A 144,179-nucleotide genomic window follows, 5' to 3' on the forward strand; every position below is an offset into this window, starting at 1 on the left:
AAAAAGGAAAAAAAAACTGTCATTGTTGGTGGCAGCTTGATGATCAAAGTCTGTGTGCCACTTGGCTAGGGTCAAAGCTTCAAACTATCAGTCTTACAGTATGTTTTGTTCCTAAGAATATTCAAATTCAAAACATTTCACATAAAATCTGAACTTCAAGCTACTCCTAGAAAAATGAAAACTGTGTATTCTGTGTTCCTGCAGGTCAAGGACACCTTGGGCTGAGGGAAAGCTAGCCGCCTCATTTAGACAGGGTTTGCGTGGTCACAAGTGCCTCGCTCACCATCCTTACAACAGTCTTCCCAACGCATAGGGAGAGAGTATCAACAGTCATTGGGCTTTACCTCTATGGGATAGCAAGCATAGACATTGCTGTTGTCGCTGTCACTACAGAAGAGAGAGATCAAAAAAACACACCAAAAAAAATGCAAAAACTAAGAATATGTGCCTTTGTAAATATATATATATATATTCATTCATATTCTTTATATGCAAACATAGCATGTCTTTTTTCATGCCTGCCTTTCTCCTTTCATTCAGTATGGGTTCACAGGCAGTGGAATTTGTATTTGTAACCCCTCACATAGACCCTAATGATTTAATGACTGATTCCATGAGTTACTGCTCTAGGTACGGTTTAACAAGTAGGCAGTCATGCTTTTCAGCAAGGAAAATGCCAACAATAGCGAATTTCACTCCACCACCCTACAGATCCATGAAGGTCAGCGGTGGCTCTGATTCAAGTCTCTGCCCGAGCAGACAGAGCTATCATCGTCTTCAACGTTGTCGGTCACGGCGATAAACAGGACAAAGGCTCTCGAGAGATGCCTGTTTTAAGCCAACGTCAAGCTCAGGCCTGCAATCCTAATACTGAGATTCTGAGGCGGAGGGATTTCCACAAGAATGAGGTCATCCTGTGCCACAGAGTGAGATCCTATCAAGAGTGAGATATGTGAGAGAAATGGGATGGAGGGGATGAAGAATGAAGGGAGAGGAGGAGGTTGCAGCTGCATGAGTTGGAGGTGTGACAAAGAGGAGAGGGGGGGTTATTGAGACTGGGAGTGAGGTTGCAATTTGGTCAATAAATGCTCCGATCTGAAAATGGCATATCGCTTTATTCATAACTAACTGGATAAAATCACACAACCCAAATCCAACTTTCAGGAAACACAAGGCCACCTTGTGCCATGGCAAAGAGCTGGAATTACACAGTAAGTGGTAGCGATCTGTGCCCAATGAAGCCTACAGCACACTGTCCTGAGAATGTTCATCTTGCCCTCAGAGCATGGAGAAATCAGCCATGTCCCTCACATGGATATCACTGACTAGGAGAGAATCCACTCAAAGCCTCAGTTTACAGAGCCATACATACTTTTTTGCTAGAAACCAGAACTAAGAATTCTTCAAAACCATGAACCACCAGCCCCTTGGTGTCGCAGCCATCCAGCCTGCATCAAGAGGAATCAAGGCCCCTCTGCTTTAAGCCAACATGTTCTATGTCAGCAATGAAGACAGCAACTGATAAAGAAAGCAAGACTTCTAAGACAACGGGGTGAGACTCTTACAAAAGGGGTGTGATTTGCTCGGGGAGGAAGCAAAAGGAGAAGTACTGCGTGTGCTCACTGTGCAAAAACTATGTATAATTCAACATTTTGTGCAGCAACTTGCGCATTATTACTTTAAACTTCTAACAACTTTAATAATATCCTTGAACCTTGTTCTTCTCTGACAGGCACATCACAAAAGGCACCTTCCAAAGTGATGCTTAGAAAACGACACTTAATGCTTAGTGTTATTTCTGACAAGTGTCTGTATACGGCTTGTAATGTATAAAAAGTACTCATTTGCCTTTTCAGTATCACAACAAGAAGAATCATAATCAATGAAGACCAGTACTTCTTTGCCGCCTCTAACAAGGCTGGACCATGAAAGCATCTGTGTGTGAGCACCCCTGCATCTATCCTCAGACATTAGAAAACCCTCCAGTGCATTCGGCAAGAACACCTGGCTCTTCTCTTTTGTTTCCTAGCATTGAAAATAGTCATAATTATTTCCATCTGTACCAACGCTTCTACCAGGGTCTCCTCCAGGTCAAAGAACATTTTGCTTGGAACTCAAGTTATCACAGAGAATAATAAATGCTTTTTTTTTTAAGCACAGAGAAAGAAAGATAACATTACGAGCCAGGCCTTTCATAAGGTGATGGCTGCTAGAAGCACACACTGAGGCTGCAGCCATGAGATCATAGTGAGATAACAACAGTTTTGGTTAACAAAACTGGTGATCAATTTATATATTATATATTTTATTATATATATATATATATATATATATATATATATATATATATGAAGAACTGTGCAGCAAAAGCCTTTTTTGTGTATTTCCTTCCAGCCACTGGTTAAAATCAGTGTTCTTTTCATATATTTCCAGCCAGTTAAGCTGAAGGGTTCATGGTAAACAAACAGCAAGACATTTAGTTGCCTTTGTCATTAAGTCCAGTTGGACCATTAGGTCAGAGTAGGGATCACGTAGATCAGACACACAAACCTTCCAAAGTTTGCTTGTGGGTTCCCATTGCTGACACAGAAGCAAAGTGAAAATGCTTGTATGAACATTTTTAAATTGGGAGCGAAAATGTGAACTCTAATACAACCTAAGAAACAAGAGGGCTGCATGGTACTGGCATAGAAACAGAATGGTGGATCAATGGAACTGAATAGAAGACCCCGAAATAAACACACACACCTATGGACACTTGATTTTTTACAAAGATGCCAAAACCATACAATGGAAAAAAGATAGCATCTTCAACAAATGGTGCTGATATAACTGGATGTCTACATGTAGAAAAATGCAAATAGATCCATACTTATCACCCTGCACAAAACTAAGTCCAAGTGGATCAAAGACCTTAACAAAAAACCAGACACATTAAATTGGTTAGAAGAAAAAGTGGGGAAGAGCCTTGAACACATTGGCACAGGAGACAACTTCCTGAACAGAACACCAACAGCACAGGCTCTAAGAGCAACAATCAGTAAATGGGACCTCATGAAACTGAAAAGCTTCTGTAAAGCAAAGGACACTGTCATCAAAGCAAAATGACTCCCTACAGATTGGGAAAAAATCTTCACCAACCCTCTCTCTGACAGAGGGCTAATATCCAGTATATATAAAGAACTCAAGAAGTTAAACAGCAACAAATCAAGTAATCCAATTAAAAAATGGGGTACAGAGATAAACAGAGAGCTCTCAATAAAGGAATATCTAATGTCAGAGAAACACTTAAAGAAATGTTCAACGTCCTTAGTCATCAGGAAATGCAAATCAAAACGACCCTGAGATTTCACCTTACATCCATCAGAATGGCTAAGATGAATAACTCAAGTGACAACACATACTGGAGAGGATATGGAGAAAGAGGAACCTTCCTCCACTGCTGGTGGGAATGTAAACTTATACAACCACTTTGGAAATCAATCTGGCACTTTCTCAAACAATTAGGAATAGCGCTTCCTCAAGATCCAGCTATACCACTGCTTGGCATATATCCAAAAGATGCTCAAGTATACAACAAGGACATTTGCTCAACCATGTTTGTAGCAGCTTTATTTGTAGTAGCCAGAAGATGGAAACAGCCCAGACACCCCTCAGTTGAGGAATGGATACAGAAACTGTGGTGCATCTACACAATGAAATATTACTCAGTGATAAAAAAAAAAAAAAAAAAAAAAAAAAAAAAAGGAAATCGTGAAATTTGCAGGTAAATGGTGAGAACTGGAAAAGCTCATCCTGAATGAGGTATCTTAGAAGCAGAAAGACACACAGGGTATATACTCACTCATAAGTGGATACTAGACATATAATATAGGATAAACATACTAAAATCTGTACACCTAAGGAAGCTAATCAGGAAGGAGAACTCTGGCAAAAGAGGATGGACATCAGAGGAGGGAGAAAACAGGGAACAGGACAGGAGCCTACCACAGAGGGCCTCTGAAAGGCTCTAGTATCAAGGCAGATGCTGAGACTCATAGCCAAACTTTGGGCAGAGTGCAGGGCATCTTATGAAAGAAGTGGGAGATAATAAGACCTAGAGAGGACAGGAGCTCTGCAAGGACAGCAACAGATCCAAAATGTCTGGGCAAAGTGGTCTTTTCTGAAACTGATATTTCAGCCAAGGACCACTCATGGAGATGGCCTGGAACCCCTGCATGGAGGTAGCCTATAGCAGTTCAGTGTCCAAGTGGCCTTCATAGTAATGGAGACAGGGACTGTCTCTGGCAGGAACTGATTGGCCTGCTCTTTGATCACCTCCCCCTGAGGGGGGAGCAGCGTTACCAGGCCACAGAAGAAGACAATGCAGCCAGTCCTGATGAGACCTGATAGACTAGGATCAGAGGGAAGAGGAGGAGGATCTCCCTTTTCAGTGGACTGGGAGAGAGACACGGGGTGGGGAAGAGGAAGAGGGAGGGTGAGATTGGGAGGGGAGGTGGGAGGGAGGTACAGGGGGGATACAAAGTGAATAAACTGTAATTAATAAAAAAAATAACTTGCAAGAGTGTAAAAAAAGAAAATAAATGGTAGAAAACAATGCAAAAAAAAAGAAAGAAACAAGAGGGGTAGAAAACAAAGGGCTATTCTAGGTTCATGAAGAAAAAAAAAGTCTGTTTCTAGTATCTCAAAAATCACATGCAGTACTCCCATCCCCACACCAGTGAAAATCCCAGGACACACTGAGATTCCAAAGGGTGATGCTTCACTCAGATGGCCTCATTCTGCCATGATAGCCACATCAGGCTTCAGAAAAGCCTCAGTCTGTGAAATCCCAAACCAGCCTCTCAATCCCAGAAGATGCCACGGGGTGAGACAAACAGCCGTTTGTTAGCCCAGTGGTTTGGAAACATCTTGGCATATAGGGCCCCAAGAGGAGGTCTAGCAGGGAGAGGGGAGGGAAGAAAGGGAGACTGTGAGGCATTGCAGTGTCCCCTGGCACAAAAAGTTGATGCCCAATTAGATTTAGAAAAAGTGACAAAGAATTGATGCCCAATTAGGTTTAGAAAAAGCTCCTCTCTGTAAACCTCAATTACCTGTGATGCCTTATGACATTCAGCATTTACAAAGTATAATTACACAATAGTGTCTGACATTTAACGTCTATGGATAATTTAAAAGACTTCTACTTCAAAAAGGCTGCTCATGAGCAACAGTAATCACTTCAATTAGCTTGGCACCATTACAATGTAACAAGACCATTTGACTGCCTAATAGAACCAGCCAAGCTCTTCAAGTGTGTTAATTTAGCAGTCATTGCTAATTTCTGGGCTTTGCTACATTTGCATAGGAAAACACAGCCCTTTAAGCAAGAGAGGAAGTTTCATTCCTGGACTGGCTTTCCTATTCTTAGAAGGGCTTTTTATATTTTCACACAAAAAGGTGCAGAAACATATTTCAAACATGGGCATCTCTGAATAATGTTAGGTAAAAGAACATCAAATTTAAGTAAGGTGTGGGTCCTACTTTTCCATTGTGCGTTTGTTCACATGTAGACGTATAAATATGATACATAAACATACAGAACACATGTATTAGTCAACATGTAGCATGTGTGATTATGTTCCCAATATCCCATATTATAAAACACATGTAACATACAACCTACAGTGTGACTTGTTTTATATACAGTGAGCTAGGAAAGCTGTGCTTGGTAAAGAGTCAAGGCTTTGGATGTCGTTAGAGTCTCCTTTACTGTTTTATGATGACTGTATATTGGTTGCCAAAGTTGTCTTTCATAAATGAATTTGGCTTTTAAAAGAAAACTCATATTCTGACATGGATATAACTTTCCACTCAGCAAAAAGAATCTCTGTTGTACAGAGGGGAAACTACAGTTTACAAAGTGGGGTGTGTGGGTGTGTGTGGGTGTGTGTGTGCGCGCGCACACTCCCAGAGGTGACATGGGTCCTTTAGCATAAATCTCAATAAAAATGTATTGCACGTATCTGTAGTTCGGCATTGACAAGTCCTAGATGTTTCTAAATAGAAACGTTTCCAAACAACTGTTGAAGTACTATGGACTGTTGATCCAGGACTCTTAGAGCAGAATGAGATGATCTTTTCCTAGCTATCTCCCTACCCTAGCTTCTTTGATGTAAATGTGCTGCTCATCACTTAGCTATTACTTAGGAGCATATAATATACTTCCATCATGCAATTTCTTCTGTTGTGAAAAGTCCCCCCAATATGCCACTTTTTACTTACGGCATAAAATTTAAAATTATAAAGTATACAATCCCGAAGTTGTGGTGATTTTCACAGTGTTGTGTCATAATGACCATGGTCCGATTCCAGAGCGAGTGCCTGCCCCGGGAAAGAAGTGCCGTACCAGGCAGTAGGCAGTCTCACTGCTCCCTCCCCAGGCTTGACAACCACGCATCTGCTTTCTCTCCGGAGATGGTCACAATGTATTGTCTTCTTTACCCAGCTTCTAGCTCATAGCATGCTTTCAAGGTTTACCTGTGGTATATCACATATAGGCAATTCTTTATTTATGGCTGAAGAATATTTCATAGTATGATTACAGCGCATTTTTATGCCAATTCAGCTGTTGATGGACATATCAGCTGTAGCCGTTTTCTCGCATAAGCAACTCAGTAATTAAACTGTATGTACATTTTTGTGTGGCTATGTTTTAGTTTTTCCTCAGTATCACCTTGCAGTGGAATTGCTAGGTAATTTGGTAACTTCACTTTTACGAATCTGAGAAACGACCACATTTCCCACCCAAATGAACTATTTCACATCCTCAGCAGCAAGGTAGGAGGGCTTCAGGCTCATCTCCACCTCATGCACACTTGCACTGCCCATCACATGCAATACATAGCATCTTGGTGGTAGAAAGTACTACCGTAGCATAATTTTACTTGAATTTCATATTGCTGACTGTAGTGACCATTTCTCCATATGCTTATTTGATTATTTGTATATACACGTATTAGAAGAAATGTTTGTTTTAGTTATTTTGTGCATCTTTAATTGGGTGATTTTTCTTATGTATTAAAGGAATTGGTCATTCTTGATATTAAATCATTATAAGATACATGATGGGTAACTATTTATCCCACTTTGTAGTTTGCCTTTTCACTTAACATTTTTATGTAATGCAGGAACTTAATCTGATGAAGTCAAATATAATTTTAATTGGTTGTGTCTTAGTTTGGTTTTATTGCTTTGAAGAAACACATGGCAACTCTTAAAAGAAAACATTTAATTAGGCTGCCTTACAGTTTTAGAGGTTTAGTCCATTATCATCATGGTAGGAAGCATGGCAGCATGAAAGCAGATATGGTGCTGGGGAAAGAATCCACATCTTGATCCACACAGGCAGCAGAAAGAGACTGGATTCCACACTGGGTGGAGCTTGAGCATAGGAGACCTCAAAGCCTGCTCCTTTAGTGACACACTTCCTCCAACAAGGTCACACCTCTTAATAGTGTCGCTCCCTATGAGCCAAGCACTCAAACCTAAGAGTGTATGGTGGCCATTCCTCTTCAAACCACCACAGGTTGCTTCTAGTTCGTGTGATATGTCTAAGAAATTACTGGGGCTGGAGAGATGGCTCAGCACTTAAAAGTACTTACCGTTCCTGGAAAAGGACAAACCCAGCTTCTACTCCAGGACCAACATGGTAGCTTACAATGGTCCTTAAGTCCCGTTCCAGTGGATCTGATGCCATGCTCTGACTTCCCTGGCTTATCAAGAAAACATGCTACATGCACAAGCGTGGACACACACACACACACACACACACACATACAAACACACAGAGAGAGAGGGGGGGAAAAGCATTTATACACAAAAAAATAATTTTAAAAACTTTTGTAAAAAAGAAATTTCGACTAATCCAAGGTCAATGTGATTTACAGATAGGTAGGGTTTCTATAGTTTTAATTCTTACATTTAAGACATTGATTTGTATTGAATTAATTTTTACATATGGTGGAAGTTTACGTCCAGGTGTATTCTTCAATATTTGGACAAACACCGTGTCCGCATCAAACACTGACAAGATTTTTATTTATTATTTGTTTGTTTTGCCCACGGGTTTGTACTTATATCCTTGTACAAAAACAGTTGTCTAGAAGCATGGGAGCTGAAGAGATGGCGCAGACATTTCAAGCATTTTGAGCACCTGCTGCTCTTTCAGAGGACACAAGTTCAATTTCTAGCACCTATGCCATGCTCTAACTTCAACTTCAAGGGATCCGATATCCTCTCCTGTCCTCCATAGGAACGCGTATGGATGTGCACATACTCACACACAGGCACATGCATAAACAACTTTCTACCATAAAACAAACAAAAATGAATTTCAAAAAACTCGAAACAAGACTTTCTTACTAGATGCTTCATTTTATTAATTGACATGCTGTCTCTTTTCCGGCAGCGTTCTTGATTGATACAGCGTTGTATTCATTTTTATTAGCATGCAAGGAATTGGATTTCAATACTTTTCCCAGAGGACATTACATTAAAATTTGAAACTGACAAGTATGATTCCTACAATCGTTTTCAAGATTGTCCTGGCTTTTTAGGCACCTTGGATTTCCAAGTGAATCAAAATCAGCTTGTCAGTCACTGGGAGGGAAAAAGCAGCTGCGGTTTTGATTCATTCTGCTCATTCTGCAGACCTACTCAGGAACAGTTACATCAACACGTTCAGAATCTCATCTGTGAGCACTGTCTTTGCATTCATTTAGATTTCACAAAGTGTCTTCAGCCCGACTCCACAGCTTTCAGGATACCAGTATTGCACTTCCATTGACCAATGTATTTCTAATTGGGTTTTTTTTTTCCTTTGATACTATTTGTAAATTGATTTATTTGGAATTTTGGTGGTTTATTGCTAATGGAAAAAAATACTACTGGTATCATATATTGGTTTTATATCCTGAAAACCTGATGACCTTTTTAGTTTTTATGGTTTTTTATTTAATGATTTCTTGGAGTTTATTACAAATAAGAGCATATGATCTGCAAATTTAAGTCCAGCTCTTCTTTCCCAGTATTCATGCTTTGTACTTGTTTCTTTCACTTTTATCTGGCTAGCATCTCTAGTAAAGTGTGGGTAGGAATAGCAAAATAAAATAAAAATCATATCTTCTTTTCTTAGTCATCTCAGAAGAGAACAATTATTATCTTCATTTACAATAATCTAGTTTAGATTAAAACCAATATTTTGAATACTATAAAAAGCTTCAATTCTTCCCAGCTCTTGTCTACTCCCATCTAGCATATTTTCACACAAATTGCACCTTTATCTCCAGTGTGCCTATTAACACAGATATATATTTTTATAGCTCTATGGAGTTTTACTCCATTACTCAGTTATTGTTCTATGAACTTTTTTTTAAATCATATAGGAGAAAGTTACAAAAACTATATACCATCCTTTCAATTTGTCTGTGCAAGTGCTTTAACTAATGCTGTTTTTCTCATTTGGATTCAAGATCTTGTCTAGTTCATTTAATGTCAGCCTGACACACACACACATATGAACATAGACAAAAGTAATGTGTGTGTTTGTGTGTGTGTGTGTGTGTGTGTGTGTGTGTGTGTGTAGTATTCTTGATGGGGGCACTATGGCACATGGATGTCAGAGGACAACTTTGTGGAATCTGTTCTCTCCTCCTACATTTCTGTGGGTTCAAGACGTTGAACTCAGATTAACAAATTTGTGTGACACTCATTTTAGTTGCCGAGTCATCTCACCAGCCTGACTCTTTAATGATTCTTCCATAAGAGGTTCAACCAGATACAAATGTTTTCCATTTCTGTGTAAGAGAATATTTTAAGTTCTCTTTAATTTTAAAGTGATAGTTTTAGTGGACATGAAATTCTTGTTTGAAAGTCTCTATTAGAACCCTTAAAATGTCTTCCTGCTGCTTTAGTCTCCGGGGCTCCTAATCCCAAATCAGTGACAAGTAGAATAACTGAAGAGATGGCTCGTGGAAGAGCAGTCAAGTACTCTTCCAAAGGTCCTGAGTTCAAGTCCCAGCAATCACACAGCCACTTACAACCATCTGTAATGGAATCTGATGTCCTCTTCTGGTATGTATAAAGATAGATACATAGATTCTTTTTTAGTTGATTACAGTACATGACGCTGATTCAGTGCATGGTCAGTACATGACCAGCTGCTTCTCCTTTGCTGATCTCAAGCCTTTCTCCTTGTCTGGCTATCAGCAGGCTGCTTATGCCATTTCTTGATGGAGACCTTTTTCAGTTGGTCCCACGTGAATGTCACCAAGCTTATTGAATTTTTAGATTAATGTTTTTCATCAAATTTGGGAAATCTCAAGTCATTAATTCTTTAAATATTTTTTCTGATCTTTTCTCTCTTCTCATTCTGGGTCTATTATTATGGGTATTTTGGTAAAGTTAATGGTATCCAAAAGGTCTCTCTGGCTTTACTCATTTTTCCTTCATTCGTTTTTATGGTTTTTACTAAGTAGTCTCAGATAACATATCTGCAAGTTTCTGATTATTTCTTCTGCCTTCTCAAGTCAACTCTAAAATCTTAGTAGTTACTTGTGAACCCTCTAATTTCTTTCTCTCTCTCTCTGTATCTCTATCTCTTTCTGAGTGTGAGTGTGTGTGTGTGTTTATGTGTGTGTGTGTTGTGTGTGTGTGTGTGTGTGTGTAAAGCTTTACATTGGGGTATCCAAAGAACCATGAAAATAGCACTTTTTTTCTCTTTGTCACATTTCTGTTCTACTGAATGTGAAGAATGAGGTGTTGCAGCTGGTTGCTCCCATCACATTGAAGCTGCCATGCCTTCCCAGCCATAATGGGCTCTGTCTTCAAAATGTGATTCAAAATAGATCTCCCTTAAGTTTGTATATTAGGTAACCAATTTAAAAAAGAAACGAACAAACAATGAGTGGATAAAATTGATACCAAGAATAGGGTTGTTGCCCTAATAAAATTAAACATGTGGTTCATAAGCTTTTACAATCAGTTTATAGGAAAGGGGATAACGATTTTAGAGCATCACACAACAAAAACTCTTGAATGCTGTAGGCAGAGTTTTGTGGGATTTTTTTGTTTGTTTGTTTCTTGATTTACTTTTTTTTCCTGACACAGAGTTGGGAATCTAGTTATGACTTCATTTTAATTCTATAATGTGAAAATTTTCAGTGTCTGAGTCAGTGTTTTCCCTGGTATTCGTTTTTTGCTGTTTTTGAAAAGTTCCTATTTGATGGCTTCTGTGAACTAATTCTATTCTGTTTATTCTTTGTTACGTTTTAGGTGCTGGCCTTTCTGTTCATTGAACTTATTTATAAGCTAACTGCTGGACAGAGAGTTTCTAAACACCGGGAGATAAAACTCGTCCTGACTTCAAGCGACAGGCTTTACTTTGGTACATACCTACCATGCTCAACTGAATAAATAACAACCCATTTAATGCCTACACAGAACCTCAAGATCAGACAAGAGTGAAAGCATGGAGCCCTCTCAGGTCATTACTGCCCATGTGCAGAGATGTGAGCACATACACAGCCTGTACTTCCAGTGACTTGATGAGTCTCAAGATGAGATTTGTGAAGTGCCTATGGGCACGCCATTCCCTCCCCTCTCCTTAAGCATTTGGCGTAATTGTTTCACCACCCCAGACAAGCTCAGTGTTAAGCAAGAGAGGTGTTCCAGAGAGTCACAGACATGTCAAATGATAACAGTTCTCTAGCAGTGAGGCTTTGAAGGAACTCTGGCCACATGTGTTTACCCATGGGATAGTCGGGTCACAGTTTTTCGTTCTGATTGTGGGTTACTGCTGGTGAGAGTATCACGAAGCTTGAAGAGAGGGAAATGAGAGTAAGGCAGGTTTACATGCCAGAAAAAAACCACTGTTCTACTGAGATTCATCCAATTGTCTCAACTCTGGGTTGCTGCATGCTCTTGATTAAATTTCTACTGTTGGTTAATAATGTCAACCCTCATCCCCCTGCCCACACACACACACACACACACACACTGGTTTGATGGAAGATAACATTTTTTGGAGGTATTTCATCTGCCATATTCACTGAAACTACTCATAAAGTTTTTCTTCAGCAAAAATGTAAATTCCTCAACATGATTCAAGTCTCTTCTTACTGTGTACCAGCCAGGTTTGCGCTGATATCCTCATCTTTCTTTAATTCCATCAACTCTCCACTCCAACCTAGTTGGTTCCTTCTTGTAGCCTCAATACATGACGGTCACTCCCACAGGTGGCCCTTTGTAAACTGTTCCTCCCACTTGGAGTTCCTTTTCCCTCTTCTCGATCAAAATCCCTTGTGTCCAGTCCTGCTTAAATCTTCCCTCAATTTCTCCAATCACCCCTCCCGTAAAGGACTCTTCTCACAGTCTCACATTCAGGGTGTCAGGAGCTTTTACTGTAATTCTACATTGTATCACACTCTCCTTCTTTTGCAAATCATGTCTTGTTGGTAAACAAGTTACCTGAGGGCGAATACATATTTAGGTTGTGATTGTGTTACCGATTGTTTAATTGAATCAAATGATTCAAAACTGAAGCCCACCCCTTTGGCCCTGCCTCATGGCTGCCATTCCATGCTTACCCTTCTACTTATGCTCTGCTAACTTTTTCATCTGGGAATCAATTAAATTTATTACATTTCCCCTCTGTAAACAATGGAGGGGTGACTTCAAAGTTGCAGAATTGACATGGTTTGGCTATTTTCTAAAAGGAGCTTTAGAAAATCACAGACGTAGACAGGACCCTGAAAATTACCCAAGTAAGAGTGAACCTCTCTCATTTGTCCACATGGGCAAATGTGAGAAATGGGCAACACTGTCCCCCATTTCTAGTTGATTTTTACCAACCTGGTACATTCTTTCTTTTAGATACTTGGTACCATTTTCTTACTCCAGAAATTTACTAATGGCATAGCAACCTCTTTTCCACCTCAACCATTCTAACCAATAGGTATTCACATGAGTGCGCCTACTCAAAGAAATTATATAAGAAACCAATAATCACCATCAATGCTTCAGTAACAGCAGCAAGAAGAAATGATTACCCCCATGATTCCGTAACAATCTAATCTCAGTAAGAATGGGATGTGGGAAAGAGGACAATTGTAAATTCCAACAGAATGGCTCTCATTCTACAATAGCCAACAACAGATTACCTCATGTAGCAATTGTCACAGAGAAGTGCATTATACAAATAATTAGCTGATTATTGGTTGCCAAGGCATCAGAAAATAGCCTCTCATGCTGACCAAAAGAAATGTTATATACATATTCATGTACCAACATCTTATGAAATAAGAGAGTTCTATAATAAACATGTTCAAGCTGCTCTTCCCAAGACAGTGCAAGAACAATTCTCTCAAGTTTCTTCTTGTCGTATTTTTGAAACATCAAGTAGTTCAGATGAAATAAGGACATTGGTGATCTTCATCTTTCAAGTTTGTACTTTGCTAACATGAGCGATGGTTCAGATAAGTCTTATTCTTAGCCTGAATTATCAAATACCTCATGAGAGTATGATTTCCTCTGTGAAAGCAGGACCCTTCCACAGATACGAAGGCATTAACATCTTGCAACCTGACTTGGATTCTCCCTATTCTGCCATTCTCCCTGACTCCAATGACATATCTGTCAGCTTCCCCCCTGCTGCCACAGGATCTCTTCCCTCTGCCCCAAAGTTTCCCCTGACAAATCCCTGCACAGCATGCTTGTCCCCCACTAAGTCTCTGTCCAGTGCTTCTCCATCTGTAAGAAAACACTGACTGACTGACTGCCTGTTTAAAATACCCACCACACCGCCACCAGCATTCGTGGCCTGGTTCCCTGATTGACTTGTTTCCTTAGCAGTCACCATTGCCTGAGCACAGTGCATCTTAAATAGGATACATTTGTTTTTATGTTCCCGTAACTATGATATAAGCTATCCAGAATTGGGTACTTGGTAGTGTTTGTCCACTGCTTTATTCAGATGGTGTACAGTACCTTCCAGAAGTGTTCAAAACAAACAGAAATGAATGAACCAACCACAGATATGAGGGCTTGTGAACAAAATTTAGGCAGGTTTATACTTGGTGTACTCAGAATAACGGATTCAAATGCTTTCAGAGGCTGGTCAGGAGAAAGAAAAGTGAGAATGAAGCAAGAGGGGATAGAGAGTCTAGTGATGGCCAGGAACCTTCCAAGTGGCTACTATGACAGGTCAACGTTGTTCTCTTATTTTATGCATCATCTCTTACACATAAGTCACAAAGCTATACACCGAGTCAGAACAGGAAGGCGGAGTCTACAAAGCTGTAGGACATGATGTGAACCCTCACACTAACAGCCAGGGCTTTTCTTAAGGTTACCCCCAAAATAAGAGCAATTGGATTCAGGTGCATTTCAGTCAGAGCTTGGAAACACTGTGAGTGTTAGAAGGGTACTCCATCTGTCAGATTAGAATTTTAGATAGATAGATAGATAGATAGATAGATAGATAGATAGACAGACAGACAGATAGATACGCCTCCAACTAGCTTAGCTCTGAGGGAAAATAAGTGTGTAGTCAGGACTGAAAAATTACCATTGGTCAGAGTAAAACAAAGACACTTTGATGCAAAAATATAAGGCAGTATTCTGTTGTGTGTTTCCTGTAAGAAATATGAAAAGGTGTATACGAGCAAGAAGAAAATGAGACCTAAGTAGGTGGCGGAGGGACTGAGACCAAACAGCCAGCAGAGACATCAGTGACGATATCAGAAACAACAGTACCTACAGGAAAAAATATATATATATATATATTTTATATATTATAAAAATATATATTTTTATATATTATAAAATATATATATTATAAAATATATATTTTATATATTATAAAATATATTTTTATATATTATAAAATATATTTTTTATATATTATATATATATATAGAGAGAGAGAGAGTATTAGCTGATCTAGAGTTTCTCTTTTAATGAAGTAAAACTAAAGTAGGTATAAATAATATCAAATAATGCAGGCAAAATGTCGGAATTAAAGCATCCTAAAGCCCCAGGGGTTTCAAGGGAAGAAGAAAAATCCTGATTTATTTTAGAACATTGTTAAGTCAAATATTTCTGAGAATCTTTTCATCAAAACAATAGAAATCTCACTATAACTGAAACCTCAACCTAAGCTTGATTAATAGAAAGAAGAAAGAATTTTTTTTTTAAATTTAAAGGCATTGTCAATACAGGACACAAAATAAAAGGACCAGGTAAATACAAATTGTTCAGCACCTCCAATAAAAAGTGAACAGAATGAACTTAGCAGCTCAGAGCAAAAGGTGCGGAAATTAGTTGCTTGTTACTAATCCTGCCATATTAAATTAAAGTGGTACCTTGGGGCACAGGGAGCTCGTAAGTAAACAGGAGAGGGCACAGGGGGCCTTCTGAAGTGATTTAAAAGAAAGGAAAAACTTTCTGTGCTTTTCTGAGTGGTGACTGAGAAATGAGAGAGAAAAAGAGAACTAAATTCAGAGAGCTTCGAGACTGCAATTTGTATGCTTCTAACATAAAAATCTTCAGGAAGACTCCATATCTCTGCTTATTGCAAAAACACCACACATAAGTGTGCACAGATCAATGCACCAAATATTATGCATGTGCAAACATATACATGTTTTATATGCTTATCAAGTCTAAAAGGGATTAAAGCAATATAAATAGGCCTTGTGTGGTCTGTTCCCTGAAAACATGAAAATCACGTACTTGAAAGCACCTTAAACTGCTAAATAAAATATTAAGCATACTCTTTAGATTAATTAAATATGTATTAATTTCAGCATAGCTGACTTTTCTACACATTTTAAAGACTACATTGGTTTTGATCTGCTCTGTAGAAAATTTTCACCCCTACACTCCCAACAGCAGCCAGTGGGAAGAGATGCCCACAAAACCTCCACTTGACAGTGATGCAAAGGGATAAGCGGGATTAAGAGAAAGTCGGGGAAGACACTCCCTTTTAGGAAGAAGGACAGAGACAGGCTAGAGGAAGAGCCGTGGAATCCGAGTTGTGAGGGGGACTGGAACACAGACAGTCCCAGTGGATGGGTGGAGTGACAGAATGTCCTGACGAGGGCTTCATGAGAGCGTAATTACAGGCGAAAATGACAGGAGGAAACTGGGACCTGGAACCCACAATGCTATTCCCAAAACAGGGTACCATGCAAAAGCAAAGGACACACCTGTTAAAACAGCCAGGAAGACAGAGCAGAAGGGGGCAGCTGTTGGGTCAAATCCCTGCTTTGGACTTCAAACCAAGATGAGAGAGCAGTGGCGGCAGCAAGCAGAGCCATCACACAAGCCTATTCCTCACCTGAAAAGCAACAGCATAGTTCAGGTGCCCGGTTTTATACGTGTATCCATACGAACATGGTTGAGCACATGTGAGGACAGGAAAAATACTCCTGAGGGCAGAGACAAAGCGAGACTCTACATTTATCCAGCAAGATGCACAAATCTCCGCCTCCAGGGTAACACTGCTTTCCTATCAGATGGCAATTTCAGGGTTAGACCTTTACTGTGTCTACAGAGTCATACAGTCAGGAGGCTGGGACAGTGGGAGAGACCTCACACTATATTCAAGGTCACAATAATAAAAACCTGAGAAGCTAAAATGTACTTGTGCAGGTTGGTTTGATACTACCAAGGCAAAAATCAGAGGTGAAAGCACTTACTTTGGCCCGTGTTTTCAATCCGTGATTTTGTGGGTCCATAGCTGTGGACTTGTGGTGGGCTAAACATCTAGGCAGAGAAGGCACAGTAGAATAAGAATGCTTCATTCATGGCAGCCAAAAAGAAAAAAGAACAGAAAGGGGCTGATGCCTAGCTATGCAGCCCAAAGACATAGCCTCCTCCCCCTCCACTCCTGCCACAACAACTTTAATTGGGCCCCACTCTCTAGAGTTCTTCTGCCTCCCAAAAACACCATTTCCATTTTGAATCCATCAGTAGATTGTTTAGTCTGATTAGGTCAGAGTCCTTCCAGTCTAATCCTCTCTGTAAGGATGCAGAGATGCACTGAGGCATGATTTACTCACTTTCTAGGCATCTCTTAATCCAATCAGGTTGACAAATTTAAACATGGCCTGACGAAAGACCCTCTGGGTCAAAGCGTCAGTCAATCCACCTTCCAAAACTCCCCCTGTGTTCTTACGGGCATGAGCTCACAGTGAAGCCCACAAAAAATGCAAGGGTATAAATGTACTGTGAACAAGAGTTGGTGGGGGGAAAAAAAAACAGCAAAAGAAGCAACTCCTAACAGATTTCTAATGCTGACATTGTCAAATATTGGATATATTCAAAGAAAACTTTTAAAAAGAATTAAAGACATGATGTAAGGTTACGGTGGATGAAAGAATGATGGAAGGGTAATTAACATTGAGGATGTTGGAAAAGGACATATGGAAACTTATTTTATAAGCTTCAAACTGATTTGTTAATATCAAACAGTTTCATTGGAGTTCACCTACACAGAGAATAATAATACTCCTCCCAGAAGTCACAGTTTACTAAATAAAAAGCCAGGACAGGTCATGGGGTACCTCCCCTGGAGTTGTTGTTCAATGGTGTCAGAGACTATAAAGACTATTTCCAGTGCTCTTGGTTGCCCACCAGAACTTGATGATAAGATCCTATTGCTAAAGACATCACACATTTTGGTCATATGACATGTAGAAACCAAGTTAATGCTGACCAGATAGCTACTCCCAGCTGCCTAGCTTGAGAGTGCTAGAATAGAGAGTCAGCAACAGTCTCACCCAGCTTTGAACCATGTGAACTACAGTATCACTGGAGTGGCAAGGTATGCCATTGAAGGTAATGATGGCATGAATGTTATAGGGTAAAAAAGTGATGTCTGATTGGATTTAAGACCCACTCCAGGAAGGTCTTCTAAATCTTCTAATGACAGGAAATAGAATATAGTATTATGGAGAGATAAAGGGGGAGATAGAATCAGAAAATTAAATAGAAATGGTGATAGGAGAGAAGAAGGAGGGAATATGGGATGGGAAAATTAAGACTAAAGGCCTGAAAGCTGGGAGGAGTAAGTAGACATGGGTACATATACACAGTGGCGCTCTATTGGAGAAAACCAATTTTCCTTTGGCCAGCAGGTAAAAATGTCAAATAGCTTCTTGGCTGTGTATATGTACCATACTCTAGGGCCAGCTCTGTGCCCAGTAGTAGTTAGTCAACATAAAATGAATACCAGGGTTTGTGTGTGTGTGCTTTTGGTTTCATTTTGATTTCTTTCTTTCTGTTTGTTTTATTTTTTCATGTGTGTGTAGGTGAAGGGACCTTGGAGGAGTTGGGGAAGGGAAAAACTTGATTAAAATATATTATGTGAAAATTTTAAAAAAAGAGAGAGAGAGAAAGATGGGGGTAGAACATAAACTTATATTCACATAGAGTATCAACCTTACCCAAACCAGGAAACATCCCCTCAGCTGGCTAGCTTTCATAATGCCAGAAGGTACTGTGCAGGATACTGGTGGAGAATAGATAGTCATGGTCTCACCCAGCACTGGGCCCTGCAAGACACAATACCAACCTGCCAGACAATGCAAACCTGGTAGACAAGATGAGCCCACTGGCACCAAGAGTGGCATGGCTCTTTTGGGGTAACTAACCACATTCTGATTAGACTGGAGGCCTGCCTTACAGGAGGGATTTTTCAGACCTGATATTGTGATCCTGTGGCTGAGATATGCCATTGGCCCTAGGATATAACCTACTACTGTTATTTCCCTATTCTAAATATGTGTGTTTGTACCCTTGGACCTGGAATGCTCTCAAACTTGATCACAGAAGCTTCTTTTAGCCGTGGACAGCGCCACTACTGAGACTCATTACCAGTCAAAGTGCTGAGAGTAAAAGACTCTGGAGTGCTCGCCCTTAATGGGACATCTTTATCAACCCATTCTCCACCAAAGCTCAGAGAATACCCTAGAAGAGAAAACAAGTGGACTTAAGAGCTGGAGTAAGGGAGCAGTGCTGTGAAATGCTGTCCTCTAGACATGGCTTGGCTGTCGTTACACTCATGAACTCATGGCAGTTGTAGATGCCTGCACAAGACCTGAACAAGATTAATCCACTCAGCATCCCAACATAGCTGGGGAAGGTTCTTACCAGGCCGTACCTTTTATGGAGGATCTATAGGCAGTGAACCATTTCTGAGGAGGAAGAACCATCCTTATTTCGAGGTAGGTTTACAGTGCTCCCATGGTTAAACCCTCTACTGTGCACATAAACAGCATCACTAATTAGACTTTGTTAGTTATCAAAAAAAGAAGAAGACATAAAGTTAGAAGTAAGACATGTTGGGGGAGTTGGGCAGGGATGGAAAAATACATACATATATATAAATATATATGTATAGACTCTGCAAATAGAAAATAATAATATTATAATTATAAAATTTTATAATTTTACAATTTCATAAAATTATAATATTATAATTAAAATGTCCTTATAGATGACCACATTCCCTGTTAAAATTAAAATTCTTAGTATCACTTTCTGTTCAAAGCATAGAAACACTGAACTTTATTATCTCCTCTTCCAGAAAAACCACTAAGATGGGGCTTACAGGGGAGCCGGCAGACTGGCAGCTGCCTCAAAGTGATGCAATGAAGAAGAAATATCAAGACAAGAAAATAGGGATAGAGAGATTGTTCAGTGGCCATAGGCACAGATTGCCCTTGCAGAGGACCTGAGTTCAGTTCACAGCACACATGCGCTCACAACCTCTTATAACTCCAGCCCCAGAGAACTGACATCCTTTTTTGACCTCTTCAGACACCTGCACCAGTGTGCACATACCCACACACAGATGCCGCATTAAAAATAAAATAAATATTTTAAAAAGAAAAAATAGATTTCACTTCAAAGACAGAAGTAGAGTTTCATAAACCCACAAAATGAAGGTTAGAGACAATCAAAAAAATATGGTGAAAATGAAGAAAGGCAAGCCAAACAGCTCCTGCTCCAAAGGTGGTGGAGCTATAGAACAAAGAAAGACCTCACTTCAAAGGTAAACCGGGCAGCTCTGCTCAAATGACTGGCAACCTAGCCCCCACAACAAGCTCTTGGTTCCCACAAACCTCAGTCTAGTCATAGGTCTTGCAGAGATAATGACTCCTTCAGTAGAAGTGGGCCAACAGCTCCCCCAGCCCCGGGGACAGTGTCACAGGCACTGTCCTGTGACCATCATTTAAAGCTGCACTGTCCCAAAGGTCAAACATTCACAAAGCCAGGGAGCCAGTATTCACCACTCCAGAGCTTCAGCATGAGAGACAGCCGAGGAGAGCAGAGTGACTGGATATGGACAAGCCACAGGTACAGGTAGTGGGGGGGTGTGGCCCAGACAGTAAAGTGTATAGGGAAAGGCAGCCCCACTTTCAGTGGCTGAGAACAGCCTCCTAAAAGCAGGATAACTCTGGTAGTCTGGGTGAGCCAATGGGTGTATCTGCCGTGAGACTCACTGTAGAGGCCAGAGATTATGAAGCTTCAGGAAACCAGCGAACACCCCAGCCTAATTGTTCACCAGGAAGACAGTGCTTTCAAGGTACCAAGATAGGTCTGTCTGTATAGAGCTCAGTATCCCGCCATTCTCAATGCACTTGGGAGATGCTCTCCTGCTAAAGCACTAGCCACTCCTGAGGGTACAAGTCTGAGTTTTGTCTCTTAATGAACCTGGAGTTCACTGAGTTGGACTGGCTAGCCAGCCAGCTCCAACTGTCTGCCTCTGTCCTCCAGAAGCAAATGCATCTGGCTGAGGCCACACCAAGGCCCCGATGCCAGCAGCAGAAGACTTCAAACCAGAATAAAGGGTTTTGTTGAGGTCGGTAGAAACCACCAGATGGCTTACGGTCTCCCTTCCCCACATTTCTGGACCACAGAACACCCTCAGGGGAAAACCACACCAGATCCTGGAACCAGCAGGGCAGAAAGCAAAGGAATGAGGTGTGGCACTAAGGTTGTGACAGGCCCCCTCCTGCAGTGGTCCCCCCTCAGAGCAGGAATCCTCAGTAAAGAATCCTATCCTATAGACATCAGAAGAAGGAGAAAACAGGGAACAGTACAGGAGCCTGCCACAGAGGGCCTCTGAAAGGCTCTACCCTGCAGAGTATCAAAGCAGATGCTGAGACTTATGGCCAACCTTTGGGCAGAGTGCAGGAAATTTCATGAAAGAAGTAGGAAATAATAAGACCTGGAGAGAACAGGAGCTCCACAAGGAGAGCAACAGAACCAAAAAATCTGGGCACATGGGGGCTTTCCTGAGACTGATACTCCAACCAAGGACTATGCATGGAGATAAACTAGAACCCCTGCACAGATGTAGCCCATGGCAGTTCAGTGTCCAAGTGGGTTCCATAGTAATAGGGACTGTCTCTGACATGAACTCAGTGGCCTGCTCTTTGATCACCTCCCCCTGAGGGGGAGCAACCTTACCAGGCCCACAGAGGAAGACAATGCAGCTACTCTTGATGAGACCTGATAGACTAGGATCAGAAGGAAGGAGAGGAAGACCTCCCCTGTCAGTGGACTTGGGGTGGGGCATGTGTGGAAAAGGGGGAGGGAGGGTGGAATTGGGATGGAAGGAGGGTGGGGGTCACGGGGGGATACAAAGTGAATAAAGTGTAATTAATAAAAATTAAAATTAAAAAAAATGAAAAAAAAAAAAAAAAGAATCCTATCCTATATCCCGCACAGTGACACCAAATAGCTCAAGGGAAGAGTTACAGCAGATCTTACTGTCAGGGGGTTAAAAGTTCCTAAATAGTGAGGTGGGCACCAAGCAAGGTGGCTAAAGTTTCACTCTATTAGGTCATGGCTGACTCCTTCCCAAGGCTGTCACTGAAACAATGCACATCGAGGGCTCCCATGATGTCCCACACAACAGCACACACACAGACACACAGACATACACACACACACACACACACACACACACACAGCCTAACAAGGAGGGAACTGGGAACTATACTGTTCAACTGAGAAGTTCAGTCCCCAAGTTAACTGGCCTAAACCCCATTGGAATGGTACAAAATCCCCATCTAGCGCGACAGCTTTGAACTAGAACTGCAAAGTGCACACCTCCCCTCTTCTCGTGCCCCCATTCCCACCCTCACTCCTGCTGCCAATAGCACAGTTTGCTGCACTAAATATCACTGGGAGAAAAAGAATTCAAAATTCATCCCACCAGGAAAGAAATACTGACTGGTGTGATTTAAAAAAAAAAAAAAAAAAAAAAAAAAACTAATGAATTGTTATTACACTTTGACTTTTTGTTGTTATTGTTGGTTTTTATTATTTTTAAATTTTTAATGTTTTTTTTTCTTTTTTTAATCTTCACTTTTGTAGAACCACCTTGCAACACTATTGCTTTGGCTCATATATTGCTCAGTTATATTGTATGATTGCTGTGTAAACAGCTCTGCCCGTCTACCAGAGTGTACCTTTACCCTTCTCTGTACACACTTAATGCATTTTCCTCTCCTTCAAACCTCTGTTCCTTTTTCTCTTCCCCAAACTTTCCTCATCTTACTTTTCAACTATAAACTTTCAAAACTTTAATAATCTCTGAATTCTATGGTTCCTAACAGCTTCCCAAATTGCACCAGATATTTTTCACACCATTTTTTTTTCTCAATTAGTCTAATACTAATTTGTAGCCTTACCCAGCCTACACTCCCTGTATTGCTAATCTTGGTGACAAGTAACCTAGAATTCACAATACTGTGCTGACATGTTGGTCCTTTACTTGTTACTGAAGTTTAATAGCTCACTGTTTGTAACTGGCTGTTATTACATTGGTATAGGAAGCCATGTAGTAACTGTGGTTAGTTCTGCACCTAATATTTTCACTCCCTGAACACAGACACTGACGTATTAACATCTGAACTACTCACCTCAACTCTCCCATGCCTTAGACCCACTTGAATTTTGATATATTTCAAATGGCAATACAGCTGATAAAAAAGAACAGCCAACCAACAAAACAAGCACGGGTATGTAAATGTCAATTCAGTACTGTGAACCATGAAACATGAAGTAAGTACAAACACTCCAACCAAGATACAAACCCTCCATGGTAAAGGCTCCTAGTGAGCATGAGTTAGATGAAACCCCACCAAGACACAGAACTCAAAAAAAAAAAAAATATTACAAGCATGTTTAAAGAAATAAGATGCAAATAAAACTTCTAACTGGATCAAAAAATAAAATAAACAACAGTTCAATGAAATAAGATAGTCAATACATATAAAGCAAATTCAATATAGATAAACAGTGGAAAAAAGTCAAAATTTAGAAACTTTAGACATGAAAAATTCATAAGTCCAATAAAAAGTAGCTCAATAGAAAGCTTCACCAATAAAATGCATTAAGTAAAAGAGAAAATATCTAGCATCAAAGACAAGATAACTGAATTCAAATATTCAGACATCAATAAAGACAATCAGAAAAAATGAAGAAAACATGTGAGTTTTTTTGGAACAGTATTCAAACACAAGACATATGAGTCACAGTGTGAGAAGGAGAAGAACATTAGTATAAAGGCAGAAATAATTATTCAGTGGGAGCTGGCTTAGCAGATAAAGGCATTCACCATGCAAGCCTGATGACCAGAGTTCAATCCACAGAACCCCATTAACAGTAAAAGGAGGTGGCTGGAGAGATGGCTCAGAGGTTAAGAGCCATCCAGAGGTCATGAGTTCAATTCCCAGCAACCACGTGGTGGCTGACAACCATCTATAATGAGATCTGGAGCCTTCTTCAGGCATGCAGGTGTACATGCAGACACAACATTGTATACATAGCAAATAAATAAATCTTTTAAAAATAAAGTAGAAGGAGAGACTAGATTCCACAAGGGTGTCCTTTGACTTCATTGATTTCCACACGCCATAGCATGTGAATGTTCCCACTACCACAATACAAACACACACAAAGTAAATAAGTATAATTTTTTACCAAGAAATTTCCATTATAAATAATAAGATATTAAAATACATGACCACTAAACCTACACTATAGAAGAGAATTGAAGGAATCCTCAGACTGAAGAGAAAACTGAACATATTCAGGAGACTTCAGAAACTAATAAACCATACCAGAAGACTAATTAAGAAATAGAGAGGTAACAAACACTACAAAAATGACAGGAATTAATGACACTTTTCATTTGTAACTTTGAATATTAATGGACTAAATTCACCAATCAAAAGAAAGAGACTAGCAGATTGAACTGCAAAACAAGATCCATCTGTTTATTTACCTCTAAGAAACTACTTTATTATCAAAATAGAAAACAATCTTAGGGGAAAGAATGGAAAAATATTCCAAGCAAATGGAACAGCAAGAAAATGTGGATCACCATTCCAGTATCCAACAAAATATACTTCAAACTAAAATTAGCCAGAAGACATAAAGAGGTTCTCTTCAAGGTCACAATTCATTCGAAGGAAATGACAGTTCCAAACGCACATTCACCCAACACAGGTGCACCTTATCTCATAAAACAAGCACTACTGGATACAAATAGAGGGTAACATCAACACAACAGTAGCAGGTGCTTTCAAAACTCCACTCTCACAGGTAGGTCACCATTCCATAAAGCAAGCAGAGAGACATCAGCGGTAAAGGACAACGCAGATCAAATAAACCTAACAGACATCTGTGTGACATTCTGTGCAAACACAACCGAACACACATTCCTCTTTGCAGGCCATGGAACTTTCTCTAAAGTAGATGATGCAGTAAGATACAAAGCAAGTCTTCCATGCAGGAAAATTGAAATTTGTTTCCTGGTTTTTTTTGTTTTTGTTTTTGTTTTTTGCCATTTCACACATGAATATTTGGTTCTTCCCACCCTCATCCAATCCCTGCTGAAACCATTATCCCACCAATTCCCCCTCCAACCTTCCTGTCATCCTTTTTTATGTGGCCCACTGACTTTGGTTACAGTTGCTTACATGAGCATGGGTGAGAGGTTATTTACTGAAATATGAACAACTTATCAGTGGCTTCACCACTGAAAAAAATACTTTCCTCCACCACCACCACCACCACCCCCCCGCAGCAACCAGAAATAATTTTGGGTTTTCTATGTGACCACAATAATCTAAAGCCAAGGATCAAAAGCAAGAGAAACTACAGAAAACACACAAACTTGTGAAGATTACAAAACAAGAAAATAATATGTCAGAAAAAAAATTAATTTTAATTCCTAAAATTGAGTCAAACTGGAAACATGAAACAGAAAGATGGCTTATCAGGTAAAGGTGCCGCTTAACCTGAACTCAATCCCCAGGGCCCACATGGTGGAAGGAGGAAACTCCTGCAAATTGTTCTCTGACCTCCATACATGGGCCATGACATGTATAGGTATGTATGCATCCACACATGAACACATACAGCCAACTGGATTGAAAAACAATATTCTTCTTTTTTTTTTTTTTTTTTGGCCTCCAAGAAACATATTTTAGCATCAAACTCAAGTGAAACCTTAGAGTGAAAGGATGAGAAAAGATGTTGCAAGTAATTGGAACAAGAAAGCAAGCATGGGTCAGAATCCTAGAATCAGACAAAATATACTTCAAATAAAATTAGTCAAACACTGGTTCACCTAATTTCATAAATCAGATATTACTATATGTAAAGACACACGTATATCAAAATACAAATAAGTAATTTAATTGAACTTTCTAAAACAGAAAATGAAGGTTCAGCAGCACACCAAAAACTATGGGATACAATAAAAAACAGTCTTAAGAGAGAAGTGTATGACTGTAAGTGCTTACTTTAAAAAAAAAATCAGAGAAGGCTCAACAGGTAAGAATACTTATTGATCTCATAGATGACAGAGGTTCACACAGAATACTTATAACCATCTGTAACTCCAGCTGCAAGGAATCCAGTTACCTTTTCTGACCTCTGCTGGCACCAGGAATACATGTGATACACATGCATATATGTAGGCAAAATGCTGATACACACAAAACCCACATACAACACTAAAATAAATAAGCCAGAGCACTCTCAGATTGAAATTATAATGAAGAACCTTAGGATATTGGGGAAAAAGATGAGGGCAGAAATTCATGAAATGGGTATTTGTGCTTTCTTTTAAGCCTATCAATGAAACAAGAGTTGCCTCTTCGAAAAGATAAAAAATTTGCAAATCCTTAGGCAAACTAGCAAAGAGAAAGAACAAAATTAGAGATGAAATTACAATGGACAACAATGATATTCAAAAATTATTGGGTTATACTGAAAGCTTATATTCTAACAAATTAAATTTTCTTTTTTAAATGGAGTCATTTCTTTATTTGTATGACCTAAAAAATGAAACGGCATAAGCAAACATATCTGTAACAAGCAATGAGGTTGAAACAGTATTAACAAAACTCCCAACTAAACAAATGTTAGGCCCACATTGGTTGAACACTATCAAATGTTTTTATTATTAGTTTCTACTATCAAGCTCACATTAGTAAGACCTTATATATTTTAGTACATTCCAATACTCCTATACAAGTAGTGGCATTAATTTTAACATTCCTAGAGAAATACATGGCTGTTAATTTCTGGACAATGTCAACTCTACACAAAAAAAACTCTGCCAAGATTCAGAACATTGAGAATTTTTTGCCAAAGGTGAAATTAAAGTTTCCAAAAATTCAAATTTTACACCAATAAAAGTAAAAGGATGAAAGTGATTTTCAAAGTACCCCATAAGATAGAAAGGGGGATGGTTCAACTACCAAGATTTGGGGATGGTTCAACATACACAAGTCAATAAATTCAGCATGCTACGTAAGCAGGTTCAAGGACAGAAATCACAGTTATTATCTCAATGGTGCAGAAAAAGCTTGTGACAAAAATCCAACATTCCTTCATGCTAAAATTTCTGAAGAAACTAAAAGGAACATGAATATATTTCAACATAGTAAAGGCTAAAGTACAAAACTAACATTATACTTAATAGAGGAAACTGAAGTCATTTCCACTGAAATTAGAACATTCTCCACTCTCATTCAACAGAGTCCTTGGAGTCTTGCTAGAGCAATAGAAAACAAGAGAGAAATAAAAAAGTAGGAAATGAAGAAATTACTATCCTTATTTGTAGATTATATAATTCCATACATTAGATACCCTATAGACTCTATGAAAAAAAAGCTATTAGGTTTAATGAACATTTTCACAAAGTAATATATTTAAATATTAGACTAAAAAATGAATAGACTTACAATATTCCAATAATGAAAAGGCTAAGCAAAAGCATAAAAATGATATATTCACGTTTACCTCAAAAAAGAAAAGAAAATACCTGATTTTCTTGGCCAAGAGGTGAAAGACGTTTATGATGAAAACACTAAACCACTGAAAAAACATACTAAAAGACAAGAGGAACTTCCATGCTCATGGATTGGAAGAGTTAATATTGTGGAAACAGCTCTGCTACCAAAGCAATATACAGATTCAATGCAATCTCCATCAAAATTCCAATTTCGCTTCTCACAGAAATGTAAAAACAACCCTAAAATATGTGTGCAAGGGCAAAAGACTAAAACAATCCTGAGCAAAGGAACCACGCTGAAGGTTTTGCCAGGCAAGATTCTAAGTTACACTGCAGACAAGTACAGCATGGCAGTTTGTACAAAAACAGACATATGGGCTGGTGGGACAGAACAGGGGACCCAAAAATAAACCCTCACAGCTACAGAAACTGGACTGTTGACAAAGACGCCAAAAATATACATTGGAGCAAGGATAGCCTCTTCAACGAGCAGTGCTAGCAAAACCGAGTATCCACAAATAGAAGAATAGAACTAGATTCCCCTCACAATAACTAGATGCAAATCAATTCCAGATAGGTCAAAAACCTTAACATAATACCTGAAACACAAAAACTGATTAAAAAAAAGAAAGAAAAAGTAGGGAAAACCCTCTATGATATGGCCAGAGGCAAGCACTCTGTGAACAGTTGCTCAGGAAATAATACCAGCAACCAGCAAGTAGGATTTCATGAAACTAAAAGCTTCTACACAGCTAAAAAAAAAAAAAAAAAAAAAAAGAAAGAAAGAAAGAAAAAAAAATTAATGGAGTTAAGAGGCCGTCTACAAAATAAAGAAAATAGTGGTAGTTTGAATGAAAACGGCCCCACAGACTCATAGGGAATGACGATACTGGAGGTGTGGCCTTGTTGTAGTAGCTGTGGCCTTGTTGGAGAAAGTGTAGGGGACGTAGAGAGGACTTTAGGGTTTCAGAAGTTCAAGACAAGCCCAGTGTCACTCTCTCTTCCTGCTCCCTGTAGGTCCAGAAGTAGAACTCTCAGCTGCCTCTTCAGCACCATGCTCCCTGCACAATGCCATGCTTCCCGCCCTGATGATAGCAGCCTAAACCTCTCAACTGTAAGCCAGCTCCAATTAAATTCCTATGTCATTATTGGTGTGGTCGCTGTGTCTCTTCACAGCAATAGAAATGCCAACTAAAACACTACGTATTTGGCAGAGAATCAATAGCAACTAAGTATAAAGAACAACAAAATTAAACAACTCAAAGAACAAATGGATTAGCTAACAGACAGCTCTCAAAAATGAAACACAATGACCAAAAGACATGAAAATGTTCACCATCACTAGCCATCAGGGAAATACAAATGTACTACCCTGAGATTCCACATCACCCCAGTGAGAACGGCAGTCATTAAGACAGACATTAAGAAAACAACAAATTCTGACATAGGTGTGAACAAAAGGGAACTCATACACTGCTGGTGAGAACGTAAACTAGTGCACCCACCAGGGCAGTAAGTGTGGAGAATTCTCAAAATGCCAATATACATATGTGTGTGTGTATATATATGTATGTATATGCATATGTACATATACATGCTTATGACCCAGCTATACTGCTCCTGTGCATTTACCAAAAGGACTCAAAGTCCACATGTCTCAGGGATAGCTGCTCATCAGTTTATATTATGACACTTTTCATAATAGCTAAGTTATAGAAGCAACCTGAGTGTTCAACAGCCAAAGAATGGATTAAAAAGATGTGATTTATAGGTGCATTCGGACGCAATGAAGAATGATACCGGCATTCCTTCAAAAAGGAATAAGAAATGGAGATAATTTTATTAAGAAAATTCATTCTCAGGGATAGAAATATATTACATGTTTGTTTTCTCTGACTTGTGGGTCCTAGACTTTATAGATACATAAAATCATACATGCACAGATGACATAAAAGTAGGAACAAAACTGTCCAGGAGTAAAATAATAATAATAATAATAATGGAACTAAAGAACTAATGGACTGAGGAGAGTGAATATGGATGATGATAGCATGATACTAGTGAAAACTAAAATCAGAGGAGACTTAGCACAAAGTTCATTACATACTTGAAGAAAATGACCCTACACAATCCTGTATGACAAACTTGTAAATAGATATAAAAAAGATGCAGAAAAGATGAGAACTCAGATGAGCACATCAAAAGTTTACTATCAAAAAGGATAAAAGAAAGCACCTGAACTAGCTAAGGAGATGAATACATGACCTGGAAAGGAAATCAATAAACAAGAGGAGAAAGTTACTAAAACGGATGAGGAAATCAGCGATACAGATGTCAGCAACAGAGAAGAGAGATTTGGCGAGACAACTTAAAGTTAAAATATATGTGTGTATAAATGTTGGGAATGAATGACAAGCTCAATGAATCCAATACAGCCACAAAGGAAAGCATCACCAATGGCAACAACCAAGCAGAAGACAGAAGGATGAAGGCCAAAGCCAAGAAAATAGTATGCCCAAACATCCTTAAAGAAAAAAAAAGACAATGAAGACAATCTCCAAGAACTCTAAGGTATTTATAAAATCTGAAGCATACAAAAATCCATAGTAGATGGAGTTGAGATTTAAAACGAAAACTAAACATACCATTTATTTAATAAAAATATAGCAGAAAATTTCAAAAATCTATAGAAACATGATACTCAAATCAAGATGTGTTTAGAACACCAAAAGATATGACCAGAGGATAACTTCTTTATGACACAAGATAGCAGAGATGTCAAAAATACAAAGCAATGGAAGTAAAGCTAGAAAATAAAAGCATCAACTAACCTACAAAGTCAAGTACATATAACATTCAGTTTCTGGTAAGCGCTCCTAAATCCAGGAAACCATGGAATGAAATATTTCAGTTCCTGGAGTAAATAACCGCCAATCAAGATTGTTATACCCAGCAGACTTATCCTTACAACTTGGTGGAAGAATAGTGACATTTCAAGACAAAGACAGCCATGACCCTCCATTACCACTAACCCACCACTACAGCAGGTACTTAAAGAAATACTATACACAGAAGAGGAAGAGAGATGGCTACACTGATGAGAGTATAAGAAAAAAGGAGTTTCACAAGAAGAATAGTTGAACAACAAGCAGGAAGGAATCCATCATGGCTGACACAGCAAACCAACAAAACTTTTACACTTATAAGAGAGAAAGAAAAGAATAAATAATAACCCAATCAACCAGAAAAGTAATCAACAAAATTATAGCAATTACTATGCATGACTCAATAATAACCTTAGATATAAATGGCCTCAATTTATCAGAAAAAGGCACAATTAGTAAAGAAAATCCAACCATCTGTTATCTCCAAAAACCAAAACTTATTGCTACCTTATCCTGACAAGAAACAAAGATCTAAGCAAATTTATTAAAAGACAAAAGTAGTATATTTTTCAAAGCAAGCAATTACTACACATGACTCAATAATAACCTTAGATATAAATGGCCTCAAGTTATCAGAAAAAGGCACAATTAGTAAAGAAAATCCGACCATCTGTTATCTCCAAAAACCAAAACTTATTGCTACCTTACCCTGACGAGAATCAAAGATCTAAGCAAATTTATTAAAAGACAAAGCTAGTATAGTTTTCAAAATAAGCTAGTATAGATATTCTAGTATTTAATAAAGCCATTGTCACACAAAAATTAGAAGAGATAAAGGCCACAACATATTTATAAGAGCAATAAGTTATCAAGATATAACAACTGTAATATATGTGTGTGTATATATGTGTGTGTGTGTGTGTATATGTGTATATGTGTATATATGTGTATACACACACACACATATATATAGTATTGGGGCTAGAAGTTCTATAAAACAAATACCAGTAGACATAAAATGTCAGCTGGGCCTTGTTATAACAACACTGGGTGACTCCAATATTGTACTTTCATTTTTAGTTATATCACCTAAACTAAAAATCAATGAACAAACTACAGAGTTTAACTACATCCCAGATGAAATGCATGCACACACACACATGTGCTCCCACACAATATCCAACAGACTGCTTCTCAGCAAACTATAGAACCTTATCTAAACTATATCACATTCTCAACCTATTTCTTACTGCATCTTATTGATAAAATTATTCATTATATGTGATCTTCAACTTCTTTACCTAAATAATTATAGTATCTACTTCATGAGTAGGATATGTAGAAAAATAAGACATGGTAGTGTTCTCACTGCCATGACCAACATGGAAAAAAAAATCATTTAACACCACCAAGCCCAACATCCACCCTTGCTGACAAAGAAGAGATGGCAGTTCTGTGTGTCTGGAGGGCACCTCAAAGCCCCCTGCAGGAAACTGCAGGCCTCCAGATGTCCACAGGGCTCCTGGGAGAGGCCAGGTTACCCTTAGAACAATAGCCCTGTTCAGTCCCCTGCCGAAGACTGCCAGGGCTCCACACTGAACCTTTCGCCCCAGTCACTGTAAGCCAAGCCTAAATTCAATTACTGTGAAATTAACTACGCATTAAACAAAAAACTCCCAACCTGGTAGTTGTCACTGCTAATTGACTGGTTACCACTCACTGCTGCTGGCTTTCAGCAGCCAGCATGCTGACAAGGAGAGCTGTCAAGACTTCCCTGCGGGGTGGGCCGGAGCCGCTGAGATTTGATTTGAACTGACAAGGCACAGCAGGCTAATATCAGAGCCCGATTTAGGTGAGCCACATGACCCTGGAGGGGAACTCACAGGATGAGCAAGGTAGCAGAAACAAGCACTGGAGGAAACACAGGAAAGGGGCAAGTTAAGGCAAGAGGAGTAGGTCAAGAAGGAGGGTAATGGCCCTGAAAAGATGATGTTTGGACATTGATGGCTGGGTTGTGAGCAGGCTGCTGTTGAGCATTATGATGGAAACAGCATGATAAATTTATGATTCTTCTGACAAGAGCTCAGTGAATATTGGTTAGATAGATGAATGGATTTCATAAAATAGGAGGGAGCATCTTCCCATATGTTCATCTCATTATTTAAGAAGCCTCTGAAATTTGATCTTCTCTCTATCCTCTGTCAAGAAATCAACTTGCTGAAAACCTTATGATGAAGATATTTTTACCAAACTCTGCACATTAAAAAAAAAAAAAACCTCAGGTCATTTTCTCTACCCCCGGCCCCAACCCATACAAGGACCACACTGACTGCCTATTTGAAAAGATGTGTAAGGGTCTGCCTCTGCTTGCCAAGAACAGCAGAGCACTGGCCATATCTGCCAGTTTGCTAAGTACTGGCGCTTATGAGGAGAACACAAGCAAACAAAAGAGGTCCAGTTCACATAGAGCACCAGAAGGAAAAGGCAACTCCATTTGTCACCGAGGCCTATCCTTCCCAGACAATCAACTTGAACTATGACCAGCGCTTTCTTCCAATTTTAACTTCCTGAAGGCAGAACTCAGGAAGATTCAACGGAAAGTAAGGAGGGGTGGTTCATTGGGTTTGTTAAGTAGATGAGTTAGCGAGTCTGTATATAACAGCAGTGGAACAGGGAAACTACAAGGAGAAATCTGTGTTGAGGAGGAAACCCTGAAGGAATGAGAGCCACAAAATTCTTCTGGGCATCACGCAGTAGTGATGAAAAGAATTGTTATGGGGGGGGAGGCCAGAAGATGCCCCCTTAGACTCATGTTTCGAATGTTCAGTCCCCATCTCACAGCACTATTTTGAGGGCTGTGGAGCCTTTGGGAAGTAGAGTCTGGCCTGGGTGCTAGAAGTTGGTCAGTGGTGAGAGGAGGAGCTTCTGAAGTTTATCTCTCTGCTTCCTGCCTGCCACCATTTGAAGCAGACATCATGGATTCACCTACTCCCACTGGCATGCCTTCCCAGCTGTGGTGGACTGCAACCCTCTGAAACTCTGATCAAAAAACAAACAACAACAACAAAAGCCTTAATGTTGCTTCTACCAGCTCTTCTGTCACAGCAACAGACAAGAGAAGTTGACTAAGACAAGGCTTCTGAAAGTTTCCCGGGCCCTTGACACAGAGAACAAAAGTCAGACTTCTACTTCTGAATCTTGTCTCCAACCCCATGCCATATTTAAAAGCGCAAACAATATGCTGCCCTGTGCTGTTCCACAGATCCTTCCTAAGGCTGTTGGTCCTTCACGCCCTCCTCTTTAGGAAGGAGACAGGTTGGGTATGAACCCTGTGGCCAGGTGGCGATAGTACTAAGGACTGTGAATTGCTTCACCTTGTTATTTCCCTTTTACTGTTTTCCTCCCCTCGCCAGCCAAAGGTCAAACGTTTACTAATTGCTAATGATTAAAAGTATTGTGCTAACTGATGCTAACTGCAGTGACATTTCCGTAATTAGTTTAAGAGTCTAAAGTGATGTTCAGGGTAGCCAAAGAGGCTATAGAGCATAGCAGGGCTTTAGCTGAAGGCTGAAATAAACCCGGTTTTCTAAAATTAGCTGAAGCAGCAGCCAGGAAACATCCATGATAATAAGGGCTCCATGTGTGTACTTCTGCTGACATTGGAAGCGAGGGTCTGAGGCCTTCCACACTCAGAGATGCCCTGCTGCCTAGCTCTCCAGAGCTTCACAAATCCAGGCCAGTCTCCAAAAGAGGTCCTCAGTGTCAGCATCCTCTAGCAGATGAGAGGATACGGATGGCTTCTCAATTTCCCAGACCCAAGTTGACAACTCACAAAAGCTAAACACCCAAGCCCTCTGGAAACCGGCAATAAAAATGTTCTCAAGCTTTTCAAAGTGTAGCTTAGTGTGATGACGCAAATCTGTCGTCCCCATGCATGGGAGAAGGAAGCAAGAGTAGTCTGAGTTCAAGCTCAGTCTAGCGAGTTCAAGGCCAACCGGTGCTACATAAAAAGAACTAGATACAAAACAATTAAATGAAATAAATGCTGAATAAATATTAGATTCTTCCCAGGAAATGGACCTGGGTCTTTATACACTGGTTTGGTCTTTGGTTTGGTTTGGTTTGGTTTGGTTTGGTTTGGTTTGGTTTGGTTCAATATGTTTGCATGTTTTGTTGCTATTGTTTGTGGTGATGATTTTATTTTCAGCTTTTGCCTCTTCATACATCAAAAAAAAATTGTTATGTATGAGTTGAGCTCTAAAGCCAATGGCCAATATTACTTCACAACATTTAGGCCCACTTTTCTCCCTCTATGGCCCTGAACTCCTCCCCCTTTCTTACGGCTGCTCATTTTTTTCTCTGGTGTTTACAGCACTGGACTATCATTATTGTTATACTGAATTAGGCTTTACCTAAAGCTGCCTCCCTATGGATTTGAGGTTTGGACTAAAGGTTCCCCCATCCATCATACACTGTAACCTAACCTAATTGCACAACGCTAATCTAAACAGGATGTGACTCACTATTGTAACCAATAGCCAAGTGTCAGCCAATCAGAGCAGCCAAGCTTCATTCAGCTACTCACAATTGACCACATAAGCCAGGATGGGATAAGGCAAACCCCAGGTAACCAACCGCTGGAGCTGTTCCTGTACCTCGCCTCCACTTCAGACACCTCTTTTTCTCTGGTTGTAAGTATAATCCACACCATGTTGTGCAACAGAACACTCTGAACCATCTTTGGTCAACTTAAGTATCACAAAAGAAATCAAAATTAAATTAAGAAAAAAAAATGGACCAGCAAGATGCCTCAGCAGGTAAGTGTTTACTGCCAGTCCTTCTAACCTGAATTGGATGCTTGGAACTCACATAAAGGAAGGAAGAAAACCAACTTCATCAAGTTGTACACACACACACACACACACACACACGCAAATATAATTTACTTTTTTAATGAATAAAATTAAATCATAAAAAGATCCACCAAACTACATTTGCTGTTAATTTCCTCTACTAATCTGAGCAGACAAGGGAGTACAAATTCAAACACATCAGGGCTCCAGTGGGCCAGGGAAATGTGTGAAATCAATAAGTCTAAGATAACAGTAAGAGGTCAGACCTACAGCCACCTTGAACAGGCCAAAGCTAAAGTCATTTGCACATGATTTTAAAAGAAATCTCCAACAAATTAGCCTGCTGCTAAATTGAGCCAGCTGGTTTCCATCCAGAGTCTACACCAGTTAATTGCCAAGCTTTGGATTTGTGGATTCTAATTAGTACAGTATATTTAACTCAACTGCACTATACAAACTTCTATGGTAAATTCATTCATCAGAACATTCTAGAAACAAACACAAGAACACAGATATTGTGATGCACCAGTTACCTCTCAAGACTGAAAAACATTCTCCCAGCTGCTGGGGAGACCCACCCCCCGGCCCTGATCATCTCAGGGACTGCATGCATTTAACAAGCAAGTGACTTGGGTATAAACGGCTGTTTTCACTGTTAGCAACTTAGAATTTTGAAAAGCTATTCCAACTCAGAGTCCCTTGTAGATGTCCGCCATGATTACCCAAAGCCCTACCTCTCCCTCTGCCTCCCTCTAATGTCCTCTACAGTTTCACCCCAGTTTTATTTCCTCAGTTGGTACATGGCCTGGTAAATCTTCACTATTAAGCTCCATCTCAAAGTCTGCTCGCTTGACCTAGCTAGAATAACCTCAGTCCAGATGTTTTCTTCTTTCACCCCAAGGGATTGTCCTAGAAACCCTACGGTTTTGTTTTGTTTTGTTTTTCTTTTTCTCATCCCACTTTGAAAACAAGTCTGAACTTGCAGTACCCGGAAGATCCTAGCATGAGACAAAAACACCTAAAATGGCGGCTGATCGTTTGCTAATGCTTGGTTTCACAAAGAGAGTAGGCTTTTTGAAATTAACTTGTTTCTATCCACTTTAAATAATAACAGACAGCGGGGAAAAACTAGTAGAGGAGTCTAAGCTGTTTGTATCCCAGCTGGGCGGAGTGAAAGGTAGGGGGCTGTTGTGAGTCAGCTTCTTCACCGTGAGAAACGAAATGCACAGCAATGGATAAAACAGGTGTGCCAAGGATTCATTTAATTTAATCATCTTAAGTTGTTAAAACAATTTTTTTAAACCTTCCTCGTGTCTGATGAAATATTCCAGAGCATGCCCAGACGGCTCTTTTGAGTGGAGACGTCAGCTGTCTCCTAAGTTAGTCAAGGCGGGTGTTTGAGGGGCAGAGACCAAGTCTGCCCTCTGCTTTGGTTTGATCAGTTCGAGTCTGTCGTCACTGAACAATCCCTGATCAAACAGTGAGTTTCTTCCCGCAAATAGTAAGCCTTGGTTCAAGAGAACTGACTGAGGAGCCGCAGCTCCCACAGCGGAGAAAAGCTGCAGCCAAACCCAGCAATTTTCTTGGCAGCTGAGTAATAATTCAGTGGGTTCCTGTCGGCAGAGAGAGACCCCCACAGTGCCTCTAGAGCCCAAATGCAGCCGCCCTGTGACGGTGAAGGACTTGGTACAGGACAAAACCAAAGAAAGCCTTTCCCTGTCTAAAAGGGGCTCTTCTCTTTCTCGAGCCCTGCCTCCTGATTGCAGCTACTTCCTGCTATGTGATTATCAGAAGCAAATGGGAAATAAGCTTGGGTTTAGGAAGCAACAGATACCCACTGTGCCCTGGGAGACAGTGGAGTGATTTGAGGTGTTAATGCATTATCTACTCCTCGAGAGAAAGGTTAAAGCCTGGGCTCGAATCACACGTGAAAATGAAGTAGTGGCCTGGTTCCTGCCCCTTGTGGACATGTCTCTGCAGTGTGGAAGCCTGGCCCAGCTGGCGATTTCAGTTCATCAAAGCCACAACAAGAGAACACAGAGGGCTAGAAAGTGACACACTCCCTCACTTTTTCTGAAAATGGCCAGTAAGCTATGTATGAGTAAAAACTCCTTGAGTGGAAGGGGATGACAGGCTTTCCAGTTTCGTATTTCAAAATGGCCTGCCTCTCAGCATGATGACCCTTAGCCTGGAATGCCCTCCACTCCTTCCGCCCTGGGAGAGTTTTAATTCATCTTCTGCAGTACCTCAACTCAACTAGCAGTACCTATGTGTCTTCTGTGTGCTAAGCCATGGGGCCCTTCTAAAAGCATGTCCTGTACATGGGCATAAAGAAGACTGGCATACTTGCCAGGTGATGGTCCCAGCACTCAGGAGACAAGAGCCGGACGGATCTCTGAGTTCCAGGCCAGCTTGGTCTACAGAGTGAGTTCCAGGACAGCCAGGGTTACACAGAGAAACCCTGTCTTGAAAAGAAAAAAAAATAAAATAAAATAAAATAAAAGGAGGAAAGGAAAAGAAAAGCAGGCATGTGAAAAATGTACTCTTTCAGAGCAAATAAATTCTAAAGAAATCACTGAGCAGGCAGGAGTAGAATGCCATGAGAGCAAGGTAGGAAAGATTCCTGAATGAGTCCAGGGACTCTAGGAGGCTTTGGGAAGAAAGGGGTCCCCAAGACAATGCTCTAAGAGCTATGATCTCGATAGTAAATGCCCACTTGGGAGGCTCCATTCACACCAGCATGTATCAGTACCCTGTGCAAATCTGCATTAGAACGCTTGCCGGAACCCTGTGTTGCCTAGTGCTGGTGGTGGTTCTCCTTTTCTGCACGGAACTCGTCTGCTTACACGTGAGGCTCCGTACCTGTTCACAAACAATCATTTCTCCTTTCATGATTCTATTTTCTACACTCCCCGAAATGTTATCTTTTAAAAGTAACAGAACAAAGTGCCATGTCTTGTTTTGTTTTGTTTTTCTTGATCACATGATGGGGATCGCAGGAGGAGATGAAACTTCTAAAGGCATGATCCCGACTTACCTACTGTCCTTTGATGTGAATTATGAACTTGAAATAAAATTTCATAGTCTTAAGTCACTGGGATTGGGGAAGGGTGTTTCTTTTTTTTTCTGTTTTGTTCTTTTTTTAAATTTTTATTTTATTTTTATTAATTACAGTTTATTCACTTTGTATCCCAGCTGTAGCCCCCTCCCTCATCCCCTCCCAATCCCACCTTCCCTCCCTCTTCTTCTCCTATGCCCTTCCCCCAGTCCAATGGTAGGGGAGCTCCTCCTCTAGGAAGGGTGTTTCTTACTGCCCCAGTGATATTGTCTAGCTAACTGTTACAATGCATTAGGATCCCCACGAGATTGTGAGAACCTTTAAAATGAGAGTTGCTCATATAGATTGCATCTCTAGACCTACTACATAATACATAGTGAGTAAAATGTTTGCTGGATTAATATATAAGTGTGACTAGCTATTTTTTTTTCAAAGTAGCTTAGTGGTAATTAAAAAAAAAAAAAAACTGTACGTAGCCCTGGCTGTCCTGGACTCACTTTGTAGACCGGGCTAGCCTCGAACTCACAGAGATCCACCTGCCTCTGCCTCTCTGAGTGCTGGAATACAGGCATAAGCCACTACACCCAGCTTGATGTTACAGTTTTTAAAAGGTAAAAGTTGCCGATAAAATGGAGCTCTACTGATAGTTAAGATGGAAAAATGATCACTGAAGAATCAATGGAAGCAGCATCCTTGAGTACAAGGTCAATCACGTGCATGAGATACAATAATGTACAATGTTTGTGAAAATGGCCCAGTTATTTGCTTTGAATGCTGGCTTGCACTGACTACAAATACACGGGGGAAAAGAAAAAAAGTATAATGACAAGTAGGATCACATCCGCTGTTTTTGTAATTACATCTCTAACTGACGCAGGGGGGTTGGAAATGAGTGTCACATTCACAAACCAAGGAGAAAGATCAGTAATTAGGAAAAGACTCAATTCCTCAAAGGCTTTAAATTTGGAATCAACTCAATTACTTCCCCCTTGAAAAGCTATATCCATTATTCGAAAGCACTTCTCAAGCTTCTTGGTCATCCTATTTTTACTTTATCTTCAATTACTTTTCTCGTTGTATTTTGCATAGAATATATTTCCAATTTCCTGCTTAATTCTATCTGCACCCCTGGGTATCTGAAGCTAGTCACCTCAGAATGGAACATATGTAAGTAAGAATGCAATGAGCTCTCCTACATATTTCAGGGACAAATATTTGTTCCTCATTACTCCTTGCAGTATCCATTTACTTGGAACCAGATCTTTTGCTGAGAGGATAAAGGAGAATCTGTCATAAATTTAAAAACAGTCCCTTTCCAGTATATCTCTGTGAAAAGAAGGCTTTAATGATGTTAGCTTTTTTAGTACAGCTTCAATTTACATTTCATTGAGGAAGATGAATCACTGTGAATTCCAATTAAAAGGTTATTACTCAAGCCAGTGTTAGGAAAGGCTAATTGCTATAATAAATAGACCTGCACTGTGGGGTTCAAAACAATAGGAAGGTATCCCTTGCTCAGTGTGCAGGCACAGTCAGAATGCAGCCACCTCTTCTCCAAAGGGTCATTCCCAGGTTCACTTCACTATCCCATTGGCTTTCAGACACTGAGCCAGTGACAAGAAATCTTGAACATTACCTCATACAGCCTTGTAATGGCATAGTGGATAGCCTGATGATCGTATCTAAACAAAAGAGGCTATTTAGGAAAATAGAAACTGGTTTGGAGTGTAACTGGCAATCCTTATCCTGGGTTGATGTACCAGTGGAATTTGAAAGACCAACAAGAAATGAAGATATGGCTAAACTGACTTTGATAACTTGCGTGATTAGTGTATTCTAGTGATGCCATCAGTCATGCCCAGTGAAGTCAAGTTCCAGCTGATTTGGTCATTGGCCCTTTTCACTCCCTAGATCACTACTTGATAACATAATGTAATATGATTTGTTCTTAAAGAATGGTCTGTACACTAGGATGTCCCTGAAACCCTATCAGGCAGACTGAAAGGATCAAAACAAAACCAATGTTCCAAGGTCCTTACAGAAGAGGTGGCAGAAAAACTGTAAGAGCAGAAAACAGGGAGTTTGACATGAGACTGTGCTCCCTGAAATATCAGAAGCTACACACAAAGAATGTCGCTTACGTGGCTGCCTAAACATGAGTTAAACAAGGATGGCACCAGGAGGGGTGTAGGGTAGACAGAGGAAAGCTCACAAGGCCTAAACCCCACACAAAGAACAAAGGAATGCAAGAGTGAAACAAGATAGTCTTTCCAACTGGTTACTCAGTATCAATGGTTAGACCTGAAAACAGAAACACAAAAAAATGTTACATGACAGAACAGGTTGTATTTGCATATTTAAGAATAAACACACAGACACACACACATACAATGTAACAACAATTAATGAAGAAAGAGGACATGGATTTGAAAGAGCAAGGAGACAGTTGTGGGAGGGTTTAAAGGGAGGAAATGATTTCATTATATTACACTCTAAAAACTATTTTAAAAAACATTTTTATTAAAAATCCTAAGACGCTGGTTGCCTTATTCATTGTCATTTGCATTAGTGATGCAGAATCGAAGGTGATGAAACCTGTGGGAATTTTTAGCACAAATTACTTCATGTGCTCACAGTCGTGTTTTGTTTTTTGTTTTGTTTTGTTTTGTTTTGGAGTGGTGGAGCGGGATATAAGTAAAAATGGATTTGCCTCAAAATTCTTGTTGAAAGCAGTAAAAATTAGTCATTAAATATAATCCCTTGAAGATACATCTTCCTAATGTTTTACATGTAGAAATGAAAACTCTGCATGAAATTCTTTTGCTCCAGGTCCAACAGCAACACTTGTCTCTCAGAAAGTCACACAAGCAGCTCTTTGCATTGGGATCTGCACCACTCCCTTCTGTCACGAAACGCTCAAGGAATGGCTGGTGTTCACACTGCGGTTACTCAGACCTAGGGACTGAGATATTCAATCAAAAAGTGAAGTGCGCCTGTTGCTCCCCAGAAATAAATGACAGTGTTTATTACCAACTCAAAGTTTTTAGATTTCTAGTAGAAATTCGAATTTTGAAAAATTTAAAGACTCTACCACTTGCTTTAAAACTTCCAAATACTTTAAAGATTTCTGAAAAAAAAAAAAAATCAGTGATACTAGCCAGACTTGATGACACAAGCCTATAATCCTAGCACTTGGGAGACTGAGGTAAGGCTTCCTCAACTTTAGGTTCAGCAGGGCCTACATAAAAATACCTGTTCCCCAAAGGGGGGGAGGGGGACCTAAGTGATATTAATGACTATTTAGGAGAGGGCTGAATGCCAGTATTTAGAAAACCCCCATAACTCAATAAAACAGTATTTTCCAAAGATTCTAAGATCAGATATGACAAGCCCGGCAATGTAACTGTGTTTAGTCTTTTGTCAATGTGACACAAGCTACAACCATCTACGAAAAGAAGACCTCAATTTAAAAAAAAAAAAAAAGTCCCTATCAGACCAGCGTATAGGCAGGCCTATAAGGCATTGTCTTCATTGATAACTGATGTGGAAGGGCCCAGCCCAGGGTGGGTGAGGCCCTCCCTTTGCAGGTGATCCTGAGGTGTGCTGGAAAGCAAATCAAGCAAGGCAGAACAAGTCAGTACGCAGTGGTGTTTCTCCGTGGTCCATGCATCATTTTCTATCTCCAGGTTGAGAGAAAGAGAGAGAGAGAGAGAGAGAGAGAGAGAGAGAGAGAGAGAGAGAGAGAAGGGCCTTATGAACACAGATAAGCACTGGAAAATCCAGGAAAGTTAAACACACAGTTTACCTCTTCAATGGAATGAAGTGCACAGCTGTTCTTCCTGGAATGCCAGGAATGCTGGAGTTTTACAACCAGGCTCTGTCCTTATCTCCCACAATTTATGTTTTAACTTATCCCAGACCGGTTTCCCTAAATCCTGAGAACTGCTTTTAGACCATAAGCCCATTCTTATGAGTGATGTCACTTGTGATTTACAGCAGCCTAAGTGACTCCCGAGTTATCTTAGGGCCAGGCCAACCCTAACACCACAGGCATTGTTTAACTCAGCCAAACTCCCTCGACCCTAAATCTTGGCGCTGTTTCTGAGTCAACAGTACCCATTCTTGTGAAGGAAGCCAGGTGTACTTTGTACAGAATGTCTTAAATTGTTGTGCACTCACATCTGAGTTATTGTTATCTAAATATTTGTTTCCAAAATTGTGCTGTGCTTAAATATAGCTAAAGTAAAATGATCCAGGCCACACTCTAGAATTCTGGGTCCAGCACCAGTGACAATAAAGTCGGACAATTAAAGTCATTCTTGTCTCTTTGTGGATTGTTTTCCCCTGCCTGCCTTGAAGCCTGCAGGCACTCTCCACACAGGTCCCTGTCTTGAATTCCTGCCCTGACTTTACACAAGGAAGTGTAAACCAAACAAACCCTTTCACAGGTGCCTTGGCTATGTGGTGATGTCCCACCTTTAAAGGAAAAAAAAGGTGAAAAGAGCACTACAACAAAGTTGATGTAATAAGTAGGAAAACTCATTCATATGATTCCGAGTACCACAGGGCAGCTAGCTTTAAAGAAACTATCTTTTTTTTTTTATTTTCAAGTTCTAATTTAGCATCCTAATATAATACCCACAATAATCAGAAAAGTGCTATTAAAATATTTCTCCTTTCCAGAGACATGTGTAATAGATGATGATGGTGGTGATGATGAGTGCGTGTGTGTGTGTGTGTGTGTGTGTGTGTGTGTGTGTGCGCGCGTTTATATAATAGAATTTCATTCAGCTCATAGCTCTTGGTCTTGGGAAATTCAGCAGCCTGACACCAACATTCAGCAAGACATTTTCAAAAGAAAAAAAAAAAAGCAAAATAATGCCTTTCTTAATTTATGTTTATTTTATAAAATACAATTAGAGCTCACAAAATTATTTAAATGTTAACATGTGATGAATACACTATTTTTCAATAAAGTAAACATTCTTCTTGACTTTTCAGCTTTATTTTCTAATATGGAAAATAGAAAAACACAAGTTCTTTGAAACCCTATTTCAATCTTTTCATTTTATTGATAAAGGCATCAAGGCTTATTAATTCAGCAAGTCTTACTTGTGAGCACAATTACTGACCTCAAAATGATACAAATACAAATGATACAAATGATTCAACCTAGAACCTGGAAAGAGAGAGAGAGTCAGCAGCATTAAGGAGAAAGTTCTTAAAAATATGAGAAAACTCAATATATGGAAGAAAAATTAATCAAGGAAATTGAAACTTTTTAAGAAAAAAGCAAACAGTAGTGTTGGAAATAGAAAAACTCAATGAATAAAATAGAAGCCAGTGGAAAATATCACTAATAGACGGAACCAAGCAGAAGAGGCCCAAAGCTCTCAAACTCCATCCCCAAGTGATACTTCCTCCAGTGTGACCACGGCTCTTAACTAGGAACCACATGTTCAAATGCTTGAGACTATGGGGAACGTTTCTCATTCAAACCCCCACAACCGTAAATGAAGAAAAATAGAATTGAATGAATGAACTGTGACCCAAAGCACTTGTATACAATCCAGAAATCAAACCTAAGAATCCATGGGAGAAAAGAAGGAGCTAAAATAAACACTAGGGGCATAGACTACCTATTAAGGTGAGTCATAGCAGAGATTTCTCCAAATACAGAGAAAGAAATAGACATTAAACTACTAGAGGTGATTAGATATGACCAAAAGAGAAGCTCTCCAGTATAGTATAGTCAAGATGTAGACTACAAATTAAACCTAGTCAAGACAAATTAAAGTCACTATTTGTTAACAAAGAGAACAATTTGTCAGAAATAACAAAAATAGTATGTGGGCCAAATAGTTTGGCTCAGAATTTTATGAAAAAAAAAAAAAAAAAACAGTAATGGACATAAAAAGTCAGATAGAAACTGATTTCACTACCACGCTTATCTACATTGTCCATCCAAATTAAAAACCATCAGCAACAACAAAAAATCCCAGAGTTAAGCTTTACTATACAAATATTTACAGAATATGCCATCCACAAGAAACATATCTTCTCAGTAGCTAATGGAACTTCCTCTAAAATAGATCACATTCTAAGCCATAAATCAAATCTTAATAACAACAAGGATTCAAAATCATTTATCTGGTCAGATCAATAATAATGAAACTAGAAATCAATAGCAATAATTACAAAATATGCACGAAGACTGAAGGATACACTATGGAATTGCCTGATAGTGGGTCACTAAAAAAAAAAAAAAAAAAAAAAAAAAAAAAAAAAAAAAAAAAGCAATGAGAAAATCAAAAGTTTTCATACTATCAAATAAAAATGAAAACAGAAGCATTTGGGACAAAGCCAAAGCAGCTCTAAGAGGAAAGTTATATCTGTGAGTGTTTACACTGAAAAAATCAGAAAGATCATAAATAAATAGCCTAATGATACACCTCAAGATCCTGAAAAAAAAAAAAAAAAAAAAGAAAAAAGAAAAGAAAAATCCAACCCCCAAATCCCAAAGTAGTTAGGCAGGAAGAAATGCCAAAGATCAGGGCAAATTTTAATGAAATAAAGACTGAAAATAAAAAAAACCTAGAAACAAGGAATAAAAAATAAAATTAAAAAATTTATAGTCAAACTAGTCAAAAGAGTACAGACCCAAATTAATAAAATTAGATATGAAAAAGGGAAAGCTATTACAAATTCCAATGAAATACAGATAATTTCTAGAAAGTATTTTGAAAATATATTTTCTAAACAACTGCAAAACCTAGAAAAAAAACTAATTTCTAGGCAAATATACTACAAAATTAAATTGAAAAGACAAACATATTTTAAAAGATCAAGAATGACACTGTAGCAAAAAGCCTCCAAAGAATCTCAGAACAAAATGGGCTCACTGGTACATGGTACCAAACCTTTAAAGAAATCACCAGTTTTTCTCTAACTCTTCCACAAGCTACAAAGGAAAACAGCATTACTCAACTCATTGCACGAAGTTGACATTAGCCTCAAACTAAAACGAGAGAAGTACAAATAAAGCGAGCTATAGACCAGTTTCCCTAATTAACACAGAACCAAATGTTCTCCATAAAATTCTTGGAAATCCAACTCAAGAGAATATTAAGAAGAACCTATCTAGAAGCCTGAACTGATGGTTCATGTCTTTAGTCCTAGCATTTCAGAAGCAAAAGCAGTCTAAGTTCCAGGCTAAGCCAGCCTGGCCTAAGTTGCAGCCAGTCAAGACTTCATAGTGAGACTTGTTTCAGGAGGAGAAAAAAGACAAGGAATAGAAGGAAATAATAATAATAATAATAATAATAATAAAGAAGTCAGAAATAACAACAAAAACAATAATAATGGCAAATTTCGTTTCATTCCATCAGTACAAGACTGGTTAGACATATAAATCATTAAGTATAATTTTATATATAAATACATTTAAGACAGAAAACAAATAATTAACCTCAATGCAGAAAAGTCAATATATGAAAATCAATATTTGTTCATGCTAAAAATCTTTGAAGAAACTATGAATAGAAGTAGCAAGCTCAACATAACAAAGACAGTATACAGCAAACCTATACCTAACATTATAACAAATGAAGATAGCCTGATAACATTTCATCTAAAATCTGGAATGAGACAAGAACTACCATGCAACCCAGTTATACCAACTGTAGTGCTTACACACTTAAGTACAAAAAAAAAAAAAAAAAAACAGAAGGGAGGGCTAGACAGATGGCTCCGTGGTTTAAATCACGGTGTAGTGGTTCCCAACTTTCCATAACAACTCCAGTTTCAGGAGACCTGACGCTCTCTTCAGGGATCTTTGCACACAAGACGCATACATTCACGAAGTCAAAACACTCATACATACAAAATAAATAAATATTTTAAAAGGTACTTAAACATCCGTGTTTAATACTTCATCAATCATAATAGCCAAGAAATGGAACCAACCTAAATGCCCACCAACAACAGGTGAATGGATAAAGAAAATATAGCACGTATACAAAGTGGAATTTAGTGTAGCTGTGACACTTGAAAATACATAGATACAAATTAAAATCACTATGTTAAGCACAATGACTCAACTTACAAAAGCAAATGCCATATTTTCAGTCATGAAGAACCTAAATTTAAAGGTAGGTTTGTGTGTGTGTGTGTGTGTGTGTGTGTGTGTACACTTTTATTTGTAGGTGATGAACATAGATATAGGATCCTGATAAGTAAGAAAAACATCATAGAGGAGATTGGAAGTTTATGGAATGCTTGTAGAATTAGATAGCAAACAGGGATAACCGGGAGGAAAGGAGTTGTCTACAGGGGCTGAGGCACGAGCGGGAGCCAGTAAAAAGTGATTCTAAAAAGCCAGACATGGTGGTGCGTGCCTGTAATCCCAGCACTTGGGGAGGCAGAGGCAGGTGGACCTCTGTGAGTTCAAAGCCAGCCTGGTCTATAAAGCAAGTCCAGGACAGCCAAGGCTACACAGAGAAACCCTGTCTCAAAAAAAAAAAAAATAAAATAAAATAAAATTTAAAAAAAAAAGCTTGAAAATGAAGCATAGTGGCAAATGTGTGCAGGTGCCATGATGAAACCCATCAATGTTTACTCTAACCTAAAAAGATTTTAAAACAGCAACAAAAGGAAAAAATACAGACAGCACCTCCCTCTGTGTGTGGCAGTTGGCTAGAGAATGGACTATAAGATAAACATGGCTCTCTCATGATGGTGGTAGATGATATGAGCATAGTAGACTGGGATATTTGGAGACAGCCGGGGTAGCTGGATGACAGCTATCACAAGAGGCAAGTGACAGAAAATCTCTACTTTTAATAGCAAAATAAAGTGGAACACTATGGGGAACACAATGTGTGAAAAAGACCCAGATCTATCCCAGGGGACTAATCTATGGAGAGTGAGAGGAATTGCAGGTGCAATCTGCAGAGAGCCTTAGAAAATCTGCGTTGTATTCCGAGACAAAAAGAGTTTTTTAAGAGCACCAAAAGAAAAACAGGAAATAAAATCGGCAAATAGAACTTGTACTTTCAGAGTCGAGAGAGACACCAGGAAATCATCTCCACTGGAATACTAGCAAGAAGTCTCTGTCTGTGTGTCTCTCTGTGTCTCTGTCTATCTATGTCTTTCTCTCTCCCTCTCTCTCACACATACACACACACATACAATAGTGAGAAGGGTAAGAGTCTTGTCTGAGCTTGTCTAGAGCAGATTATAGACACAGATTCTGGACATGTCATCTGCTATTGAGAATGGATATTTGTGTGATATTTTAATCAAGAATATAGCTTGATTAAAATATCACACAAATATCCAAAAAAAAGAAGAAGAAGAAGAAGATAGCTTCATTCTGCCAGTGTTCAAAAAAGCTGAGTCAAGTTGGTTTAAAGAAAACAGGGTAATTTTTCAAAGGAAATTTAAGGAGGAGGTAACTAACATTTGGGTTAGTGCTGAGAATGTAGCCATAATTGTTAAAGGTATTATCAGCACCTCTAAAGTGAAAAGTCCTGTGATGTACAGGGACAATAGGAAAGATAGCACGAAAAGCCCAAACTGTTGGAAGGTCCCTTTAGGGAAGAGGTAACTTAATTTAAAGAAAGAAAGTCTAAGCTGGGACGGTTCCCTGTTCCTCAAAAGCAATTACATAGGAAGTATTTCCTTTGGGTCAACACACAGAAGTAATGAAGCTGTGGTCCGGGGAGCCAGGCTCCATTCCATGCTGGCGGCAGAGCTTGGCAATGCCATGCAGGTGGGCCTGGCTGTGAAAGCATGAAGTATGCAAGACTGAAAGGGTGTCAGTAATAGAAGGTGAGGCCTGACAATGTGAGGAGTCAGATTCCCTGTAAGGAAACCTGAAGAGACTGTCTAGGAGAGACCTGGGATGCATTGGAGACCTCAGGATATTGGAGTACCAGGACCGTGGCACATCCACCAAGAAGGTATGGAGGGAAGCTACAGGTGTGGAGTAAAGCCAGCCTAAGAGACAATCTATGTGTGCTGAGGATGAGGAACTTAGAGACTAGAAATACGGAATGGCAGGGATGAGAATATAATCAAGGCATCATCGTATATTTTTAAAAAGTTTCTACATGAAACCCATCACCATGTACAATGAAGAGCTGTAAAAAAAAAAAAAAAAAGACATTTTTTAAAAAGATAAACATGGTTCTTCCACTCTCATCTGAGACTCTGAACGAACAAATAGATTAAAATACAATGACAGTGATGATGGACAAATGTGACTGGCCAGAAAGCCACGTTAGATGAAGCCAACCAGGCTGACGGGCAAATCCAGTCAACAAAGGAGGCGTTCTGGAATAAAGCCTTTAGACAAGGCCAGGAGAAGTGAGCACCCACCAGGCCATAAGACAGGGCTCAAACCTTAAGGCTGATGTCTCAGCAACTACCCGATTCTCAGCCTCTTTAGTGTACAATCACTGTTTGGCTACCCAGACCACACCCTGTAATTCATCCTAATAAAGCTCCATTGTAAAAAAAATTAAGTCTGTGTATGTTTGTGTCTCTGTGTGCATGTGTGTGCACATGTATGTGTGTGTATGTTGTATTCCCTTAGAGAGCTCTGACCAATGTTATACATGTGTTACTCATACCTCACCTTACACTCCTTTCTCCTCCAACCCTCCTTTAGATGTCGTAGATGCAAGAAAACAGTTGCATTGGTTTGATAATGGACTAGTAAGATGAGATTATCATTACTTTGGCTCCTATATAGAAAATGCATGGGAATAGGCCTCTCTAGAGACAAAGACCATGGCCTTTCAGCAGCCTAAAAAACAGCCAACAGCGCAGCAGGAGAAATGGAGAAACTACAATTGACTTGAAAAGCAGAAGACATAGCATTCTCAACAGACTCTCACTTTTCTTCCAGTTGGGTCCACACTCAAGCCTTTTCAAAGCCTTACACTATATTGATCCTGGTTCCAGAGACGTGAATCTACTGAAACTTACTAAGTGCTTCCCTCTAGTCTTGTATTTCCCTGGACCGTGTGGGTCTCTGTAGATCACGCTCCTAAGCAGGGAACACAGAGCAGCATGAGAGCTCTGTGCCATGTGTGAACCTTATCCCATCTGTCCTAATCACTGTGGTAAGCACTGCCTGTAAATGCCCTTCTGATTTCTAAATTTTCTAAAACAGTTTTCAAATATCTGACCTCAATCTTGACAGTATTCTTTTTTTTTTTTCAATGCAGTTTATTCAGGAACATTGAACAATCCTCGGACCCCGGGGAAAGCCAGCCCACAGCTTAAATAGCCTCTGGGTAGCCAACCCAGGCGTGCCACGGGGGCAATGCAGATAGGTCCACATACATGGAAGCAAGCCAGATCCTCGGCCTCAGCCAAATGTGGAGTTGTTCGTGACAGAGAGCACTCACCATCGGGAAGGTGGAAGGCGGAAACCAGCTCCATCTTTAAGGCATAGCATTTCGCAGCTCTCTACAGTTCCCCCTTTTTGTTTTAGACGCATCAGGCAAGAGTAGAGGTCTGATCTCTGATATTAGAAATAAATTGGGACTTTGTACAGATGTTCATTTAGGTGTCATCCACCCAAAGAGCATCAGACCCGTCCGATACCTTTTTCTCAGAGGCGGGACCTGGGGCATCAACCCGCATGCAATCAGACATGCTCTTCTCTGGGTCCAAAGCGGCTGACCCTGAGTGCAGTGCTTAGCCTCGAATCCTGAGCGTATCATTTTAGCTTTTTATGGTATCCAACCATGCTTGGGGAGAATGTCCTGCTTCAATGGCTGTAAAGGCCTGAATGATCATGGCTGCATCACACTGTTGTGAGACTCTAATCTTGCATATATACCACAGACAAACCAAGGAGACCAACACCAGAAGGCCTGCTAACACTCCCATGCCCACCCATTCCTTCAGATGATTCATGGCTGCAGCAATCCATGTTGATAATCCTGTGGCTAGTCCTGCGTCCACTCTGGTAGAATTTACTTTGACAATGGCCACTCTCAGCTGCTGCATCGTAGTATCGAATTCTCCAGTCCAATTACCTAAAATATAGCTCGACAATTGTTTAGACAGATTTGCAGCACAGGAAAAATTCTCATGTTGTATGCTAGTGACACAAAGTCCAGCATACTTTCATTGACAGCCAGGTTGAGCGATTTGCCATAGGGTATCAATTTGCTCCTGCACGAGGTCAATCCTCTGATTGAACACCATCAAGCTTCCTTTTAGTTGAGCATTAATTCCTTTATGTACAACTAAGGCATGAGCTACATTGGCTAAATGATTATTCAGGGTCTGAGCAGTCTGCCCAGTATGACTCATGGCTAATGCCCTGGTGGTACCTCCCCTATTAGTGGACTTGGGGAGTGGCATGCAAGCAGAGGGAGGAGGGAGGGTGGGATTGGGAGGAGAGGACGGAGGGATGCAGAATGAATAAAGTGTAATTGATGAAAAATTTAAGAAAAAAAGGAAAAAAATAATTTAAGAACCTTAAATGACTTTCAAAATTGGAGGAAAACATGGAGTTAGTCAATTGGCATGGAGCACGTCTTGCCCCTGGGGGCAATGGTCTCCTGAACCTACTCAGACCTCGGACACCACCACTGCTAGTTCTAGAACTGACGCAGGATGTTCCAAGGAGGGGTTAAGGCTTCTCATAATATTTCCTATAAGCCCACACCTGTTTGTCTATATCCCCCATTTTTATTCATTATTAGCCAGATAGAGCCAAGTAATGTGGTAATGATACTTGCTTTTTTGCCCAATGCTGGAATGCTAGTAAATTTAGGTATGCCCTGGTTACTCGCATGCCTCACTGGGTGCCTGTGCCCATTGATGCCCCTCACGCTATGACTCTCTTCAGACAGAAAAGGGATCTTGGAACTACAGCCACCATTGTTACTACCATCTCATTGACAGTATTCTTAAAAGTGCATAATGACACACTCATACGTTTTACTGCAAATATTAATCATTTTTTTTCATTCTCCTGTTAAGTTCCATTCTTCATCTCCTCACCCTTTTCCCTTGTACCACACCTTATCAGCAAAGATCCTTTGTGCGAACTTCAGCCATCCGCTTAGCATCACTGAAGCACTGCAGATAAAATAACAAATAGTACTGGGCTCCTAACCTCAGTCACATGTAGTGAAAAAGACAAAAATGCAAGGAGCCATACTCAAATATTGCCTTATAAATGCACTAGGAGGATATAGAAACATGTTTTCAAAGCCCTGAGTCTTCTCTTGGGGTAAGTGGGGAATGCTTCATTTAAGAGGAGACTTTTCTTCTAAATGTTAAAAGATACACAGGTTTTCACATGCGAAGAACATAGCAAAGGCATGGCCATTACAGAACAGCACAAATGATTCGTTAAATCTTACTTGGCAAATTGCCAGACCTTTTCGGTAATCCAGCACAGCATTTGTGTTATTTTCCTCAGCTGCTTCATAGTCATATCGTGAACTTCTTTTAGGTTGTCTCTCTTTGTATCAGAAACCAGGGGTTTCTTTAAGAACACAGCACAAAAAAAAAAAAAAAATACCCTTTAATGCTTTAATGAGACCAACAGCTCCTCAGCCACTGTCTCCAGGGAAACCCACAAATATGCATCTAACCAATAATCATTCTCATTAGCTATGGAGAGAAAAACAAGAACCAAGATCAGGGAAGGGTCAAGAGCAGTTTTCTGTCTCTGCTACGGAGAGACAGGTTTTCTTTAAGCTAAAAATGGTCCCTGCTGAAATAGCTGTTCCCAGATTACAGCTGGCAGGACCTGTAACACCATGCATCTGACAGAAATTGCCAAGCCTTTTCCATAGGTCCCTGGAACCCCATGCTGCCTGTCAACTCTGCCATGGAGTAGAACAGCTGGGTGGCTACAGACACTGCCTGAGAGCACCCTCTCCAGAGGCACTATATTATTGCTGCTTGCCCTTCGGCTGGCATAGAATTAACTTGTTCTGACTGTGTGACAGTTCTGACGACTACACAGTTTTCAGCAAGGAGCCAGGTCACATGCTGCTACATGCTTGGGCTGTCACTAACGGTGCCACTAGAACCAGACAAAACCTTGTCAGGGGAGATCAACTCCTCTGGAGACAGAGGCGAGTGACTCAACTCATGGCCTGCTTGTGAGGAGTTTGTTCAGTTCAAGGACAGAACCAGATGACAAGAGGACTTTATGCTGCAGGGAGGTAAAATAGGTGCCAGCAAACAAAAGAAGGCAAAGAGGCAGAAAGAGAAAACATCCATACATATTTGGGAAGCGTTGAAGGCAACAGCCTAATGGGAGGTGGCGAAGAAGATAATGGCCTCATTTTTGAGAATCGGTGATATGAACTTTCATATTCACAAAACCACTACCAGGAAACTAAAGCAGTCAGCCTCGGTTTCACAGGTGCAGAATATTCTCCGTGTTTGATACTAGCTATATTATAGAGGCCACAAAAATGTAATGCCTGCTAGCAACCTTACAACATAGTCTTTAGGTATGACTCACACTCACAGAAATGTGGAATGGGCAAACCCAGCCATCTTTTTGCAGACCTGTAGTGCCAGTGGGTTTGGACAGTGTATGGAACTTTAGAAAGAATAAGAACTCAATGGGATGTGGTACCACCCGGAGCAATAGCGTGATCTTATTCTATAGCACCTTTAAGAGACCTTAATCCTATGGGGGGCAATGGTGGCCCTTCTAAATGAGCAGTAACCAACACTTGTCTAATTGGACCCAAAGACTACTCAATAAAAAGGAATTTGTGCCTCATAGTGTAAACCCAGCCAAGTACCCCTGGCTACTGAAGGATAGAGGAGAACCTATTACTGCCACTTGCCCAAACCAGTCTATTCTCAAACTACATATAAACATCTATCCTTATACCCACAGAGAAGTGCAGCTTTCACCCCTGAAGCTTCCTTTTGCAGTATATGGAGAGCGTTACAGAAAACCACAGCTGACCACAATGCAGGGACGAACTGACCGCAGGGTACCCAGCCCTGATATCTATAGCATCACCCCTCCACCTCAGGCTTGGGGGACAGTCCAGAAAGGTGGAAGGATTATAACAGCCAGAGAACCAGCACATCTGCTGTGAGAATGTGTCTTCCACATATGACAGGGACGCTGCACCCACAAAGTTTCAACATTATGGTTGCCTAAATAAGACCTCAACAATGATACCAAAAGATGACTTGTGATGGGGTCAGGACGGCTTACAAGGCCCCACCCCTAGATGAAGAGCTATAAACAATTCAGAACCACTGAGAGAAGGAGGGTCATCCTTTCCCAGAGAAGAGCCCCATAATTCGTTATTCAATACCAAGATGGTCAGACCTTAAAAAAAATAAAATAAAATAAAAACACATACACATACAAACAAAACAAGGTTGGACTCAGCAGGTTGAATTTATGTATTTGTTCATTATAAATAGGTAACAATAATTTCAAAATAACATCCTATGGATTTGAGAGGGAGCTAGAATGACGTAAATATGGTTCACATACATTGAAGTAAAAAGTAAATTTAAGATAAGAAAAGAGATGCCCTCGAGGTTTAGGGACCATTTTGGAAGAGGAGGATATCGTAAAGGCCGCAGTCTGGAGAATGGTAGGGCGAAACGATGTCATCCCGACAAGACTGGACAGCTGTGGCCGCCTGAGCAAGATCAAGCCCGCCAACATGCCAGCAAGGAGAGCTTTCAAGAGCCCCGCCCCCTACCTGAGAAGCAATTGGCAGCAAGCGATGGCTTGGGTTTCCTCTAAGGCCACAGCCCCCGGTAGGTTGACCTTGTTCCAGTGCGGACCCTGACGCCCTTGAGCAGGTGGGTAGCGCAGACCAAGCTAAGCAGCCTGGTTTTAAGGACATGGACTTGTGGGAGTGAATCCGAAAGGAGTTAGGAGGAGGAACAGGAGGCGAAGATGATCAAAGGACACTGTACGCGTATATAAATTTTTAAAAATATAAAAACAGTATTTTCATAAGTGAAATCTACAAAGAAGTGGCCTCAGTCATCGCTCTTGGGCTCCTGCAGGAACTCAGGGTACATACAGCCCGTTGTTTTCCCCCTTTCAGCCGCGCCTGACGATAGGCCTTGCAGACTGAAAGCTAATTCGCATCCTTTTCACTCTGCACCCATGGAAGGCTGTTTCACCTTATCCTCTCTCTGGGAACACTCACCCCCCAACATCCTAACAACGTAGATTAACGCTCTGTTTCTTTTTCTGTCCTTCCGTGCTCCATCCAATCAAAAGCTTAGCCAGGAACAGACAAGAGCTGCACGAGCATCCATCCCTAGGTTGCCCTTCTACAGAGCTGGTCTTGAGGTAGGTCATGTTGGGGATGTAAATTTGGCCAATTTACCGATTCATCCTCAGTTTCCCTTTTTAACAAAAACTTCAAGAATCAGTGTAAGAAGGATAGAAATCACATGTCAGTGTCTAGAATGATTGACAAATACTCACTTTTGTCTGCTTTGATCCTCTAACACTCTGGTTCTCGCTCAGCCTTCCTAACCCTGAACCCCCTTTATACAGTTCCCCACGTTGTGACCCCCAACCATAAAATTATTTTCATTGCTACTTCATGATTGTAATTTTGCTGCTGTTGTGAGTCGTACTGCAAATATGTTTGGAGATAGAGGTTTGCCAAAGGGGTCATGACCCACAGGTTAAGGACCACTGCTTCTAACAGAACACATACATAATCAGACGCGTTACTGAATGCAAAGTCTCTAAGCCATGAGTTAGCACAGTTGACTTCGCTTGTGGGACTCATAAATCCCCACTTGCCACACTCACGGGGCAACAAATCAGTATTTGTAGACTAACACCCCCCGCCAGCTTATTTGCAGGTGCGCAGGGCGACAAAACGTTAAGTCCCAATGAGCATATGTCTGTGCTGAGCAAGATTTTCCCATTTCAGCTGGCTGCAGTACGAGCCCCTTTCCGAGTTTATTTGGTTGTTTTGTACCTCCATGCTTTGTGCTGCTGGCTTTGCTGTTCCAAATGGATTCAAGCGCTGTTGTTCCTAAGTAAATGCTTTCTTAAGTCTAAGCCTACCCAAGTGCGGCAGACTAAGAGTCCAAATCCTCGATGCCCGAGTGAAGACGAAGACCTAGAGCACCGCCCATCTGTCCCTGCTGTCCTAAAACAAGATTTTAACAAAGCCAAATCCCCTTTATTTTAAAAATGTATTGCAAACAACCCTTCACAGCCTTTTTGTGGTATTTTTTACATTTTGGACCATTCCCTCTATCTCTGCCATAAGTAAAACTTTTTCACAGTTTACATCATGATACAATATAAGTTTATATCAAGCCTCAACCAAACCCCTTTCTAAGGTTTTGCATAGAATTACCCATTATAATTATGGAAGCCTCTACACATTTTTTAATTGTTATGCTGCAGTTTTGATAAGTGATAGCCCTGATTTTAGTATTTAACTTCTTTCCGTTTTACCAATAGCATAAGACATTTTTATTCAGCTCTAAGAATATTAAAGTTAAAAAACTAACACAAAAAATGTTTTAAGTAAAGAAATAATGAAATAATGAGTACTAAAGAATGAGTATTAAAGAAATAATGAATACTGTATCCCAAATTTGGATTCTTGAAATATGTTTTATTTCGTGTTGGTCACAAAGTTAAAAGAAAGTTTAAAAAGAAAAAAGAGGCTGGGAGTTGGGGAGAAAGAAAATGGAGAAAAGAAGGGAAGGGAAAGGGAGAAAAATGTAAGAAAAAAATGGGAGAGGAAGGATGTATAATTACAAGGATAAATTGAGGGTCTTACTTCTGTTCTGACATTTGCTTCATGTAAATGATGGAAATACCATGCCAATTCATTTAAATACATGTCAAGTCTCTCCATGAATTATAATAAATGTCAGCATCATTCCAATATTTAAAAACAAAAGCTATCTATAAGTCAGACATGACCCTTTCCCTATTGCATGCTTCCTCGTGTAAAATAGCCATTGTCTGGCCTTTAAGGCCTTGCATACTCCAGCACACACAGCCAAATCAATTTTTCTCCTGACAAAACCTCATCACTAGCCAGCCCTACTACCAGGAAACAAACACAAAAAGTTTGCGTGTCTGACGATGGAGTGGTTATGGCAGTACAAACTTTCCACAGCTAAGATTTATAACATCCCACTAAATTATGTTTTATATAAAAGCTATTTGGAAGCATGAGAGAATAACTGAGTGACAAAAAAGAACTAAAGTTGGGGCGCTTACATTTGTAGCTTTGGTCTTAAGAAAACTCCCCAGCCTAGGAGATGTTGTAAAGCCTGGTTTCCCGGAGCACTGAGCCAGCCAAGCAGAGGGAATAGTTTAGCGGCCTGGGACTCCTCTTGGCTGAGACTATGCACACCCTCTTCTAATAATACAGCATCCATGTCAGCTCCTTTACATGAATATGCTACATGTACCCACAGTTTTTGAAAGCAAAAAATTATTTTCACCTACCCACATCAGATCTCCCATCTGCATCAGGCTGCATGTACGCTAAATTCTAAGTAATGAAATGGGTTTCTTCTCCCCTTGAAAACTATCACACTTGGAAAGAGTTTATTCAATAATATTTGCATTATGTCCAAGGACAAGACCAGAAAGGCCAGTCTGACCTGAGCTAGTTTGGGGGTGCCTTCAGAGTAAGGCAAACTGTATCCTCAAAGAAAACATTTAGGGAAAAATCCCTATACCTATACCTTATGCCAATGCCAATGCCAATTAGGCATGTGCAATTCAAGACAGGTTCACAGTGGGAATCAGCATGTGCTGTAGAAAATGACATAATCTAATTAATCACATAAAATAGAGGTCCACCCAAACTGCTCCTTCTTCATAGTCAAACCCACTTCCTTGAAACCGGGTAAAAGAAGCCCCAAACATTGACCCAAGGCCTTTGAGTATCTTTACCAAGCATCCTGCTACTTTCTAGCAGTATATTCTGACTGTTCTATCACTCTGTTTATGTTCACTGGCTACTATGTAATCTGTGCAGGCTGTGATTTTATTCATTAATGGGTGGCCAAGAACCGGGATCCCTCACTACCCAGATGCTGGCCACTGGAGACAGAACTGCTACCTTTTTGTTCTTGTTGTTTTGAGAAAGTCTGATAGTCCAAACTAACATGGAACTCAAAACCTTCCTGCCTCTGCTACTGCATGCACCATGGCATTCAGCATTAAACTGAGCTTTTAATAGCCCAAGTGCATGCAAGGTCCTCAGAGTGGCCAGACGTTAAGAAAGGTGATGTAAAAGACTGGGAATATGGCTCAGTGGACAGCATGTGCTTAGTTTGAGCAAGGCCCTCTGTTCCATCCATACCACCGAGAGAAAGAAAAGACAAGAAATCTAAAGAAGGAGAAGCTGTAAAAAGAGGCCCCAAATCTATGTTAAAACTCTTCTCACATCTTTAATTGCCTTATATATTGTGTTTGCAAAAGAAGATTTCAAAGAATCCAGCCAAAGGCACCCAAAACCAACCAACCAACCAACCAACCAACAAATGAACAATAGCATCAACAAAGCTGAATAGAAACATCTAGTGTGCTCCCACGACAGGGGACAATGATGTGCAAGTTTGGGGGCTTTGCTAAAAACCCTTGGGTTTTCACTGACACTCTAGAAGTAAACATTTCAGAACTAAAGTGTGTCTCTGAGTTAAGAAACTCACTCTGGAAATGCTGAGTGCAAAATCAATAGACCCACCTTAATAAAAACTAGGCTATCCTTAGTTCAAGCAAATGAGCCAATAACAGAACTGCCTCAGAAAATAAACCTAGTGCTCTTCACTGGAAGATAAAGAGAGCTTTTAATATTCATCCAAGGATGTCTAGCACATAACAAAAAAAATAATAAATATTTAAAGAAAGAGGAAAATGTGACATTAGCTACATAAGAAAACCCCCTGAGATGACTTCAAGATTTGAATTAGAAAACATGACTCAGGACAGGCCATTTTAAAGGACTTAAAGGAAATACGTGTCACAATGACTACACAGATAAGGAATACCAGCAGGTAAATAGAAAATGGGAAAAGAACAGAAGGGAACTTAGAAGCATAAGGTCTGTGAAGAGAAAAGATAAACAGATACAGTGACTCTTACAACAGCGAAGGTTTTACTCAGACAAAAAAAAAACTGTGGAGGAGGGATCTCTAGTTCAAGAAACTAGAAAACTCAATGTGCACTTACAGACTGGAATATTAATAAGGAAAGGGTGGAGAAGAGGGGAATTGGAAAGTTCCCCTTTGGCCTGTGGTTGGCATTACTAAGAGTAACCAGATAGCGTTTAGAGAGTGCCAGCTAGAAGGGTGTAGGAAGGCAGAAACAAGCCACTTTAGAGCTGGGAGCCAAATTATTTTATTTCGGGGAATTGTATTGCTCAACCTAAATGAACAGGGGGAAAAAAACCCATATAATTCAAGGCAGGGTTCAATATGAAGAACAGAAAGAAGAAAGGCAAAAATAATTAGTGTTCCTCAGTGGCTTGAAAGACAGTTGTAATTGCCTGTGCATGTATTTAAAGTCCCAAAAAGAAAAATGAAAAAAATATATATTTTTAAAACTCCCAAATATGGTAAAATTAATGATGAAAATTACTTTCTTCTTCAAGAGTTTGTTGAATCCCCAGAAGAACACATATACAGAAAACTGTATCTAGAAATGTTACAAACTGTTTTAAACCAAAAGTTTAAAAAAGAAAAATTAAAGCAGACGTAGTAAAACATGCCTGAAATCCAAGAATCTGGAAGAGCAAGAAAGATCTGACATTCAAGATCTCAAGATCATCCTTACCTACAATAGTGTTCAAGGTCAGCCTGAGCTCATGAGGCATATGAGAGAGAAAGAACACTTAATAGTATTCAGACGAAAAGAAAACACATAACAAACAGTGCAAATGACCCAAAAGCCTGAACTGTGTGACATTAAGTTCATTCATCCTCTGTATAGTGGGACACTGAGCTTCTAAACCTTTTTCTTTCCCACTTCCTCTTTGGCTTGGAAGTGTTTCTTTGTCTAAGAAGTGTCCCTTCCTCAGCAGTTAGCCATGTCTCAGTCCACTTGCTTCTTCTGGTACGTAAGAACTCAGAACCCCTCTGCCTTTCCAGAGATGCCCACCAGATCAATGTCCACTAACATCAGACATCACACACCTATCCTCATAGCAAGAAATAAGTGAAAGCAGCAGCTCTCTCTGGATGTGAGAACTGAGATCCCAGAACAAGCTGCCGCCAGAGTCACCAGGGAGAGGAGGGCGTATGAAGAAGAGACTCATAGCACAAGCTGTTAACTTGGATACTCTACACCACCATAGTGGACAAACCACAGGCTGCTCAAGGCTGGCACACTTGAGAATTAACTCACGAGAGTTTTATCCCAAGAAGGCTTGCAGGGTCTCACTGTGGAACTCTGAAGGAAATCCCTGTGCCTCTGCCAGGGGAGAGGAAAAATCACCATTCTGAAATGACATGGAGAGCTCTAGTTTTTCATAACCAGGCTTGCCTTGGGGAGAATCTGCTCTGTCAGAATCCGACTGACCGAGGTATTATCAAGTCCTAACTGGTCTGAAGAAAGGGCAATAAACCTGTTAATCTTCAGTGTGCAAGTCAAAGGATGTCTAAGCCTGCCTTACGAAGAAATTAAAACTCAATTCCCATCCTACACCTGCTGCTTACTGGTCAGTCGTCCAGGTGTGGTTGATTGTTTCCAAGTTCTTGGCCTTGTATTCAAGGAAGTATACTGAGTCTCACACAGATTGGCAAAAGCACCAAGGAAACACTACTTAGGGCAGAACAACGTGACAGCACAGAACACACTGGAAGAGCAGCGGGCCTCAAGAATGAAGACACTGATGGGCCCATGGGCCCTGATTATTGTTCTGGGCTTTCTCTTATGGTATACAAGAGGAGTCAGCTCCCACGGAGAAGGGGGGGGTTGTCTCTGTTTTGATGGATACATTAGGTCAATATAATCATTGACATATTGCAACTGTCCACTCCCATAATACATATTATTTTAGTCATACATGCACCCAATTATGTGTATGCATAAGCTGGAAACTGAGGATATCTGAGGATACAATGTTGCTTTATTGAACATGCACTCCAGAACAGTACGGGTTGGCCTTTTTATTCCCACCAGTCTCATACCTTACTACGAAGTCTATATAGGGGTTGGAAAATGGCTCAGTACTTAAGAGTGAATGCTGTTCTTACAGAGCTGAGTTTGGTTCCCAGAACTCATGCTGTGTGACTCACAACCACCTGTAACTCCAGCTCCAGAGAATCTGACGCCCTCTTCTGGCTTTCACAGGCACTTGCACTCATGTACGTGTCTACACACACACATGTACACACATGCACAAATTTTAATACAATAAAAATTGTTAAGTCTGTGTGGACATTTAAAAACAACAGGAGAGATATAGAGAAGCCTACTTGGATAATTTTTAGACCCAGACATTACAACAGCAAACAAAAACCCTCCTGAAGGCCCAGCTCTCACTACCCAGAACATGAGGTCCAGTTTTCAACAAAAAGTCACAAAGCTTTACTAAAAGACAGAACCAGTCTTGTATCTGGAAAGGCCAAGACAGTATCAGAACCAGTTCCAGAGATGGCAGAGATCTAATAATTGTCTGAATAGGGATTTACAATAACTATTGAGATTATTATTATTATTATAGTAATATTATTACTCTTCTAAAGCTCTAAAGGAAAAAGTAAACATGCAAAAACAGATAGGTAATTCAGACAAATGCAAAGCCTCATTGGAAGAATCAGAATGAAATGCCAGCAATCACAGTGAGTTAGTGAAATGGCTAAATGGTTAAGTGGTTAAGAGCACATAACATTCTTGCATAGGATCTGAATTGTTTTTCCAGCACCCCCCCCCCCGGGCAGCTCACAACAGCCTGTAACTCCAGTCCTATGGAATCCTTCTGGCACCTACACTCACATACACATACCCACACAGAGACACACGTACACACACATAATTAAAAATACGTCTTTAACAAAAAATTTGTAAAGAGATATAAAACCTAATAAGCAAATAAATAAGCAATTACTATGTTATCCAGAAAATACAGATTAAGATAAAAGTAAATGTCCTAAACTAAAATCGCTGTTTAAGCAGAACGATGCCACCAGATATCAGCCAAAATATCAGCAAGCAGAGCTCTCACGCTTGCTGCTAAGAATTTTAAATTGTGCAACCAAGCTTTGGCAGTTGCTCATTAAGTTAAATATATGTTCTATCTATAAGCTAGCAATTCCATATCTAGGTAATTACCTAAAATTAGAGAAAACACGTTTCCTAAAATGCTTGATACATGCGCAAAATTATTAATAATTTATAAAAGCTACAGACTAGAAGAATCCAAGAGCGAATCAATGAAAAGGTAAGCAAAGAATACACAAACAACACTATTCAACAGGAGGGGAGTGAGCTACTAAAATAGACAACATAGAAACACCACAGCAAAGCAACCCAGATTCAAAAGAATACAGTGGTATCCCTTCACGTTAGGTTTCAGGAAACAATGCTGTGCAGTGCCATTTACATTAATGTCTAGAATAAGGGAAAATCTCATCATGGGAACAAATCAAGACTGAGAGCTCTGAGAGTCAGAAAGAACTGGAATTAGATAAGACGGCGCATCATGAGAAGTGATGATTTTCTTTATCGTGGGAGGATGACACAAGGACTCATGTTTACCAAACCCTCTAACCGTGTTCTGAAGACATGGGCATTTGACTGCATATTTCTATTTTACTGTGCATAAATTTTACCACAATCAAAAAATACACTCTTAGTGGGTGATGGTGGCACACACGCTTAATCCCAGCACTCAGGAGACAGAGGCAGGTGGATCTTTGAGTTCGAGGCCAGCCTGGTCTACAGAGTGAAATTTCAGGACAGCCAGAAATATGCAGAGAAAAAAAAAACAAAACAACAACAAAAACCCCACGTCCTCATTCAGAGATTATCACAAATATTCTCTGTCTTCCAGAAATGCTCAAGTCTATCTCCAAACTCTTTCACACAGCATTCTCTATCTTCCAGTTTTCAGGGCACTATTTCATCCCTGAATGCTGAGTGTATTAGCGTTCTTTCTCCAAAGAGAAGGCAGATTCGTGAAACAGTATCTTCTCCTCTCTTCTGAACCCCCATGCAGGAAAGACAGTGCTAATAGCATTGAGAGAAGTATGAGTTAACTTGCTCAAATATGGGTCACCGCAGACAAGGCATTGTGCTGGGAGCTGTGCAAAACTCAGGTGAGCAAGACCCCACCTCCAGCCACGGGACAGGCAAACCCACAAGTCATCCCAATCAGGGTAAATTGTGAGGAAATCAAAATCTCTTGTGAGAATTGAGTGTAAAGTAATGCAGATTGCTATTCAATCCTGATAAAATTCCTATACTGTAGGCTGGAGAGATAATCAGCAGTTAAAAATGCCCTCTGCTGAGCACCATAGTGCTGGTAACTCCAGTTCTAAGGACTCTTAGGCCTTCTTCTGACCCCTACAGGTACCGCGTGTACAGAGTACACAGCTATACAGACAAGCAAACAATCACACACATAAATTAAAAATCTTCTCTTAATATTTCTGTTATATCAATCCTCGTGCTTTTCCATATTCCTAATTATAGATTAGATTCTTAGAAGTCATGCAGCAAAGCAGTTAATACCTAATTAGTGGATTCAAACCCGGAGACGCCTGAATGTAAAACTGACCTCATCACCACCACCCCATACCAGCAGGGAGAAAGGAGAATCAAACAGTTTCAGGCAGAAATTACACAAGGCAGAAAGCGCAGGAAAGAGTGCAGAGGCAGCATGAGACAACAGGTCAACAGACTGACTAGAGACGGAGGACCTTGAAGACCAAGCCAAGACGCCTGGCATCCTTGCCCCACACCGGAAGCCTACACTGTCTTCACCGAGTTTCGTGAGTATTAGTCTGTGATACAACCATGTGAGTGCTAAGCATTCTAAAACTGCTTACTGACTCTAATTAGAATAATAACTCTAATTATAGTGACACCCGAGTGTGGTCTCTACTGTCCTTCACATTGACTTGCTACTTGCACACAACTATGGCCTTGTGGGAGAACTCTCTTCTGACGGGTTCATTTTGATTGGTCACTAAGTTTTGTGGTCAAAAAACAAAAATCAGCCCTATCATTTATATGCCCTCAAGATAAGCTTGGATAAATTAAGGTGTTGCAGAATACTGTCCACTGGGCATGATACGGTGCTGCTATTTTGGAGTCAAAGCAGCTGTGATTACACATAGGTGGCTGTCATGACCTTGCCTCACATGGAAAGAGGTAGGCTCTTGAGGATCCTCTCCACATGACACATGAACTGTTAACCAGAGATAGAGGAAGGAGAAGACTCTTCTTAGATACGACAATTGCCTATATGTCATCTATGCTTCTACATGCTCAGGAAACCTCGCTGATGCAACCAGTAGACTTGAGCGAAATCATTTCTTCTTCTGTCACTGCCTCTCTATTTAAATAGACTCCCCATGAAATGTTATACAACAGAAAGTCATTTAAAAAATAAGATTTCTTTACAATTGAGTGGATATCCTCAAGCTCATAGTCTCTCTCTCTCTCTCTCTCTCTCTCTCATCTATATGGCATATGCCACATAGCTGTACTTCAAAACCAGGACCCTTTTCAATACTTATGAGAACTGGATTAGGCCAGGTATGGTGAGTACACACCTTAAATCCCAGCACTCGGGATACAGAAGAAGGTGGATCTCTGTAAGTTTGAGGTCTACCTTATCTACATAGTGAGTTCCAAATCTACATAGAGACTCTGTCTCAAAAAAAAAAAAAAAAAACAAAAAAAAAAAAAAACAAAAAAAACAGAGAGACTATATTATATTTTTTAATGCATTTTTAAAAATAAGTCCAGCATGGTGGCACATCACTCACTTTCACTCCATCTCCCTCCCTCTTTTCCTTCTTCCATCCCATCTTCCCCTTTTCCTCTCCCTACTGAATTCAGCCAAGGCTTAAGAAAGCTTTGGCAAAAGCACTCTCTAACACAAATAACACTGCAACAGACAAACATCTCCTTCCAAGCTGAACACTGATTTTAACACAGAGACAGAGACAGAGACAGACAGACAGACAGACAGGGAAAAAGAGGGCGAAGGAGGTTACTCTCAAGTTCACTTATCCAAACTATGATAATAATTGACAACTGGTGCTCACTAAAAGTTTAATTATCTGCACATAATTCACAATGTGAAGTTGAAGGGTGTGCTTTAGTGAATGCTTAGCCCAATCTAATCCCCTTCTCTATTTAGATACCAATTTGCAAAAATAATTATACTTTTTTCAAATTCCAAGCTTCAGGTACTATTGTTGACTGAAGCCCTTGAAATGTGCACTGATTACAGGGCCAATGCAATGTACATTAGCAGAGAGCTCAAGTATTATACAATAACCTTAAATCAGAGAGAGTTACAAGAGGCTAATAACGAAGATGAAGTAATGCTGAAAGTACTAGCCTTTTATTCTGAACTCAAGAAATGCATTTGAAAATATATTTTAAGAATAGGTCATAGAGGATGTAAATGCAAAGTAGAAGAAAGGGGGAAAACTCCAGCAGGCTGGGGAAGGAGAGGGTGAGTGGGAGAGAGGCCGAACCTTAAAAGGATATGCATAATTTAGAGACTGGAGATTGAAGAGAGTCCAGGACAAAAGTCCCATCCATTTAGATACAGTGGCAATGGCTTCAACAATGAGAGGCAGAGCCTGCCTGCAATCTGTGAGAAGCAGCATTTGAATTTGAGAGCACATTTATATGAAAATCTTCAAAATCGCATCTTACACATGCTCTAAAAGGCCAACACAACCTTTTCTGCCAATGTTTAATTTCCAACAGCCCAGAGCGACTTGCAGAAAGCTTGTGACTTAGTATTTTAAAATAAAAATAAAAGGATGAGAAATAAACAGCTCGTAAAATTATTAGAAATAATATGGAGTTTAAAATGACACATGAGGAAATATCAGTCTTACAAGCTCAGGGAAAGGCTGAGAGGCGGGCTGTAAGTTGGGCATGTTGTCCCTGGCTTCCAAAACAAAGAGGGAGAATATAGTAGGTTAGAGTAATGTTTCTCAAACTCCAGGCCTTGAGCCCTATTCATACTTTCAAAGTTTATTGGGGTCTCTAAGAACTTTTGAGAGAAAGAGTTATATTTACCAATATTTATCTCATTAGCAGTTAAGACTGCGATGCTGAAGTGTTTCGCGATTTACCTTAACACAATAATAAACCCATTACATGTTAACATTAAAAACATTTTATAGAAATAACTATGCCTCCCCCAAAAAATTAAAAGGTTGCCATTGCTTTCTGCTTTCATGAATTTTGCTATAATCTTGACTCTCTTTTCTGCCTCTACAAATACATCATGATGTGACATCTTGCAGCCTCCAGAAAACTCCACCACATATTCGTGAGAGGATGAAAATACAAAAGACAAGCAGTGACCAGGTATTGCGAGGTATCGCAGCCTCCAGAACTTCAAAATGAGTCTGCACCCATGCATCCCTGGAAGACACCTTAAAAATCACAAAGGTGCAAGAACACAACTCCCTGTGTCTCAAAAACAAGACACGGATGGCCTGTCGAGGAAAGAGAAAGACACTGCTCACTCCTCACTCCCCACTGGAGTGTTCTGAGGGTCCATCCTCAACCCTGCCTCTATGCTGGACCAATGTGCACACATGCGATCAGCTGCTGAGAAGCGAAGAACCTACCTCCCCCCTCCCATAATTTACGGCTCTGGACAAGATGTGAGTTAATGAAATCAACACTTCCTGTAATTGATGTCAAGTGCATTTTGTAATTATGTTTTTGTGGTCTGTGACTTTTATGAGCTTACTCCATAAAATAATTAACAACTCCATAAAAAATAATACTTTTACACTGTTATTTTCACGGAAAGGCCTCTGTTAGATCCATGTTGGGGGAGTGGGGAGTGGGGAATGGTATCATTAAACTTGGTGATTTTTTTTTCAGTACTTACAAAAAATACATTATTTATTCTATCCCCAAATAGTCCTAGAGTGCTTTTAAATTATAAACCCCTCATAGACAAAAGTGCTTAGTGGTTGGTTAAGAGGCTGATATGGAGCCAGGTACTTACAGTTTCTAATCCCAACTCTGCCCTGTACCACTGTTGTAATCTTGGTCACTTTATTTTAGCTCCTCGGGCCTCAATGGCCTCACGTGCTAAAGAGGTGAATACAAGCAACCACCTCACTAGGACACTGAGGGACTCGGAGTTAAGATACACACACTAACCACTGTCAGCATTTCTGGCATCTTATAAGTACTGGAAAAACATTAGGCACTGCTGACTATGGTGTCACAGAACCTCACTCAGCAGCCTTTCCCTTCTAGAGTCACTGTTATGAGCCCCAGAAGAAGGTGGGAAGTGAGAGCGGAACAAAAGTCAAGACAAGGAACAGCCGCAGAAAATTCATAGACCTAATTAGGGATCCAAGATGGGGACCAGGTCGGCAGAGGTTAGAACAGGAATCAAGCGACCATGAGATGCTCATGCCTGAGGCTTCTGATCCTTCCAAGGGGCAGGTAATGAAAACCAGATGACAGAATGCTTCTTTGTGTGCCTCTTCCTTGGGAGGCCCTGTGATGAGTAATGAACTTCTTTGGTTAACTGTTCATTCCCAGGATAAGAGTTCTAAGTTCTCTATTAACCAAACAGTTTGTGTCCCACTCGTCCTGCCGATGACTCTCTAAGACAGGATTGCTTACATCTTTCTCCCATTTTTTGCAGATCAGTTGAGAAATTTGGGTCTGAGCTAACTCTCACTGAGGTCCCCTGAGACAAAGCCAGCTTGGAGAACAAGGAGTTTAATCAGTAGATTATTAGGTATTTGCTACCTCCCTTCCTCTTCCTTTCCACCCTTCTGTGTTGAGCTTGGCTGCCCAACTTTCTTTGGCTGATGGAATATGAACAGATGGGGAACCGCAGGGCTTAACAGCACTACATGGAAAGCTCTATTGATGCACTATTGGAAGAGATGTTCTCAGTGGTTGCTACTTCAACTCTGCCTAGAAATGAATACATAAGAAGCAATTAGAACCCAACTTGCAGCCTGAAGCCAGTGCCAGCAGACTGGTGACTGAGGAGAGTTCCTTGGTCTTCAGGGGCCAGATGCAATCAGCTCAACCTACAAGCAAGAGACACATCACATCTGTGATAATTTTTGTTTCATTACTGTGGCAGTAGGTGACTATTTGGCTAGACAAAGAATCTAGAAAAAGGCTTTGCCATCTCCTAAAGAGAGGTATATCAAAAGGAAAACCTTGATGAGAAACGTGAACCTGAGGCAACACCTTACAACCACAAAAAAGCCAGCTGGATGCTGAGACGCCCCAGTGTTATTAAGAACATTAAACCCACTGATCATGGAAGACCTGTTGCTTGTGTGTGAAGCTTTTCGGTATAGTACTGCTTACGTCCTTGAACCCAGTTTTCCACTTACTCCAGGAATATTAAAAGGAAAAAAAAAGCCACAGAAGCCATAAAGATGACTCTTTGGATAATTGTTCTCGCTACCAAGCCTGATGACCAGGGACTCACAAAATGGAAGCAGAGGACCAACTCCTTTTGTCCTCCATATTATGTACACACAAACATACATATCACACACACATACACACACCCCATACTCATACACCCCATACTCATACACACTAACACACTAATTAATTAAAAAAACAATGCTTTGCTGGCTAGTCTTATGTCCAGTTGACACACAAAGTAGAGTAATCTAAAAGGAAGGAACCTACCTCCATAAGATCTGGCTGTAAGGTATTGTGATTTATGGGAGAAGGCTCAGCCCATTGTGGAGATTGCCACTCTTGGGCTGATAGTCCTGGGTTGTATAAGAAAGCAGGCCGAGCAAGCCATGAGGAGCAAGCCAATAAGCAGCACCCCTTGATGGCCTCTGTATCAGCTCCTGCCTCCAGGGCTCTTCCCTGTTTTAATTCCTGTGCTGACTTCCTTCTATAAGGAACACTGCTGTGGAATGGAAGCTGAATAAACCCTCTCCTCCCCAACTTTCTTCTTAGTCATAGGGTTTTATAGCAGTAATAAAACCCTAAGGTAAGTACTATTATGTCATGCAGGATATTCAGGACAAGACATTGGGAGACGGCCATTTTCTACTATGGCAAGACCCCAGGTCATGAGGATGGCTGCTGTGAATCCTACTCATGTTGAACAGCTTTCCTGGCATGCTTTTTCCTTGAGGCACTTGTATTTTTGATACAAATAAGATGGTTCTATGATAGTCCAGTTCTTAAGATCAAAGAGTAGAATAGCAGTTGCCAAGGGCTAGGATTGGAAGGGGAATAGAAATTTGCTACTCAGTATGTGTAGAGCTTGGTTACGCATGGTAAGTTCCAGAGAGCTGCTGCATAGCACTCTGAGGAAAGCCAACCACACTGTACACCTTGAATTTTCTTAAAAAGGTAGAGTTCATGTTGAAGGTTCCTGCATGAGAGAAAAACAAAGATAAAAACTAGATCCTAACTGAAGACAATTTCTTTACTATCCACTGCTCCCTATCACTTACAGTACAGTAAACATAGTTTTCTAAAGGCATAAAGGACAGACAGACGATAGACAAATGGGTGTACCCATGAGAATCTTAGAGACTTTCACATGGTAAGAGTTTTCTCAGTGCAATGGTCACTCAAAGGCATCTCATGAACTCTCTGTCAAGAGTTTGACCCCCAGGCTCACCCTGAAGCTGCACACCCTAACACCTACTGGATTCCCTGCCCACTACAACTCTTTCCGTTTTTCCTGAGTCTGTTGCCCTACTTGTGACACAGGCCTCAGTGTAACACTGTGCTCTCTCAGAATCAGGCCTTTGGGATCCCGTTGCACTTCCGAGATATCATCTAGTCCTGCCCGCATCAAGCCAGTTCACCATAACTTCCACACTGTTCCTTGCAGGGTTTTTTCCCTCTTCCTGATTTCAAGTTTTCCATGACCCTTCTTCACACTCAGCTCTGACTCCCTCTGTGAGTTCTTGGATCTCTCCCTGACTTTCAGGGATGATGGTCCTTTCTTAGAACCCCAGACCTGAATAAACAAGCATGGAGCATCTCTGGCTCCACCAGTCATTTGCCATCTGACCCCAGTGACACCTGGTCTGTACAGCATGATGGCTGGACATTGTTAGAAGACTCTACAAATTTCTGAGGCCAACATTCAATTCTCCACCTTATAGTAATGTAGGAAATACAGACACTCAACCAGGGGTCATGATAGAACTGCTGCGCCTGTCACATGGAGGAGAAATTTTGTCACTAAGTTTGGCCTGGAGAAGATAAAGATTCTCTCAGTTTCTTCTCACTGACCATTCTCTTCTCAAATGAGAAGCACCGCAAATGTTACAGTCTCCTAACTCGGAGGTCCAGGCCTTCATGATCCCCCATCTCACTCTTTCAAATCTTGACTCCTCAGCAGCTTCCTGTTATCGCACAGGAAAACATGAGTAAGAGACCCATCAAAACCACATACTGCGAGGCTGCTGTGAGTTCCCAACCCACAGGTCATACTCCCTTCGGGTTCTCATGTCAGATAGTCTGCACATCAGATACATACATTCTGATTCCTAACAGGAAGAAAATTACAGTTATGAAGTAGCAAGGAAATGATTTTATGGTTGGGGGTCACCACAACATGAAGAACTGTCTTAAAGGGTCACAGCATTAGGGAGGTTGAGAACCACGACTTTAGACAGACATTACTGCCAGAGGCTTCCCAAATTTAGGTATGCCCCAGGTAGGTTTTTACTGAGGCACCCACAAACACATACATTTTCATGAATCATGAGGGCTATAATTATCAGACTGGGGCCAACCTCATTTGAGGAGTTCATGGCTTTTTACAGCTGTTAGTCTTTGTTATTTTCCAGGGAGCCTCTGCTCTTTATTATATGTCCTGACTTGATTCATCCCGAATGTGCACCAAATACCCACCATGCTTGAGGCACCATGCTTATCAAACTCTTCACAAGGCCCTTCAATGAGCCTCCACCATCTAGGCATGGTTGACCCTGTCACCCTGACAAAGTCCAAAGCAAATACTTGGATGCCCAGAGTTCCTAACACTCTTCCTTATGAGCACTAGAAGAAGCATAAGGTGTGAAACTGTATTTCTGTATCTGACACTCATTTTCTAGAGCCTCCATTTTCTCCAGAAGATGTTCCTGACAATCATTTTAAATAGGGAAAACACTTCCCATGCTCTAAATCAGTTTTTTTTCCCTAAACTTCTAAATGATTGAAGATCCACCTAACATCCTGAAATAAAGGCAGTGTCCCACTTATCAGTAATGAGCTGTCTCTGAAGTTTTATCACACATTGGCCAATCTCTCACAAAGCAGCCACTGCGGCCTCTTAAAACTGAGTTTGACGCCAGGCGTGGTGGTTCATGCCTTTAATCCCAGCACTTGGAAGGCAGAGGCATGTGGATCTCTATGAGTTCAAGGCCAACCTGGCCTACAAATTGTGTCCAGAAAAGTAAGGACCCTTTTATAGAGAGAATCCTTGTCTGGAAAATAAAAATAAAAAGGCAGCAACAAAAAAAAAAAAAACAAAAAAAAAACTGCATTTGAATACGTCATTCTTCTTACTCAGAAAATTTACATCTATTACTTGTATTATTGGGCCCATCCTCTCTTGAACCACATCATACCATCAGCCACCCTTTACCACCATCTGGAGTTCCTTAGCCAAGCACTTTAGCTGCATCTTTTAGAATTTATTCAGGGCCTAGTAAAACACCTGGCTCCTGGTAGGCCTTCTGCATACCTAATTAGATAGCTCACTTGTGACAGAGTGGTGCCTGGTTCTCCTTTGTACTTTATAAATGCTACTGGGGCATGGGACAGAATTTTCATTCATCCCATTGGGAATCTGCAACAGCGTCAGTCACTACTTTCATAAACGAATGAACACCTTGAACTCACAAGTCTCTGAGGACCTTGCAAACCGTCACAGCACTGTGGTTACACCTGACACAAACTGTGGTCATTGGGGTATTTTTGACCTACAGAGTGATATTTTTTTTAATAACATTCGAATCCCCCACTTCACCTTAAAGCCAAGCATTTGCCTTCCTTCTCTCAATGAGCCACAAACCCCACTGCTGAATTTGTGGGGATTTGTTTGTCTTATTTTTATTTATATGTGGATGTGTGTGTGGATGAGTTTTGGTGTAACCCATGCACGCAGGTGCCCACGGAGGCCAGGGAGACATAATATCTCCAGGAGATAGAGCCATAGCCACAGGCGGTTGTGAACCACCTAACCTACATGCTAGGAACCAGTCGTAGGTCCATCTCTCCCAGTTCAGCTGTTTCCAACCGTATCTGAGGTTTTTCCCACTGTTACAACATAGTATGCATCTAATAACTTGAAACTCTTTAAAACATTGTTTTAAATCTATGGATGTAGTAAGTATTAAATTTAAGCCAAAGTTTAGTTATCCCAGTCGGAAGAGCGTATTGTGGGCACAAGGGCGCAAGCCTGTAATCAATCCCAGCCATTGGCAGGATGGAAGCAGGAGAAACAGCTTTGGGGTCACAATCAGTTTTATAGGCGATCTAGACCAGGGTGGGCCACACGAGGCCCAGTTTCTTTAAAACACACACACATACACACACACACACACACACACACACACACACAAAGAACTTACTTTGCTGGAGAATTTCATTACAGTACTGTGGCGGTTTGAAGGAGAAGGCCCTCATTGGTTCGCATGTTTAAATGGTTGGCTCCCAGTTGGTGGGCTGTTTGGGAAGGCCTTTGAAAACTAAGGCCTTGTTTTCAATTCCCACGCCCCTCTCACCCCCAACTTGAGGACAAGATGTAAGCTTTCAGCTACTGCTCCAGTACCATTCCCGCCTGCCTGGCCCCGTGCTCCCCAGCATTCTGGTAATGGGCTCACTCTGAAACTGTAAGCAAGCAGCCAGTTAAATGCTTTCTTTTATAAGTTGCTTTGGTTATGGTGTCTCTTTACGGCAATAGAATGGTAACTAAGACAAGTACCCAGCAGGTTTGCCTTGTCTCACAAATGGAATCAGAGGTGGCGTGGATGAACTGGATTGAGGATTGCAGCAGCCATCACTGCAGGCCCTTGGCTGCCCCACCCCTGCCTGTGGGGTCAGCTTAATATTCCATTATTCCATGAACACAAATGGCAGAGCCAGGAGATGTATACACTGTCCACACTTCTGCTGTACAATACACACACACACACACACACACACACACACACGCACAGCCTGCTCCAAAGAGAGGAGTTCTGTCCCTGCTCTCTGTAGCAGAACACGTTCATCTCTGTTGCTACAGAGAATTTGCATAGGCTTGCTGGCCCAGAAAGACGCATTTGATTTTCTTTCTTTCCCTAAAAGACATGATGAAGTCTAAAGCCAGTGAGGAAACAGATGCAGAAACTTCGCTTTTTCCTGGTAGTGAGATGGCATGGGTGTGAAGAGAGCCCTGAAATCTGTCACTGAGGAGGGAGAAAGCTCACTTGTAAGTCTACATCTGTTTCCTTCTTGTTGTTGCTCAGATATTCAGTTGATTCACACTGGGGGGCAAAGGGCAGGGACAGCTGAAAGGAAACACCATGTATCTTGTATTCTGGAGCAGGGGTGGGTAGTGAGGAATCCACTCCTCTTCACAGACTTGGGTGGCATATTTTGAGAAGGCTTGTGTTGGCTTGTTTCTGAGAAGCTGTACATCAGCAAAAGCAGCAGCAAAAGGCCATGCTCCCGTGGGATTCCACCCTCTTTCCGGTGTGCTGCCTAAACAGGCTCATTTATTCCCATCTTACTCTTTTTCCTTTAGCTGCTACCAAGAACCCCAAAATGCTCAGTTCCGAAGCTAATGCACTTTTACAGCCTAGGGATATCTTCCTCACACTCACAGAGAGGAAAGCAGAAAGAAGGGAGAAAGGAAGCCATTTAAGATGCCCTATTGTTAGGAGTGGAGAAAGTAATTCTTGCTTCTCTCAGCAGTTTGCTGAACCCCAGCGTCATTCCTACCCCCTTTACCTTATTTATCTCTTTACAGCCTATCTGATAACGCTATAACCATTTCCTGTTGTATACTGGCTGAGGAAGTGTTCTCCAGGCCCAAGAGCAAATCAATAAAAGGAAGCCATAGTGATTCATAAAAATAAAATTGCCATCATTATTGTTCAATTATTGCTGTGTCTGTGGAAAGAATCTCAAGAAGTGAAGGCTTCTTGGCTAATATTTATAATCTGCATTGATGGTACTAATGAATGAGTGGGTGTGCAGTGGGGTGAAATGCGCTGCTGTTTGATTTATAGCAAGTCCAGGTCTGATTGCTAATGTTAAATCCATTAAAGTGTCTCTTAGAGCTGCCTTAATGTACTCCCCTGCATATAACAGAGCCTAAACAGACCCCTTTACTTAGCTTTTCATTATTGGTTGAATATTTGTCTTTATTACATTATCCCCATGATAAATTTGACTTATGATAGTTTAAAAAACAGCACTTCAAGAAAGCTTAGCTTTTAAAAAGCTGCAGAGTAACTCCATATTTCCCAGTCTCCCCACAGACCAGAGAGACTATTCCCTGCATAATTATTATTTTTAAAAGTTCAAGCTGCCAAACCTAAGCATGTCTCATCTCATAGAACCCAGATGTTCAGAGGGAGAAGAAATTTCCTCCTTGAAGGAAAATAACGGAGGGTTGAAAGCTGCCTGCCTAAGATGCCACCTCTGGGCGTCTCTCGGGTACAGGGCTTTTTTTAGTCCTTTAAAAACTCCTTTCCCAAAAGGAATCCACAGAGTCAAGTGCAAATAGGAACAGCAAGCTGAAGACACTCGGGCGCATCATTGAGCTCCTCTGAGGTCAAGCACGTCACGGACACGGTGAAGGACAGTGAAGAAGCAGCACGCCACTGTCTGCAGTTTCCTGCCCAAGTCTACAAGAGTTTTCCATTCACAGCCCGGCGTCCCAGCTGACAGCCCAGTCCGTGTGAGGCGTACTCCCGCCGCTTCCCTTCCTACTCCCTGGATTTCCTTTCTTGAAAGTTTGGCCTCCCTCTAAGTCCACATTTGCTGACTATACGTCTAAATCCAGATAAACGACATATTTCTGACAGCGCCTGAGAAATATGTTCTGGTAGTTACCTTAGGCCTCAGTGAGGACACCCCATCATCTCCTTATAGGACAGACAAGAGAAACACGAGCCTTGTGTGGAGATAAGAGAAACAGCACAGAAAACAAACCTAGGGGAGCTAGATAAGCATTTCTCAACCTGTGGGCCACGACCCCTTTGGCAAACCTCTTATCTCAAAAAACATTCACATTTTGATTTGTAACAGTAGAAAATTTACGGTTATGAAATAATTTTATGGCTGGGATCACCACAACTGTATTAAAGGATCACAGCCTTAGAAAGGTTGAGAACCATTGATCTAGACACAAGGAAGCAAGACAAAAAAATAGCCAATGCCTAATATAGCAGCTAAACATGTGTGGTTGCCATGGTTTGGTCCCCCAAAAGGCTTGTGAATGAGAAGCTTGATTTCCAGTACACTGAGGTTCAAATGTGAGGCTGAATGCAAAGTAAGCAGGCCATAGGGAGCACTGGCCTCAGAAGGGATGAGTGTGGTTCTGGTGAGCCTCTGGTTAGCACTGGAGAGGGCTGCTTTAAGCAAACAGGATTAGGCCCTGCCCATCTCACATGCTCTGGCCAGGATGTCATACCGTGACGCCACCTGCTATCATGTGGTATAACAGGGGAACACAGAGTATGACATTTTAGATTTCAAAAGCTAAGTAAACTTTCTGTTCTTCATAAAGTATCTAGTCTCAAATAATACATTATAGCAATAGAACATAGACTAACCCAGAAGTGATTTGCTAACTCTGGCTATTTGCTTGTTATGTAATATGTAGGCAAAATTATTCCAGCAAGTAGTTATTGCGTACCCTCACGCTGGGTAGTGTGTAAGCTATAACAAATAGACTACATAGCTCTTTTGCTCAGAAAGTTTAAAGTTCTCTTTTGTTAAAAAAAAAAAATATTCAAAAACTCAGTCATCACACTATGGGCAGAGATGGGACATGCTTGTCCCCGGAGAGATTTCTAGAGAACAACATAGCCTCTTGAAAACTGTAAAGAAATAGCCTTGTGGGAGAGGTATGGAATGAGCTGCAGCGGAACGGAGGTGTGCATAAAAATGGACTGTAACATATGTTCTGAATGAAGTTATTAAATTCATATTTTAAGTTGAAGGGAGATAGAGAGGACTCAGCAGTTAAAAGCACTTGCTGTTCTTGCAAAGGATCGGGTTATATTCTGAGCATTCACCTGGTGCCTCAAAGCCATCTGTAACTCCAAGGGAACCAAACACAATCTTTCAGCCTCCAGTGGCACCAGGCACACTTGTAGTACACATGCATACAAAACACTAATGCACGCAAAATAAGAATGATTTTATAAAATTAGGCTTGGTGGCACATAGCTGTCAATACCACTAAGGGGGTGAGACAGGAGGATCGCTGCAACATAGACACCAACAAGGTAGATCTTTGAGCCCAGAACGATTGTACAACGAGCACCATCATTCCCTTTGGGCTCTGAGATCTTAGGGTTCGACGGTTCTTAGGATAAAAAAGGATATAGATCCTTGTGTAATATAAAGAAAGTGGAAGGAATGTAGATGAGGCCTAGAAATTCTGGAAGCACTATTTACTGTTTGTTAAGGAAAATAGTAAATATCCTATATAATACTTTATTCAGTCTTTCTAATAGCAAAAATTATCTCCACTTCACCAGTAAATAAACTAAAATTCAAACTACTTAATAAACACATAGTATTCATCACTGCCAGGTTACGCATAGGGTTTTTTTTCTTAGGTAAATGGTTAATCATCTGCCCCTGAATACCTAGATGTCCAAACTCAAGAGACAGCTTCCTTAGGTGCACCTGTGCAAACAGGGTGGACAAAGCTATGTGAACAAAGCTCTCAAATCATTCAAATGACCGAAAACCGTTGACAACCTGTGATGGGCAGGCCCACAAATGTCTGAGCTTCCCTCAAGAAATCTTTTTTACTGTCCTGATGCAAAGTAGTTGGCTTTTTTAGTTTTCATTAGAACTAGTCTCTTTACCAGACCCTTTTGTTGGCCAAAACTTTACACAGACTTCTCTTCTAGACAAATTGCAAGTTTTCCCAACATTTTGTCTGTTTAATAACTTTAAAACTGGTCAAAAGCAGCTAGCAGTAACCATGCTATAGCCTAGATCCTGAACTGCCTTCAAATTTCTTCTGCCAATTTTAATTACTCTATCATTTTTAAATTCAGACAAGTTATTGGCCAGAGATTAATAGACAGGTAGACAAGACTCTCCATTTCAGTTCCCAATAGAGCTCTTCCAATCTGAGGCCTAACAAGCCTATTTGTTTCTCTCCACATTTGCATCAACACAGGATCCCACAAGAATCCCCAAATAAGCTCTGCTTATGACATGTGGGCGTTCTCTAGTCTACTTCTCCAGACCTTTCTAAATCCCTCCCACAAATTATTTGCAAAGACTTATGCAGCACATGGCAACTACCCTACTTCTCTGGTACCAACTTTCTAAGCTAAGCAGTTGCTCATCACTGTGACAAGAGATAAGAAAGGCATTTAAGAGAAGAAGAATTTATTTAGGTTCATAATTTTGGAGGTTTCAGGAAATCATGATTTAACTCTATTTTAATGGACTGGAAATGAGGCAAACAATCAAGGCAGAAGGCTATGGTGAGACAGAGCTATCTTTCTCATAGAAGAGACAGAGAGAGAATGTCTCCGCTAGTTTGCTTTGTTCTTGTTCTAGCTAATTTTGTACCAGTGTGATGAAAATTCCTGGTAGAAACTCTTTAAATGAGGTTTAAGGTTCTAGAGAGCTGAGCTCATTATCATTTGTCTGCATAGGCTTGGACAGAAGAGCAACCAACAGGAGCATGTGGTAGAAGAAAGCTACAACCGGTGGCAGACAGGAAGGAGAGAAAAGGGCAGGAGGAGGTCAGGCATGAGCTACTACCATCAACTCACCTTCAGTGGCCTCCACTTCCTCCACATGGTCTCCATTCCCTGACATTCCAAGAACCTCTCAACATGCTACCATCAGGATGTAGGCTTCGAACATATGAGCCTGCTAAAGCTCACTTAAACCATAACAGTCCCCTTCCCTTTTGTCCCATCTGAGAGCCAGCCCATGAGACAGTGTTGCACACACTTGTTTAGTTAATTCTTTCTGTAAACACTCTCCCTGACATGATAGAATGAAACTCCTGAAACCATGAGCCGATATAAATCCCTCCTTTCTAGAATTGTTTTGATTGGGTGTTTTGTCACAGCCACAATACACGGTCTAACATAGTAAGCATATCCAGGGGTGTCACCAACAAGCATGGTATGGATACTGGTGGAGCAGGCAGGGACAGAAGCCAGTAACAACAGATGCTCAGTGGCAACTGGCACAGCAGTATTTGCAGAACCAACAGAGCTTTAACTTGGGGCCCAGACTCATCCCACTGAACATCAATAACAGATTGGAACTTGGTATTCAAACCCTTGCTTTATCTCTGAGCTAATATTAAACAGAAAGGATGTTTTGATAATTAAAACGTTTTACTCAGACATCCATCAACCTGTTTAAAGATCCTATAACATTCTACCTACACAGCAATCCTCGGGGCATGCTTCCGTTATCACCAGCAAGTAAACAAATAGTCACTTGCCTTCCCCAGTGTCAGTGCAAAATTAATGTGAAATGGCACCAAAATAAATCGTTTCAAGTGCAGGGTCTCTAGTTTGCAAAAGCAATATCCGATCTTTTTAACTGTAAGGTAAAACCAAAACAAATATAGTAGGTTGCCTTAAGGATGTTTCGGTTGAACATGATTCTGTGGTGATTTATAACATGGTAACTAATCTATAGTAAAGAGCTGGCCTTGGCCAAGCCATCATTTACATGCAATCTCAAAAGCTAATAGCCTTTTAGAGGAAACTTTCTAAAGGTGTTTTATGCATATGTATGTGTGTGCCTTCATGAGTTTACATGTGCCATGTGTGTGAAATGCCAGTGGAGGCCTGGGGATGTCAGATCCCCTGGGACTGAAATTCCACCCAGCTGTAAGCCACCTGATGTTGGTGCTTGGAACCAAACCCAGGTCCTCTACAAGAACAGTAAGTGCTCTTAACCATTTATCTATTTCTCCCATACCAAAGATCTGTTTTATTTATGAGTGCATGTCAGTGTGTGGAGGGATATATGTCACATGACTAAGGAAACCTATGGAGGCCACGGAGAGTGTCAGATCCCCTGAAGCTGAAGTTACAGGCTATTGTGAACCATGCAGGGTTGGTGCTGGGAACTGAACTTGGGTCCTCTGAAAGAACAAGTACTCGTAACCACTAGGCCATCTCTCCAGCCCTCAGATATTTTGTTTTTATCTAATTATATCGAGTTATAACCCAACCCTCCACAAATTATTTAGAGCCCTTGTATTCACTATGTAACTCAATGTAATCTTTGACAGTGAGGTGGAGTTATAGTACCTAAGAATGGGTATTGGGGGTTGTAGAGATGGCTCAGCAGGTAAGAGCAATAGCTGCTGTTCCAGAGGACACAGGTTCAATTCCCAGCACCCACATGGCAGCTCACAACTCTCAATAACGCCAGCTCCAGGGATCTGTAACCCTCACACAGACATACATGTAGGCAAAACACCAATTCACATAAAATAATGAATCAAAAAATTTTTTTAAAGAATGGGTATTTGCCATTGGGGGAAATTCAGTTTCTTCATAGGAGCACCAAACTTTAGGATATAAATGCATTATAAAGAGGAAATAAGAAGTTAATAGAGACAGATAAAACTTTGTTGTTGTTGTTGTTGTTGTTGTTGTTCTCTGTCAGTCATGATATGCCTGTGTTCTTTAGAAAACAAATAAAAAAGAGATATGCCCTTTAGGCGCTGGAGAGATAGCACAGCAGTTAAGAATGCACACTGCTCTTTCTGACTTCCTGAACTGGGTTCCCACGAGCCGCATTGCATGGCTCACAACCACTTAAAACTCCAGTTTCAGAGGATCGTCTTTTCTCCATGGGTACCCACATTCACATGTGCATACCTACAGAGACAGTCGCATACATGCCTTAGTTAGGATTTCCGTGACTGTCAAACAGCACGACTGAAAACAGCATGGGGAGAAAGGGTTTATTTCACCTTACGCTTCAAGGTAAACAGTCCATTACTGAGGAAGGTAAAGGCAGGAAGTCATGGCAGGGACCTGGAGACAGGAACTGAAGCAGAAGCCACGGAGGAACACAGCTTACTGGCTTGCTCCTTGTGGCTTTGTTCAGCCTGCTTTCTTTTACAACCCAGGACTCCCTTCCCAGAAGCGGCACTGCACAGGATGAGCTGGGCCCTTCCACATCATTCACCAGGCAAGAAAGTGCCCCCCAGGCTTGCCTACAGGCCAATCTTACGGAGGCGTTTCTCTCAATTGTGGTTCCCTCTACTCAGATCATTCCAGCGTGTTTCGAGGTGATTAAAAAAGACATAATTTTCTATTATCATATAATATTATATGCATTTTTACATAATTTTTAAATAAAAATAAATATCTTAAAGCTGTATTTCTCTAAATCAAATAATCTATGTTTGCACTGAGGATGTAGTTCTTCCATAGAATGACTACCCTGCAAGACCCTGATTCTATCCACAGCACCACAAAAAACAAAGTCACTTTATTTATTGCACGTGCACTGTTTTCAACAAAGAATAATGCCAGCCCTTCACATCATGCAAGATAACCCTCCTCACTTACTCTGACATGAATGAAGGATGAGCCCCATTTTACAGATCGCAGCAGGCAGAGGCTCTAAGAGGATGCTTTTCACGTCGCTTCATAACTGACACCTCAGGTGTCTATTCAGGATCATCACTGTAAACCTGAGTGCAGACAAATTAAACAGAAACAAAGCATTAAACGAGTGAGCACAGAGCACCGAGCCCACCTCTGCAAGAACGTCAGGGTGTTCAAGGCCATCTTCACAGAGATAATGTGAATAACCATCATGCACAGCTAGACATGGGTCTGAAAGGTTTGTTTCTGCTATTAAAATGATACTATTTCCCCGAGAAATGTTTATTTTTAACAATTGTCAAATAATTAAATTACCATCTCAGCCTGTCTCCTGACATTCTCATAGTCACGTTAACATAAGGTCCCAGATACCTCCACACTGTGTATAAGTCAGACCTGGCCTGGATCTGCCTGCTTTCTTTCCTTTCTCTTCCATGATTCCTGAACTTGCCCTTTTCCATGACCCCAATTATTAGTCTCTATCTCCTAAGAGTCCCCAGAACAGCAGACTTCCACTGATTCATGGGCATACTGGTAGATAATTTTCATGTCCAAATTCAACTCTTTACTCCACAACCTCTCCAGCCGCCGAGATCTGCTCCCATCTCTGTCTAAGTTCTAGCATCCTTTTCTCTCCAGGGCCTCGGATGGCTGACACCACTTCACAGCTTATACCATATCATGTCCAATGTTTCCAAGGCCTGACAATTTCTCCACAAGATCCATGCCGTATTTCCTGCTGTCATATGTGTTGCTGATATGATATTGGCTTCTTAACCTCATTCCATTTGCCTCGTTACCTAGACAATTGTAGATGATTAGTAATAAGTATTAAGCGCTATTCTGTAAAAAGCTTTCTCAACAAGTTTGGGGTCCTGGGGTTGCTCAGTAAGTTGTGGTTTACATTTTGTTTTGTCTTTTAATACAAAATTAGGTAAGGAGGGCCTACACAGTGTTCTAAGGTTCAATAAGTTTCACAAGACACACCATATTGTATAGTAATCATTCATTTCTTTTTACACTGAAGATTGAGCCAAAGCCTTGTGTGTAAATGTTTTCCTTTATTTCCTCAGATGAGAGGAGGAAATGAGAGCCATTCACATGTCTTCTAGCTCTTTCTGAACTCTCACTAGCTGATTCAACTCAGCTGTTCTGGCTCAATCTCCTTTCCAAGCTGACTCGTTCAAACTGGCTTCTCTCAGCTTCTGACTAAACTGCTCTGCTTGACTTCAAACTAATTCTGGCAAAATATTTTAATCTCCTGGTTCCTCCTCATTCTCTGGTTCATTATGTCTTCACCTATGTCTGGCTTGCTCTCTCTGCAACCTGTTTCTGTAAAACTGTCCAAGTAGAAAAACCTCTCAGTAAAAAGAGTTTCTTCTCTTTCCCTGTACTTCTAAGTAACCTCTTTCCTGTTCTGTTTCTGTGAGATTTGGGCATATCCTATCTCTGACTGATTTTGTCAGATCTTTCTCTGATTCACCACTTTGTGTGGTCCTCAATTAGTGATCACTTTCAAATATGGCTGCTTCCTTCTATATACTAACCTTACCTTCATTGTTTGGAAGTAAAGGTGTGTGCTAAGGGTGTGTGTGTATTCCAGCCGAATTATACTGTAATTCAGAGTTTGTCTTTGTTCCAGCCAGATCACATAGACCTAGAAGGTCTTTGAATGTGATACCTTGCCAGAGCAGCCATGCTGCTGGAATGAAATTCCTCTGCACTTGCGTGTGTTCAGCAAACATTCCACCACCGAGCTACGTGCCCCGCCCTACAAATACATCTTCTAGTTCAGGTGTTGATTCTACAACATTGTTGAATAAAAGCTTCCTTTATCTCTATCAATAACCTTCTAAGGCACCACTTGCATGTAACTCTCAGACTAACCCTCTGAATCCACAGCTTCTATCCTCACTGTGCCCTCCCTGCTACCTACGGGTCTGAGGACAGACCTTATCTTCTATTATTCAAAGCCTTTATTCAAAACTTGAAGGATGTCAAATGTAATGCCAAATGGTAACTGTATTTCCCACCTTCTGTTATCAACTCTTTTCCCCTTCCTTCTTCCTTTCTTCCTCTAGCAAGTCCAATCAATGACTATTTATTCAGCAGAAGTGACAAATATATAAAAAGCAAAAGTACTTACCAATATCTCTTGACTCCCACCTAAATATAAAAGCTTTCAGACGGAACAGAGAAGATTTGGGGAGGATTCAAAAAATAAGAGAGAAAATTAATTTGAAGATAGAATCCTTTCTCTACCCTTAAGGAAGAAGGAGATAAAGACTCAGGTCCTAGGACAAGTTCTGCTTCCTATTTTCTGCATCATGGTAGATGAATCTTGTGGTGGCAACCTTGCTGAGATGCTGGCCCATCATTGAGATGCAAATGGACCACAGGCTCTAAAAGCAGCCTGTGTAGATGGGCAGAAGAGCCTAAGGTAAGATCTGTAGTATCTTGATGGCTACCAAGTCTTGGGGCTTAGACACACTTCTGGTTAATGGAGAAAGATGCTTGGATTTAAAACAATATTTTATTATCCCAAAGTAATATAAATTAAGTTGAACTTCAGAAAGAAAAAAAAGGAAATATACTGCTTGCACATTTTTGCCTGTAGTGAGATTCAGGTCCATTTGAGAAAGTATAGAGCCCTGGGATCACACACAGAGAAGTCAGTCTAGTCTCGGCATCAATTCGGGTCGTTTCAGAGTTGATCAGGGGGAGCTCATCAGCTCCCTCCATGCCTGATTATACGGGAGAACTTTTCTTTTAATCATCTGCATCTGAAAACAATGTCTTAGTTGGACTCTCTTCTCAGAGAACACAGAAGTCACAGTGGCTTAACATCCTTCCCAATGTTTGGGGATTTTATGGGTCTTTTTCCTCTAACCCATAAATCTGAAGACCAGAAAAAAAAAAACTAATCAGCAAATAATTTTGCTAAGGAAATAACAGACTGTCTAGGTCCGATGTCAGTGATAGATACGTATACTTTTGCTGCATAACCACCAATAAATAATCCTGCGGTAATGCATGAAAATGATTGCCTTGTATAAATGTCATCCTCCTAGACTGTACAGGACAAAAGGGGAGATTCATTAATAAGGGAAAATTGGACACAAAGAACAACCCTATAGAAAGAGATAAATGAGGCATGAACACCAGCCAATCTACTGTGTATGGGTTACAAAGAAGAACAAGGGCTTGGTTTTGAGATTACTGCCATTTCCTTGCTTTTTTATATTTTGTAACAAGCACCAAAGCACTCTTCAGCTGTCACCCTGTGTCACTAATAGAAGAAGAGCATAGGAAAGTGAGGATAATGCTGCTGGACTTTGCTTTTATCTTCATGCCTTTCATCCCAGGATCTCTCCATCCTTAGATAATAATTGATTAAATCTCACAACAACCTTACTGGAGGTGTCATCTGAGGGCCAAGATAGAAGCAGAGAGAAGCAGAGAGGATCTTACCACCCAGATTTAGACCTTGGGGCTCTCACAGAGCCAGATGGAGACGAAGAAGCATCACTTCCCATTACTGACCTTTAGTCGCCAAAAGTAACTTGGCCCCATGGGGTGATGGCTGGGCAATCTTCATTCTTGGTGTTAAGTATATTTTCCATTTAATTATTTTCAGAGTGACTGCCTTTGATAGCTGTTCTTCTTAAAGCAGGACTGGAGAATTGTCAAAGGCTCACTAGAAGGGTCCCCCTCCCAGCATCTCTGCAGAGAACCTGCAGGTAGCACAGATCAAGTGTAGTTCAGTAATTGGGGGCGGGGGGAATGCTGCCACCGAAGTACATTCATACTAATTAATCTCCAGTAATTAGCACTCAGATGTAACAAGTGTAGCATTTAAGGGCCATCGCAAGGGAAATAAAATCTGCTCTTCAGAAACTGTCTCAGAGTTTGGCTTTTCTTTTTTTTTTTTTTTTTTTTAAGATTAATAATGGTGCCCAGACACAGGAGTTAAATGTAGGAGTTTATTTCATATGCCTATTCTAATCACTTCCCAAAACTCCAGTCCTTAACAATACCTGCTTCTTACAATGCCCTTAAGATGCTTACAAAATTCAAAGAGTCCTAAACTTGCCAGACCTAGAAACTGCTTCAGAAATCACTTAGCCCATAGGGCTATAGACATGGCTAGGCAGGTAAGAGGGCTTGAGTTCAAATCCCCAGTGCCCCCATAAGTCTGGATTAAGTCTAGCTGACCATATTTAATCCCAGCAACGGGTACCAGCAAAGACAAGAGGATCACTGGGGTTTACTGGCCACCAGCCCAGCTCCACTTTGTGTGAGGAACAGAGTAAAGCAGAATACCATACAGCAGGATACCTCATGTCCTTCACATGCACACACGGGCATCTGTGCATCTGTGCCCACACCCAGGTACACCTAGGTATACATGTGTTTACATACAGCAAAGAAAGGAAGGAAGGAAGGAAGGAAGGAAGGAAGGAAGGAAGGAAGGAAGGAAGGAAGGGAAAAATAGATCCATCCAGCCATCATTCAGTTAAAATAGGACTTTCTTTGGAGTGCCAGCTCCTGAATAATGACACAGAGACTTTTTATTGATTATGAAAGCTTGGCCATAGCTTTGGCTTGATCCCAACTAGCTCTTATTTTAAATGAACCCATTTATACTAATCTATGTTCTTCTATGCGGTCCGTGATCTTCTCTCATCTTTTGCCACCACCAGCCCTCTTCTAGTTTTGTGATCAAGCTCATATCTCAGGTCACATACTACAGGGCCACTTTCCATGTTGAGGTATGGTGCAACCTATAGAGATAGTCAGAAGGTACAAAAAGCCAGGGTGTGAGGGAAGTACAAAATCCTAGGCCTAAGTGAATTTATTCATGCCAGAAAAAAGGGGGAAGGAAAAGAAAGAGAAAGAGTGAGACCTTGAACACCACTAAGACTAGATGGAGACAGAGCTGTTAACCTCAAGACAAGTGGCAGCAACGTGGCTGAGTTACCTTCATCTGTAGATTCAACTCTCTCTGTCTTTTCCTTTGTCCAGGTCTCTTGCCTCAACCCTGATTCTTTTCCATATCTGTGTCAGGATTGGTGGCTGTGGTAGTTTAAATAGTAATGGCAGCCATAGGCTCTTGCTTAGAAGTGCCACAGGAAGTCATTACTAAGAGATATGACCTTGTTGAAGTAGGTATGAACTTGGAGTAAGTGTGTGACTGCAGAGCAGGCTTTTAGGCCTCATCTGCTCAGGCTATGCCTTGTGTGGCTGATGGTCTCCTGCTGCTCCCTGTGGATCAAGATACAGAACTCTCCATTTCTTCTCTAGTGCCATATCTGCGTGGATGACGTCATGCTTCTCACCACGACAATGATGGACTAAACCTCTGAAACTATAAGCCAACCCCAATTAAATGTTTTTCTTTATAGGAGTTTTCATGGTCATGGCATTTTTTTCCCACAGCAATAAACTCCTAACTAAAACAGTAGTGCAGACCTGTAATCCCAGCATTCTGAAAGCTAAAGTAAGAAGATACAGAGTTCAAGGCCAACCTGAACATTTTCAAAAGAGAGACAGCAGGGAGGAAGAGAGGAAGGGAGAGAGGGAGAAAGAGAAGAAGGAAGGTGAGAAAAAAAGAAGAAACCCATGTACTTCTCTGAACAAAATGGAAATGCCAACACAGGGGTCCTCAACCTGGGGGTCATGCCTTGTGTATAAAAATTCAACCCCTCCCAAGGTGTAAGTCATTCAGATAATCTACACTGTACTTCACTTTGCTGTGAGTAGAAGGTAGGGGAAAAATGAACTTGCCCAGAGCTGTCCCTGATCTTGTTTCCTCAATGGCCAGCTCTGTAGAAGGCAGCCCCAACCTTGACATATGTGATACACTGGCTAAGGTCATGAAGAAGGACAAAAGGAGCTACGTAATTCCAATTCCTGTATGCCTTTGGCTCTCGTAAGATGTTTCCCCAGTTTTTTTCTGGCCTAAAATTATAGAATTATAGCCCTACATTTTCTGCTGTTTTGCTTTGCTCTGTTGTGTGTGTGTGTGTGTGTGTGTGTGTGTGTGTGTGTGTGTGTGTATTAAGTGTGTGGTATATATGGGGTATGTGTTTAAGTGTGTGGTATATATGGGGTGTGTGTTACACATGTACACATGTCTGGGTTGGTTTGTTGACTTACACACATGCACCCGAAGGCCAGAGGGGAATATCTGGTGTCTTCCTCTATTATTGTCCACTTTATTCCCCTGGGACAGTGTTTCCCTCTGAACCAGAAGCTCACCCCTTTTTAGCCAGGATGGGTGGCCAGACAACTCCTAGGATCTGTGTGTCTCTGTCCCCCCTCTCCCCTCCCATACTGGGATTATAGGCGCTCACAGCCATGCCCAACTTAGTCCCATATTTTTTTCCTTTTTATTTATTCTTCTCTTATATAATACATTCTGTCTACAGCTTTCCCTCCCTCTACTCCTCCCAGTACCCACTACCCACCTCTCTTCTCCCCCTGATCCCCTGTTCCTCCATTTCCCTTCAGAAAAGAGCAGGCCTCCAAGGGATATCCACAGACATGGCATAAAAAGATGCAATAAGACTTGGCACAAACCCTCATATCGATGCTGGATGAGGCAATCCAGCAGGAGGAAAAAGTTCCCACAAGCAGAAAAATTAAAAGTCAGAGACACTCCCATTCTCACTATCAGGAGTTCCACAAAAACCCCAAGCTAACAACCATAGCAAATATGCAGAGGAACTAGCATAGACCATTGCAGGTTCCATGTTTGCTGCTTCTGTCTCTGGGGCCCTATGGTCCCTGCTTAGCTGATTCTGTGTGTCCTGGTGGCACAGGCCATTGAGGTTTGTTAAAGGAGGCAAAGACAGAAGGATCTACAGTCTCATATGTTTTGATGGGCATTTGTTCAACATGTGCTCGTGTAAATTGCCATCAAAGGTCTAGGAAATAGAGAGGTCAGTTCAGCCATAGTTCCCACCCTCCAGGTCCTCATGTAAATAAAATGCTAACATAATTTAAAAACTACAATGGTAGCCAGGTGTGGTGGTGAATGCCTTTAATCCCAGCACTCAGGAGGCAGACGCAGGCAGATCTCTGTGAGATGTAGGCCAGCCTGGTCTACAAAGCAAGCCCAGGACAGCCAAGGCTCTGTTACGCAGAGAAACATTCCTGGAAGCTTTACAAAAGTGGGGGTCACACTGAGCATAAAAGATGTGCTTGAGTTTCCAGATGGACAAAGCCTTTAGGAACAGAAGCCGGAGGACTGGTTGTCTAAGTCTACTCCCTGCTGCTTTAACAGAATGGCATATACTGGGTGTTTTGTAGAAGTTGAAGATTATTTGTTTTACAGTGTTAGGGACTGAGAAATCCAAAAGCATGATGTTTGCGTCTGCTGAGGGCCTTCTTCCCAGATCACTGTGAGTGCATCAGACAGCAAGAGGCACGCTCCTTAATCCCCATCCTGTGACCTCACCTGAGTAACCTCCCGAAGGCCCCCCCCATGCACCATCACCGTGTGGCTGAAGTAATAAGGTCCGACAGAGGACTGTCAGGAGGCACAATCAAATTACTACAGCAAGTATGGCCCAGACAGAAAAGCCACTGTGAAGAAAGGCCTGGTACAACACACGTTCTAGGCTTAAGTAATGTGAGACAGTGTGATGAGACTTCAGGGAAAGCACTGTAATCAGAGAGGCCAGATCAAGGAGCCTGAACCTCCAGCCCAGCGTGGTACCACAGAATGCTGCCATGTCTGCAGCAGCCTGTATGTGCAGTTGTTGAAGTAGCACATTGGGCTGCTTCAGAAAGCTTTCAAAACCCTTTAACATCTTCCGACATTATTTTGAAATGATTTTTTTTCCCCTTTCTCAGGGAAAACAGAAGACTGACACTCAGCCTATTATCTCCAAGCAACTTCTGGCAAGATCTCTGAGATAATTTCCCAGAAGATGAGCTGCATGTAAAAATAATGGGGGAGCATGTAATGACTGCAACTCCCCTAGTTAAAAATCCCTCTTCAGCTCAGGGTCATGCTTCTCTGCCTTCTCATTCTATTAGGGAAGAAACGGCGAAGCCTTGCTGGCTGCGGAAGGAGGGAGAGCAGTGATCCTATAGATCATCTGCCCCTTTGTCTCAGTCCGTTTCCTGATGCTCTAACAGAATATCATAGAGTCAGTAACTTCTAAACAACCCAAGTTCTGCCGTGTCAGTTCTGCTGTCCACAAGTCCAAGATCAAGGAGCCTCCAAGTAAGGGCCTCCCCACTATACAACAGCATGGTGGGAGAGCACAGAGGAACAAGAGATCAACCCCGAGGAGCCCCTAAGCCCCTTTTCCCGCTTAGTGAGTCTGGAATCAAATGCTTGCTAAGCAAGCGCTCAACCCATGAGCTACAGCCTGATGACCTTCAAGCTCATTTATGATTGGCAGTGATCTACCTGTGAGCTAACACCTCCCAACACGATTGCACTGGGAAGTTACCAACACACACACACACACACACACACACACATCTGGAGAACACCTGCAGGCATGGCATCTTCTAGCCACCACCCCTACACACCCACTGAGTTCAGCTGTGGCTGATAGACAATCACCTTTGACCTGCCCCTGTTAAATTTACACATGTCAGCCTGGGAATCCTACATCGCTTAGACATAGAAAAGAAACCCTGCCTTTTGCTGAAGGCTGTGAACAATATGGCTATTACCTGAACATTGACTTTATTAAAAAAAAAAAAAAAAAAGTCAGATTTTTAAGCTCCTAGATACTATGGATACTAACCTAGAAACTCCTTTCCTGTTTCCACAGAAAGATCCACTAGAGCCCAGCCAGAAGAGGAACAGCATCCCTGAAAACTGAGCAGATTCTAAAAAAATGTCTACCATGTTATGTCCTAAAAGTCAAAACTATATTATAAAAAAAAGCAATTGTTTAACTCTATCCACAGATCCACAGTCAATTCCCACTCAGAAGTCTTTATCAAGACCGTTTTGACTGCTCCCAGAAGCACTTTGCACTTGTATGTGGAGTAGATGTCAGGTTGGACTAACTAACGCCATTAATTTAAATTTACAATATGGTTCCAGAGCAGGGAGGAGGCTCATTTCTGGAAAGGGTATGCTGGTAAATCCTTTGGGTTCGGAGGAACATATTACTCCCCTGTTATGGCCAGAAAGCTTTCAGACACATGCACAGGCCAATGAGCATGGTGGGCCAGTAAACATAGATGGCCCCTCACAGGCACATCAGGAACAGGTCTGCAGGCAGGGATTTTAATTAGACACAGGCACAAACCTGTCAGCATTTATATCAGGTCTAAAACAGAGGAGAGTTTCCATGCTTATGAAGATCCAGACTTGAGCAGAACTGACATGCCTGAAAGAGTTAAGGATGGCACAACCCAGCAATCGGCACTTAGGATGCTGGGCACAGGAGCGCAATATCCCAGGAAGGTCAGGGAGCAGAACAGCACTGGGGTGGGGCTGGTGGAGACGCTGTCCCTGCATCCTTCCAGGACACAGGCTTCTAGCGCTTTTAATTAAGGCCATTTCACGAATGGCTTGGGAAACACTGGAGAGTGAACAGTTTGTCAAACCTGTGAAACAGAACGACTGTCAGCCCTGGGCCCACCCCCGCCCCCACCCCACTCCCACCAGCAGCTCCACCGCCCCTCCGCAGCGAACACACTAGAAAAGGAAGGCTGCGAGAGCGTGTTTTCAATGATTAATCTCCCTGTTTCACTTTGAAACCTAAAAGGGGAAGAAAAAAAAAAAAAAAGGAAGCATTCCTATTTCCCATTGAAAGTAATCCTGGCTTTATATCCTGGGTGTTTACATAAAGAGAGCTGTTTATTTAGAATCCTTGCTGATAAGGACTCCACAGGCTCATAACTTATTATATATTCTCTTTCCATTTTGCCTTTTTTTTTCTTGTTGGGGGAGGGAGAATTATGTATATTTTATGATAACCCAAAATGACTTATACATAAAAAATACAGACTTTAAAGATAAAAAGGATTAGTCGCAGGTAATGCATTTTCCATGAGTGGCTATAGGGCTCTCGGTTCCAAGAGGCACTGGCTGCATACAAATGAATTGATAAAAGTCTGACGCTGTGGATGGGTAGCAGGGCTCATGCCTTGCTGGAGATGATTCTTAAAGTTACAATAAATCAGACAGACAGTGTCGGCCTTTGAGGATAAACCTGTGATGGCTTGTTGTGCCTCTCTGAATCGCCTCAGAGGCCCAGGGACTAAAAAGTGCCTAGATGTCACATTAAATCTACCGGGAGGGTGGAGCACTTCAAAGGGGGACGCAATCAGATCTGATGGAAAATACATTTTCTGAAAGCTACTGACAAAAAAGTAATCTTTGATGTGGATGTTGAATAACAATTGATATTGTCTTTCCTGACATTTTTCATTATTGCTGTCTTATACAGCCTACTTCATGTATTAAAGCAATATTAACTGTTTGACAGGGACAAATCCTCCAACTATCACATAAGCAATTGTTTCTGAATTGTCCTAGCCCAGTGCCTGTAAAACCCATCCCAATAACAGCTTTTAAATATGACGGTAGACTGTTTTCTCTGACTAGCTAGACACCGCCTGAGCTGGAGCGTGGTTCGGTAGAGTCTGGGGAATATTAAAAATGGTTAGGTGGTTACAAGGCATCACTTGATTATAAGAAAGGCGCCGAAGTGGTTTCTGAAGGTGAGTTTTAATGAGAGAGGTCTATAAAAGTTAGTCCTTATTATTCCCCCTTCTTTGGTACACATTTATGTCAGGTGTATGTGCGCAGACCTCAGCTCTGCCACCGTTCATGCAGCTCTAAGGGGGAAATAAAGGAATGTACAAAAGATCTCGGTTATTTATGCAATGAAATAAAGTGATCTCTGGCTGTGCGAGCACCTATAAAATATACCAGAATTAAGTCCCTCCGGTATGCTTCTGGGGAAAAATTCATGAAGCCCTGGGAAGCACTCGTCACTTTCAAAGCCCAGCATGCCTCCTGAGGTTTGATGTTTTAACCTTCCACTGTAAATACCTGTGGTTTCATTGTAGGTATTTGTGAAGCTTAAAATCTCTAATTTTCGCATGACCTTGAGCTTCCTGAAGAACCAGGAGGAAGTACTACAAAAGAAGAGCTGAGATTTTCTTTTCCCATGAAATGGGGCTAATTGCACCCCAGAGTAAAAGACAGCAAACTAATAACCCACAATTCAAAATCACAAAACCATGACAACCCTGTGTTGTAGACTCTCAACAGTTATCATTTGCACAGAAGATGCCTAGGGGATGTGATGTATATTCTTCACTTACATCATTATTATTCCCCATATTCCCCAGAGCTTCTGGCTTTCTCTTGCCTTGACAATATTATATCTCACCTTTACTTTTTATGGTGTAAAGATTGTACTCAATGTCTACTTCTCCGCTGGGATCTAAAGTTGGTTAGGTCATATATATAAATATAACTTGAAATGAGGCATATGAGGATAAGCAAGAAGAAAAAAAAACACCAAAAAATGGAGAATTAGAACAAAGCATTAGCTCTGGAGACTCTTGTGTTTAAACAACGCACACACACATGCATGAATACTCATACACACACATGCAGGCACATTTTGACCTGTGCTACATGGATCCATCGTTGGACCTGTGGTGAAGCAGAACATCTTGACAGAGTATGAGGTGGCACAAAGCTGATGACCTCCTGGCATCTTCAAACAAAGGGAAAGCAAAAACTGAGTACTTCCAATGTCTACTAAAGAGCATCACCCCAATGGGCAAGCTTCCCCCTATTAGGTCCTATCTATTTCCTAACTCCTAATACTACTCACAGGCCAGGGACCCAGTCTTCAGGATATGGGCCTTTGTGGGACATTTAGGATATAAACTATACATAGGTGCTTAAATTATTTAAAAAGAGAAGCTTCAGAGTGTGCACAAAATTTTCCTCAGCCTAGCCCTTGCGTTGATTCTGGAATACGGTTTATAATAAACATAAAAGGTCGGTAAGTATATATGGCTTGGCAGTTTGCAGCAAGAACTTGGGAGTTCTTGTTGTGGAGAGGGTTATTAAAATGTCGTAGAATCATGTCAGTTAGAGCTAACGAAGCTATGCTACAATAACAGGTGACCAATTTTCTGATTTTTTTTTTCAAAGGTTGGTTTTGTTCCCTGTTGCCCTGGTATCTTTAGTGATCAAATATCTGTTTATCCTTTGTACTCAGAAACCCAGCCCAGCAGAACCACAATCCTGACATAGGTTTTCCTAATCCCTCATAAAAAGAAGAGTTATGGAAAAGGACAGATTGCCTAAAGTAGCACCCTGCACACCTCCACACAGAGAGAGAGAGCCAAAAGAGCAAGTCTGCCACAACACAGTAAGCATGTGGACCTTACTATTGGTTACTATATTCTCATCTGGAGACAGGAGTCTGGTTTCCTAGTGCAGAGAATTAAGGTTGTGGCTTTTGACACCAAACTTTATTGAAAACCAAACTGAGAAGGCATTCTTCACAAAAAAAAAAAAAAAAAAGGCACAAAAGTCCTTAAAAAAAAAAAAAGACTCACAGATGTATGTGTGTATTGGCATGGATTCTCCCTACCAGGGCTGGAGGCCTCATGGGAACTGGTTGTTCTGATGTAGTGCAGGGTGACATGCTTTTGAACTCACCTCCCTTGTGTGAGTTCCAGCTAAACCAAGCTGCAGTGCTGGTGTCATGGGGACTGGAAAGCTCATGGACAAGACAAAGGTGGCTAAGAAGGTAAAATTTCCAGGAGATACATGCCTCTGTGGGACCAAGAGGCTATCCAATTTTTGGCAGCAATCGTCTACTCACTGTGGATGAGGACACAGGAGTGATGGAACTAAGTCTCTGGCACTCTTACATGGGCTGGGGCAGGTCTCAAATATCAAATATTAGATGAAAGCAGAAAATTCAGGGTTGGAAGGTCAGCTGCAGGGAGATGGAAACCATCTATTCTTGTCTGAAAGATTCTACAGTGTGAGGTGGCCTGAAGACATCCCTGTTTTCTGCTGAATTGGAGATATCAGGCTTCTTTCTGCCCAGCCCTAGGTGAGACTCTTATTAAGGGTACAGACAAGGCAAAACTTTACTTCTGCTCACAAAAGCAGGGGAATAAGAGTCTTTATCCTAATGTAGTTAACCTCCTTTCCCCGTCTGGCTGGAGTCAGAACTCACATTATTGCACTATTGGCTAGTTTTAAAAGGATTGATGCAAGGAAATGAAAAGGGAAAGGAGTAGTCAGCAGCTACTTTAATCCAAGAATGTATATGCAGACCCTTGTGTATGCAAAGGTTTAACTGGGGGGTGGGGGAGGGGTGGGAACATTTACATACAAGGTTGGAGAGATATAAAGATTTGAATTCCTTATTCTAAATAAGTTTTATACTATATGATATAAAAGGCATATTTGAAGTTTCTTCCAAACCCCGCCTCTTTTTTTTGGAGAGGGACGGGGGTATGGTGAGACAGGGTTACTCTTTGTAACACAGCCCTGAATATCCTGGAACTCACTCTGTAGACGAGGCTGGCCTCAAACTCAGAGATCTGCTTACCTCTGCCTCCCAAGTGCTAGAATTAAAGACGTGAACCACTATACCCAGCTCCTCCTTTAAACACTGTTGTGTTCAAACTTTTTAAGATGTCAGCTCCCACTTTCTTCCATTTCTTGGAGTAAGAAACTGCTCTAAGTATGGGGTGCCTGTTTAGTAATAGTTAACTCAGTAAGCCTTTGAATTCGGCCCCTAGGATAAGGAATTAATTATTTCATCTATTCACTGGCATGGTTTAAGGTGAGCCCACTGCCTTCCTATAGGTGGTCCCATGCTCATAAGAATGTGAGGTAACCCTTGAGTCACTTAGGAACCAGATCAGAGATCAGAGATCCCAAACTAGTTTTCAGGGAGGTGAGCATCTTTGCCTCTGCTTGCACTGTCTAGGATCATAGTGTGAGGGTTTTTCCCAGATGGCTTCACACAAATTGTAATGATGGATGACCAGCCGAGGTCATCTAGATCTGGTTTTGATCTCCTCTCAGCCATTAGGCACAGCTGTTCCTAGCAAGAACTCCATGAAGGAAGCAGGAGGAATATGGACATGTACCTGATGCCCATTGGTGGATCTAACTCTAGCGGCACGTGGGAACACTAGAAAGGGGATATGACCTTGGTGCCATTTTATCCCGCTCAGCATGGCACTGGCTGAGATCAGATGGGTCTGTGGCCTTCTACGTCATCTGAAACTTAAGACCCCATGGTCTGCATAAAGAGTTTTCCCTCTGGCCCTGTTATTTTCCTTGGGCTGGGCCTCCCAGTGCGGTCAAATAACTTCCATTCCTGGGTTCTTTTACTAACATAAACACCACGAGAGATTCAGTGGCCAAGGGCCATGGGGAAAAAAAGACTGAGGAGATATATCTCCCCTGTGAGAGGATATAAGGAAACCCTTCAAGTGGGCTACATTCCCAAGTAAACCCCCAAACTGTCAGAGAAAACTCCAGGGTCATAAGGAAACAGAACACCACTCTCACAGAATTGTCAGGGATGAGCTTTACTTTTGATCAAGAGGGCACACTGCTCACAGAGGCAGAGGAGCAAGCGCCCTAAGTGAGGTTTTAAAGAAATATGCTCCTTGCTAGAGCAGGTGAACTTCACCCTGAAAGCACTACATTAACAGAATAAAGGCTCTGGGGAAAGGGGAAAGCTGGATTTCCAACGTTCCTAAGCAACAATAAAAAAAACGGTTTTTCAGGTACATCAGCTCAGACCTTTCCAGCCACTGAAAGTCATCACTCACAGCCTGGGGCTCCATACGCCAGTCACTGTCCCTGACCCCAGCTCACTCCCTAAGTTCCATTCACACTTGACCAAAAACCCAGCCCAAAGACAGGGAATGCTTCTTTCCTGCCTGCAACACCGCTTTCTCCTCTTTCCCTCCACATCTGTGCTCTTTCAGAGTCAGCCACAGCCAGGCTACATCTCCTACAGCAGGTGGCTGACATGGGCAGCCTGCAGGGAGGGGGCTGGGTAAGCCTTGGCAAATTTGTTACAGCTGTGAGCCTTGGTTTTCACATCTGTGCACAGGAGAGAATGTTTACCTCATAGGCTACGGGGGGGGGGGGGGGGGGGTTTAGTGGGAACCTATTGTGTTCGAGAGAGTTGTAAGGCTATTACTATCCCTTACATCTACGAATACTCCCACGTTACCAACATTCACTGTCCCCATCATCTGGCTTTCCTGAGACCAGAAAGCCAGTGAAATTATTCCTCATTAACAGCTGGCACGTACCGGTAAATTAACATATTTAATCTATTGATTAATTTAATCTCCTTTAAACTCCCTAAGAGAACTACAAAGTAGATACATTTGTGTCCATCTCATGGACACAGAAACCAAGGCTTGGATTCACAAACTTTCCAGACTCACAGCCGGAAAAGACTGAGGGCTGGATAAGGTTCTCAACCTTCCTAATGCTGCAACCCTTTAATACAGCCCTGTGCACTGTAGTGACTCCTAACCATAAAATTGTCCCATTGCTACTTCATAACTGTAATTTTGCTGGTGTTATGAATCGTAACGTAAATACCTGATCTGAGACCCCATGAAGTTGCGACCCCCAGGTTAAGAACCCGCTGTCTCAGACTGTTTCTCCCTTCCCTCCCCTCCTTGAGCCAAACAGAGCAGGAGGAGGTGAGGTGAGAGAATTGGAAAGGGGTGGGGCAGAAGAAAGCTGGTCTCCTTCACTGATGAAACCTCCACCAAACCAAAAGATAGGAAGGGGGGGGGGAGTGTCAAGGAGGCAGGAAAACACACAACAAAATAGAATGTGGAGTAGCAGTGTTGTCTCAAGCTTTTTGCAAGTTGACTGTTGCTCATCTCCGTCTGCCTTCCCCCACCTGGAGCTGTGTTATTTCACAGCCAGGACACTAGACAAATGGATCTTTTTATGCACAGATGCCAGAAGTTCACCCTGGGATATTTCAGCTCCTGGTTTTGCAATCCCAACGACCCTTAAATCTTTTCCTTCTTTCTACCTCCTTTCCCACTGGACACAGCCCCCATCTGGCGTAGCATGCATCCCTGAGTTTCAGAACAGAGCAAGCAGGCCAGCTGAGCCCTCTGGCATGTCCCCGAGGACAAGCATGCTGTTGGCTCCACAAAGCCTCCAGTGAGGAGCCTGGGCCTATAAATTAGAGGTCTGGATTTTATTCCTGTCTCCCACTCTCTGGGCCAAGGCTGTCCTGAGGGCCTTCAGGAGCTTGGGGCTCAGTTTGCTCATCAAGCATTCCAGGAAAGGAGGCAAGGAGCTGCTGTCCACCGTTCCTCACATTTAGCGGGTAAATCCACATCTAACTCCTAGTCTCATGTCCACCTGAGTTCCAGAATTTCCCAGGAAAGACATTGTCACAGTCAAACAGTGCTCATGTTGCCCTTTCTTCATTTCACTTAAATTGTCCAAAAAAAAATATTGTCTTATCCACACATCTCAAATATCCCAATAATTTAAAAAGAGTAAATGCCATTCTGAGCCAGAAAGAGAGCAACCATCAAAAGTTCTGCTACAAGTAGCAACAGTCCTGAAAGAACCGCAAAAAGAAAACCTATACACAGGGAGACAGGTTTGTGTTTAAACCGGAAGTGAGGAGGTGTGGCAGAAAAGATACAGCTCCACAGATGTGTAAATGATCGAACAATGATGTAAGCAGCATCTGTCCTCAGGCCTTGACAAAAACGGTTATCTACGAGAGAATTTATGAGTGTCCCTGGAGGGACCAGGCAGCCTGAATGATGTGTAAGGAACAAATAAACTCCTCCTGAGTAGGTGTGTATTGTTTATCATGGGGACAGCATGTCAAGTTCCAACGCCTCAGGCCTGTGGAAATTTGGCAAGAGCTTCCCCATCGAGGTCAGGTTCAGAACTGGCAAAGTCTTCCTCTGAGTGTGACTGTTGACAGTGTGTCCAAGTACAAGTGCTTACAAACAATTCATCAGTGTGTGTAAAACCCAGCAAGTTCAGCCTTCCCCTCTCCAGCATTTACATCCTGAGACTGCTGCCTCCCCAAACCTCTTAACAAGACTAGCTAACCCTTCCTCCTGTGCTGTACATAACAGAAGTGTGAAGGTTTCAGCACTTTTGTGGCAGTAGAAGTATCAATCCATCAGAGTGCGCACAGCCCACCCGACCCCAGCTTCTTTGTATTCGTGTGCCTATCCTTTCTTTAGTGTCTGTCCTTCCTGCATCCTCTTGCCACCCCTAGTCAGGTTTCCAGGACCAAGCCATGCACATTCCTGAAGGGAGAAGACCTCTCAGGGTGCCCTCTGCACAGGAGGTCCTATGATAGATGTTTGTATCTCATGGATCTTTGCATCCATTCTGTGGAGGAGGGTCATCTCTTCATTGGCTTTCAGACCTCAAAATTCAGCTATGTAAAGGCCACGTGACTCCAAATTCACCCAACCAAGTAGGAGACAGGCATAAAGTTCAAGTCTCAAATCCAATCACGGGCGTAGCTAAGCTCACTTCCACTCACTGTCCTGAAGAAGAACGAAGGCTCACATAAAATGAAAGAATGAAAGCTAATGGAGAGCTACTTTTGGCAGCAGCCATTTGTGCTGTCTTGTAGCATTCAGCACTCCCTCAACTAAATAGAAGCTATATCCAGAGGGCACGATCCAGGGCTAGCATTCTATTGGCTTGTTTTAAAAGGTAGAAAGCAGTGATTCTGCCTGGCCATTGTCCTTCTCTAAGCCCAGGACCAGCTTCAAGGGCAGCTGAGACATGTCTGTCCTTCATGGCATTGGCTTCCACATAGTAGAAAAAAAAAAATGGCCACTCACATACCTCCTTCTTCAGCAACCCTACCGATTTTTCTTGGGTTTCTTTCCCTAAAGTCAGAGTCCTAGTCTGCTTCTAATTTGATCAATTTTGGTCAAATACTTTTGTTTTTTTAGAAACCAGTAGCATCATCGTGCAAAATATACAGTGTTTCATTAAATTTAAATTCCAGATAGAAGACAGTTTTTGTGTATGTTCCATGTAATACCTCAGACATGCTTGTAATAAGAGAATATGACTGCTTATCTAAAATTCAAAGTTAGCTGGGTCCCTTTTAAGTGTTATGGCTGTTATTTTGCTAACTCTGGCAAAAAAAAAAAAAAAAAACACCTCAATCACGAGGCCAGAATGGACGAAATATAAGAGATTTTTTTATCACCTCTGGGTACCATGTCCACCCCAGCACAGGAGACTGAAGTCCACCTCATATAAGTCACATGTCTCCTGAGGAAAACTGGTTACACACCTAGAAGACGAAGGATGGATGTCTAGCAGACACAGCAGATGTGCTCAAAATTGTGGGTGTGGCTACAGAAAAGGAGCATATGGTTTTGAAGGGGTTTTTTTGTGGGGGGGGAGGGGTGGCGGTGCTGCTGAGTGGGAAAAGAAGCTTGTGCCGGCTCCTTCTCAACCTTCCAAGTTTGTGTTTTAACCCGTACACATTTGCCAGATTGCTTGAAAAAGGCAACAGCTGTGGAAACTGACAGTTTACAGTTGTGATAAATCGTATTAGTGAAGTATTTCAATTAAAGTGATATCGAACTAAAAAAAAAAAAAAAAAACAAAAAAAAAAAACAAGAAGTCACCGCTGAACAAATAAATTAGCACTTCAATTCATGGAGCCTTCAAGTGGAAGATTTCAACAGCGCCTACCTGCCCATTGTTTGGCTGGAGTTCTGATACTGTGGGTATGTCCTGCTGGAGAAGGGCAATTAGTCAGGACCAGCATGTAACCTACGCATTTATTTCATTCCTGACCAACAGCCAAACTTGGCCTCAGACCAGCCTGAAACATACCTCATTGTATGTCAGAGAGCCTCCATGTGGGATCCCGGTCCAGCCCACTAGCAGGTCAGCCAGGCCACCCCGGGCTGGACTCCCTTTCCCAAGCCAATTCACCTCATAGATAGACTTTTTAAAGCAACTCAGACCTGTCTTCCGGCAGACGCCTTTTTTCCCTCAGTTTAGAGAGGCTTTGCCTTGCAGGAAATGAGTAAGGGGGATCCACTGCTCCCTTGTTCCCTCAGGGTCAGGGAGAGCTCAGCCCACAGACTGCAGGCAGCCAGCGCCCTACAAAAGCCTTCTGTCAACCTGGCCTCCTTTCCCTTCCCACTCATTCTCCTCCTCCAAAATCACACCCTGTTCTCCAGATTCCCCACTCCAGCCTGATTCTCAGCAGAATTTTTCCTCCGCCTGCTAGTGATTCGGGCTAATTAGGTGGCTGCTTTCATTTACTTTAGCAGTTGGAAGAGGGGCTAAAATAGCATTGCCCCTATTCGTGTTGGAAAAATAAATCATGGCCATTGTTATTCAAGATCTTCCTCTTCCCCCCCCCCTCCCCCAATCAAGCAAATTAGCAGCTTGGTTCATTTTCCTAGCATTCACTCCAGTGCAGCCAGCAGCGCCCCGGAATGTGGCTTGAAGCTGTGTGGTCAGTACCAATTGTTTGGAGTTGTTTGTGCCAACAATGGGAGGCAATGCCTGTCTTCCAAAGGACAGAGTGGCACTTGTCTTCCTTTGCCTAAGGAGGGCTTACTAGCTGCCGCCAAGCCATGCTTCTCAGGAAGGTGTACACCGCCATCTATTGGGCGCGGAGGTTAACAGCAATGCCTCCCCATCCCACATTTCCTCGAGGCCGCTAAAGGACAGACAATAAAGCTTTTAGTAAGTTTCTAAAAATAAGCTGGTTCTTCGTACCTCGGAGCGAGGCAGCGTTCACCTCTAAGGCTGCCAATGAACGTGCAGCGCCATGCGTGAATGCCATCTCTGCTGCGGGGCGCTTTCCGTGGTCCTGATTTTCAGGTCTCTGACAGGACTGTTGGCGGGCATTGTCTGAACGAGCTGGAAGACCATTACTTCTTTACCCGACCTCAACTATCCCAGGCATCAGTACTTCCGGGCAATCGTTCTTATGCTGAAAACCTTCCCATCACTGGTCTCCCACCCAAAAAAGGCCAGGAAAACTGAAAGGTAGAGGCATTCAAAAGCTTCCTGAAAGCAGGGACATTTGTTAGTGGACCAAAGATCAAATACAAAGTCTTTTCAGCAGCCTAAATGCTGAAACAGGCTACTCCTGACAATACAGGCTTTACTGTCTTTTTATTTCATACTATCCTATGTACATGAAGGACACACTTGCCTCCCTGGTTTACATAAATATATGTTCATGTAAAGACGGAAGATCATACACAACAAATCTACACTAATATGAAGGGTTTGGTCTGTGGTTCTCCTTCAGGGTGACTGGCAATGTCATCCATGTGGCCAAGAGACTTTGGTACTATATTGAAGAACATTCTCCAGTGTTCAGGAGGGACCCACCACATACACACACAGCAAAGAATTACCCAACCCCAAACTGTCAATAGCACAGATGTTCAAGAAGCCTGGCTTGGGGGGGGGGGGGGTGTAAAAAGAAAAGAAAAAGATCGCCCTCTGGTAATGGGGTTATGATAACATTGATTGTTCTCAAATGAGCCACACCACAGAGACAGAGGATAATTCGCCCTCTCCCAAGTCAGTATTTACCGTCTTTTTTCCCCCTCTTTAGACTCTTCCATTTTAAACATAATTTAGCTGTCTTTTTTTTTTCTCCCTCCCCTGTGCTGCTGGGAAGAGAAAGGGTTAGAGGGGGGGAGGGGAAGGCGAAAAGAAAAGGAGGATTAGAGGCTTGACCTGTTTCTCGGGAAGAGCCGCCACATTCCTCTCTCAGATGTGCTTTGTGACCAGGCAGGGTACAATTAAAAGCACAATAATTTGCTTGTTATTCAAGTCAGGCATTAGTCCGGGTAATGGCGTGCTTGGTGGAGAGATGGATTTCCTTGTTAGGCTCTAAGCACAGGATTAACTGAATTCTCCATGGAGAAATCTTGATTTGTTCAAGGTCTTTCATGTTTTCTACAGAGAAGGGATTATGTCTTCTTAAAGAGGGGCCTTGCTTAAAAAGCTACAAAGTATAAGAAAAGGATTTAGGGCAGAGGGGCCTGTGGTTAAGTAGCTGAGGGGTACAGGGAATTTTAGAGCCAGGGATTATTTAAAGCCATAAAGTTCAAAAAATAATTGGTTTAGCCTACTGGGCCAGTGCTGGCAAGCGCACGGTAAGGCGGTTAAGCGTAGGCTAATATTCATTTTACTTTGGCTAATTATTGCATGGATCCAGGAGAGGAGGAACAAGGGCATGCCCCCTCCCTGGCAGTCAGGAAGTGTGTTATCTCAGGTGTCTGCGCCTTGCAGGCTGGCTTTTTATGTTAGGGTGTCCAGAATGTAAAAAAAATCACAGGGTGTTACCTCCAATGCAGGCACTCTTGTCTTGGAAGAGAACTGATACCCCAGAAGCGGAGTACAAAAACACCAAAGCTCTTTGGCTTATTTGATTTTAGGGTGCTGAGGACAGGACCCAGAGCCTGGTATGTGCTAGGCAAGTGCCTCACCGCTGCCTTACATCACCAGTCCCCAACTACAATGGTTTAAATCTACCGACACAATTAGACAGAGGATATGAAAAGTAAAACCCTTCACCAATTACCCTGATTAAGCCAATGAGTCTCAACCAGGAGCAGCTTCGTCATATTCCCAGAGATTTTTTTTTCTGACCTCAAACTACAGAGGCTGTGGGTGGGTGGGGGGTGGGGGTGCTAAACAGACAGGAATTCATAAAATAACAGCCAACTCAACAAATTCTACTGCAAAGTGATGCCTGTGTTGAGACTGAGAAGCACCGCTATGGAAGACAATGTCTCCGCCTGAGTAGATCAAAGTTTTTACCCTCTCTCCCTGTATGCGTAATTCACATGATCACATTTATACCTTTCTTTCCTTTTTTCGTTACTGGACATTTCTACGGATCAAGAAAGAAGGGTGTTGCCCTTGGTATTCGAAGGCTGCGTGGGAGGGGCCGCACCTGTCCTCCTTCCATGGCTGATGCACGAGGGAGGAGAAGCTGGCTCCCGCATACTCTGAAGATGCAGGCCTCTGAGGAGTCGCACTCCAATCTCTGAGATTGCTCATTCCTCCCTGCATGAGGCATGCCCAGTCATCATTTGTCCTGCAGCTTTAACCTGGTTAAGAGCCCACAGCCACAAGATATCCATTTTCCCTCTGGTGAATGATGATTCTCTTCCCGAGGGAAGTTAACACCCTTGACAGGAGCTTCCAGGAAGCTCGTTAAAGCCAAGAGGCTGTGAATCAGCATAGCCATCACCTCTCTGGGAGAGCCTCAAGGATACACTTAACCTCTGCCTCCAAGGATGGGGAAGAAGGCTAGGAAGGAAGTCAGAGAGTGCCTGGGAATAAAAAGTGAACACAGCCAAACCAGGCCCCCGTCATTGTGCAGCAGGCAGACACAGGATGGCTGTGACGAGGGGAAAGTCAGCCTTCTTTCCAGGAGCCTCCCCTTCCCTGCACCCTCTCTAAGGCTTCACAGACTCGGGCTTCTGTCCACTCTGCACAGTGAAGGTTCTCTATAATCCTGATAAATCTTGCCAAGTCACTGATTGATTAAATAAAACAGAATGGGCTAATGGAGAGATGAAGCTCTATTATATAAATGCAGGTTTATTGAGAGCAGCGAGGGAGGGGAAGGGGAGCATGTGATGGAGGGGGCAAGGGAGAAAGAGGGACGAAAGAGGTAAAGGGGGAGAAAGAGCAGAAAAGGTGCAACAGAACCAAGATGTCTGCTTATCTAGTGAAGGGCCTCTGGGAGAGAAGTCCTACCCCCAAGTGGAGGGCAGGGTATGACAGCCACGCCCTGCAGTGGGTAGGGACTTTAACATCCCAGCCTTTTGTTGACAACAAATGGGTGATAGACAAAGGATCTTTTCTAGCTACTTCTGGCTGACATTGGGGGCATTGATTTGGGGGCAAAAAGCTGGAATGTTGGCCAAGTCCCAAGAGCAGGCTGTTCTATTGCTGCCCAGGATCTGTGAGACCATCTGTGGCTAGGAAACTGCAGGTCCTGCTGATGCAGTCTGTGAGGGTTAGGCCGGAGCACCTGAGTTCTGGAAACAGCTCTTGAGGAAGCAGGATGCTGAAACATACATATGTTAGGGACAGAAGATAAAGTTTGGGAGTTTAACATTTAGGCCCATGGTCTTGGTAGTTGGGGGAGGAGAGTCCCTAAATCTGGGGAGGAATTCCACCCTCAGGAATAGGTGAACTGGGAAACAGGCTGTTAAATTGTCAGTACTTATCTGGAGCCTGACCTGTGGATTGCAGTGGATCTCCTGAAGCTTACAAGAATCTTTTTAGGTTCACAAAAAGACACAAATTGGCTTGGGAGACAATTTAAAATCTGATTAATGTTAAAGCGCTGAACAGTCTTAATACAAAAACACTAGCAAAGTGGGGGGAAGAGTTTTTACATACCTGAAATGACTTTCTTATCATCAACCTTAAAACACCTTCTCAGACCCTCAAACACTTCACCAGGAAGCCTCAGCCTCAGACCTTACATAGACTGTACTTTTTTGAGAGGGCAGCTGAAGTCTTGGTTTCTGCTGTTAAACTAATCTTCAGACCCATCAGAGACCAGAGAAGGATGAATTACGGCAGGAAGCATAATCCAAGCGGCCTGTGTATTGATTAATATGGCATAGGCTTACCCATTATCCAGACAGCCTTCCCATTAGGCTCCTGTGGTGACAGTGGCTCTTGTGGGCACAAGTCCTAGGGCAGGATCTCAGCATCAGTCTCAGGGTGCTGGGCCCAGCGAATCTGAGAGGCCTTCCCATGGAAAAGAGATTGGGGAGAATGACCGGCCTTATTTTGTCTAGGCCAAAAACAAAAAACAAAAACGGGGCAGTCAGCTCTCCAGGCGTCATCATATTTGTCCACAATCAGCCCAGTGTCACAGTATCCAGGTGGAGTCGTCACAGTGCCCAAATCTTCCCACAAGGCCTGGGGTCACCACTAAAAGCTGGGGTCTCTGCCACATTGAGCTTTTTTATTAAGCATTAAATGTACTGTTTTGCAGATTTTCTGACAGGCTTGAGGACTGTGATCTTTTAAGTATAGATGAGTCAAACAAACACTGATTGTGTAGTTTTACCCATCCTAGGCTTAACCTTGAAAACTTTAAACAAGAGACTTGGTAAAAAAATCTGTTTGTTTGTTTGTTTTTTTTAACATGACTATAAATATATTTTTGAACTAGTATCACAGGAAAACTTTCAGTCGTAGGTACAGTTCATAATCTGGAGATCCTGCTGACCCTATCGCACTGCATCATGACAGACTAAACAGCAAAAGCTTAAAAGGTGGTGACAAAGCCATGGCTCCACCCCCTATATCCCAAAACCAACAAGGCGATCAGCCACATTTCTTAAAGGGCCCGCAGTGAGGAAACTTAAAACTGGATCACTGGTTCCGCACCACCCGACCCAGATGCTGCCTGAGGCTGTCTCCACCTGCCAAGACCTTGCATAGGTGTGGGGTAGAGTCAGAAAGGGGACAGGCAGAACCTGGAACCGGGTGTGCTGACCCAGCCTCAGGAAGTGGAGGAAGGGAAGGAGTGAAAACGCTCTTTCCAAAAACCTGGACAGATCACTTGGAAAATTTCCCCAGACACCCAAGAGGTGTGTGGGGATCAGTTCTAGACCCAGAAGCACCCATTTTCCCAGCCTTTGCCGGAATCCCAAGATTATGTAAGTGGCGTCCCAAATCAATAATCCAGAATGGGCAGCTTTGGTGAGGTTAATCTATGAACAGATGTCGCTGAAACATGAGATTACCTCAGAACAAAGGCCTGGCTTTGGTCCACATGGACTCCTCTCCAGTGGCCACGTCTTTCACAGAAGAGTCCAGGGAGTCATGAACCCCAGAAGAGACACCTGGTACCTCTTAGCAGCAGCTGGGGAACAGGGCACTTACTGAATCCAAAATTGCCTCAGGCAGAGAGGGAGGTGGGAGGAAAGAAGCCGTTGGTCGCCATGTTTCAAAGTCCCTGGACTGGGAACTCAACTTCTCTCAGATGATCAGCAGAGAAGTATGAGGTAAAGGCGGTGGCCCCACGACATCCAGCTTGTAGGGCTCAACTTTTCCCGACTCACGGGCACCAGATGGTTGATTAAGTAAAACAGAATGAGCTAATGGAGAGATGAAGCTATATTACAGTCATGTCCTCCTGAGTTCAAGGTTCCCATCATGGTTACTCTTTCTCAGGGCCTCTTCATCCTCCTCTGGTGCCTCTCTTCTTTGCCCTAAAACATTCTCCTTCTACTCACACTTGTACCCGTCCTGACCATCTTGCACTGTTCCTCCATCTAGTCCTGTTTCTCATCTGTCCTCAAAGCAAGGCCAATCATAGCTGGCTTCCCTGGTCCTAGTAGGTCCACTGGAGTGGAAGATTTGGTTATGTTGTGTGGATATGTTCTTGTTATAGTTCCAAGTGGGGAATGAAGGAATGCTTTGTCCATAGCTGATAGCACCTTCATGAGAGGCGAGTGATCTGTCAGCTAGCTGATAAACACCTTCATGAGAGGGCACATGATCCTTGTCAACAGGAAACTGCCTTGTGCAGGGAGCATGGTTTTTGCCATCTGAGAAACATCTGGGTGTGAATTCTGAGAAGGTACAAATAGGAGGCCACAACAGAAAGCGAAAGCTTCACGTTGATTTTCATCGCTTAGCCTCAAGATGCTTCGGAGAACACTTCAAGGTTGCTGTGGCTGTTTCTGCTGCCCTTGGCTCTGCAGCTCCTGCTGCTATTTCTGCAGCTGCTGCAGGAGAGGGCTGTTGCTACTTGCTGTTGGCTGGACTGCTGGTGTCCTGACGTCAAAGAGTGAAATCACCCCGAGAAACTACCTCTAAAGAAGTCCACAGCCTCCATCCCTATTAAACTTCTTTCTCTACTACCTAAGGTTGGTAGGTTAAGGGAGGTAGAGGCGTTTAGGAACCCAATGACCTGAGACAGCAGGAAGTAGCTAAAGAGAACTATTCCCCTTCTATCCACTAACCTTTCGCTCTGACCTGGTATTGGGGTGTTGGAAGGGATTGAGATGGAAAATGGGAAAGAAACAGAAGAAACCCCAAATAAAGTCGGTTTTAAAAAAAAAAGTCAAAGCCTACATGCAGCACCAAAATGTTAGGCTATTTTTATAAAATTACATTTGTTTGTTTCTCAATTTCTCTCTTAACCCTGCTATCACATAAATAATTGAGCCTCTTTTATATCTGTTTACTAATAAGCTTCACGGCACAATAACTGAGCAACCATTACTCTATTTTTAAAGCTAATTTGGCTTTCTCCCACCAGAGGAATTTGCAGTTTGTAGCTTTCCTTCTTGAACTCTCTTTCTCCTGGTCCCTCCTAGATATCTGCCTTGGCTCAATCCCCTGCTTCCTCCTCTAACACCTCGTTGCCCTGGCTAGCAGGAAATCCAACTCTATTATCTCTCCTGCTCATTGATTGACTGTAAGATGCTTTATTGGCATATCAGGGGACAATTGGGGAGCACTGTTTATACAACATTAAGATAGAGTGTCTTAGAACAAGGATTGCAACCAGATATGGGAAGTACAGAAATCAGCATTTGAATTACATAATAACCTTAAGCCTCTATTCCCAAATTACACACCTCTCATAGCCAACTTCTCTAAATGGTCTTCCTCTTTACATCTATGGGTCTCCTCACTCACATCGTTGTTGGGATACCTCTTTTCTTGCTCTTAGGCTCTGTCTTTATCATCTTGGAATATAAAAAATGTTGTATTTTTTGAGCCTGTAGGAGAATAGGTTGGAGGGTCTTTTTTTCATTAACATCTTGAAGACACGTATGGTGTGAATGTTGTTTTTATTGTCTCAGGTGTTGGAATGTAATGAGAGCCATATCCAAGCTTTACAAATACATGAGTTAGGCTGAGCCCAGAGTCTTTCTATCTATCCCTAGCCCTAGGCCCGGAAGCTTCTATCCTCCATACAATCTAATGGTCTGCAAGCCTGGAACTTGAAGGCTTCAGCTTCCACCTTCCATCTGCTAACCTAGGCCTAGAATGTTTTCAGCCTCTCAGAATTCCTGATGAATAAGCTTAGCCTTTCTAGTTCTTTCTGAACCCTAGCCAGCTGGGTCAACTCAGCTGTTCTGGCTCGAAACTCTTCTCCAAGCTGATTCAAACTGGCTTCTCTCCACTTCTCACTGAATTGCTCTGCTTAGAAAAACTGCCTCTCAACTCCACAAACTAAAGTGTATGGAACTGTATTGTACACCTGAACTCTATTGTACTATCTCCAGGATCTGCCCTGCAATGCTCTTAAGTAGCTTATCTTTCCTGACTGTCCTTGTGAGAGTTGGGTGTATCCTATCTCTGACTCATTCTAATCAATCTTTCTCTGATTCATCACTTTGTTTGTCCTTCAATTAGATGTCATTGTTTGGCATTAAAGGTGTGTACTAAAGGCAGGACTATATTCCAGCCAGATCACACAGACTTGGGTCTTTGGACATGATCCCTTGCCAGAGTAGCCATGATGTGGGATTAAAACTCCTCTATAGTATAGCTTCTGTCTCCAGTAGGCACTCAAACATACACTGAATAACTGAGGAATTGGACTTAGCTGCTTATGGTCACATCACCCAGTTCCTATTCCCTGATACCTAGAACCATGACACAAGGCTCTAGACCATGACTGACAAAAATAAGTAATATACAAAAGTAATATACCTTTCAGGAACATTTGAATTGCTGCTTAATTTTTAATTGTGGTAAAAACAAACAATATAAAATTTACTATCTTACCCATTTTTAAGTATACGGTTCAGTAGCGTTAAACGTTAAGTATAATCATTATAACCTTTTCATCTTGGAAAATTGAAACTCTGTAGCCATTAAGCAACAGTTCCCCAAACCCAAGCCCTTGGTGCCCACCATCTCCTTCCCCAAAGAGTCACTAAGACAGCAGTAGGTATCAAGTGGAGTCATCCTGAGCTTACAAGGTATGCTATGTGCACTGTGGCAAATCTTTGGGGCCTAGAACACTGTGAGTTCCTGAACTCTGACACTGAGCCTTACACTGAAGTTTGCTTTGCTTTGATTGATTGTGATATGTCCCAACTCTTCCTTCTTGTAGTGTTACAGCAGGGTCTGGTGCTTTGTATTCAGGTGTCAATTGCTTATCACCATCACCCCATTCTTATTATTCTATGAGCAAACCCCCAAACCAAAGTGATGGTGTTTTAACTTTGCCTCCCAAATTATCCCTGATTGTCTAAATAAATTTGCCTGCATACCAGAGTTGGGAAGTGAGGTAGAAGGCGAGAAGGTTCATGGGCTTGGAGGACAGAGGATCATGGGAGGGAAAAGAAGAGAGGAAGGAAAAGGGACAGGGAGGAGAAGAAGCAGAGACCACCATGGATTAGTATAAAGAAGAACCATGTGGCCTTGAGGAGTTAGCACTGAAGGTCTGTGATGGAGAGAAGCAGCCCAGATGAAAAACATGGGCCAGTATTTATGAGAATGATGGATGGGGTGTAGTTCAGATAGGAATGATTAAGTCAAATGACATGGGGTGTGGGGCTGGGAAGTAACAAGGTAGCTTAGGGGGGTTAAATCTGCCTAGCCCCAGAGTTTAAGGCCTATTGAAAATCTAACAGGTGTCTGTGTCTTTTCTTGATATGATAGCAGGTTAAATAATAACTGGTATAATAATCTATGGATTAATAGTAAGTATTAAATACCAATTTATAAAACATTGTAGTAAAGAAAAGTATTTAACTGTTTTTTAATTTTACAAGAAGTTACAGCTACTATACTTTGTAAAGCTGAGAGAGGCTTTGGATTTTTAAAGAAATTTTGATATTTCAGAGAGACTGAATTTTTAAGGTGTTTGAATCTTTAGACTATGGGACTTTAGAAGCTCACATATTTTATATTGTAATGTCAATATTAACATACCATCTTTGGGGAAAATGGAAAAGGAAAGGCGCTGGTATCAGGTTGGCAAAGGGGTCAGTTGTGCTGCCTCGTCAAGCTGACACAAGGTAGAATCGTTCGGAAGGAGGGACTCTCAATTGAGAACATGTCCCCACCAGATCGGCCTGTGGGAAAGCATGAGTTGCAGTTTCTTTATGACGATTGACGTAAGAGGTTTCTGCTCACTGTGGATGGTGCCACTCCTGGGCCAGCGATCCTATGCACTAAAAGAAAGCAGGCTAAACATGCTATGATGAGCAATCCAGTTAGCAGCACCCCTTCAAAAACTCAAGCAGGACAGGAATGTGGAGGCAGGAACTGAAGGAGAGGCCATGGAGGAGGATTCAATTGACATTCCCTCTTCCCAACTCCAGCTGCTGTTGAGCTGACATGACACTAGCCAACACAGTCCCTGTTTGGTCAACTTAAGACAGTGTAGAGTAATCTGTGAAAAAGCTTTGATTGAGAAGGCGCCTAGATCAGCCTGGCCTGTGGGCATGTCTGTGGAGTACTAGTTGATTATTTGATATAGGAAGTCCCAGGCTGCATCTCTAGGCAAGGGATCCTCAGCCTGTGAGAAAACCAGCCATCAAGCAGCATTTTTCCATGGTTTCCGTCTTGAGTTCCTTCCCTGCCTGACTTACCTTAATGGTGGGTTGTGGCCTGAAAGTGTAGGCCAAATAAGCCCTTTCCTCACTGAGCTGCTTGTAGTCAGAGCATATTATAACGGCAACAAAACGAAGCTAGAACAGCCCACGCAGTTTGGTTAAACACATGTTCCTAAGGCCAATTGGCAAGTGAATAGGGGAAGCAGCACAAAATAAGAAGGCCAAGTAGTCATGCCAGATGAACTATGGGCAGCTTCACTGCGACTCCTCAGAGGCACTCTGCAGGGTAGGCTCTGTCTCAGAGCTGAGGCAAGGCAGCCTCCATCTCTTTCCTCAACCTGCCTGGCTTCGGGACGGTGCCCCAGTGTTCAGTCAGTGAGGTCTCATCCCAGCTGCCCAGGAAAGTTTTCCTAAAAGAAGCCCTGGGTACCTGCTTTGTCAATAAGAGCACTGCAAGGCCAGTGGAAACAAAGTACAGAAAGGCACTCAAGGAGATCTAGGAAGCATTCCCTGTTCCATGTCCTCGCTCTGTAACTCTAATAGCATGCATGCCAGAGGAAAAGTCACAGTGGGGTACACACAAAGAACTATGTGGGGGAGAGGTGTAGCGGGAGAGGTGGCTCAATAGTTAATGGCACTGGCTACTCTCCCAGAGGACTCAGATTTGATTCCCAGCGTTCTCACAAATGTGTGTACCTCCAATCCCAGGAGAGACAACTCCACCTTTCTAGCTTTCTCAGACACCAGGAATGCATGCAATTCTCAGACATACCTGTAGGCAAAACACCAATGCACATAAAAAAATAAATAAATATGTGAAATATGCTGAAAAGGAGGCAGAAATATCAAATATCTCAATAGAGCCAGAGGTAACGGAGGATGACGCAGCACGATTGACGGTCATGTGAACTCACAGAGGGTGACGGCATCTGCACAAGACCTGCGTAAGCTCAGGCCAGACAAAATCCAGCATGGAGGAAGAGTAAATGAGCAGAAGGTCCCACCCCTGACCAAGAAGCCATTTGCAACTGATAATTGCTGAGAGAAGGGAAAATCAATTTTCTTCATTGGTGTGACACTGGGGATGTCAACCACACTCTGGCGTAGGCCCAACGCTCAGGAGTAGTTGGCCAACACAAATGGACTCCGTGGTTTTAACAACTTTCTTTTATTTTGGCTTTGTTTTTTCTGAGAAAGAAACATGAAATTGGGTGGGCAGTGGAGTTAAAGGATCTGGAAGGGACTGAGGGAAGGTTAAGAATATGATCAAAATATTTACGAAATTCTCAAAAAATAACTTCTAAAAGTATGTGAAGTTCATGGTACTTGAGACGTGATAGGTGAGATATGTGTGGTATGTATGGTGTGTAAACGTGTGTATGTGTGAGTATGTGTGTGTGTGAGTGAGTATGTGTGTGTGTCTGTGTGTGTGTGTCTGTGTGTGTGTGTGTTTGGTGTGCAGGTACGGTGTGTGTACATGTACATACGGGATGAGGAGGGGCAGACATCACCATCAGTTGTCCTCCTCAGTTGCTCAATTTTACTTTTTGAGACAGCGTCTCTCACTGAACCTGGGCTGGAGCTCGCCTATCAAGCTGGAGTGGCTTGCCAGAAAGCCCCAAAGACACTCGTGCCCCACCTTCTAACGTTGTGATCACATGCACCCTTCCGTGTTCTGGAGACTGGACTCAGGGCCCATCCTGTACAGGAAGTGTTTTACCACTGATCCTTCTTTCTGCTTTTTTAAGACAGGATTTCACTAGCCCAGGCTAGCCTGAGACACCCTCAGTACTGAGACCTCTACCCCCTCGGTACTGGGACTGCAGGCACACGCCACCGCACCCACTTTTTATGATTCTGGGGACTGAACCCAGGGTTCCTCTCACATGCTAGGCAGGCACTCACCAGCTGTGCTCTATCTCCAAACCATTAGTCACTACTTTTTAAAGAGAAAACTATTTATTTCCACTTCCTTAATTCTTGTTTTAAAACAGGTTTTTCTTTCCAAAATAAATTATTTATTTCAAAACATGTTTTAAAAAGCAGACATAGACAATTTTTAATTGTGAATTAAAGCAAGCCAAAACTTTGTAATGACAAAAACTTTTTTGGAAAATTCAAATGAGTGTTACTATAAGGCATATATATGTGCTAACTTATATTAAATTGTTTCATTTTAGCCCTAATTGTATGAGCTATTGCCCATTTCTTTGGTCTGCAAACTCACACACAGAGAACAGAACTGGGTTGCTAGTGAATTACAAAGCTGAAATTATTACCCATTCTTTATTATAATTTATTAGAGCATTTCTCCCCTTTCCTTTTCTCCCTCCATTCCCTCCCATTCACCTCTCTTGGTCACTCACTCTCTGTCAAATTCATGGGCTCTTTTCTGTTTTGTTTTCTGTTTTTTCGTCGTTGTTGTTATTTCATTGTTGTTGCTTTCTAATGAAAGAAAGAGGTTCAATAAAATAAAGTGCTATGTCCAAGTTCCCAGGGTAATTGCTACAGACATTCATAATAAAAATCAAGATGGTTTGATCTCCACTTTAATTCAGTTGCAATCCTCCACGTTCCCTCCTGGCTTCCTCGGTAGGCAAGACATATTCATGTCTTTATATTCTGCCAGTGACAATTTTGTTTGGAGGAAAAGTGAGCATGAAAGAGTCTCATCACTCAAAAGATCTATAGCTCCATTTTTTTCAATAATGGCCTCCAATAAGTTCACCAGGTAGAGCCCAGAGTAACTAACTGCTAACAGCTGCCAGCTGCCGGAAGAACATGCTGTCTGGTTCCCATAATTAAAGGGAAGAAATGTTGGCATTCTTCCCTTTAATTATTAGTTTCTGTGCCAGAATAACTGACCCAAACATCAGAAAGTATGAACCACTCTTATGCCCAAAGATGTTCAGGGCTGTCTTTTCTAACTTTCATTGCCACACCAGGAAGGCCAATCCTGACCTTTGAAAAATAGCAAAGAGGGCTTCAGGAGAAGATAGCAGACCAGAAGCTATCTTGCGACCCAATGAAGTGAAATGTGAAAAAAGACATAGATAGATAGATAGATAGATAGATAGATAGATAGATAGATAGATAGATAGATAGATAGATAGATAGAGATAGAGATTAGATAGAGATGTAGATAGAGATAGATGTGTGTGTGCATATATGTATCTATATAGGCATATATATATATATATATATATATGCATACAGGTAGAAAGAGAGAGGGAAATCTTTGAAAATCCTCAAATGTGAGAGGAAGCTGAACAGTGCTGTTGAGAAACAGAAGAGTGAAGAACCCCACGGAAGAAAGCCAAGCTCAACGTAACTCCAGTCCCACTGCTCCCTGGTAGGAGAAGGGAAAAGAGGCTTCATCCAGCGGTAAGCCAGGCTGCCCTGGTGAAGAGAGACTGTCCACAGCTCTCACGTACCCACAAGTCTAGCTGAGGTCTTGCTGAGACGATGGCTTCTCTGTTAGAAGTTAGGACCTGCCAGCAGTACACAGGAGTTACCCAGGCTTGGCGACAGTGGCACCGTGCTGTAGAAGCCACAGCACCCTGTTGCAGAACTCACCAACAGAGAAGAACCCTCTGATAACCCAAAGCTTGCAGGTGAACTGGTAGATCAACCTTTGGAGCCAGCTGTTTGCGCAAGGCTTGCTGCTGTGAAGTCCAGGAACCCTGAAGCTTCATGGGACCACTTGTCACCCATGACCATATCCGCTCAGCATGATGGTTAATGTTAAACAGGTTTCAAAGTACCAGGATGGGTCAGGCTGACCCATTGTTATGATTGCTTGCACCACTCCCAACTTGTGTGAGCATTAGGCACCACATGGGGTAAAAGCTAGGGAAATGGTAGGGTAGGAAAACCCACCTGCCCAGACCGTTGACTAAAAAGCTATGTGGAGCAAGCAAAGGTCCAAGGTACACCAAGGAGGGAAGTTAATAAAGTGAAGACGATGCAGACAGACAGAAGACACTTACTCAATACAGCACTAGCATAAAGCCTATGAAAGACAAAAGTCCCACAGAAGTTCTGGGATGGGGATTTGGCTCAGTTGGTAGAGAACTTGCTAAGTATTTATGACACCTTGGATTTGATCCCCAGCACCACTATACATAGAGCATGGTGGTGGGTGTCTATACTCCCAACACTCAAGAAGTGGAGGCAGGAAGATCAAGAGTTCAAGGTCATCTTCAGCTGCCTACCTTGCTTGAGGTCGTTCTGGACTCAGAGTGACATGGCATGGTGGGGGTGTGCAGAGAGACAGAGAAAGGGAGAATGAAGGAGTCTACAAGTACATGTTGTATTCTTTCTCTGCCTCTGTCTCTGTCTGTGTGTGTGTCTCTCTCTGTCTGTCTATTCTTCCTTCTACCAGGTGTTCACTCTTTTATTCTATTCTGCCTTCAGTAACATTCTGACTTTAGCCTATTGGGGTTTTCACACTATTTTTATCCCTCTTCTTACACTTGTCTAAGATTTATTACAATTTTTTCCAATTGTTGGAATGTGTTTAGATTGTCTTGCCATTTTTTTAGTCTATGTGCGTGAGTATTCTACCTGCATGCACATCTGTATACCACAAATGTGCAGTACCAGAAAAGGCATCAGATCTCCTGGAACTAGAGTTACAGACAGTTGTGACACAGGGTGTGGGAACTGAAGGCCAGTCCTCTGGAAGGGCAGTCAGTACTCTCTTTCCAGCTCCATATTTTCAAAATGTTCTAGTTGCTTGTTTTTCTCTTCTAATTTGTAACATTCTTCTTCACTCTTCTTCTTCTTCTTCTTCTTCTTCTTCTTCTTCTTCTTCTTCTTCTGCTTCTGCTTCTGCTTCTTCTTCCTCTTCTTCTTTTATATTGGTGGCTTTTTGTTTATCATTTAGTTTTTGAGACAGAGATTCATGCAACGGCAGCTGGCCTCAAACTCTCTATGTTGCCAAGGCTGACCTTGAGCTCCTGATCCCTCTGCTTCCGTTTTTGAGTGGTGGGACATAGGTGCATGCCACAACCGCTAGCTTCTATTCTTGGAGCCTTGTTACCTTTTTTTATTTTCCCCTTTGCCAGTCCCTTTCTGTTTCTCATTTCCTATTTTTGCTATCACCCTTGATAATCACCAACTTCACAGCACACTCTGCTGTTGCCAGAACACGGTTTGTAGTAATTAGTGATTCGTTGCTGGAATTTATTTGGATTCATTGAACTTTAACTTTTGAACGTATTCCTGTTTTTGATTCTTCAAGCAATTTGTTTTCTCCACCCTGAGTGGGACTGGGAACTAAGCCCTTAGATGACGGTGCTGATGACAGAACCCTCAAATGAAACCAGAAGCTCTCCAAGCAGATGAACGAGCAAATCACAATGCAGAAACCCCAGAAACACAAAAGGCAAGTTAACGTGACTCCACCAAGATCTTCCCACATTAAAAATTCAGTTCAAAGATGTGAAAATGAAACAAAGTGTTGAGAGAAGAGTTTAATGTTTACCAGGAAAAATGATTACTTACCTCAAAGAAGACACAGCAGGTGAGTTCCTTCCTGAACCTGGAGAGAAAAGCCAGTGATATTGAGGAAAAACTCAACAAAAGAAAAAAAAATCAGCAACATTCAAGAAAAAAGAAATCATCAAGGAAACTGAATCTTGAGACAAAAAAAAAAAAAAAGAAAATGAAACAGAAATGCAGGAAATGAAGATTTCAACTAATCAAATAAAAAGCACAGCAGGACGCCAACAGACTCACGCAGAAGAAAAAAGACATTAGGAGTAAAGGAATAAATACTGCATTCAGATGGCAATAAAGAAAATAAATGGCCACATGTCCAAGGATCCTAGGATATGAGCAGGACACCAAGCCTAAGCATCCACAGGTTGAAGAACTCAGAGTGAAAGTGCAGCAGAGAGCCGGGCGTGGTGGCGCACACCTTTACTCCCAGGACTTACGAGGCAGAGGCAGGTGGAGTTCTTTGAGCATAAGTCCAGCCCGGTTTACCTATAGTTTTCCAGGACAGCCAGAGGTGCATAGCAAACCCTATCTCAGAAAAAGAAAAAGAGTGTAACTGAGCGGATCTCCTTCTGGGTGCTGTCTTACATGTCTGTCTTGGGGCTGGCACCATGATGTTTTTGTAAGCCTGGCTCTGTAATATGATTTGAGGCCAAGTAGTACGCTTTCTGAAACCTTGCTTTCTGCTTACAATGACTTTGGCTATTCTGGAGCTTTTGTGCTTCCATATGGATTTTAGCACCTTTTTCCACTTTTGTGAAATATGTCACTGGGATTTTCATGAAAGTTGTATTGACTCTGTGGCCATCTTCACATTAATTCTGCCATCTCATGATCACAAGGAGGTGTCATGACCCTCCTGGCATTCTGCTTCGTTTGGGGTCTTCAAGTTTCCTCTGAAGAGGCCCTCTCCACCTTCTTGGCTTGGTTTACTCCTGGATTGTCTGTGGGTTTTTTGAACAAATATGAAAGAAATCAGTAGGGGAAAAAATCCATTGCTAGCATATTCATTATTGTTATATAGAAAAGCTACTGATTTTCGTATGTTGAGTTTTGAATCCTGCTACTTTCCGGAAGGTGCTCACCAGGTCTAGAGCTTTCTGTTGGATTTTCAAGGGTCTTTGAAGTTAAGGTCATGATTTTATAATTAGGAATAACTTGATGTCATTTTTTCCCCGTGTGTATCCCTTTTATTCTTCGTGTCTTATTGTCTAACTAATATGTCAAACCCCACAGTCAGTAAGGGCAGAGCAAGTTGGGCTCCTTAATCTCATTCCAGATTTTAGAGCGAACGGTCTCTACCCACAGCAAAGTGCCGCTGATAGTTTTGTAATGTACGGACTTGATGTCACTGAGGCTTGCTCCTTCTATTCCTAGTCTCATTGGGTGACTTACCATGAAGGGATGTTGAACGTGGTCAAAGGCCTTTTCTGAAGTCAAGACGAACTGTTGGTCTCTGCCCTTCCGTGTGTTCATGCACTGTGTTCCACTGCTGGTAGGCACATGTGGAGACAAATTTGCATCCCTAGAATGACATCAGCGTGCCACGATGTGTAATTTCTTAATGTGTTCTCGAGCTTGGTCTGTGAGTGTCTTATTTTGCATCTGTTTCCCTCCAGGATGTTGCTCTATTAGCTAGGTCTGAGCATGCTCAAAACCAACTGACAGCGTCACAGAGACTGGCTTTCTAAAATGAGCTTGGTAGTTCTTCCCTGTGTAAACGACACCCTTTTCTGGCCTCCACGACAATGTATGCGGTGCAGACACATACAGTCACAAAATCTATTCGCAGAGAATACAAATAAATGAAACTCAAAAAAAAAAAATTAATCACACACTTTAGCTTCTCAAATGCTAAGATTACAGACTTGTGCCACTATTCCCAGCTCATGCTATTTCTTTCTTTTCTCTCTGTGTCCTGGAACTCACTCTGTAGACCACGCTGGTCTGGAACTCAGAGATCCACCTGCTTCTGCCTCCAGAGTGCTGGGATTGGAGGTGGGCACCACTGCCAGGCTAGAAGAGATGCTTCACTGACCAGGAATTGGAGCTGGGCCTCAGCGGTCTAAGTACCAAATCCTAACCAGTAAACCACCCAAGAGCGTCGGTCTCTCAACGATGTAATTATTCACGTTTAAGAAGTTACTCAAGAACACACGCTTAAGCCGAACCTTCTATCGATAAACATGAGAGGAGATTCTCCCAGAATGCTCACATTTCCTGAGAGTGCCGAAGAATTCCCACGTATGTACCCTTTTACATACGTAATGCTTTATCGTGCTTTAACAAATCCAACTGGAAAAAAATTAAAATAAATATGTCATGTCTTAGTATTTCCAAAGTTTAACTCCTCTGGAATATTGGCCACAAAAACACTTGTCTTAATTTGGCTGGCAACTATGTATTATTTTGCCTTATAACTTAAGAAATTGCTTTCTGTTTTTAAATTTGGAAGTGAGATTAATACAGCATCTATGGGAGCCTAGCAAGCGTGTATACGCCCTAAAACATTTCTAAACTTCTTAGTAGCTCACACACACATTTGTTACCTTTTACTTAAAAAATAAAAATAAAAAATAGAACAAATAATGCAGCCTGGCAAGATGGCTCAGCAAGCAAAGGCGCTTGCCGGCCTGACAACTTGAGTTCCATCTGTGGAGCCCTCCAGGTGGAAGGAGATAACTGATTCGTCAAGGTTGTCATCAGGCCTCCACACACATGCATGACACACATACACTCACACAAACAAATAAGAACTAAATATTTTAAGTGTAACTATAAAGGCCAGAATGGATCCTGTCAACAGGAACTCCTTAACCGACCCCTGGGGCAGGCATGCCAGTCATTCCTTCCGTTTCCCAAGCATCCTAAGACGCGCTGCAGCAGCACTCACTCCCACTCACTGCAAATGCTTTTCTCCCCCGATCTGTCTCCCATGCAGAACGCTCACACAGTCATTTAAACTTAGGGCCCAGTTTAAACGATGCCTCCCCAACAAGTCCCGCAGAAAACCCCATCCATTGAGAACTTTCTTGCATCTGTCCACTCGTCTCTTTTCTCCACACTCCACATGAGGTCATTTCGTAAGTGCTTATAGGCTGCTGGTCCTCTACCTAAAGAACACCGCCGGGTCTCAGACATAACCTTTTCCCTATGTATCCGGTGTGACATTCATCACGTTCAGTGGAGCCCCCGCCCCACTGAAAAGCAGGGTTTGGATAAGCATTGTAAATAATGAAGGATTGGGAAGAGAGCAAAGGCGGCGACTTAAAGATTAGAGTCCAGTATCCTCGGTGTAAGTGGCAATCAATCTTAATTGTGGTAAACACAGCCCCAGTGACCTGATTAGTCATGTAGAAACCCATAAATAAATAATCTGAAGCTATCCATCACTTCTACAGGGGGGTCAGAAGGTCACAGCCTTGGGTTTTCTAAGTGATCTACTAACTCACTCCCCAGATCAACGCGCGCTAGAGAAAGCAACCCAAAGGTCAAGCTGAGGCTGGGTTTCCTTGGAGGGAGACGTTTGTGGAAACCCAGGCTCGGCTGCTGCAGCAGTATCGATCATACAGCACACCCGATGTCAGGGGTTTGTCCACTAAGACACATCCACCTCTGGGCACGACAGACAAAACTCCTGAGAATCTGGCATTAACACACTTTCGTGAGAAAGTATCAAATCCAGGTTAGTGGTGTTATTGGACAAGAATCAAACGCTAGAAAAGCTGGATACCCTACCATAAAGGGAACTCTCACACAGCAGAAACTGGCAGCACTTTTCTTCCCCTTCCTCTCTGCCTGGGTAGAATTCCACACCCTCAGTAGAAGCCAGTCTGCCTAATGTTATCTCCATCCAAAACCTTGAGGCAATGGTTCTGTTCATTATGAAGAAAAAAAATTATGGTATCCCCCTAGCTATAAGTAGGGGTTTAAATTAGTCCTCTAAAGAAAGCAGAACATTTGCTTCATGGCTAGGAAGAAAGTCCCTGTCACCAAACACCAAAGTCAATGCTGTAAACTAAACTGTATATGTTCCATCCCCACCCCCAACCAAAAGGTTACACGTGGAAGTCCTCATTCCCAACACCATAGTGCTGTTTGGAACTGGAGACAGTTAATTTTGGAGAAGGTCATCAGGGTGGAACCCAAACAATGGCATTTGTGTCTTCCTATAAAGGGATTTTCAAGGCAACTAGCCTCCACCCTGATCTTTCCCTCCACACATCTCCCTCCTTTCTACTACTCACAAACATAACAGAAGGGCCACCTGAAGACACGGTGTTACAGCTCTAGCAGAGCTGGCACTGGTACCCTGACTGTAGACGTCCAGTCAGAGAACCATCCTAAATAAATTGCTGATTTTTAAGGCTCCCAGTCTTTGATTGGTTGTTATGGCAATCTGGGGTGACTGTGACAGCTGGGATGGGAGCAGGCATTTTATCCCCTGAATCATTCATGATGGCTTCATCATCCTGAATGAGGAACCACCTGGACAACAGCAGAGTGCCCAAGGAAATGAAGACGATGCTCTCAGGACCTCACACCCGATCTCCTTCACTTGCAAATACAACCTCTTACCTTGTAGAAACCGTACCTGTGCAAGGATAAAGTCTAAGGATAAGAGGGAGCTTGGGTTATTGCCATTAAGGGCTGCCCATGGAGGCACACACATATTATGGGCTGCCTCATTTAATTTCCACTTACAAGAGGAAACTGTAAGTGTAGTTTTAATATTTGTTCCATTAAAAAAAAAAAAAACACAAAAAACTACATCAACAAAAATTGAACTACTTTTAAAGGATACTTGGTCTGTTTCAGAATCATCTTCCTAGAGAATTCAGGAATGTTCCTGGCATAAAAGGGCCACTGCATACAACACAATCACCTGGCAGATGGGCACTTTATCCAGGCAAGTTTACAAACAAAATGTACCCACATCTAAACCCGACATAAATAATAGTTACTACTACCTCTTTTACAACTCAGAGAAGATGGCCACAGAAGCAGGAACATACAAGAAGAATTCAATAAATATTTGTTGGGTTTTATGAACAGACATAAAGTTAATCCTCTGAAATATATTTCATTTCTCCAATAATGTTTATCCAAATGCTTCTGTTGAAAGTTCAGTTTGAACAGTCTGGCACGGAAATACACTTGGCTGAACAATGTAGACCAAACTAACATCTCATAACTTATCTGGAGGTCATTCATTGTTTGTGGGGGAAGGTTTCCTGAGAAGGTATTGGCACGTGAGTGCATATACGCGTAAGATTGGGTTTCTGCTTGATTGTCTATAAAACACACAAGCAAAACAAAACAAATTATCCAGAGTCTTACTACAGAGCTCAAATAGACCGCAAATTCACAGTCTTCCTTCTTTAGTGTTCCCAATGTTTAGATTCGGGTGTGTGCATGGCATGCCACGAGGCTAGGTGGTTACCCACTCCTACCCTCTACCCTGATACCACACGGGCTGCACTGAAAGGCTTCCACTCGACCTTAGCCAATAAACAGACCAGACTGTAGACGAGACGCAGAGGATGGAGTTGAGATAGCTGTTGCCTTGGCTCCCACAGAGGCCAATCTTTCATTCCATCTCTTCTTCACACAGCCTGCACAACCTCCAGATTCCAGGAGTCCCTGTGTCTACCAAACGCTTCACACCCTATTGTTTCTTGCCCTAGCATACTGCACAATCACTTTTAATTCTTCTCCACATCTGTATAAATAATCATTACAAAGTATTTCAGATCAATTTTGCCTACCTAACCTCAACTGCTACAAACACGGTGCTCGGTTGATTTTCTAATACAATTTAAACTATAAAGGAACAGATACTTCCTTAGCAAAAAAGGACCTAAAAGTTATTCAGTGATGGGGAGATATTCTCAAGTGGCTAATAGCAAACTATTGAGCCTAAGAGACACCCAATTACGTTTTTAGACCACCATCAAAATTAAAAGTAATTTTAAAATGTTAGAATCACTGTCCAGAGGAAAGGCCATGGGTGATGTTTTTTGGTTTTTGTTTTTCTGCATCGTTCCCATGGCATGAGCCCAAGTTGCTTTCTATACTAAGCCAAGGCCATAGGCCCAGCCATGATGAAAGCTTGCACACTCAGATCCTACAGTCCATACCATACATTAGAGTGATAGTCACGCCAGATGCGCTCATCTGTTTCCGACCTAAAACTTCTGTAATTTGGCATCTAGCACAACGATCATGAAGAATAGATTGCCTCCTCGGGGGTTCTGTGGGCTCCCATAGCTTCTAGCCATCAGCTTCTTCATAATCGATGAGCATGGGAACCTGGCTACCCGCAGCAATGTGTGGGTAGAATATGGGTACATATGTAATTTGAATGGTTAGGCAACCAAAGATCCTCATCTTCAACTTCTGTTGAAGTAATTCTTAGCATCATGCCTGCTATCTGCCCTGCTGGCATACACTAAGCTTTGGATTCCGGAAGTATCTATATGGTCCAAGCCTGAAGACCCAGAAGAAATGAGTTCCTTGACTCACACTGTCTCTGTCCCTGGAGAATTTCAGGTTGCCTAAATGATAGTTAAAATAATAATAATAATAATAATAATAATAATAATAATAATAATAATGCACATTCCCTTGGCTCAGCTGCCTGGTTTGGAATCCAGATTTGCTCATATTCACCTGCCTCCCGAGCTTATAGCTGGTTCAACTAGGGCCTCTGACAAGACTAAATAAGCATGCAGATAGGGGGCTGCTGTTGCTTGAGGGCAGTTTCACTTTGTACCACCAAAAAAAGTGTGCAGAGGCCTGATAAAGCCTGGGCATCCTAACAGCCTCTGAAAGGAGAAGGACGGAACCTTGTGAGATCCACCCTCCTTCCACTAACCAGGTCTATCAATATCGTCATTGTGCAGGTCTTCTTTGTGCAGCCATATTGTTGTGGTATCATAAATACGGCTTTCCTGCCATCTCTAGGAGACACGATCTCATAGCAGACTTCCTGGTCCTCTGACTCTTACACTCTTCCCACCTCCCTTTCACTGATGGTCCTGGAGCCTTAGGTGCAGGGGTTGAGTTTTAAACGTATCCACCAGGACTGGGTTTCCCGACAGCAGCTGATCTGTGCGCTACGATCAGGTGTGGTTTTCTACAGCAATCTCTGCTGCAAAGAGGAGCGGTTTTTTGTTTGTCTGTTTTGTTTTGTTTTGTTTTTTGGTGGGGGTGAAAGCAATCCCCAGTTGTGGGTACATGTTTTAGAAACCATTTAGAAATTATGCCAGTATATTGTGGCAGTGGTGGGTTCTCCTCTAAAATCACGTCCTAACTAGTACCAGATGGTTTAAAGTTAGGCCATTTGGGCTGACAAATTATCACAACTTTTATTCTGACTTGGATTCCATAGGTAAGGATTGGCTTTATTTTAATCTGTTTATCTTTAATGTGTATGGGTATATATGTATGTCTGTGTACTGCATGCATACAATACTCACAAAGGTCCAAAAAGAATATTGGATCCCCTGGGACTAGAGTTATTAATGGTTTTGAGCTGCCATGCGGGTGCTTAGGATCAAACCAGGGTCCTCTGGAGGAGCAGCCAGTGCTCTTAACTGCTGAGCCATCTCTCCAGTCCCAGCACTGACTTTTAAAACAACTCCACAGCACTGAGGTGGCACAGCATACATAATCAAAGAAACACATTAGATTCACAGTACTTCATGACAAAGCTGTGGTTCCTTAGACCAACAAAGAGACACCAAATGTACACAGACGTATAATGACCGATGCTGTGGACAAGAATTCAGGAAATGATACACCTCAAACACTCAGGTCTTCATTAATATTGCAGGTGGGTATTGTTATTTACTAAGATGGTAGCAATTAAGCCCAGCCTGCTGGCATACTCCCACAGTCCCAGCCTTTAATAATGCCAGTACAGAAGAATTGCTATTAGTCCTTGACCAACCTGAGCTGCACAGTGAGACTCTGGCTCAGACAATTGGATGTTAATAACCAAAAGAAAAACCACAAATAAATGTTTTGTTGATAGCAAAACACGCATGGTTTTTATTTCCTTATCTCTTCCATTTTTAGATATCTCTGTCTGGCAGTCATTGTGGGTCTTTACAGACCCAGCTGATATAACCTGTAAGTAGAAAAAAAGAAGCTAAATGTGGAACCTAAGAAATCAGAGGACAATATGTTCACCAGACACCACTCTAGGGGTTATCGACCAAATAAACGCACATATGTTCACAAAGTGTTCTGAGGTTTGAGAAGAACGGTGCCCTAAGCACCCCACTGTACTAGCTCCCTTGGCTTCTTCCCCACGCTGTAGTAAGAGCTGTGCAGTTGGGTTCGTTTACTCATTTTTAAACACTAAGCCTTTTCATTTTTTTTTCAATCTATATTTAAGAAAAAGCAGAGATGGGGGAAAAAAAAAACCTGTAACACCTTTCTACCCTCGCTTAAACCCCAAGCCACTAGCCTGTTTTAATTAGGGTATCACAAAGCTGAGTCTGCAAGCCAACAGCGCTGTGTCCTGAGGCACCCAAAATGCCTCGCTTTCCAGACACCTGTGCGCTCCGGTGGCCTCTGCCCACTCAAAGAACTCTGTGAAGCCCACACACAAGTTTTCAATTACTCGGCCCCCTCACCTCCTGATAGATACAAAGGAATAGTGAGGAAAGGGAGAGTCTATGGCAGCAGGAAGAGTGCTAAAGCAGAAACACAAACCAATAAATGCAAGTGAGTTGCGTGTCTGGGCCACTGTGGAGTCTTAAACCAGGCCTGTTGTGTTTTGATCTTACGGAGGCGCATATGGCCTTCCATTAGCAGGTCTCAGAGCAGTGGGCCACGTTGCCATACCATATGTGCCGATCGCAGCAACAGGCCTGATTTATGGTGGCGAGCACAGGCGTTTCCTTTATATTTCATCTCCTTGTTATTTCAAGAGAAACGTAAGGGTAGATTTATTCTGCCATTACCGAGAAGCTTCCTAGAGATTGCTTGTTCAAAGCTGATAGTTTTCCAGTGGGTGAAGCGAGTTCGTTTTCAACAAAAACAAAAATTCAGTGAGACCTGGAAGATTTTTCTCCCCGTGCCTCCAAAATGAGAATGTGTTTACCCTCAACTTCACTCCCACCCCAGAACAATGGCAAACCAGCCAGGGCAAGAACGTTGTGGAGACCGGCGCCTGGTTAATTCAGGGCTTACATGCAGCCTCCCTGCTGGCCTTTACTCCTATCCTTGCCCCCCACACGTGCCCCGTTGTAGTTGGTCCTGTCAAGAAAAATCAGAAATATCCAAAAAGATGGCAAATAGCTCTATGATCATCATCTCACTAGAAGAATTTAAGGACCTTCCCCATCAGAAGTTGATTTACAGGTATTGCAATGAAAGGCAGAATCACATGCAAAGAAAGGATTGGACAGTCCTGGCATAGAGAGACAGAAAACGCCACGAGGTGCTTTACAGGCCTCAGTCACCTCCCGCTCTGGGCTTGGAAGACCTCTCATCTTGAATGTCTCTGGACCCTATTCTTGTATTGCCAAGTCCTAGAGTGATAAACTACTCTGCAGCTCTAAAAACAAAGTAGACATTAGCCAAGTGGTTTCACTCTGCCGAGTCTCTGCTAGATACAGAAGGGAAAGCTCTCACCCAGCTTTTAATTTGAATCACTCACTAGTTGAAAAGCAAACAAACAAAGCAGTATTTTTCTTAATTCCTAGAAAGACCTCTTCTGAAGAAACTTGATGGCTGTTAAATTGAGCTCACTTATCAAGCAATGAAAGTTGCTGCTGGTTGTTACACACACATACCCAGACATGCACACATACACAAACACACACACACAAACTCCAACTTCACTGACAGAGACCAGCTGCGTGGAGAGATGGGCTGAGTCTGCGAGTGACTGAAGGCCCCATTGCAAAGCAAACTTTGTGGTCACTGTGACTGCCAATATGAAGGATAAATATCTATTGGAATAGGAGGGAGTCTTTCTAGGCAACAGGGGAAAGAGATGCATTTTCAGACTCATTTCAAATTTTCATTAGATTACTCACCCCTCGATTCTGTGACCACCGGCTCCTCAGAAGATCTAGAGGAGCCAGAGGAAGCGCTTCTTTGGTAATGAAATCCACAAAGCTTTAGAAGGGTCTTTCTTATTTAGCTAACGAATCTCTTACGATGATCCACCTTTTTTTAAAAATGAAATACCATCACATAATGAGTCACCTCCAGCTTCACTGTGTAAAATGGTCACTGGATATAATGCAGGACGTAGAATTTTACTCACTAACTCTCCAAGTCTCAGTTTCTGTTGCTGTGACAAAAACACCCTGACAAAAGCAGGACAGGAAGGGTTCATGTTAATTCACAATCCCAGGTTACAGTCCTTCACTGGCCACAGGCCAACCTGATCTAAACAATCCCAGTGGCTTAGAAACCCCTCCCTGTAGGAGGTACGCACTACACCTTCCTCTCCAAAAGCCTTCTAAGGTTTCAACAGGAAACCTGAGTTCACCCTGGGAAACCAATGGGTTTATTAGGCTTACCTATAAAGCATGGATGAGGGTTTACTAACAACGGTATAGGTGAGCCCAAAGCAGCCACACTGGAAAGTCATCACCTACCTTCCACATAGCCACATAGATAGTGGTCCGTTCTAGTCTTCCCTGACCTAAACACTACCGGGTGACAATTGCATTTAGGATAGAATTCCATACAGACATCGAGAAGTGGCTTGACCCTTGCATGAGGGCGTTCAATGACTCTCCCCACCCACTCTGTTGGGGAAAGAATGTCAACAGTCAGCAAGCTCTGACATCTTCTTTTACTGATCACAGTTGGTTCAACGAAGACTGTGGCCGCATGGCTCAGAGGATGACGACGCCTCATTGAGATTCCCTTCCAGGGTGATTCTGCATTGTGTCAAGGTGACAAAACTATCATAGTAATGTTGCATAAAATTTCAATACATTGTAGTCTGGATATTTGCCACATTGCTAACCAAAGTCTCTAGATGTTGACTTTGCCACAATAAGACTGAAATTGTACATGGAACACTAGGAAGCAGACTGTGGAGGTAAGTCATGGCTGAAGTGATGACTGTACAAACAGGAGGACCTGAGTTCGACCCCCAGCACCCATATAAGTCTGGACATGGTCGTATATGCTTGTAATCCCAGTGCTGGGATGCAGAGACAGGAAGATTGTTATTACTAGGGCTTACTGACTTGCTTCCCTAGACTAATTCACAAACCCCAGCCCATTGACAAACTGTCTCCAAAAAAAAAAAAAAGAAAAAGTGGCTAGATCCTTGCGAATGACACCCAAGGTTGACATTTAGCCCAGCACTCATTCACACATGGACACACAAACACAATAGCAGAAAGCATTATACTTCTTGGGTCTCTGGGTTTTGTGGTCTTAATTAACATTTGCAATTTAAAAAAAAAAAAAACTTACTGAAATGGGGCTAGAGAAATAGGTTAGTGATTAAGGCCTTTTGCTGCATAATCACGAGGACCAAAGGTCAGGTGCCAGAATGCATACAAGATAATCCAAGCACTCAGCACATCCCTGTAACCCAGATCTGAGAAGGATGGAGACAGGAAGATAGCTGGGGCTTGCCAGCTTCCAGTGTAGCCAAGAGAATATGAGGCCCAGGGTCAGGGAATAGTCAGAGGATGACAGAAGAGGCCATCTGACCCTCTGTGAACATGCCCATGCAATGAACGTATGCTATGCCTACATCACACACAGAGAAACACAGACACAGAGAGAGAGAGATGTACCAATAAATTCACAAATCCTCTTTGAAAGAAAACTGTTTCTAAGAGTATTCATAGACCTTTATGTGCTTCTTGAGTTTGGAGGGGGTTTGTTTTGTTTTTGTTTTTGCTGGTGGTGGTAGTGGTTTTCTGAGACAGGGTCAGGGTTTCTCTGTGTAGCCCTGGCTGTCCTGGAACTCACTCTGTAGACCAGGCTGGCCGTAAATTCAGAGATTCACCTGCCTCTGGGATCCACCTGAGTGCTGGTATTCAAGTTCCTGGGTTTTTAGTTCTGACTGATCTTTTCATTTTGAACTTGCCTCTTCGATAACGTGTAATAATCGTACTTGTTGGTGATGTGTGGAATGGTATCTTTGCACATGTCCACGGTGTGAGCACAGCCAGTCAGAGTAATTAGCCTTTCTACTTTGTGGTGATCTGAGCATGACTGGCCCCAAAGATTTTCATATTTATGTGCTCACTATTTGAAAGGATTAGAAGGTGCGGTCTTGTTAGAGGACGTGTGTCACCGGGGAGTGGGCTTTGAGGTTTCAAAAGCCTAAGCCAGGTCGGTGACTCTCTCTTCCTGCTACCTGGGGATCTGGATGTAGCACTCTCAGCTTCATCTCCAGCATCATGTCTGCCTATGTGCTGTCCTCTGAACTGTAAGCAAGCCCCAATTAAACGCGTTCCTTTCTGAGACTTGTCACGGTCACGGTGTCTCTTAATAGCAGTAGAATATTGACTAGGACATACTTCTTGATGTTTGGCACCTTCGAGCTTCCCTTTAAGTTCTTCCCAAACAGACAGCAGGTCATGGTGAGGTCTCGTCACTCACGGGGCTGAGGATGTTAGAACCAGGTCCTTCTGCTTAGGAAAATGCATGTGTAACAGAGGTCAGAAGTTTAGCCCCAGACCTCAACTTGAGGCCAATGCCAGCTTAGACATTCTTCTTCCTATATGACCTTATGGTAGTTACTGACACTCTGAATTTGTTTTCTCGGTGGAAAACGGATTATTAATGCTTAAGTCCTGAACTGTTGAGAGAAATCCTATGGACCCTGAGCGCTCTTATCACAGTGCCAGCACAGAGCAGACTTTTGCTAACCGCTTTCCGAATGGACCCAAAAGCACCATGAGCACAGTGAGTCAAGTCACTCACCAAGGACCTCTCAGGCTCTAATTATGTTTCCAGAAAAATCTTAAATTCGGGAGATAAAGCATGATGAAAAGACGACCTATACTATATAGATACCAGAGTTATCAGATAGACTATGCTGTATCAGAGTTCGCACTGAGCGATATGGGCCAGATAACCAGTCAGCTGACAACCGATGCCTCCCAGCTATTACAGCAATGTGAACTACACATCAAAAACAACTGCGCAGAGTGATTTGGGGCAGGAAGTAATTCAAAGAGTCATGGCTGAGATGTTTTTGGAAGCATGATGCTAGGTCCTCAAAACTTCACCAACTCTAAACAAATCAAGGGCAGAAAGTAGGAAACCCCAAATTTAGATGTGTTTGTGGGTTTGCCATGAGGGAAAGCAGCCAGTGTGGTGCGATCAGAGTAGGAAAGTGGATTGTCAGGACATAGAGCTGGAAAGCGCACAGCCAACAAGAGTGGCCAGTCAGCTAGAAGAAACAGTATCCATTTTATTCTGCTACGCACCCAAGGCCCTCAGAACTCGCCATGCTGGTGCTATGAGAACAACAGTAATGGTTCTCAACCTTTCCTAAGTTTTCCTAAGTTCTTCACATTGTGGTGAACAAATGTGATAACAAAATAAAATTGACTTCATTGTACTTTTGCCACTGTTGTGAATCATAATGTAAATATCTGGCATGCAATATAGTATATTAAAGATTGTTTAACCCATCCAAAGGGGTCGTGACACACAGTTTGAGAACCACCAGTCTAGAGCCTAGATATACCTAAGCAATTATCATTGCTCCCAGAGCTGAGAGCCATGGGTCCTCGGCTGATGAGGTTGCTGGGGCAACAGGAGTCCAGACCTGCCTTCTATCCTGCTACTTCTGCATCTCCAGGGGCACCGGAGTATTTTCTTCTATCTTTCTATCTCATTATGTCCTGCCAGTGCCTCGCATTTGCAGAACATATGTAGAAGGCATCTGGCAAGAGGATTTTAAAATGTTGTTTGTAGTCTTTTATACACCCCCTTCCCAGGACAGTACAGAAAGAGTTGAAAAGCATCAATGAGGCCAGGAGTGAAATGTAACACTTTTCTCCTCAAATTTCTACTGTTATAAATCTTAGAAAACCAAGATAAAGAAAAGCTCCCTTGACGTGTCATCAAAAATGTTTGGGACTATTGCGGTAGGGCAGGATCAAAACATCCCAGGAATGGTTGGGGACAAGCTCATGAGACAGGCAACATGAGTACCTTCTTTGTGGCCCATCTCTTTCCAATACCAAACACAAAAAATCACCCAACCCCATTCACTCAAATTTGTAAATGACTGGTAATAGTTTCATGAACAGCCAAGTGAAATTAAGTATAGTAGACAAGTGAAATTAAGGAGTAACGTCAACTAAAGTCTTCAGGTAAATGATGCTTAAGATGTGTACAATAAGAACAGAAAAGCTTGTCCTACAATTCATACTGTCTAAGCAGATTAATGCAGTCAAAATAAATGTCATAAAGAAAATAATAAAAAGATGAATCAAAAAATAGTAGCATGCAAACTAGTGGGAAACCGAGTTTCTGAAGCTCAGCGCTTGGGCACTCTAGCCTCATCTGGAAGATAACTGCCCTGTGCTCTGTAGGATGCCCCATGCTTAGCAGCATCCCTAACCAGCAGCTCCCCAACCTGTAATAATCAAAGCCTCCTCCAGACATTGCCAAACATCTCCCAGGATGCTATCTTTAACTTGAGCTGAGTTGACATGAATAAAGGAGCCGCTTAATGGAAGCAGAGAGAGAGAGATTAATCTCAGTAGATAAATCATGTGCAAAGACATGAAGGCACAAACCAGCATAGAATGTGACGGGGGGAAATGGAGGGGTGTGAATCCAGGCAGCAGAAAGTACTTCATGTACTGGACTAAACGTTTGCCCATAACTAGGCAGTAAAAGGCCACTGCAAGATGTTGAGTAGGACAGCGGCTTATCTCTATTTGCATTTCGGGAGCATTTCTCTGTGGATAATGGGATAAAGGCAGAGGAGATTAAAAGAAGGGAAAAGAGCTCCCTGCCTAGTTGCTGTGTACTGACCAGATAGCAACCAACATGAAGACGAAAGGAGACATTCTGAAGGAGCAGGGCTCGGCAGGATGTCTGGAGAGGACTGAAGGAACCTGCAGGAGGTGGGCTTGAAGCTAGTGCTCAGTTAAAGCAGGCGAGAACTGGGCCCTTCCCAGTATGCAAAGGGTCAATGATGTCACGATGTCTAGCCAGTGGTCTTGTGTATCTGCTGTACATGTGCATTCTGTGTGCCCATGGACCCTGACTACTCAAGAACCATTTGTGCTGGATGTCTGGGTTTCCACAGCAGGCCACAACCATAACGGAAGGAGAATAGGAAAGATGACATGACAGACTTCAGAAGATTCTAGGGATTTAGGGAGGAGAAGGTAAAGGAGGAAGAAAAGTCTTTCAAATGATTCTGAGAAGAGCCAGCGGAAATAAGCTGCCTGGGTCTGAATGTTTGTGCCCCCCCATCCCATATTCACAGGCTGAGAGGCCCATTTGAGAGGCCTCACGAGTGCTTGTTTGCCCCTCGTGCTATGCCCGGACAATTGAGAAGGTGCAATCTGTAAGCCAGGAAACGGCCCCACCACACAGATAGCACCTTGATGATCTCCAGACTCCAGACTGTGAGAAATTGCATTCTGTCATTAGCTGTCCACGTTGCGGTAATTTTCATGCCTGCCTAAATGACCTAAGACACGTGACATGGAAGAATGGCATCAGAACAAAGAAAGCAAGACAAGACTGAGAACTGCCCATGCGTGCAGTGGTCAGGAGCCCTGGCAATATCAGCAGGTCCAAGAATCTGACTACAATGGCAGGGAGCGGACAGACAGAGAGAGGACATGTTTGTAGGCTTAGAGAAGGGGCCTAGACAAGGAACTGTTGTGTAATGACTAGTTCTTGGGCCCATTCTCTCAGGAAGGTATAAAGGAGTGAAATAAATAAATAAATAAATAAATAAATCCCTCACTAAAGTGTGTGTAAGTTATAAGGAGCATGCCTGACTTGGAGAAGGAATGCTACCTCGCAAAGAGATCAAATGAAACGCTTTGAAGGGAAGACCTAGGTGTGGGGGCAGGGGTGCTAGGTGGAAAAGCCAGGAAGAGCTGTTCTGAGCATTTCAGGAGATGGTAAAGTAGTACAAGAAATTAGGAAGAAATCAAAAGCAAGGCTTTGAGGATGCACTTGAAATCTGAATACCCTTTTTTTGTTGTTGTTCAAGCCACTGTGCAGAGATGTACAATTTTTCCCGGACACACTCAGCAGCTCAGATGAACGTGAGAATGGAGGCAGAGGTTGCTCTAGTTTGTGGGTTTATGGAAGATTCAGAAAGGTGCCTGGGAAGGGGGGCACAAGAAATCTAAAGGACTATGACAGATGGTGACACATGGCAGGTTCAAGATGACCGTAAACTAGTGTGTGTGTGTGTGTGTGTGTGTGTGTGTGTGTGCAAGAGCAGTACTGGCTGTCAAGCCATCTCTTCTTCAGACCTACGCTCTCACATATACCCCTCCACACAACAGATTTGCACCCCCACCTCTTGAGTTTTTGTGACAGACAGCACTCTCAAAATGTAATGAAAATGAGATGTGCTGCATACTTCCAAGGCCACAGGCAATTTTTACTTCAGCCCTTCAGAATTTCTGGAGGCCCCAAGTGCGTTCATCCAGACTACTATCAAGGCCAGAGAGAGAGGGACCCAGAAGTTCAGCTAGCCCTCAGAGGGCCAGGCATTTAAGCAGAACCGCTTCGGATCTTCAAGACCAGCCAGGCACCAGAGCTGCCCAGTCCGAATCACACTGGGCAACCGAGTTCAGACCTGTAAGATTTTGAGGGGGGTGATATGAAATTGTCTCACACCAGCTGAGAATTTAGAAACGAGGTTGTTTCAGGCCCGAGGTGGGCCGGGTCTGTACCCTGGGAACGGGCTGCCAAAGCTGAGCCATGGTGAGCCTCGCAGTGCTAAGAATGCGTGAGGTAAAAATGACCACCAAGGGCTGGAGGGGCCGGCTACGCAGGGTGATCGCTAATCTCTTTCTGTTTTTACTCTGGAAAAAAAAAAGAAGTGGGGAGCGCTACACATTATTCACTAGTGAGTCACCTCAGCTGCCACCGTGATGCCTGGTGACACATAATTAGAAAACAAATGACAGATTAGTTTAATAATATTCATTAGCAACTAATGAAACTGACAGTGTTTCCTACTGAAAGCAGGTTGGGCTGTTAGTTGATTTTAAGCAAATTATGCTCCTCCCTGTCCATGCTCCCTCACCACTTCCCTCCTCCCCCAACACCTCCCTCCTCCCTCCTCCCGACCTCTCTCCTCCCCATCTGCCTTTCAGCTAAATGAGAGGCTGGAGGTAAAGAGCAGGAGAGGACTGTAAGTGGGTCATAAAATAGGGCATAGAGGGTGAGGTGGTTGAGGGGAACAAAAGGAGGCAAGATCAGAGATAAAGGGAAGAGGCTTGGGGGGAGGGGGGTTGTCCAGAGAGGAGGGGAGCAGCTCCTTCCCAATGGTCCTTAGACAAGCAGCCTCTGTCAAAAACAAACTTCCAGTTGCCACAGAAAGGAAATGGTTAACAGAAAAATCAATGCTTCCTTTCAGGCATTGTTGTTCTTTTTCCCTTAAAAAAAAAAAAAAAAATCTCCCCAGTAAGAATTTTAACGATATGCAGAAATCATAGCTGTCTTGCTGAATTGGTGTAGGACTGACCCCCCTTGACAGTTCTTAAATTATTCAGCTATCAAGGGCCTGCTAAACATTAAATTAAGCATCCTCTCTCCCCTGTCCTAAACCATTAAGTTATGCAAATGCACAGATAATGGGGCATATGACAGCTGGAGGCATTAATCACGCAGCTCTGTCTCTGGGCCGTTGTTATGTGGAAACTGCATCTGCCAACAGACGGAACAGCCACAATTAGATCTCTTAATGGAACGGGGAGCCACTACCTGGCCCTCCTCGCAGCTCAGGTTGTAGACCCGGGAGTGAAGGAGGCACTTGGGAGAGCCTGTGCGCTCATCTTTTCTCTGCCCCTCCCCCCTCCTTAATACCTGCTCCTCCAATTGAAATGAAAAATTACCTGTAATTGTTATCATTTGCAAACAAAACCTGTCAGAAGATGAACCTGCTGTTTACAGCGGATGTTTTTGTTGCTCCCTGGGAAGGTTCTTTGGGGAATTTCCTTCATTTGTTTTTTTAACTAAAGCCTCCAGTCTTTGAAGATGCAAAGATTCGGAGCTGCAGAGCGGGGGAAGTAACCGCTTTCTCCCCGAGAGCCTCCAAAGTGCCCCCCATCAAAGAGGGGACAGATGACCCTGAAAGACTGCCAGAAATACTCCCCTGCTAATCTGCAGATGCTCGTCAAAGAAAGCCCAACGGCTCTACCAAGCTCCCCCACAGGAAGTCATGAATGAGAAGATAATGGAGACAACTCATTATCTGCCAAGGAACTTTCACCTCCGTTGAGATTTATGACTTAACGCACTCAATTTACAGCTGCTGGGGGGTGTTAAGTCCAAGTTGTTAAGCATGTATAAGACGGCCAATTGTTTTGTCTTCTCTCTTTTGCATATTTCTCTCTAAGAGCGGGAGTTTGCAAGCTTTCCTGGTCAGCTGACAGTTGAGCACAGAGGTATCATTTTCCTAAAGGCTCCCTCAGAACAGGACTGATTTCCCACCTTACCTACAGCTAACGTTAGAGACCATGCAGGACTGTCCCCTCCCCACACCTCAAACAGCATTTCAACAGTTCCACATCCTGACATGTTTTTGTTATAAAATGTTACTGTTTTTTTTGTTTTTTTTTTTTTTTTTTAAAAACAGTTTTGGAATCCATTGTTCTCAAATGAACTAAGGAACTATTCCCGCTGGGTCCCTCCTTGGCAACAGCTGTTGCACCTCACATCTGCCCTCCCCCGTTTCTTAAAATTGAGAGCAGTGGAAGAGCCAACAATCAGCTCAACTGTGTTTTCTCTTCCCCTTGAAAGTGCTCCAACATGTTCAGATAGTCTGCGTATACTTATGAGCAAGAAACCAGGACTGCCAAGGAGGCTGGGACAGCATCCCACAGCAGAAGCCAGCCTGTCCCCAGTGTTTGCAGTAGCCATCCTTGTAGGCCAATTACCTCTAAGCTGGGTCAGCACCCCTCCAGTGCAGGCCTCACCTCTGACCTTGAAAATGCCTGGTTTGTGCAGGTCAGCTCTCGGGAATGCCCCGACTACTACTGAGAGGGAGAACTCACCAAAGACTTACCTGGAAAGACTTGGCATTGTCAACTTTAGCATCTATAACACAGTGTTTGTCCTGCTAAGCCTTCTGGCCCTGGCATGCCTCCTTTTCCCAAATTTCCAAACAATTCTTCCTCCTAAGAGCTTTTTGGAAATGGGGGGGAGGGGAATGTAATCATAAGCTGGCCTGAATTTCAGATTCTCATCCCATGAGGAGTGTGGTCCCAGTGGTTACAGGATTGACTCCAGGGCTCTGTTTTGTTTTCTAAACCATCTCCCCACTAATCAAAATTAGCCAAGTGCAAGTCTGTCCAGCATTTCTGCACTTGACTACCTAGGAAAACAATGAGCCCCACAGGTATTTAGCTCAAACAGACCCTACTATCAAAAGTTTAACCTGACAAGAACACGGAGACAGATAGGAGATGCCATGAGAATGAGTAGTTTATGAAGGAGTGGTGGCGGTACACACCTTCAATCCAGTGTTAGGGAGGCAGAAGAAGTGGCTCTCTGAGCTGGAGGCCAGCCTGGTCTGTAGAGTGAGTTCCAGGACAGCCAGGGATAAGCAGGGCTATCTCTAAAGAAACAAAGGACATAAAAGGAGGAAGATTGGAGTGGCAGTTTTTATGTAACATCTTCAAAAAGAATGGTAACATTCTAAAGCAAGAGGCAAGACAGAAAAGAGGACAGCAAGTCTAAGCATCTTAGAAAGGCAAGGAGTAGACAAAGACTAGTTAGTTGAGTTTACTAAGTTTCTGGCATCTTCCCCATGTCAGTGAGGGCTAACGCTATCTTCAGTGACTAACCTGTGTTCCTTCTCCCTGGAAGAGGTGTGGGGAGCATACCTTTGCTCTTTGCAAATCTTGCTTGCAAAAGTGCAGAGAGAGTAGCGTTATCCCTGCTTCTTAATTGCCTTTGTCCCCACAGTCTTCCCCTTTGAGGGAGGCATCGTCTGATGTCCCACATCTCACCCAATAATTTTTTACCTAACTGCCAGGGATCCTGGGTTGTGTTTGTTTGTTTGTTTGTTTGTTTGTTTTTAACAGTCTGTGTAGCCCATGCTACATGCCTCTGCCGCAAACTCCTCACTTTCCTACCTCCACTTCTCCAGTGCTGGGGTTAAAGACATAGGCCCCCATGCCCAGTTTTATGCGGTACTTGGCATCAAGCCCAAGACTTTATGTATGCCAGGCCAGGACTCTGCCAGCTGAGCTATATCCCTAGCTTTGAGAGGCCTTGTTTTCAAAGCAGGGTGTTTTGACACTTGTGGAGAGGGGCCTGAGAGTCTGTATTTCTAATACTAGATTGCCAGAGCTGGATCACCACACTTCAGGAATCAGACCCTGATTGGACTTTGGAAACAGGATCTTGCTATCTATCCCAGGTTGGCTCCCAGTTCACATTCTTCCTGCCTCCACCTCCCAAGTGCTGGGACCACAAGCACGCATCAGTGCAGCCCATCACATGCTCATGGCTTAGTCCCTGGCACATCATTTAAGGGAGAGTTTCCCCTGCTCCCCACTACTCTGGACGGCCTGGCTGCCATGTCTGTTATAATTCCTGTATTCAAGAACCCAACAGTGGGGCCTCTCATCATGAAAAACATCAGGTGCACACATGGAAAGGCCTTACCCAGCATTGTGTTCTTCCTGCATACAACCTGCTCGCATTCCTTCCCCAACTGAAGTCATTCTGCTCAGGCATGACATCCCTCCCGTGCATGTTTGCTCCTCTTTCCATTAGGAACCAAAAGCCCTCCCTGGGAACACACTCACTGTGGGATCCCATGCGTGAGCCTAAGCTGGAAAGGTAATTCCTGCATGTTCTTCCCTTGCAGCGCTGTGTTTTGAACTGTAGGGGCCACCAACCAATGTCGCTCTACTCCTTAGTTTTACAAAGTTCAAAACCATCATGTCAGAATTTCTCAGCAGCCTTCCGGGTAACCGGTTGTTTGAGAGCTGCATGGATTTCTCCAAAGCTTGTGCCTGCCATGGACCACTAGTGTTCTAGCTGGCTGGAAATACCTAAAAATCAACAGGTTTGACAGGATAGGAGTGTCTTGGGCAGAGAAGACCTCTATGTTCTATTATGCAGCGCCTGCTTTCAGGCAGGTCCTCTAAAAGCTGACACCCCAGCACCCTAGCCAAGAAGTAGGCCTCTCCTCTGATAAGTCCAAAATTTTTGGTCATATGCCTGAACTAGAACCAATCTTCAGAAGGGCTCTATCAGGCCCACCAGCTCTACCTGAGAATCGAGTTTCTCTCTGCCTCTGCCTCTGTCTCTGTTTCTGTCTCTGTCTCTCTGTCTCTCTCTCCCTCTCTCTCCCTATACAGGCATCCAAGCAAGGAAAGAGGCATGCAAACACAACAGATATCTGCATATGTTCCCCAAACCCTAATGTGATGTGATATATCAAACACTGGGACATTACTAAGCCATGAAAAGGGAAGTTCTGATGCCTACTACAGGTACCACCAATAAACTGTCGATTCATTTCAGCACGTGAAGAATCCAAAGTAGACAAATGCGGAAACAAAAAAAAAAAAAAAGGTAGACTATGGGCTGCAGTCATGGCAAGATAGAGAGACTAGGAGGAAAAAGGAGAGAGAGAGAATAGGAGGGGGTTTAAGCGTACGTTTCTCTGGGGGTGGTAAAAATCCGCTAGCATCAGTGTGAATGTACTAGCAGCCACTAGTTTATATTTTAAAGGGGTGGGTATCATAGTCTGTGAATTAGGTATTTTAGTAATTTTTCTACAAGGCAGCAAATGTGACCTTCTGTGTAAGCAGGTCTCCAAGGAGTCTGTCTGCCAGCCGGGCCCACAGACATTCCAGCTCCAAGAGCCATGAATGTCTGTTAAGCGGCAGGTCACCCCAACTCCTCCAGCTTTGCTCTTTAGCCCGGTACGTTGTTGCTCTCCAGTCTCGGGGCACTTGGAAACTTGTAGCAGGATTGAAGGGATGACAGAAAACTTTTCTTCTGCAGAATGTAGGGTTCTCGCGCCACAGAGCTGTGAATCGCTAACAGGAAGCAGGAGGCTAACTTCTCACCTGTCTTCTGCTACAGCTGTATCAGTGTATCTGAGGGTTCAACCAACTGCCAACTGAAATCACTACATCTGTACTAGATGTATGCCAGACATTCTTCTGCCATCATCCCCTAAATAATATGCTATGACAACCATTTACATGATGTTTGCATTGCATTAGGTATTATAAGTAGTCTTCAGTTGACTTGAATACATAGGAGGACGTAGTCATTTTATATAAGATGATTGAGCACTTCCCATATGGGAAGAATTCTAGCACCAATTCTTCTGCAGACATTGAAAGAACTATCTCTCCAGCCTCCCTTCCTTTTGCAGAAAGTGTATTTGAGAACTCGCTGGCTCTGAGTTTCTGCAGACTCTGAAGCCCATCATAATAAGGAAGTCCCGCTAAGTTTGACGTTTGTCCTCCCTGATGTTCTCAGGGTTAGGGGGCTATCCCTGCCTTCTGTTGGCTGTGGAATCATCAGCGATTTCTTCAAGTCATCCGAAGTTCAGTCTCTGTCCATCAAGTAGACGTAACAACAGCTTCTCTAAAGAATTAGAATGCTCAAAGAAGACCCAGTAGAAAAGGTCAGAAAACAATTGCCAGGAGGTAGGGATACAACCTTCTGACTGTTGGTTATGGTACTACAGCAATCAGAGCCTCTCGATGTTTAAAAAATATATGAATCAATGTCCCCCTTAACTCACATCTCAGCCACACAAATCTAGGGTAGACGGTCCATGACAGCGTGGTGGGCAGAAAGGACCTCTACTAGAAAACTTTCCACAAAACTCCCTTCAGTGTGCCTATAATCTTCCTTACTTTTTTTTTCTCTTTTTTCATTTCTTTTCATTATGAGACAGGGTCTGGAACAGTGCAGACTGGCCTCAAACTCACTCTGTAGCCAAGGATAATCTTGAATTTATGATCCTTCTTCTTTTACCTTCGAAGTTCTGGGTTTACAGAATAAATTACTCTGCCTAGTTTATTCAGTTCAGGAGACGGAATTCTGCGCTTGGTGGATATGAGGCAAGTACTCCACCAACTGAGCTACCTCCCAGCCTATTCTTTGCCTTTAAAGAACTACATGTTCCAAATCTTTGCTTTGGGACACTGACGACAAGATGTTTCTTTAATGCAGGCAGATGGATGATCATAACGTAGAGAGCATTAAAGCAGAGCGAACAATCAGGCGAGAGGCCAGAGAACAGCCTGGAGTAAAAAATGACAATTCTTACGAGGCGTACTGGTGAAGAGCTGGGGCTGTGGAAGCAGATGCCCTGGGTTTGATTTAAACTCAGCCAAGTATGATCTTGAGCACATACTTAACCTCCCCAGGCCTCACTTTCCAACCTGAGAACATGTTCATAATGTGGAGAGGATTAGAGTTAATAAATGAGAAGTGTTCCAAGCAACGCTTAGATCCCAGGTTCTAATAAATATTGACAACTCCTATATAATAGTAATTATCATTAGTATTAATTCTTAAGATTTTTTCAGCCCTTTTTAACCCTTCTCTTATTTAACAGACCCATAACCTAGGGTGTAAAATGGGAGATGAGGGAAAAATTATCAAAGAAACTCGGGCAATACAGGAAAGAATTACTGAAGACGAAAGATTCACAGAACAAGTATGAAACTCTCTGTTGGTACAAAAAAAGGAATTTTAAGGCTCCGGGGCCAGTTCTTCATTCCTCAAAGGAAGCAGTTACTGTAATGATGTACTCTGAGCCACGTGGCTAGTTAGCACCTTGCCTCGCCACTGGAGCCATGAAATCTATTATGTTCTCTTCGGAGGGCAGTTTAAGTAGAAATTGATACATTTGTACAGAACATATTGGCCATGCTGGAAAGATTTTTTTTCTCCCATATCTACACAATGATGACAAAATTGGACACGACTGAAAGGTTTGGGCAGCCTAGTTCTCAGCAAGAAAACCTAGCCACAGGTGTCGCGACACCCTTAAAATGCTTGATATGTGGCAGAGCGCCAGTCTACGCCCTCAATTCACATGCCTAGGCAGGGGGTCGGGAAGGTGTTTCCGATCGGCAACTTAGGTGTTTCCATAGAAGACCCCTTTCTCAAAATCTTACGCGGAACCTGAATACTTCAGGGAAAACAACTGCCGGGCCACGGTGCTTTAGGAAAAAACAAAGAATGCCCACTCCGTTTTCCTGCAGTGGCCCCAGAGCATTTCAAAGAAATCCGCGCACTGCGTTAGACCACGTGAGGCACCCAGATCCTTCCCTCCAGCCACAAGCTTAGGTTTGAAGTTAGGGATCAAGACACAGCAACGGAAGATCCACGAGATTACTGCCTCTGAGACCAGTCACTCCCTGCAGCAGCGACTCTCAACCTTCCTGATGCTGTGAGCCTTCAACACGGTCCCTCACATCGTGGCGACCCCAGCCACAAAATGGTTTCTGTTGTTGCTACCGTTACGAACCATACTGTAAAAACTATCAGTGCTTTCTGGTGGTCTTGGGTGATCCCTGCGACCCTTCTTTGACCCCCCAGAGAGGTAGCGATCCATAGGTTGAGAATCACTGATCTGAAGGGACTTATTATAGTCACTAGCACATACCAAGGTCTGAACTATACTAAACTAAATATTGCTAATATATATTTGCTACTCAGTAAATGAGGGGCTCTTACGAAGTATCAGCTAAACTCCAAGCACATTAATGATACTGCATTTTTTTTGTATACTCCAGCCATTTAAGTAAGCTTGCAACCTCATATGCTTCTAAGATCTTTCTCCTCACAATTTCCTTGTGAGAAGGAGGGTTGCTCTGTATCCTCGAAATGGTAAAGCAGCACCTCCGTCTCCCGCAATAATAGGCAGGTAACAGTCCCCCACACTGGACCAACTTACATCGCTGAATGGCCTTTGGTGAGCAGAGTAATCATTTGAGAAGCATGCTCTACACTGAGGCCTTCCCACAAATGGCAGAGAAGTCCAAACTGCACACCTAGCCGGGGGTCTCCTAGGCTGAAGTACTCTACTCAAGCGCTCCGTCAGTCACGTGATAGACTTTTATAAGGAAGAACCTTCTGTATATGAGAATTTCCACAGACTTCCCAGGGCTTCCAGACTCTAGGCCTTGGTGATCAGCACCATGACCATCTGTGTCTTTCTGCCCTCTCAGATATCAGGTTGCTCATATCATTGGTTCTAATATCCTTGGGAGATTGCCTTGCTTCTCCCTTTCTTCCGCTCTGCCTCCTTAGGCGTGCTCCCTCCTCCCCTCCCGCCTGTCTTCCTCCCCCTCTCTTCCCCTCTCCCTTTCCCTTCTTTCTCCCCCTCCCTTTCTGTGTGTGCGTCTGTTTGTCTGCCTGTGTGTCGGTATGTGTATCTATGTATGTCTGTAGTCACATGAAGAACCTTTTATTAACTACTTACGAAGCTCCATCCATGCACTAACAACCAGTTGGTGTTAGCTTTCCGCTGCTGTGTTGTTTTGAACTCAGGATAATATAGAACATCGTGGCAAAGGAGGCCTTTTCTCTTCCTGGTTAGGAGAGAGATCAGCATTCCAGTAGCCTATCCAAAGGCACTGCTTCCATAACCCAATTCCTTCCCAATAAGCCAAACATCTCAAAGATCCTCCCACTCCCAAACACATCACAGGCTGGAAAGCAAGTCTTTGTTACATTGGCCTCCTGGGGACACTCCAGGTTAAAAACTACAGCACAATTAACAAGCATGAGAGGCTGGCTTTGCCATGTCAACTGCCACTGTGTGTGATCAGACACCCTGCTTGGCACATTTTTCACCCTGCTACAATTACAGATTTACTCACCTGCCTCTCCCAAAAGATTCAAATTCCTCTGTGCCCATCATGTCTGTTAAATAATAAATTTAGTATGGTAATATTTTCCTATACTTACCTGAATTCAAAATGCTGAGGGGCTATAATGATAGCATATGAAAACACTAGGGAGAAAATAGCAGAGTCATAAGCCACAACAAAAAAATCAACAGAAAAAAAAAACACTAAAATATGTATCTTATACTTGGTAAAGACATCACAATGACAGTAGGTTGGGTTAGAGAAATGAGCAATCAACTAATTTCAGTTCTCCTGGCTTTAGGGTTGCTGTGAAAATATGACTGGGCTGGAAGCTCATTTTGAGGCATCTCTTCAAAACTTAGTACTGGCCAAAAGCTACATATTAGGCTAAGTCTCTCCTGGCTTCTCTAAATTTGTGTCCAGACAAATTGCAAACATCACACTATCCAGTGGTCACTGTGAGTCTGCTTTGAACAGGCTGATTGATTTTTATAATGTTCCAGGCAATTTCAAGTTGTCAGTAAGAACTAATTTTGTCTCCTTAGTGCCTTCACTCTTGGCAGCTTTGTGACCACTTATTGGCTTTTTTGTCTTCATGTTCACTTTCTTTGGCTAATTCTAAAGCTTTTCTCCAATCACCAGCCACATTCAAAGGTCTGAAGCTATAATCAGAGATGCCCCACCTCTGGCCCAATTACAGGTAAAAATATCAGCTCTTTTCGTGGGCTCCAAAGTTGAACCCTTAAGTCCCATGCCCTATGAAACCTTATTCCTGACCAAACCCCATTAGGGCCTGCAATGCTGTATTACTTAATCAGTCCAGCAACTCCATATCTGAAGTTGTCACTGGAGTTGATATTAAACCAACTTGTCAATCTGTAATTGCTGAATGCCACACTCTGCTCCTCATATTGCGCAGCTGGAGAGCAAAGCTGGCACTGATTCAGCCTCTCCAGACATATCTCCACGCCACCCAAAGTAAGAAGATAGCGACCCTTTGCCCAGAAGCCATGGTCCAGGTGAGCTTTGATCATGCGAGATGCAAACTTGTACCTTGTATATTGTGGTACATATTCCTAGTAAGATTTGCATCCTTGTCATTAAGCAGACATAGACAATTACCCATTTGTGTGTCACACTTACTTCTTAGACAGTAGACACTGCAGTGAGACACATACTCAGTATGAAGACTAATGCATATCTTGCCAAAGTGAATAAATAAAATGCTCTTTTTTTTCCCCCTCGCTCACTGTTGAGATCGGTGTTTTAAGAGGCTAGAATGACAGATCAGCTGAGTTTCTAAGGTTACATATGGGACCCATTCCCCCACGTGATCACTAGGAGCCAAGCATTACTCTTCAGATGGGTCACTGAGGTGAGTAAGCTATGCTTCTGCCCATGAGGAACTGAGAGAGCAACTGAGGTCCTAAAATCTGAGACAGTGACATAAAAGAAACTTCATCTCAAAGAATTTAACAGCAGAGGCACCCATTGATCCTCCTACAAGTTGCTGTCAGGGTAAGCTCTGACAGAGCTAAGAAAAGAGGTAAGAAGACAGGTGCGCCCGATGGAGAATGAGTCTGCAGAGAAAACTGGAAAGAAGGGAACCACTGGGAAAGCAGACCCGCAGCACCCTCAAAAGTAGCATCACACAAGCAAAGGTGGGCCTGGGCATGGGGCCAAGGCAGGCAAACAGAGGAATCTAGTTGTTGTGTAGGCATCTGTGCTGGCTTTCTCATCTCTGGCGGGAAACAGTTTAAAGGGAGCTCACGGTATGAGAGGACACAGTCAGTCCATCATGCCAAAAGCACATCTTTCTGGCAACTTCACAGTGGACAAGTGTATGCAACTTGCTTACACCTAACCAGGCAGAGAACCAAGATAGAACCAAGGATGGACATATCCACTGATCTCCCATGACTCACCTCCCGAAGCCAGGCCCTACTTCCGAAAGGTTATACAAACCATGACACCAGCAGGGGACTAAATGCTCAAAGGCATCACTATATGAAGGGACAGTCCACATTCAAGGCATAGCACTGCTAAGTCTCCTTAAGAAGTTAATCAAGATGGCCAGAGCATTGTCTCCAGCCTGACTCAACTCCGAACAAGTTTCATCTTACCCTAGCTTCCTGATCTTGCTTCATAGAGGATTTTCTCAAGAAATCATCTTTCCCTATCCCATTAGTGTGCCTACTAGAGAGACATTTCTTCAAACGTGTTCTTTGCTGCTCTATTCATAGTAGCCAGAAATTGGAAACAAACTAGATGGTCTGTCAGGGATGAGTGGATAAAGATTATGTTGTACACTTATAAAGTGGAATATTACTCAGCCATTTAAAAAAGTGAAACTATGAAATTCACAGCTGGATGGATAGAAGTAGAAAAAATAATCACCTTGAGCGAAGTAACTCACACCCAGAGAGACAGACATGGTATGTACTCACTAACATGTGGAAGTTAGTTAAGTCATTTGTAAACAAGCTGCAATCCATACAACCACAGAGGCTAGGTAGAGAATAAAGGACTCAGGAAAGGGAAGGAGGGCTGGAATAGGAGTAACAGGGAGAGGAGGGAAGAGGGGGTGAGAGAGGAAATATGGGAGGAAAGATTTAAATCAAGGGCCATTTGAAGGCCCTTGTACTACAGCAACCTAATACAGTAGACACACACACACACACATATATGTGTGAAGGAAATCTACATGAAATAGCCAAATAACAGAGAAGACAGAGCTCCAGCTGGACATCTCTTTTCACCAAATGAAGCTTCCAGTGCCAGGAACGGATTACACTTAGTTGAGTTCTTAGACAAAGAGATCCCCTGGAAACCCCAAAACAAACCAGGATATTGCCAAGTCTA

General features: G+C 42.2%; 1 long non-coding RNA gene across 1 annotated transcript; it reads right to left on the minus strand.

Moving 5' to 3' along the window:
- Positions 1 to 16,737: 16,737 nt before the first annotated feature.
- Positions 16,738 to 83,915, minus strand: LOC132646694 (uncharacterized). Its single transcript, XR_009584955.1, has 4 exons — positions 83,731 to 83,915; positions 80,149 to 80,273; positions 18,489 to 18,596; positions 16,738 to 16,806 (listed from the first exon to the last, which is right to left on the minus strand). It is a non-coding gene; the product is annotated as an uncharacterized LOC132646694 (long non-coding RNA).
- Between the last annotated feature and the right edge of the window lie 60,264 nt (positions 83,916 to 144,179).

This window comes from Meriones unguiculatus, chromosome 1 (assembly GCF_030254825.1).
Source record: "Meriones unguiculatus strain TT.TT164.6M chromosome 1, Bangor_MerUng_6.1, whole genome shotgun sequence".
NCBI lineage: Eukaryota > Metazoa > Chordata > Mammalia > Rodentia > Muridae > Meriones > Meriones unguiculatus.